The 128,189-nt window shown below is 46.5% G+C and overlaps 4 protein-coding genes and 2 long non-coding RNA genes across 13 annotated transcripts; 4 read left to right on the top strand and 2 right to left on the bottom strand.

Moving 5' to 3' along the window:
* Positions 1–17,336: 17,336 nt before the first annotated feature.
* Positions 17,337–33,784, bottom strand: LOC147342167 (uncharacterized). The gene is made up of 3 exons (XR_015157373.1): positions 33,547–33,784; positions 25,443–25,580; positions 17,337–19,040 (listed from the first exon to the last, which is right to left on the bottom strand). It is a non-coding gene; the product is annotated as an uncharacterized LOC147342167 (long non-coding RNA).
* Positions 33,596–51,274, top strand: MS4A8 (membrane spanning 4-domains A8). Of its 8 annotated transcripts, none has more exons than XM_086383102.1 (8): positions 33,596–33,633; positions 35,220–35,297; positions 35,626–35,830; positions 38,081–38,203; positions 40,891–40,950; positions 42,926–43,063; positions 50,552–50,665; positions 50,843–51,274. In XM_086383102.1, exons 3-8 carry the CDS (start codon positions 35,627–35,629, stop codon positions 50,942–50,944), a joined length of 741 nt encoding a protein of 246 aa, XP_086239228.1. In that variant the 5' UTR covers positions 33,596–33,633; positions 35,220–35,297; position 35,626; the 3' UTR covers positions 50,945–51,274. The 8 variants fall into 8 exon arrangements, with proteins under 8 accessions (XP_086239228.1, XP_086239226.1, XP_086239225.1 ...); XM_086383100.1 differs by having other exon boundaries at positions 35,623–35,830; XM_086383099.1 differs by having other exon boundaries at positions 33,596–33,793.
* Positions 51,275–69,225: 17,951 nt separating this feature from the next.
* MS4A18 (membrane spanning 4-domains A18) lies at positions 69,226–81,486 on the top strand. Its single transcript, XM_086383096.1, has 6 exons — positions 69,226–69,702; positions 72,909–73,022; positions 74,273–74,329; positions 76,042–76,134; positions 78,464–78,577; positions 81,099–81,486. Exons 1-6 carry the CDS (start codon positions 69,235–69,237, stop codon positions 81,264–81,266), a joined length of 1,014 nt encoding a protein of 337 aa, XP_086239222.1. The 5' UTR covers positions 69,226–69,234; the 3' UTR covers positions 81,267–81,486.
* Positions 81,487–83,460: 1,974 nt separating this feature from the next.
* On the bottom strand, positions 83,461–87,231 carry LOC147342164 (uncharacterized). Its single transcript, XR_015157372.1, has 2 exons — positions 87,053–87,231; positions 83,461–83,722 (listed from the first exon to the last, which is right to left on the bottom strand). It is a non-coding gene; the product is annotated as an uncharacterized LOC147342164 (long non-coding RNA).
* A 5,285-nt stretch (positions 87,232–92,516) lies between these two features.
* Positions 92,517–101,557, top strand: MS4A15 (membrane spanning 4-domains A15). The gene is made up of 6 exons (XM_086383095.1): positions 92,517–92,744; positions 95,796–95,918; positions 96,622–96,678; positions 98,900–98,992; positions 99,380–99,493; positions 100,445–101,557. The coding sequence occupies exons 1-6, from the start codon at positions 92,520–92,522 to the stop codon at positions 100,559–100,561; spliced, it is 729 nt and encodes a 242-aa protein (XP_086239221.1). The 5' UTR covers positions 92,517–92,519; the 3' UTR covers positions 100,562–101,557.
* Positions 101,558–114,992: 13,435 nt separating this feature from the next.
* On the top strand, positions 114,993–122,631 carry MS4A10 (membrane spanning 4-domains A10). The gene is made up of 6 exons (XM_086383093.1): positions 114,993–115,598; positions 116,088–116,207; positions 117,471–117,527; positions 119,454–119,582; positions 120,820–120,930; positions 122,097–122,631. Exons 1-6 carry the CDS (start codon positions 115,401–115,403, stop codon positions 122,217–122,219), a joined length of 738 nt encoding a protein of 245 aa, XP_086239219.1. The 5' UTR covers positions 114,993–115,400; the 3' UTR covers positions 122,220–122,631.
* The last annotated feature ends 5,558 nt before the right edge of the window (positions 122,632–128,189 follow it).

The raw sequence follows: 128,189 nt of genomic DNA, 5'->3' as shown, positions 1-128,189 counted from the left end.
TTTAGAATAATCACTTTTAGAGAAAAATAAGTTTCTTAAAATGTTAACAGGCTTCCTGGCCAGAAGATGATGTAAATCACCTAAACTTTGCATATGATAAGTTTGAAAGCCTGGCTTCGATAAGGATCAGGAACTGCTGTCTTTGCATGACTCTACCCCTTCCCCCATTATCCTCTATGCACAACTTAAGGTATAAAACTACTTTGGAAAATAAAGTATGCCCTTTTGTTCACCGGAATTTGGTCTCCCCATGTCGTTCTTTCTTTCACCTTCTAGCTGAACTTTTCCTCTGAGGCAGGGAAGCTCGTCAAGCCTACTAATTTTGCCTGGGCTTCTAAGATCTGACCGGGGAGGCCTTAGTGTCTCCTCTCCTTCGGGAGAACGGGAGGACGCCTGCGGCCTTCGTAGGTGACGTAAATTCCCTGCTTTGGAATTTTATTCAGCCTCTTTTCTTCACTGAATTTCTTCGCTGAGCTATCCTTATTTCACCATTCTTTATATCCTTAATAAACGTTTAATTAAGCAGTTGTTTCCTGATCCTCGCCAACGCCGTCCCCGCTTTGAATTCCCTAGATCAGCTGGGGCTGGTCCCCGGCAAGGTCTAAATGAGCTCATTATAGAAAGTACACGGTCATGTGTAAACATCATCAGTGTAGACAGGACTTGGAGAGGTCTAAATCTACCATGTAGACAGACCTTGGTCAGGTTTAAACTAGCTTAAAGCTGCTCTCCCAGGACGCACAGGTCACACACATGCAGGGTCTCTCATCTTTGGACAGGGAACTCCCCCTCGCGTGGGAACTAGGATGTACATTTCTTGAAGAGTTCACCCTTGGCCCACATCAGGGCAGGGTGAAACTGAAAGAATCTGTGTCTTTGATCATTCCGACAGGCAAAACAAAGTGTTACCAATTGCTTTGGCCACGTGATGGTCAGTGTCTCACTGTATCTCACTGTTCGTTGAACCCAAGGTAGGCAAGGCGCGAGCAGGGAAGCTGCAAGAAAACCTGGGGAGCCGTAGGAACTGCAGCCTCGTTTAATCTCTCCTGACTGGTGCAGGGGCTGGAACAGCAGACTCGCTGTATTCTCTGGTCTGGTGGTGATCCAGCGGACGCAGCCATAACACAGCCGCAAGGGCTCTTCTGGTGGATCTTACTGATGTTTACAGAGCAAAAGTGGTCTCCGGCCAAGCCGGTACCTCGTGAAGCGCATGCGCTGTACTGTAAGTGCGCTCAGCGGATACGTAACCATGTATTTACAAAACATGGGGCCAGAACGAGAGGCTGTGGGGTGATAGAGCCTGACATCGCCATCTTAGCTAATTTGCTTTTTTCCTACCTTCAGGATCCATGGGAGAGGCAGGAATTTTTTATAGTATGCAGCCCAGTGTCGTGTAAAGGCACACAGGGTGTGGCATGATTCCAGCATCCCAGGCTTCCAGCAGGAGGTGACCACTCTGGAAACCTTTTGGAAAAGTATATTCTTTATCAGAATAAAAATGTGTTGTTGAAATTTCAACCATACTAGTTATTATTTGCAATCTAACATATTCTTAAAAGCTTGGCACCCTGATTTTTGCGGTCCCATTAGTTCCTTTGGTTCAGATTTTCTAGGTACAAACCAGCCATCATTTCAAACTAGTTTCTTCTAATTCTGTTATTACCATTGAATGAAAGGTCACACTTGAAAGAAAATAAAAGCAAATTCCTGCAAACAATGAGTGACTCAAAGAGCACACGAGCCACAGGTACTTTTTCTTCTAACAGTTTCATTTCTCCTCAAGAAGAAAACAGAAAAAATTGCCACCCTCCCCCAGATTTTTTGCTTCTTTGATCAAACTGAACTAAATGAAGTTGACACTCATATCAATAGGTAACAGTCTTTGAGGTTTGATATGTCATACCAGGGAAACAGGAAATGGCAACCCACTCCAGTATTCTTGCCTGGAGAATCCCATGGACAGAGGAGCCTGGAGGGCTACAATCCATAGGATTGCAAAGAATCGGACACCATTGAAGCGACTTAGCACCAGGGAAACAGGGCCTGGAGAAAAGGGAATGCTCCTGCACTGCTGGAGGGAAACTACACCCTAAAATTAAGGCTAAAATTCAAATTGGACTTAATTATGACAGTGTGTCGGAGAAGGCAATGGCACCCCACTCCAGTACTCTTGCCTGGAAAATCCCATGGACAAAGGAGCCTGGTAGGCTGCAGTCCATGGGGTCGCTAAGAGTCGGACATGACTGAGTGACTTCACTTTCACTTTTCACTTTCATGCATTGGAGAAGGAAATGGCAACCCACTCCAGTGTTCTTGCCTGGAGAATCCCAGGGATGGGGGAGCCTGGTGGGCTTCCGTCTATGGGGTCGCACAGAGTGGGACACGACTGAAGCGACCTAGCAGCAGCAGCAGCAGCATGACAGTGTGTGGTTACATGGAGTATGAACCAAGGGTCTACATATAGCAGGCAATATGTGAAGGCAAATTTGATATCTCGCATGTGAGAGTAAAGGTTTCTTGTCAGATCTGCAGCCAGTATGCACAGATTCTTTAGAATACTGCATGTATGTTTTAGAATTATAGCTTTGTCTTGATGCATGGCTAGGAGTGGAATTGCTGGATCATATGGTAACTCTATTTTAGTTTTCTGAGGAACCACATGCTGTTCTCTACAGTGTCTTCACCAATTTAAATTCCCACCAACAATGTCCAAAGGTTCCCTTTTCTCCACACCCTCTGAAACACTTGTTACTCGGAGATTTCTTTATGATGGCCATTCTACTGGTGTGAGGTGGTACCTCATTGTAGTTTTGATGTGCATCTCTCAAATAATTAACAATGAGGAGCATTATAGGATGATTCTTTAAATTTCAGATTTGTAAAGTCCGTTAAGTGTAACATGTCAACTTGACAATTTTTTTACAGATAAGGATTTATTAAATATTTGGTTATTTCCTTTCTCTTAGTTAACTATAGGGACATACGTTATCATGTTACTCAAGGTGATGAGCTCCATTATGCATCTTTGAGCAGTTTTAAAGCCATGCATTTCTCCCTTCAAAGGGAAGGCTTGTGCTGGAACCAAGGTCCACCTCCCAGTGAAAGCTGTTCCTTGAGCAAATTGAGTCACTGCCCAGGGGGCACATGGTGAGACCACCATGTCACCTGACACTTCCCACATCTCAGGCCTCGGTTTGACCATTCCATCTGAGGTGGAACAGTTTGCCCTGGTGATACAGCTTGACCTCTTTCTGTATGTCTAGGTCAATTGTTAATAATTTAGGATTAAATTTAGGATTCTATAGGATTACCAGCCCTCTAATAGCAAAATATATGTTTTAAAGTTACACCAGGACATGGGGGTTACACCATGAGCCTAAGGGAGTTTCTACGGATTTTTCTGTTCTGAGATCAAGGCCCCTTCCCCAGTTTTATGACAGCACAATTGCCAGAGACTGGATGAGTTACATCGTTGGCAGGGATTAGGGCAGAATGAAAATGCAGGAATCCTTGTGTAAGAATTACTAAGAATGTGGATGCTGACAGCACAGCCTTAAACCAAGCACGGAGCCCTTGTAAGTGCAGGAGCCCCCGACACTGTGCAGAGTGTGTGTCCATGAAGACAGCCCCCAACAAAGGCTTCTGTTTTCATAGAGCCAATTTTGTGTAGTGGTGTGTTAAATGGATTTATAACTCCAAATATTTGTATCAGGGATATGTGGACACTTTTTTCTATTGAAAACTGGGGCATTTTTAATTGAAGAGTAGTGTTTATATTGTGTTAGTTCCAAGCATATAGCAAAGGGATTCAGTTATATATATATACTATATAATATACATTATATGTATAAGCATATATAATGCAGTATATAAAAACACACCCACATACATTCTTTCAGATTATTAGGTTTCAGTGGTTTTTGTTGTTCAGTCACCCAGTCATGTCTGACTCTTTGTGACCCTATGGACTGCAGCACACCAGGCTTCCCTGTCCCTCACCATCTCCCGAAGTTTGCCCAAGTTCATGTCCCTTGCATTGGTGATGCTATCCAGCCATCTCATGCTCTGATGTCCTCTTCCTTCTGCCCTCAATCTTTCCCAGTGTCAGGGACTTTTCCAGTGAGTCGGCTTTTCTCATCAGATGACCAAAATACTGAAGCTTCAGCTTTAGCATCAGTCCTTCCAGTGAAATTCAGGGTCGCTCTTCCTTAAGATTGATTGATTTGATCTCCTTGCTATCCAAGGGACTTTCAGGAGTCTTCTCCAGCACCATGGTTCAAAGGCATCAATTGTTTGGCATTCTGCCTTCTTTACAGTTCAGCTCTCAAAACCGTATGTGACCACTGGGAAGACCATAGCCTTGACTATACTGACCTTTGGCAGCAGTGCAATGTCTCTGCTTTTCAACACACTGCCTAGGTTTGTCATAGCTTTCCCGCCAAGAAGCAAACACCTTCTGATTTCATGGCTGCAGTCACCATCCACAGTGGTTTTAGATTTTCCCCTTCTATTTGCCATAAGTAATAGAACTGGGTGCCAAGATCTTAGTTTTTTTAATATTTAGATTTAAGCCAGATCTCTCTCTCTCCTCCATCACCCTCATCAAGAGGCTCTTTAGTTCCTCTTTGCTTTCTGCCGTTAGAGTGGTATTATCCACATATCTGAGGTTATTGATGTTTCTCCTGCTATCTTGATCCCAGCTTGTCACTCATCCAGCCCGGCATTTCTCATGGTGTGCTCAGCGTATATAGGTTAAACTAACAGGGTGACAGCGGACAGCCCTGTCGTACTCCTTTCTCAATTTTAAACCAATTAGTTGTTCCATACAGTTCTGTTGCTTCTTGACCCACATACGGGTTTCTCAGGAGACAGGTAAGATGGTCTGGTATTCCCTTCTCTAAGAGTTTTCCAGTTTGTCATGATCCACACAGCCAAAGACTTTGGTGTAGTTGAAGAAACAGATGTAGATGTTTTTCTGGAATTCCCTACCTTTCTCTATGATCCAGTGGATGTTGGCAATTTGGTCTCTGGTTCCTCTTCCTTTTCTAAACCCAGCTTGGACAACTGGAGGTTCTTGATTCACAAAATGCTGAAGGCTAACATGCAATATTTTAAGCGTGACCTTACTAGCATGGGAGATGAGTGCAGTTGTCCAATGGTTAGCGCATGCTTTGGTACTACCCTTCTTGGGAATTGGGATGAAGATTGACCTTTTCCAGTCCTGTGGCTACTGCTGGGTCTTCCAGATTTGCTGACATATTGAGTGCAACACCTTGATGGCATCATCCTTTAGGGTTTGGAATAGTTCTACTGGAATTCCATCACATCCACTAGCTTTATTAACAGCAGTGCTTCCTAAGGCCCACTTGACTTCTCTCTCCAGGATGTCTGGCTTTAGGTGGCTGACCACATCACTGTAGTAATCCAGGTCACTAAGATCTCCTTTGTACAGTTCTTCGTGTATTCTTTCCATCTCTTCTTGATCTCTTCAGTATCTATGTGTCTACCATTTCTGTCCTTTATTGCAACCATCTTTGGGCAAAATGTTCCCTTGATATCTCCAATTTTCCTGAAGAGACCTCTAATCTTTCCCCTTCTGTTATTTTCTTCTAGTTTCATTCACTGTTCATTGAAGAAGGTCTTCTTGTCCCTCCATGCTGTTCTTTGGAAATCTGCGTTTAGTTGGATACACCTCTCCCTTGCTTTTTGCTTCTCTTCTTTCTTCAGCTATTTGTAAGGCCTCCTCAGATAACCACTTTGCCTTCTTGCTTTTCTTTTTCTTTGGGACAGTCTTGTCACTGCTCCTGTACAGTATTACGGACCTCTGACCATAGTTCTTCAGGCACACTGTTTACTAGATCTAATCCCTTGAATCTATTCATCACCTCCCCTGCAAGTTGTACCTGGCTGGCCGAGTGGTTTTCCCCACTTTCTTCAGTTTAAGCCTGAATTTTGCTATGAGAAGCTGAGGATCTGAGCCACAGCTCCAGGTCTTGTTTTTGCTGACTGTGTATAGCTTCTCCATCTTTAGCTACAAAGAATATAATCAATTTCATTTCAGTATTGATCACTTGGTGATGTCCACATGTAAAGTCGTCTCTTGTGTTGTTGAAAAAGTTATTTGCTATGACCAGTGCATTCTCTTGGCAGAATTCAGTTAGCCTTTGCCTTGCTTCATTTTGCTCTCCAAGGCCGAAACTTGCCTGTTACTCCAGGTATCTCTTGACTTCCTACTTTTACATTCCAAACCCCAATGATGACTAAAACATCTGTTTTTTGGTGTTGGTTCTAGGAGGTTTTCTAGGTCTTCATGGAACTGAACAACTTCAGCTTCTTTGGCAGTAGTTGTCGGGGCACAGACTTGGATTACTTTGAATTTGAATGGTTTGCCTTGAAAACAAACCAAGATCATTCTGTCACTTTTGAAGTTGCTCCCAAGTACTGCATTTTGCACTCTTCTGTTGATTATGAGGGCTACTCCATTTCTTCGATGGGATTCTTGCCTGAAGTAGTAGATATAATGGTCATCTGAATTAAATTCACCCATTCCCATACACTTTAGTTCAATGATTCCTAAGATATCAATGTTCATTCTTACCATCTCCTGCTTGACCACGTCCAGTTTACCTTGATTCATGGGTCTAACATTCCAGATTCCTATGCAATACTGTTCTTTGCAGCATCGAATTTTACTTTCATCAACAGACAATCCACAACTGAGTGTCATTTCTGCTTTGGCTGAGCCACTTCATTCTTTCTGGGGCTACTAGTAGTTCTCCTCTGCTCTTCCTCAGTAGCATATTTCAGACCCAGGGGACTCATCTTTCAGTGTCATAGGTTTTTCTCCTCCAGTTCATGAGGTGCTCACAGCACGCATACTGCGGTGGTTTGCCATTCCCTCCTCCAGTGGATCATGTTTTGTCAGATTTCAGATTATTAAGCTAATACAAATACTGAATATAGTTTCCTGTGCTACAGAGTGAAGTGAAGTGTCAGTCACTCAGTCACGTCCAACTCTTTGTGACCCCATGGACTATAGCGTGCCAGGCTCCTCTGTCCACGGGTTTCTCCAGGCAAGAATACTGGAGTGGATTGCCACTCCCTTCTCCAGGAGAACTTCTCAACCCAGGGATTAAAACTGGGTCTCCTGCATTGCAGGCAGATTCTTTACTACTTGAGCCACTAAAGACACAGAAGAATTGCACAAAAAAGGTCTTAATGACCCAGATAACCACGATGGTGTGATCACTCACCTAGAGCCAGACATTCTGGAATCTGAAGTCAAGTGGGCCTTAGGAAGCATCACTATAAACAAAGCTAGTGGAGGTTATGGAATTCCTGCTGAGCTGTTTCAAATCCTAAAAGATGATGCTGTTAAAGTGCTGCACTCAATATGCCAACAAATTTGGATAACTCAGCAGTGGCGACAGGACTGGAAAGGGTCAGTTTTCATTCCAATCCCCAAAAAGGGCAAGGCCAAAGGATGTTCAAACTACTACATAATTGTACTCATTTCACTTGCTAGCAAGGTAATGCTCAAAATCCTTCAAGCTAGGATTCAATAGTATAGCTAGATTTAGAAAAGGCAGAGGAACCAGAAATCAAATTGCCAACATCCACTGGATCATAAAAAAGCAAGAGAATTCCAGAAAAACATCTACTTCTGCTTCATTGATTATGCTAAAGCCTTTGACTGCGTGGATCACAACAAACTGTGGAAAATTCTTCAAGAGATGGGAGTACCAGACCACCTTACCTGCCTCCTTAGAAATCTGTATGCAGGTCAAGAAGCAACAATTAGAACTGGACATGGAACAATAGACTGGTTCCAAATCAGGAAAGGAGTGTGTCAAGGCTGCATTTATCACCCTGCTTATTTAACTTACATGCAGAGTACATCATGTGAAACACTGGGCTGGAGGAAGCACAAGCTGGAATCAAGATTGCTGGGAGAAATATCAACAACCTCAGATACGCAGACACCACCACCCTTATGGCAGAAAGTGAAGAGGAACTAAAAAGCCTCTTGATGAAAGAGGGGAGTGAAAAAGTTGGCCTAAAACTCAACATTCAGAAAGCTAAGATCATGGCATCAGGTCCCATCACTTCATGGCAAATAGATGGGGAAACAGTGGAAACAGGGACAGAGTTTATTTTCTTGGGCTCCAAAATCACCACAGATGGAGATTGCAGCCATGAAATTAAAAGATGCTGCTCCTTGGTAGGAAAGTTATGACCAATCTAGACAGCATATTGAAAAGCAGAGATATTACTTTGCCAAAAAAGGTCCGTCTAGTCAAGACTATGGTTTTTCCAGTAGTCATGTGTGGATGTGAGTTGGACTATAAAGAAAGCTGAGCACCAATGATGCTTTTGAACTGTGGTGTTGGAGAAGACTCTTGAGAGTCCTTTGGACTGCAAGGAGATCTAACCAGTCCATCCTAAAGGAGATCAGTCCTGAATATTCATTGGAAGGATTGATGTTGAAGCTGAAACTCCAATACTTTGGCCACTTGATGCAAAGAACTGACTCATTTGCAAAGATCCTTATGCTGGGAAAGATTGAAGGCAGGAAAAGGGGACAACAGAGGATGAGATGGTTGGATGGCATCACCAACTCAGTGGACATGAGTTTGAGTAAACTCCTGGAGTTAGTGACGGAGAGGGAGGCCAGGCACGCTGCAGTCCTGGGGCTGCAGGACAGGAGGCCAGGACCCCTGCAGTGGGGTCCCAAAGAGTCAGACACATCTGAGTGACTGAACCGACTGAACTGACTTCATCCACATTGTATACACTTTTTACAGATTTACAACAGGTGATTAGACACCAACCAGAGAAGGCAATGGCAACCCACTCCAGTACTCTTGCCTGGAAAAATCCCATGGACGGAGGAGCATGGTAGGCTGCAGTCCATGGGGTCGCAAAGAGTCGGACATGACTGAGCGACTTCACTTTCACTTTTCACTTTCATGCATTGGAGAAGGAAATGGCAACCCACTCCAGTGTTTTTGCCTGGAGAATCCCAGGGAAGGTGGAGCATGGTGGGCTGCTGTATATGGGGTCGTGCAGAGTCGGATATGACTGAAGCGACTTAGCAGCAGCAGCAGACACCAACAGTTTCCATTCTACATTACTCATATTCGGACTCATACTAATTTACCAGGGCTCTTAACAGAAGGAAATGCTCAAGCTGATATCCTTTTATTTCCAGCTTTTACAGTGGCATCAGCCTTTCATAATCTGACATGTTGTAATTCAAAATGTTTAAAAACCAAGTTTCATATCACTTGGACTCAAGCTAAACAGATGGGTGTGGACTTGTCCTACATGCCAGAGGGTTGCGATAACCACGTCTCCAACAGAAGCCTTGGGAGGTAATCCCTGTGGCCTGAAGCCAAATCAGATTTGGCAGATGGATGTAACTCACATTCCATCCTTTGGAAAGCTTTCTTATGTGCATGTCACAGTTGATATTAAGTTTATATGGGCAACTGCTTGCTCTGGAGAATCTACAAAATGTTATTTCACATTTGCATAGCTGCTTTGCTACTATGGGCCTCCCACAGATTATAAAAACAGACAATGGCCTGACTTACACTAGTTCTGCTTTTAGGGATTTTTTTAAAGGCTTGGTCTATAAAGCATCATACAGGAATCCCATATAATCCCCAAGGACAAGCTATTGTAGAACAAGCTAACAAATCTCTTAAAGAGATGTTGCAAAAACAAAAAGGGGGAGATGGAATGTCACTTCCCCCACAGCAAAATTATATAAAGTATTATTTACTTTTAGTTTTTTGCATCCAGATAATGATTTCACTGCGGCAGAACGACATTTTACAAAGGAACAACAGCAACAACAAATTCACCCCAAACCACCTGTTGGTTGGTATGATCCAGTATCATGCTCATGGCATAGGGGGAATCTGATAACCTGGGGAAGGGGTTTCGCCAGGTGATTCAGAAACACCCCTTTGGATTCCCTTGTGCCTTCTAAAACCGTATCATGCGGGTTTTGATATGGTTTTCTAAAACCATATCATCTTCACATGAGACATAGAGCCCCCAGTAATGAGTTTCGAAAGCCTGAGTCTGAAATAGACAAAGATAATGATTCCCATCCCATTGGCGCAACGGAACAAGATCCCCACTTGTGGACAAATTAAAAGGTTAACACAGAAATCAGAGGAGATCTTGGAAAATGAAGGGAAAGCTGTCACTGCTAACAATCTGGCTGTTTCCATGTTTGCTCTTATCACCACTGTAGTGTGTATACCCCTGCTGCTGCTGCTGCTGCCGCCGCTAAGTCGCTTCAGTCGTGTCCGACTCTGTGCGACCCCGTAGACGGCAGCCCACCAGGCCCCGCCGTCCCTGGGATTCTCCAGGCAAGAACACTGGAGTGGGTTGCCATTTCCTCCTCCAATGCATGAAAGTGAAAAGTGAAAGTGAAGTCACTCAGTTGTGTCCGACTCTTAGCGACCCCATGGACTGCAGCCTACCAGGCTCCTTTGTCCATGGGATTTTTCCAGGCAAGAGTACTGGAGTGGGGTGCCATTGCCTTCTCCCGTGTATACCCCTAGAAACAGCTAAATCTAAAAATACTTATTGGGCATGTATACCTAACCCCCCATTACTAAAACCCTTTGACTGGGGGGATTCTATGATCCCTGTTTATGTTAATGATTCTTCCTGGATACCAGGACCTGAAGATACATGCCTTCCTCTTTTTAAATAAGAGGAAGGGACTCCCTTCAATGTTACTTATGGGTATGAATCCTGGCCAACTTGTGTAGGACCAGCTATAGGATGTCTTAAATTATCAATGCAAGCCTGGCTGTCCACTAATCCTTTAAATCATAACTATACTAGAATTCAGCTACATCTTTTCTCTGGTCTGAGTTTTGCTTATAATGACTCAGAACCCAATAATGACACCAAATCAGACAGACCTTTATGTGAGCATCGCAAGCTGTGGACTGAAAAACAAGATCGAATTCAGTGGGATAATTGCAGTGGGACTGAGGGAGTGATTTATTAATAGTTCCTATGCAATTGTATGGGACTGGTCCCCTAAGGGGTATGCAATGTCTAATTGCTCTCATCAAAATCAATCCTCACAAAAGGCTGCGTTGGCGGGTACATAAAGCCTTTAACCACACTAATATTACCACTCATTCAGATCATCCAACTATATGGCATGGTAGTGGCATGTCACCCCCCTTCCCACAATTAGATCAAGGAAGAGGGCAAGGAGGGATTTGGAAATTGGCTTTAAGTCTTAAAAAACTCCAAATTTGGGATAGATATTATTCCGATTAAACCAATTATTCACTGACATTTAATACCAGAACAGACTGGATATTTTATATCCAAGCTTATGTGAGGGATCCTTATGTACTCTTGAAAGGAACAATTTCTATCAAGGAAAGTGTACAAGAACTTTCTTGCCAGGATTGCAAATTATATACCTGCCTAAATTCTTCACTTTATAATTCTAATCACTCATTTGTTATACTTAGAAGGAGATTGGGAATATGGCTTCCAGTAAATCAAACCAGACCTTGGGAAGGCTCCCGTGAAACACATGCTCTTTTAAAGTTTATAAAGAAAGTACTGCAAGGTTTCAAAAGGTTTATTGGACTCCTTATAGCAGCTATTACGGGAATTATTGCTATAGCCATGACCGCAGCAGTAGCTGGAGTGCCACTTCATCAAACTATACAAATGACTACATTTGTACAGCAATGGCACCAAAATTCAAGTTCTGCCTGGGGCAATCAAACCCACATAGACCGAGAAATTAATGAACAATTGGTTGATTTAGAAAATGCAGTTCTCCTACCAGGGGATGAAGTACAAAATTTTAAATTATAAATTCATCTTGTGTGATTGGAATATCTCTTCATCTTGCTTCACACCTCGTAAGTACAATCAAAGTGCATTTACTTGGGATCAATTATCTAAACATTTGAGAAGACACGTTCGTAATAATCTATTCTTAGTTTCCAATTACAGGCTGCTATTTCTAATATGCAGAATGCTCACTTACAACTACTCCCAGAAACTGATTTATTTGAAGAAATTGAGAAAAGCCTACATAAACTTAACCCCATGATGTAGATTAAAACTTTAAGAGGAGGATTGCTTGGTATCATAATATCAGGATGTATATTTTTGACTGTTTTGTGTCTAGTCCTCAGATGCATGAGAGAAACCATCTGAGAATTGATGAAGAAACAAGTTGCTCAGTCAATGTATTTACTCCTGCAAAGACAAAAAGGGGCAGATGTAATGGGAATTCCCAATAATGTACTTTCACAACCTTGAAAAATTCCATGGAAATAGCACCTGTAAAAACAGCATATATTAAGAAACTATGTTAATGATTATCTTTCATGTTTTTCTTATAATAAGAGCCTTGTTACAAAACCCAAGGCCAGACCCAGAAGGGAGTATGACTGGAATCTTGAAAGCATGGACCTTGGAACACTGGGTTTGCGTCAGGCATGAACGCTGCCTACGCACTTGTTCCCGAGACTAGCCCAGAAGGGAATGGACTAGGGTAAAAACAAGGAGATCTGGACTATGTCAGTGTAGTGTCTTGGGAAAGATAAGATCAAAGAAAGTCTTGTAATATGTAATTAGGGATAAAAGCTTGACTCAGAGAGGACTCTGAATCTCAGTCCAAAACAGGCTGCAGTCCCCTGACCCATTACATCAGATTGCGTGTTCTGTCTTCATTCTCATCACTTTCTCCCAGACCATTAGGGCAACAATGGCCCTTAGTTTTCCAAAAGGTCCAGCTCCCAAAGTGTCATGCCAGATACTCTACTAACCACAAAATAAGGGCATCATATAGCTTTATCACAATATGAACCTTATAAAACATTGTAATTACCTCACTGTATCTGTTAATTTCCTATTAATAAAAAATAATAATTTTTATTATATATTTTCTTTTATCTCTATACTCAATTCTCAGTTATTTCCCTTCACAAGGAAGCATCCCCTGCTGTTTAGTATGTATTTCTTTTGTTTGTAAATATTTTTTAAATGCATAGTGTTCTTTTGTGTATATATACGTAAATCATGTAGATGGTATAGTGTGAGTTTGTGCACAAATGTGTACTACTCTCTAAGTTCAGTTCAGTGCAGTTCAGTCGCTCAGTCATGTCTGACTCTTTGCAACCCCATGAACCGCAGCACACCAGGCCTCCCTGTCCATCACAAACTCCTAGAGTCCACCCAAACCCATGTCCACTGAGTCGGTGATGCCATCCTACCATCTCATCCTCTGTCGTCCCCTTCTCCTCTTGCCCTCAATCTTTCCCAGCATCACAGTCTTTTCCAATGAGTCAGTTCTTTGCATCAGATGGCCAAAATATTGGAGTTTCACCTTCAACATTAGTCCTTCCGATGAACACCCAGGACTCATCTCCTTTAGGATGGAATGGTTGGATCTGCTTGCAGCCCAAGGGACTCTCAAGAGTCTTCTCCAACACCACAGTTCAAAAGCATCAATTCTTCGGTGCTCAGCTTTCTTCACAGTCCAACTCTCACATCCATACATGACCACAGGAAAAACCATAGCCTTGACTAGATGGACCTTTGTTGACAAAGTAATATCTCTGCTTTTGAATATACTGTCTAGGTTGATCATAACTTTCCTTCCAAGGAGTACGCATCTTTTAATTTCATGGCTGCAATCACTATCTGGCATGATTTTCAAGCCCAAAAAAATAAAGTCAGCCACTGTTTCCATTGTTTCCCCATCTATTTCCCGTGAAGTGATGGGACCTGATGCCATGATCTTCGTTTTCTGAATGTTGAGCTTTAAGCCAACTTTTTCACTCTCCTCTTTCACTTTCATCAAGAGGCTCTTTAGTTCTTCTTCACTTTCTGCCATAAGGGGGGTGTCATCTGCATATCTGAGGTTATTGATATTTCTCCCGGCAATCTTGATTCCAGCTTGTGTATCTTCCAGCCCAGCGTTTCTCATGATGTACTCTGCATAGAAGTTAAGTAAACAGGGTGACAATATACAGCCTTGACGTACTCCTTTTCCTATTTGGAACCAGTCTGTTGTTCCATGTCCAGTTCTAACTGTTGCTTCCTGACCTGCATATAGGTTTCTCAAGACGCAGGTCAGGTGGTCTGGGACTCCCATCTCTTGACGAATTTTCCACAGTTTACTGTGGTCCACACAGTCAAAGGCTTTGGCATAGTCAATAAAGCAGAAATAGATGTTTTTCTGGAATTCTCTTGCTTTTTTTTATGATCCAGCAGATGTTGGCAATTTGGTCTCTGGTTCCTCTGCCTTTTCTAAAACCAGCTTGAACATCTGGAACTTCATGGTTCATGTATTGCTGAAGCCTGGCTTGGAGAATTTTAAGCATCTCTTTACTAGCGTGTGAGATGAGTGCAATTGTGTGGTAATTTGAGCATTCTTTGGCATTGCTTTTCTTTGGGATTGGAATGAAAACTGACCTTTCCCAGCCCTGTGGCCACTGCTGAGTTTTCCAAATTTGCTGGCATATTGAGTGCAGCACCTTCACAGCATCATCTTTCAGGATTTGAAATAGCTCAACTGGAATTCCATCACCTCCACTGGCTTTGTTCGTAGTGATGCTATCTAAGGCCCACTTGACTTCACATTCCAGGATGTCTGGCTCTAGGTCAGTGATCACAGCATCATGATTATCTGGGTCATGAAGATCTTTTTTGTACAGTTCTTCTGTGTATTCTTGCCACCTCTTCTTAATATCTTCTGCTTCTGTTAGGTCCCTACCATTTCTGTCCTTTATTGAGCCCATCTTTCCATGAAATGTTCCCTTGGTATCTCTCATTTTCTTGAAGAGATCTCTAGTCTTTCCCATTCTATTGTTTTCCTCTATTTCTTTGCATTGATTACTGAGGAAGGCTTTCTTATCTCTCCTTGCTATTCTTTGGAACTCTGCATTCAAATGAGCATATCTTTCCTTTTCTCCTTTGCTTTTCACTTCCCTTCTTTTCACAGCTATTTGTAAGTATTTGTAATGCTCTAAGTTACTCAGCACCATATTTTTAAAATCCATCCATGCTGTATATCTAACCTGTTAACTCTAAATGTTGCATGTGAAAGTGCTAGTCACTCCGTCGTGTCTGACTCTTTTGACCATAATATTTTAATTACTATAGCTTTGTGATATAGTTTGATATCAGGAAGTGTGATGCCTCCAGCTTTGCTCTTCTTGTTTAATATTGTTTTAGCTGTTCAGAGAATTTCATTGTCTCATATAAATTTTAGAAATTTTTTTATTTCTGTGAAAAAATGCCACTGGAATTTTGACAGGAATTGGATTGAATCTATAGATGGCTTTGCACATTATGGAAATTATAACAATATTAGTTCTATTCCATGAACACATGATATCTTTTATTTGTGTCTTCTTCAATTTCTTTCATCACTGTCTTGCAATTTTCAATGTACAAATCTTTCACCTTCTTGGTTAAATTAATTCTTAAGTATTTTTTGATGCTACTTTAAATGGGATGGTTTTCTTTGTTTCATTTTCAGATAGTTTCTGTTAGTATACAGAAACACAGCTGATTTTTATATGTTAATTTTGAATCCTACAACTTTATTGAATTCATTTATCAGTTCAAACAGTTTCTTTAGGGTTTTCTACATATAAGATCACATCACTTACGAACAGAGACTATTTCACTTCTTCCTTTCTATTTGGACATTTTTTTCTTGCCTAATTTCTCTGATTAGAGCTTCTTATATTATGTTAAATAGAATTGACAAGAGAAGGCACCCATATTTTATGCCTCACTTAGCAAAAGTGTCCAACTTTTCACTAATATGAAGTTTACTGTGTATTTGTCATATATAGTCTTTATTACATTGAGATACATTCCTTCCTGGTGGCTCAAATGGTAAAAAATCTGCCTGCAATGCGGGAGAACTGGGTTCAATACCTGGGTTGGGAAGATCCCCTAGAGAAGGAAATGCCAACCCACTCCAGTATTCTTGTCTGGAGAATCCCAGGGACAGAGGAGCCTGATGAGCTACAGTCCATGGGGTCGCAAAGAGTCAGACATGACTGAGCAACTAACAGCTTTAGTTTCATTATCACTAAACAGCCTTGAAGTTTGTCTAATTTATTTTTTTTCCTTCTTCACTTCAGGTGTGTTTTGTCCTTCATTTTATTAATGAGATGTACATGTTATCCTACCCTTGCATCCTAGGGATAAATCCCACTTTATCATGGTGTGTGATTCTTTTAGTGTGCTATTGAATTTTGTTTCCTAATATTTGCTGAAATTTTCTTTCTCGCAGTGTCCTTATCTGGCTCTGGCAACAGAGTGAATACTGGCCTCATAGAATGAATATGGAAGTGTTCTGTCTTCTTAAGTTTTTTTTGAAGAATTGGTATTCTTTAAATGTTTGGTAGAGTCACTAGTATGGCTGTGTGGTCTTGGATGTTTTTTTCTTGTTAGATTTTTGATTTCTTATTCAATATCCTTGCTCATTACTAATCTGTCAAGATTTTCTATTTCTTCATGATTCAGTCTTGGGAGGTTGTATAGTTCTAGGATTTTTAACCATTTCAGAGTACCTGTCTTATTGAGTAGTCTGTATAAATTAATATTTGTACAGAATTTAGAAAAGTACCTAGCAGAGTAAGCAATCAGTAAATTCTAGCTTCCCTTTCTTTTTATATTTCCGAGGCTAACAGCAATTTTAACAGACAGTATTTTTAAACATATTAGGTGGAACTTACCTGGTGGTACACTGGTTTAGACTCTGTGAATCTACTCAGGGGACACAAGACAAGCCCAAACTGGGACTGTATTGTCTTAGAGTTAAATACAATGCACTTCACTTTATTCTGCTTCCCAGTACTGCATTTTTTAAAAATACAGATTGAAGGCTTGTAGCAACCCTGCATAAAGCAAGTCTACTGCTGTCATTTTTTCAATGGTAGTTGCTCACTTCATGCTTCTGTGTCACGTTTTGGTTAATTCTCACACTATTTCAAACTTTTTCATTGTGCTGTATCTACTATAGTGATCAAAATAATCTTTTGATGTTACTATTGCAAAATGATTATGACTTGTTGAAGTCATAGATGATGGTTAGCATTCTTGGCTATAAAGTGCTTTTCCATTTTAACACTTTTATTTTGCCGAGGGAAAATCAGAATGCCGTAGTCTTCCAGCTCTGGTTGACCTATGGCTGTCTGCAAGCAAGGAGCAATGGCTAAGGCAGAGTTGCCAACTGTGTCCCAGAGCTTTAAAGACTTATCCCCCAACACACATACGCACACATGCACATGTGCACACACAGCTTCTCAGCAAAGACTGAAAATTTTATTTTTTGAAAGCAGTTAAGGAAGTGAAGACCAGTGCAACAAAAACAATAATAAATAAGAGTTGAAAAAATACACAGTGAGATAGTATCTCACACCCATTAGAATGGCTAATATATTTTTTAAGCAAAAAATAATTGTTGGTGAGGGTGTGAAAAAATTGAATCCCTTGTATGCTGTTACTGAGGATGTGAAATGGTACAACCTTTATGGAAAACAATACAGTGATTACTCAAAAAATAAAAATAGAATTATCATATGTAATAGCAATTCTACTTCTGGATCAGTTCAGTTCAGTTCAGTGCTCAGTCATGTCTGACTCTTTGTGACCCCATGAATTGCAGCACGCTAGGCCTCCCTGTCCATCACCAACTCCCAGAGTTCACTCAGACTCACGTCCATCCAGTCAGTGATGCCATCCAGCCATCTCATCCTCTGTCATCCCCTTCTCCTCCTGCCCCCAATCCCTCCCAGCATCAGAGTCTTTTCCAATGAGTCAACTCTTCGCATGACGTGGCCAAAGTACTGGAGTTTCAGCTTTAGCATCATTCCTTCCAAAGAAATCCCAGGGCTGATCTCCTTCAGAATGGACTGGTTGGATCTCCTTGCAGGCCAAGGGACTCTCAAGAGTCTTCTCCAACACCACAGTTCAAAAGCATCAATTCTTCGGCGCTCAGCCTTCTTCACAGTCCAACTCTCACATCCATACATGACCACAGGAAAAACCATAGCCTTGACTAGACGAACCTTTGTTGGCAAAGTAATGTCTCTGCTTTTGAATATGCTGTCTAGATTGGTCATAACTTTTCTTCCAAGGAGTAAGCGTCTTTTAATTTCATGGCTGCAGTCACCATCTGCAGTGATTTTGGAGCCCAAAAAAACAAAGTCTGACACTGTTTCCACTGTTTCCCCATCTATTTCCCATGAAGTGATAAGAGATCCTTAGAATAAGCAAAATTATAAGGGAGAAAGTGAAAGGATAGTTGCTAGAGACTGGAGAACAGCCAATGTGACGTTACTGTTTAATGGATTTAGAGTTTCAGTTTTACAAAATGAAAAAAACTATGGAGATATATAGTGGTGATGGTTGTACAATATAATGTACATGTTTAAAACCACTTTTAAAACAATTTACATCAATTTTTAAATTAAGATGTTAAATATTACATATATTTTAGCACAATTTTTTAAATTGAAAAAATCAATCAATATATTAATAGTATACTGCATTAATAGAATAAAAGAAACAATCACTGAAGAGTGATTGAAGGAAATATTAATAGATTGTAATGGCTGATAGTCTTATCTCCTTACCTCTAAATTCTTTCAAAATAAAAATCAATCATTAATCCCTCCAAAAAACTGCATATTAATAAGGCAACCTAAAACTCTGCCTGGATCCAGAAGAATAGATACTTGTGGGATTCCTGGAGGATAATGTGGGCTTCCAGGGTGGCTCAGTGGTAAAGAATCTACCTGCAATGCAGGAGATGCAGGAGATGCAGTTTCGATCACTGGGTTGGGAAGATGTCCTGGAGGAGAGCATGGCAACCCACTTCAGTATTCTTGCTTGGAGAATCCCATGGACAGAGGAGCCTGGCGAGTTACAGTCCATGAGGTCACAAGGAGTCAGACATGACCGAGCACACATGCATGCACAGGATAAGTGTGTAGAGGAGATAACTGGAAAATGAAGGCAGAGAAGCAAATCGAGACCAATTTCTAATACAGATAAACCAGCTTACCAAAGAGTTTGGAATTTAGTCTGTAAGTAACAGCATGCTACTGAAGGGTTTTACACAGCAGTGTTTCTTTATTAAACTTTATGATTATATCATTATTTCCATGACAGTATTTTCTGCAGCAAATTACAGCTCTCCTAATTCAAACTGCTTAATCGATCAGAAAACATGTCTTATAACAGCAAGTTCCCAAGTAAGGGACTTCTGGATCAATTGATTCAACAGCTCAGTGACAAGTATCAGTGATCCAGATTCTTTCTGTCTTCCTCTGGAATCTTAATTCTAAAGTTGTAAGATGCATACTTCCTGGTTCACATCCAGCAGGAGAAAACAGTTTCTCTCTCTCAGAAGCCAAAGGGAAGCCTTTCTTTACCTCACACTGGCCCAGTTGCTTTAGTCCAGCTCCTCTCTGAACTGAATAATAGCAAAGGGGATGGAATTGCCATGATGAATTTAGATAAAGGTGTAGGAGCATGATTTTGAAGAAGTCACTCACCTGAAGAATAGAGATGGAATTGAAGAAGAACAAGCCTAGAGAGAAGGATAATTAGATGATTGCTCCAACAGAGGCCACATTAGAGCCAAATGATGAATTCCTAATTTTGAACTGTAGAGAATTAAAGAGGGTAAACTTGAAAGGTATTTAGGAATTTTATCAATGTTTCATATATTAGTTAGGTTCACACTCAATGTTGCTCAATAGCTAAAATTAGTAATTAGATACAAGAGTAGTAGATTAGTTACATAAACTGCTTATGCTTTATTTCTAATTCCAATGCTCCTCAATAACCATTGAGCTTAGCTTTAAATGCTGATCTGTATTTCACTTGAATATAAAATTGTTCAGAATGTTCATTGTTTTCAGTTTTTTGTGTCTGTGTTAATGTAACAATATTCTACTACAAACTTAAAATGCAAAAACACCAAAGTTTTACTCGGGCGGGAAGCATCAGAATGCCTTCTGCAACTATAGTGACTCCCCCAAATCCTGTAATTTGAGCCAGATAGCTGTCTATTCCAGAAGGACATTTCTCTTTCCGACCCAGAACATGAAGTAGAGGATCCAGAAGAAATCTTGTGACCCACGAGAGTCCAGTTGAAGGTGAAAGCTGTTTTGCAAAGAGTCATAATTTAGTTTGACATGGTTGTTTGTAATCCAATGAAACCACCAGTTTCTGATGGGCCAAAGGTCCGATGTGTCCTTGAACCTGCCCCAGGACAGAGTAGATGCTGTTCTCTTTGTATGGTTTAAACTGGTCCCATAGGTTTACTTGTTTGTTATTGCTATTGTTTTATCTTGTTTTGATTCAGTGGCTAAGGATAAGGCTATTATTGGAGAAGGCAATGGCACCCCACTTCAGTACTCTTGCCTGGAAAATCCCATGGACTGAGGAGCCTGGTAGGCTGCAGTCCATGGGGTCGCAAAGAGTCGGACACGACTGAGCGATTTCCCTTTCACTTTTCACTTTCATGCATTGGAGAAGGAAATGGCAACCCACTCCAGTGTTCTTGCCTAGAGAATCCCAGGGATGGGGGAGCCTGGTGGGCTTCCGTCTATGGGGTCACACAGAGTTGGACACGACTGAAGTGACTTAGCAGTTATAATATAATAATGAGGAATCTGCTATCACTCAACTCACCCAGGTTACACACTGTCTGAATCTTCTGTGTCTTTGTAATTTGCAAAGAACCAGTGTGACTCCAGGCAAGAAAAAATTAATTGTGAATTAGTGAAGAACTCCATATTTTTTTTTTTAAGAAACCTCATGGAAAATGCATTCTAATGAAGTCTTTTCCAGTACTCTTTTTTCCTACCTCTTCAATAAAGGATGCAATTTGATCACAAGTTGACTGTTCCTTTCATAAAAGCCAATCTGAATTGACATGGAAAAATGGAGTCAGTCTGGGGAATATAGGAAAGTAATGTTGAATGCCCACTTTATCTCACATTGGAAGAGATTCGCCTGAGTGAAGGGACTCCATCTGAAAGAAGGAGGCTCTAACTTTGGAAACAGGCAGGATGTCGATGTAGCAATAGCAAGACCCTATGTTTTTATTCCTCACCCATGGTGGCTCAGATGGTAAAGAATCTGCCTGCAATGCAGGAAACGTGGGTTCAGTCTCTGGGTTGGGAAGATCCCCTGGAGAAGGGAATGGCAACCCACTCCAGTCGTCTTTTCTGAAGAAGTTGATGGATAGAGGAGCCTGGCAGTCCATGGCATCACAAAGAGTCGGACATGACTAACTAACACACTTACAGAGCAGAAATATAGTCCCTAGCCCACAGAGCAGATACAAGGATTAATGACAATACATCATCAAAAAAGGATTTACAACAGTGCCTAGTTTATGGTAATCCCTCAGTAAGTTATTATTTTTCATCATTTATTAGTCCTTATTATAGCTGTAGCGTGATGATGTTAAAGGCTATGTGGAGTTCTTCCCATTTTCCAAGAATTGGTGATCAGAGTCCACTTCTGAAAGCAGAAGATATACTCAATATTCTAAGCCCAAAAGATCAATTGAGAAGTTGCTAAGAGGTGTTACTATGGGCTGAATTGCATCTCTGAGAAAAGTGATAAAGAAGAAAGTGAAAAGTGAAAGTGTTGGTCGCTCAATTGTGTCTGGCTCTTTGCGACCCCATGGACTGCAGCCCACCAGGCTCCTCCATCTGTGGGATTCTCCAGGCAAGAATACTAGAGTGAGTAGCCATTCCCTTCTCCAGGGGATCTTCCTGGCCTAGGAATCGAACCCAGGTCTCCTGCATTTCAGGCAGATTCTTTACCATCTGATTCACCAAGGAAGTGAAGTGTGTGTTAGTCACTCAGGTGTGTCCAACTCTCTGTGACCCATGGACTGGGGCTCGCCAGGTTCTTCTGTCCATGATTCTCCAGGCATGAATACTGGAGCAGGTTGCTATTTCCTTCTCCAGGGGATCCACTAGGGAAGCCCCCAGAAAAGCTATGGTAGAGTCCTAATCCCCAGCACCTGATCATGGGACCATATTTGAAAATATGGTCTTTATGGAAGTAATCAAGTTCAAAAGAGGTTATTAGGGTGGGCCTTTTATAAACTATGACTGGTGTCCTTATAAAGAGGGGAAATTTGAACACTGAGATGGACATACACATAGGCAAGTTTATGTGATGACACACAGGCAAGACATCAAATGAAGACAGAGGATTGGAGTGATATATCCATGAGCTATGAAATGGCAATACCAAAGATTTCTGGAAAATCAGCAGGAGTAAGGAAGAGGTAAAGAAGGGTCCTTCTTGAATAGATTTCAGAGGGAGGTGACCTTGATTTGGGACTTCTGACCTTCAGAAGAACAAGACAATAAACTTGTGTTGTTCTAAACCACCCAATTTGCAACACTTTGTTACAGGAGCCTTAGAAAACTAACACAGGTGGGCACCATATAACCTCCCCCCGCCCCCGACCCTGCAAGCTGTCAGATTTATGAAGAGGGGTTTTCCTATTACCTAGCATCACCCAGCAAGAGTGTGGCATTTGAGTGTATCTACTCCTGAGGGTGAGGGAGAGGAGATGCAACAGTCAGGTTTGTGGGTGTCTACAGGATGAACTGCATTCCCCACTGATACAATCTTTGAGACCCAAGTAGGATTTTCTGGACTGCCACAAAACATCTGGAGAGAGAGGCATGACTGTGTGACTGGGGGCTGTGAACCTGGAGTTCAGAATTTGCAAGAGGTAGAAAAGAAGGATCCCACCACTGCCTGCAGGACCCACCCTGGGACACTGGAGAGAGATGAGACAGGAAGCTTCAGGCTTTCTGAGGATTGCAGCATGGAGAGCAATGGATAGCAAAGCCTTCAGCTTAAATGCTGCCAGCTGAGGATCAGTAGGAAGATAAAGCCACCAATGCCTCAATGCCACCAATGCCTAAGAGAACTGCTCAGAATTGAGCATCTCTCTGTTATGGCCAGTAGAAACCTTCTTGTACCCACTGAGATTGAAGATAGAATCTTCAATAGAAAATCTTCATAGAAAATGGACATATCCTGACATGGGGTTATATACTTAGGAAATGATACTCATGGAAAGCAAGCAAGCAAGCAAGTCGCCTGACCATGAAGAGTCATGTTTCAGGCATTCCCTTGGTACCCATACTACAAATAGAGGCCCTGGCACCAACCATCCCACTGAAACCTACATTTGTAACTATCTCATGCAATTATGTAACAGAAGGGATCTAAGACACCTTTAACATAAAATCATCATTAAATTGCAATAAATACGTGAAATACAGGAAGCTCATTTAATTAAAAATGTAGCAAAGGTTATTTTAAAAATAATTCTTATGCAATGCAATCCTTATCAAAATGCCAATGGCATTTTTCACAGAACTGGATCAAATAATTTTAAATTTTGTATGGAAACACCAAAGACCGTGAAAAGTGAAAACAATCGGGAAAGAACAGAGCTGGAGGAATCATGCTCCTTGACTTCAGATTATTTTTACAAAGTTACAGTAATCAAAACAGTATGGTACTGGCACAAAAACAGACACATAGATCAATGGAAGAGGGTAATTCAGAAATCAATCCACCCACTTATGGCCTTTTAATCTACAACAAAGGAGGCAAGAATGAACAATGGAGAAAAGGCAGTCTCTCCAATATGCATATTTTAACATTTTATAGCACATCAATTAAAAAAAAAATCTCTGTTGTGAACATTACACATTGAAGTTATATATTTGGGAGTTTGCTGGGTTTTTTCTATCTTACTCTGATCCTATCCCCATGGGTTCACCATGTAGCTTCTGCCAAGCTGCTTTTATAACCATCCTTCCAACCAATCCTGGATTATCCCATTGCCTTGTAACAATGATAGCACCCAAGATTATGTCGAGATCACCACATGAACATATGTCTTCCTTGGTGGCTCAGTTGGTAAAGAAACCACCTGCAATGCAGGAGACCTGGGTTCAATCCCTGGGTTGGGAAGATCCCCTGGAGAAGGGAATGGCAACCTACTCCAGTATTCTTGCCTGGAAAATTCCACGGATAGAGAAGCCTGGTAGGCTACAGTCCATGGGGTCACAAAGAGTCAGACGCATCTGAGTGACTAATACACAGTGCATACATTCTCCAGGGTATTTTCCAGTTCCCTAACCCATGTCACATCACAGGAAATTAACGCTGTATTTGCCCTGGTTAACTATGAAAATATTCTTCATTTTCTCTATTTCAGCATTTTGTAATTGGCCTTGACATGGTCTGCCTACATTTTAAAGATTAACATTTGATCCTTCTTTTTCCTATCTTAGAGTAATAAATCTGTTCTTTATTACTTACAGTAGTAATTCCTACTCTACCTCTGCTCTTGTTTGCACACGCTTGTATGTATGTGTGTGTGTGTTTCTTGTACAGATGGCTTCCGATTTTCTTATTTCCCTCAAATACAAATTCGTTATTATAAAAAAGTACAGACGTATAATTAATATATTCAGGCCTGAAATTGTACAAAATGAAATAGATATTTTATTATATATATTTTTGCCCTTTATATCACAGTGAAGGTACTATCTATGCTGGGCTGGAAAATAGCAGAACAACCCTTGTTTTGCCACTAAGTAGCTATAGGTGGTGGAGAAGGCAATGGCAACCCACCCCAGTACTCTTGCCTGGAAAATCCCATGGACGGAGGAGCCTGGTGGGCTGCCGTCTATGGGGTGGCACAGCGTCGGACACAGCTGAAGCAACTTAGCAGCAGCAGCTATAGGTGGTAAGCAAGTGTCAATTACTTCCTGTGTAAAGTGAGAGGGCAAGACTGAATAAATTATGTTTTCTCCCAAATATCACTGTTTTATGTACAGTGCTCAATCTCCCATCGCCTTATCTAATTTCATTTTCTAACCAGTATTTTTGATACAGTGTACTGGTACACAGACTTTGAAAGAAGAGTTGTGCATCATACTAGGTATGCAATAATTTCCCCTCCATAGTGTAAACACTGCGTTTCCCAGCTATAATTAAATCATCGCATAAATGTCAAACTATGAAGAAAGCATTAAATATAGACTGAGCTGGTAGAAGCCACAGGAGTATCTGGATTTGCTAGAGACTACCTAACAATTAACACTAGAAGTTTCTTGTACACATATACAAAGAAGGAGTTAATCTCCTGGAATGAAAGCATTCTAAATTAAAACTATCTTTAGGAAGTCACACACAAGAGAAAGTCCATCATTGTGCTCAAGAATATGAAAAACAAAGTGGGCTATAAAACTCAATATTTGAGATTTAATTTCATGTTGTAAAACCACATTCAGTAACAACAACAAAAAAAGAGAGAAATAGTATGCTGCAGTCACCTGTATGTTTTTGCCTTCTTTTATTCACATTTGTATGACTGCTAATTGTTAGCCTGTTGTCAATTACTTGTTTTTGTGGTGCAGCTAGCATAGAATGTGAGGCCATTACACACAATGTTAAATTGTCTCTTTTTCTCCCTAAAAAAAAAAAAAAGAAAAACTGTTATAAGGGGATTATACTTCAATAAACTGAATCCTATTTAAAATTTTATCTCATCTAGTATTTATACATTATCTCATTTTACTATTTCCAAGTATAATATTTTTAAGCTGGTTTTAGAAAAGGCAGAGGAACCAGAGATCAAATTGCCAACATCTGCTGGATCATCGAAAAAGCAAGAGAGTTCCAGAAAAAACATCTGTTTCTGCTTTATTGACTATGCCAAAGCCTTTGACTGTGTGGATCACAATAAACTGTGGAAAATTCTGAAAGAGATGGGAATACCAAACCACCTGACCTGCCTCTTGAGAAACCTATATGCAGGTCAGGAAGCAACAGTTAAGACTGGACATGGGACAACAGACTGGTTCCAAATAGGAAAAGGGGTATGTCAAGGCTGTATATTGTCACCCTGCTTATTTAACTTATATGCAGAGTACATCCAGAGAAGGCAATGGCACCCCACTCCAGTACTCTTGCCTGGAAAATCCCATGGATGGAGGAGCCTGGTAGGCTGTAGTCCATGGGGTTGCTAAGAGTTGGACACGACTGAGTGACTTCACTTTCACTTTTCACTTTCCTGCATTGGAAAAGGAAATGGCAACCCACTCCAGTGTTCTTGCCTGGAGAATCCCAGGGATGGGGGAGCCTGGTGGGCTGCCGTCTATGGGATCGCACAGAGTTGGACACGACTGAAGTGACTTAGCAGCAGCAGCAGCAGAGTACATCATGAGAAACGCTGGGCTGGAAGAAGCACGCGCTGGAATCAAGATTGCCAGGAGAAATATCAATAACCTCAGATATGCAGATGACACCCCCCTTATGGCAGAAAGTAAAGAAGAACTAAAGAGCCTCTTGATGAAAGTGAAAGAGGAGAGTGAAAAAGTTGGCTTAAAGCTCAACATTCAGAAAACTAAGATCATGGCATCAGGTCCCATCACTTCATGGGAAATAGATGGGGAAACAGTGAAAAGTGGCTGACTTTATTTTTTTGGGCTCCAAAATCATGGCAGATGGTGATTGCAGCCATGAAATTAAAAGATGCTTACTCCTTGGAAGGAAAGTTATGACCAACCTAGATAGCATATTCAAAAGCAGAGACATTACTTTGCCAACAAAGGTCAGTCTAGTCAAGGCTATGGTTTTTCCAGTGGTCACGTATGGAGGTGAGAGTTGGACTGTGAAGAAAGCTGAGTGCCGAAGAATTGATGCTTTTGAACTGTGGTGTTGGAGAAGACTCTTGAGAGTCCCTTGGACTGCAAGGAGATCCAACCAGTCCATTCTAAAGGATATCAGTCCTGGGTGTTCTTTGGAAGGAATAATGCTAAAGCTGAAACTCCAGTACTTTGGCCACCTCATGCAAAGAGTTGACTCATTGGAAAAGGCTCTGATGCTGGGAGGGATTGGGGGCAGGAGGAGAAGGGGACGACAGAGGATGAGATGGTTGGATGGCATCACTGACTGGATGGACGTGAGTCTGAGTGAACTCTGGGAGTTGGTGATGGACAGGGAAGCCTGGCGTGCTGCAACTCATGGGGTCACAAAGAGTCGGACACGACTGAGTGACTGAATTGAACTCAACTGAATATTTTTAAACACAGTTTTGTTATTTAGTTTTTTCACTTGAGAAATATTTTTTTCCAAATAGAAAGTCATCATAAAATTCAGTTATATGGCAACTAATTTTTAATATCTAATATATTTATACATTGGGCTTTCCTGGTGGCTCAGAGGTTAAAGCGTCTGCCTTCAATGTGGGAAAACTGGGTTCAATCCCTGAGTTGGGAAGATCCCCTAGAGAAGAAAATGGCAACCCATTCCAGTATTCTTGCCTGGAGAATCCCATGGACGGAGGAGTCCACGGGGTTGCAAAGAGTCGGACATGACTGAGCGACTTCACTCACTCACTTATATTTATACAACTTACAGGATATAATTCATTATTTGGCTTTCTTTGTAAATAGTGACTGTGGAGCCTACATTTTAATTTTACCTAGGCATGGAGAGACTTTTCTTGTATAACTTCTTATTGTTTTTCTTCTTAGGAGCTATTTGTATATAAGGGCTAAATAGTTTCTTGAAACAGATCAAAATAGAACTCTACTGTTTCAAGAGACTTTACAGTCTTTATTCTTTCCTGCCCTCCAAGGACAGACTGTCAATTCAATTTAGAGGAAACCTTTTGAAGGAAATACTTTCCTCTTTATTGTTCAGAAATGTCTTGAACTTGAGGAACTGACACTTTACACAACTGTATTGTTTCAGCATTAGACATTCTTGCATTTATTTGGGGGAAAGGAGAATCTAGGCGTTTAAAGTTGAGAATTCTAGAAATATATAAATTAAACTGATTTACCTCTGTACATTTTGATTTTCCTCAGTGTTTCTTTCTTGCAAAACATGCTGGTCCTACAGGTACAGTGCTTCAAATCAAAAAGACTGACGCCTTGACCGGTATCCTAGCAGGCTCATGGATTCCCCACTCCTAGCTCTTATTCCCCAAGGGCTTTTCCACAACAGGGAAAAAAAAATGTGCTCTAATAATGGAGAAATAATTGTTGAGTGAGTTGGAGGTTATATGCCCTCTTTTTTCCAAAGAGAAAGTAGAAAAAAATATATTCATTAGGTAGAAAAAAAAAATGATAGCTACAGTTGCTCTAAACTTTTCATGAATCAGGCCTTCCCCAGGGGAGGATAGTTGTCATGGCCTTATTGGAACCCCTGTATTAATTTGAATAAGTAGGACTCCAGATTCTTCCTTGAGATGAAAACCAAAGTCATCGGGATCATGTTTGCTTCCATTTGGGGCAGGATCAGGAAGACCAGAGAGAGAGACAAGTCTCCACTTGCCTGTTCAAACTGTTCTAACGGTGGATCCATTTTCTATTCTTAGAACAGCCAGGTAACTGATCAGACTAAGAAGGAATGTTCCAATGGGCCCATTTGAGGGATAGTCAATACAGGGGCTTTTTGCAAAATGTGGGCGGGATGTAGAGAAACCACAAGTGATAGAATAATATCACAAGTTGTTTAAGAACAGAAGCAAATCATAATCTTTCAAGCCTGATGCAGCAAGCAGTGGTTCCTCAGGAGACAGAGCTAAGCAGAGAAGCCACTTCGACCTTTGGTCAAGGAGCCCACCAGCCCTTGAAACATCACAGAGGGGGAAAGTGAGAGAATTAAATAATTTGCCCTTTCTCTCCTGCAATCTCCTAATAGAGTGTCTTGCTATTTGCAACCAGCTGGAGTAGGAGGGGAAGGGTGCCTGTTGAGGAAATTCATGTAAAGATCAGCCCCCAGGGACACAATGGAAAAGTGGGGAGGGGAGATTCAGGAAGCAGGTGCCCTGCTCTGGACCCTGGGAGGCTAGCCCACATGGACTGCAACATCTCATGCCTTGGTTTTATCCTTCGGGTGGTGTTCATTGAATCAAACTGGAAGTCTGGAGAAAACAAGTCCCTTTTTCTGGTCACAGTTTTGACAGTAACTGGGTTCTTCTATGTAAGGCCTCGGTTGTGAGGCATCACACTTCCTCAGCTACAGAGCTGCAACTCTTACTGCTGTGGTTACGTGGTTCCTGCACCTTGCCCCTTAAGGCTTAGGGGAAGTGATAGCTTCCCTCCAATATTGGTTCCCAAATGTGTCAACATCACTTTCCGTTCCCATGACTCTGCTCATATTTCTGTTAACAGTTCTTTATTAATCTTCCTTTAGTTAAACACTTTAAGACTGACTTCTGTTTTCTTCCAGGATCCCGAGTGATACAGTAATGTACAAAAGTTTGCATAAGCCATCAGCAGGCCCAGAATGAGTGGGATCAATGTAGAGACTGCATTTTTGGGGGATACTCAGTTCTCTCTAGGTCACTAAGGAAAGATAACCCATTCGTTACCTTCCCCTAACTAGAGAACAAGAGTAGCAATGAGTTCTCAACTCGCAGAAGTGTTTAGCACGGACAGAGATGCTGAAGATCAAAATATATTTTGAAGTATTTCTGTCTGATCTTTCTCTTGTTCTGTGATTTCATTCTATGTTTTGGTCCTTCTATTCTCTGGCTTCACTTGTACAGGCTCTTGTTTATAATTTCTGAGGTGGCTGTTATTCTCATAGTTTCTTTTTCCCTTCAGCATTCATGAGCTCCAGGGTACAGTTGGTTAGAGTTATTCATGTCTTGGTAATCTCCCAGCTAATTAAGTGCTTTGTTTTGAGATATAATTCACATACCATATAATTGAGCCATTTAAAGTATACAAGGGGCTTCCCTGGTAGCTCAGACAGTTAAAAATCTGCCTGCAATGCAGGAGACCTGGGTTTGATTCCTGGGTTGGGAAGATTCCCTGGAGGAAGGCATGGCAACCCACTCCAGTATTCTTGCCTGGAGAATCCCCACCGACAGAGGTTCCTGGTGGGCTACAATCCATGGGGTCGCAAAAAATCAGACACGATTGGACGACTAAGCACAGCACAGCACAAAGTATACAAGGCATAATAACCTAAACGGGAAAAGAATTAGAAAAAGAATAGATATACGTATATGCGTAACTGAACCACTTTGCTGTATACCTGAAACTAACACACATTGTTAGTCATCTATACTCCAACATATAATTAAAACGTTTTAAACGAAAGAAGTTAAGTGTACAAGGCAATGGCTTTTAGACTGTTCAGAGTTCTGTAGCCTTCACTACTATCTAATTTTAGAATCTTTTTTTTTTACCCCCAAACAATCTTTATACTCATAGCAGTCACCCACTACTGCACCTGCTTTGAGCCATAGAAAACCACTAATCCACTTTCTATCTCTATGGATTCTCCTTTTTTGGATATACCATAGACATGAATCTCAGGATATGTGTGTGTGGCTTCCTTCACTTAGCTTAGTCCATCTGTATTGTAGCAGGTATTAAGTACTTCATTATTTTTTCTTGTTGTAGAGTGATATCCAGGGATGTCTATACCATTTTTGTTTATCCTTTTATCAAATTAAGGACGTTTCAGTGGTTGCCACTTTTTGACTGTTTTTAACATTTCTGTATATGTTTGCATGTGGACTTATAGTTTCATTTCATATACTACTACTACTACTACTACCACTAAGTCACTTCAGTCGTGTCCAACTCTGTGCGACCCTGTAGACGGCAGCCTACCAGGCTCCCCATCCCTGGGATTCTCCAAGCAAGAATACTGGAGTGGGTTGCCATTTCCTTCTCCAATGCATGAAAGTGAAAAGTGAAAGTGAAGTCGCTCAGTCATATCGGACAGTCATGTCCAACTCTGTGCAACCCCATGGACTGTGGCCCACCAGGCTCCTCTGTCCATGGAATTCTCTAGGCAAGAATACTGGAGTGGGTTGCCATGCTCTTCTCCAGGGATCTTCCCGACCCAGGGATTGAACCCACGTCTCTTATATCTCCTGCATTGGCAGGTGGGTTCTTTACTACCTGGGAAAGTACATATATATATATATATATATATAAGTAGAATTGTTGGGTTATATAATACCATATAGTCAACGTTTTGATGACTATAATAAATAATTTGAACAGGTAAAGTAGTCTTTTGTGTAACAAGTAAGAAGTATTAAAAGAGTTACACTAACCAATCTTCCTGAAATGATTTCATAGAGTAATGGTTTATTTTGTGTGGATTTATGTGGTTTTAACTTTTACATCTTATGAGGAAATCTTGTGTAATGACGGGAAATTGTTGAAATTAGTGAGTGTACTTGCCATTTAAACAGGATAAAAAGTTGGTGACACTTCAAATTTTAAAAAAAATGCTTGCTGTTAATATATCATATTTTTTAAAAACAATTTCAAAGAAACAAAACCCAAGAGAAATTCTGCGACTTTGGAAAAACTTCCTCATGACTAGCCAATCATTATGCAATGTACGTCAGAAAGAATGATGTCAAGAAGTTGGCCTCTGTCTTTTTTTACCAGCTTGAATGAGTATTATTCTTCCTCCAGGTGCAGGCTTTGTTTGCACATTGATTCCTTCTGCATGGTTTAGTTGATTGCCTTAGCCTCTATTTTTGTTCTTGTTCAGTCACCGAGTCATGTCCAAGTCTTGCAATCCCATGGACTGTAGCATGCCAGACTTCCCTGTCCTTCACTATCTCCCAGAGTTTGCTCAAATTCATGTCCATTGAGTCAGCGATGCTCTCTAACCATCTCATCCTCTGCATCCCCCTTCTCCTTTTGCCCTCAGTATTTCCCAGCATCAGGGTCTTTTCCAGTGAGTCAGTTCTTCACATCACGTGGTCAAAGTATTGGAGCTTCAGCATCAGTCCTTCTTAGGGGCTTCTCAGGTAGCTTAGCTGGTAAAGAATCTTCCTGCAATGCCAGAGACCTGGGTTTGATCCCTGGGTTGAGAATATCCCCTGGAGGAGGGCATGGCAACCTACTTAAGTATTCTTGCCTGGAATCCCCGTGGAGGAGCCTGGAGGGCTACAGTCCGTGGGGTCACAGAGTTGGACACAACTAAGCAACTAAGCACAGCACAGCACATCAGTCCTCCCAATGAATATTAAGGGTTGATTTCCTTTAGGATTTACTGGTTTGGATCTCCATGTAGTTCAAGGGACTCTCAAGAGTCTTCTCCAGCACCACAATTCAAAAGCACCTATTCTTTGATGCTCGGGCTTTTTTATGGTCCAATTCTCACATCCATAGATGATTACTGGAAAAATCATAACTTTGAATATATAAACCTTGCCATACCCAAAAGATGTCCTACATCTTCTCTCTTCATGCCTTTGCCCCCCTCCGTTCCCTCTGCCTGTGATAATGTTCTTACATTGACCATTTTACCAAATTCTAGCCATCTGATCAGTTTCATCTGTTCACTCAGCAAGCATTTGCTTAGTGCCTATTATGTGTCAGTAGGAATACAAAGGTGAGTGTGTCATGGACTATTCCATCACGATCCTCTACTGGGGTCCAGCCCCGGTAGGACCTAGGGATTCCCTCGGGAGGACGGCTTCGGCGATTAAAAGAATAGATAAAGAGATAAGGAAAGAATTTCGCAGTTAAGAAAATAGAGGAGAGAAAAGAGGCTGATATTCCTTGGTTTACGCAGGATCCAAATCGGAGAATCTGCGTCCTGTAGAAAAATACAAATATACCCTCTCCCACAAGTTAGCAACACATCTGGCTGGGATATGAAATTTATACCTTAAACCAGCTGCATTTTGATGGTGAATTTTGTGAGAATTTTTGGCCTTATCAATCTTTTTATGTAAGTTTAAAGCAATTACTTTAGTCAATGCATCTGCCAAAGCATTTCCTTCATGTAAAGGGCCGGGCAAGCCAGAATGAGCTCTAATATGTCCCACAAAATATTTTTTATCTCTGTGTTTAATCTCTTTTTTGTAAATCAGATAACAAGAAGATAGTAATTTTATTTTCTGGAATATTAGCAGTCTCTATAAGAGGAAACAACCCTACAATATATCAGGAGTCAGTCAAAAGATTGAAGGTGTGGTCTTTTAAATGTTGAAAAGCCTAAATAACTGCTCGTAACCCAGTCCTGACATTTTATTCCTTTGAATTAAAAGATCTTTTAAAGGCCTTGGAGCTGTAATTTCCTGCACCCAAAAGGCTAGAACACTAGATCCAAATGCTCTGTGGCCCCTAGCTTGAGAAGTCAAGGTTTTTTTTTTTTTGTCTGATAATAAGGTAAAAGCAAAAGCTGTGTTACTCTTTGACCTTTATTAATTTGCACAGTTTTTGGTAGGCGGCGAGATCAAAAACTTTAATTTTTCAATATAATCAGAATCTACTACACCAGGCACCACCGAATTTTTTTTTTTTTTTTGAAAAGAAAGCCGGCTACGCCCCAGCACAAATCCTGCAACGCCCTCAGGTAGGGGGCCAGCCACTCCCATTGAAATTGGAGTAACCCGGCACGTCAGGGGTTAATATTGTTGCTAAATCCACTTACCTGTTCCGGTTCCGCTTGATTTTCTCCTAGCCTGGGTGAGACCCCCCCTGAGGGGGTTTTTTCCGAGGAGCAAACTCTGCATCCTGTGTAAGCGTCTGCTTTAAAAGCTCCTTTGTTCAAAAAACTTTTTATCTTCCTCAGGCTTAGACCACGCTTTGAGAGGCTTTGGGGGCAAAGTAGGGGAATTCCTGGGCTCTGGGAGGCGCAAACGGAGGCGGCGGCGATCGCCTTAAATCAGAAAGTGGTGGTAAGTTTTTAAAGATTTGCGCACAGGGGGAGGGGGCTCTCCAGGGCGCCCGGCGGCAGCGTACAGTAAGTCCTCTCCTCTGTCCTCTATTTTTTTCTTCCTTCCTCTCTTTCAATCTTTCTCAAGTTTTCTTTCCCTCACTCTACCTTCTTTCCTTCCTCTTCTCTTTCACTTTCTATCATTTCCTTCTTGTTTCCCTCTTTCATTCTCCCTTCTTCCTTCTTACTGTCTCTCTCTCTCGCTGCCTTTGTCACTTTTCTCTCCCACTTCCTTTCTCGCTACCCTTCTCTTTCTTTCGTTTCTTTCCCTTTACCCTCTTTCTCTTTCCCTAACTTTTCTTCCCTCTTCCCTATCTTTCTCTCTGTATCTCTTTTTCTAACTTCCTTTCTTCCTTTCTCTATCTTGCTGCGTTCCCTGATTTCTTTCTCCTCCGTTCCTCTCTCCTTTTCACTCTTTAGCTCTTTTTCTATCTTTAGATCTTTCTCTATCCTCGGGAGGTAGAGCACAGCCTCCCTTCTTTTTTTTTTTTTTTTTTTGAGACTATTTTTATTTATTTTGTACCCTCTTTAACAGTTTCAAGATTACTTGTATAAAGAGTTGCCGTTCTTTAGTTTCAGTGTTACCCATGTCAGAAAATCTACTATCTTTTCTACTTTTCTCTTCGAAAAGATTTCACTACTTCACACCCTTCTTTACCCTACCTATCTTATAAGGGTCCTGGGCACCCTTGAGTGGGGTCCTAGCTGTCTGAAAACTGCACAATTGGGGCTTACCTTACTGGGAGCCTGGTTCGGGCACCACTTACGGGGTCCAGCCCCGGTAGGACCCAGGGATTCCCTCGGGAGGATGGCGTCCGCGACAGTTTTTGTACACTTTGCCTGTGTAATTCACGTGATGTTCATCATGGATGCACTAATATGCCTGCCCACTCTTGGGTATTTTCTGCTTTTCTGCAGACTCTAATGTAGAGCTTATGACTTAAGTTCATTGCAATTCTTATTTTACAGGCTGTGGCTCACTTTTTCTCATGCAGTTTATTGATTTCAAATTGCACTTTTTGTTTGAAGTATTTCCTGATCTCTTCATATCCAGTGAATCAGTTTCTCCTTCATTCTCCTGCGAGGGTCTCTTGTTTCTCTACTGGATTCTTTACGTTGCTCTGTCTTGTGTTACAGCTGGGATGTGACCACTATACACCCAGCTCCTTCCTGTGTTTCCTAGAGCACCACACACAACTCTTCCTTCTCCAATTAATACTGAATTGCAATTAAGTGGTTCTTTGACCAAATCAGGAAGTAAATATGGGTGTGGAAGCTGAGCTCTGCGTAACTGGTAACCAAGTCTGTATCTGGGAGGAAAGCAAAGTGGACTTTGGATCTTTTTTAAACACATCCCCAAACCCAACCCAGTGTGTTCACTCTCTAAGGAAAAACAAGCCACCTACCGCAAAGAACTGGGAATAGACAGAAGGAAGTGAGAGAGACTTCGCTGCTGGCAGAGCAAAGTGAGTACCCTTGATCTAATAGTTTCTATGGATAACTGAGGGGCAGTGATAAGGTTTGCTGCCAAATGAGATTTGAATGAACCTGGGTGTGGGGTGGAGCATGTGGCAGGGTTTATTGTACCAGCTTTGGGGGGTCTGATCCAAAAAAAGTAGAAAAAGAAAAGAAAATTTTAAACCAGACCAGAATTCACCAGTAACCTCTGTGTGTGTGTGTGTATACTTTTTCAGATTCTTTGTCGTTATAGGTTATTACAAGACATTGAGTACAGTTCCCTGTGCTATACAGTAGGCCCTTGTTATTTATTTTATTGTGCTTGTTTCTCAGCAGCATGAATCCAACAACTTCAGCAGGCCCCATGGCCAACTCTGTGTTTGTGGTGACACCCCCAAATGGGTATACAGTGTTACCTGGGGGCGTGTCTCAGGTGCCCATATATCCAAACCAGTCCCAAGTCCATGTAATTCATGGGAACCCACCATGTGTGAGTCAGCAACCCACCGAGAGAACCCTAAAAGAAGGCAAAGCCTTAGGGGTAAGTGAAACTTCACTCTGCAGGGAGGGGGGTCACATGCCTGAAGCTGGAGGAGGGGGGGAGTTTTGGAAATACAGACACTCCAAATCTAGTAAGTGGGGTTGGAGCCCGGCCTCGCCAAAGTCAGATCTATGAGAAAGCTCAGCTGTGCAGCATCACTAGGGCCTCTGTGCAGGGCCTTGTATTTTTTGACTCAGGCATTTTAAGAAAGAGGAAGAAAAGCAATGGGGAAAAAAGGCAGTAAGTTGACACCTGTGTTGATCCATGTAGTCTCTGGAAGAAAGTGGGTTCAGCAGACCATGAGGTGAAATCTAAAAGAGCTTGAATGGAATATCTGCCCAAGAAGAAAAAAATCACATTAGAGAACTAACAAAATAAGAGATCCCAACAACTTTCCCCCTAAGAGGTTGTCCTAGGTAGTTCAAGGAGAGGCCCATTTCACTGCAGCATCTGGATTCTGATCCAGACTGTCTGGAGCTCAAATCCTAGCCCCACCCCCCTTTCACTGTCCATGGGAATGTCAATAAACACAATCTGTAGGCCAATTTGTATCTGCCACATTTACAAAATACCCAGTCGTTCCATTTCTGAGACTTTGTCCTGCAGCTATACCTGCACATGCAAGAAATGTGTGACAGGTATGAGCTTACCCATGGCAGCACAGCCGGTGATCACAAAAGAATGGAAACAACCAAAATATCCATCAACAAAATCCTGGTTAAAGCCATATATCGTACCTCCAAAGAATGAAATGTAGTGAAGCTTTAAAAAGAACAAGTAAGCTCTTTGGGCAACAATGTGGATATAACCCCAAGATGTGACATTAATGGAAAAAAAAACCAGAGACAGACATTGCATATAATTTGTTATTGTGCAAATTTAAGGAAATAATATATTCATATCTGCTGCCATGTTTGTCATCTGTATACCATTAGTGTGTATAGTAGTTGTGTGAGAACATACCTGCATGAGTTTCCAAGGGCTGCCGTCACAAAGTGCCATAAACTGGGTGGCTTCAAACAACAGGATTTTATTCTCACGGTTCTGGAGGCCAAGCACAATCAAACTGTCCACAGGGCCATGCTTTCTCTGAAGGATAGGTCCTTCAGAGGAGGAGCCACTAGGGAAGGGTCTGTTCCAGGCCTCTCTCCTAGTAATAGTTCCTTGGCTTGTGGCAGCATAACTTCAATCCTGACACCCATGGCGTTTTCTTGTGTTCATGAATGTGTCTCTCCACCTGGCGTTCTCTTCCAAAGGACAGCAGTCAGGGACTTCCCTGGTGGTCCAGTGGTTAGTGCTCAGCACTTCCACTGCAAGGGGTATGGGTTTGATAGCCGAGGAACTAAGATCCTGCGCGTCATGTGGCATGGCCAAAAAATTTTAAAAGGATAGCTGTCATATAAGATTAAGGGTTTCCTAGGTGGCGCCATGGTAAAGAATCTGCCTGCTAATGCAGAAAATGCAGGAGATGCAACTTTGATCCATGGATCAGGAAGATCCCCTGGAGAAGTAAATGTAAACCCATTCCAGTATTCTTGCCTGGAGAAGCCCATGGACAGAGGAGCCTGGCGGGCTACAGGCTACGGGGTCATAAAGAGTCAGACACGACTGAGCACGCACACACATATAGGATTAGGGGTTCAGCCTATTCCAGTACACCTTATATGACCTCGTTTTATCTGCAGTGACAGTATTTCCAAACAAAGCTATAATATGAGGTGCTGGGGATCAGAATGTCAGCACACAAATTTGATGGGGGAGAGGTAGTCACAATTCAATCCATAACAATATCCTAAAGACATAAGTGATGAGCACGAAGATTTATCTACAAAGATGTTCATCACAGTGTTATTTATAATATGAAAAAAATAGAAACAGTCTTACCCGTACAAGCTCTCTGCTCCAGTGACTCCAAGGAACATCCACATGACAGAATCTGGGCAGGCCTTAAAAAAATATAAGTTTGAAGATATTTAATTCTACAGGGACATGTTCATGATGAAATGTTAAATGTATAGAGACATTGTGAATTATCCATGTATATATCTGAAAGGCATAATGGAAGTTTATCCAACAAAATGTAAACCATTGTTTTCTCTGAGTGAGGGGGAATGGTGGGCAGTTTTTATTTCCATTTTATATTTTTCCATATTATGTTTTAGACCAGGGAAACAAAAGATTTATTAAAATAAAAAGGGGGCAGAATCCAGACTCAGAAACAAAGGCTTCCGTTTGTGGCTGTCCTGACAGGCCACCCAGATCCTGATCGGCCTGATTCACCTCGGCCTCGGTTCCGTCATGGGGACTGTCCTCGTGGGGAGCTATACTGCTGTTTCATTCTACGGAGGCTTTCCCTTCTGGGGAGGCATCTGGGTGAGTAATACGAGTCACCTCGCAACCAGGTTCTCAGAAAGTGCCAGCACTCTGGGCCACCTTGTCAAGTTGTGCCCTGCAGGTTCCCAGCCAAAGGGGCAGGCTGGATGGAAACCCAGCTCAGGTCTTGTTCACTAAACGAACTACTTTGCTTGGGCTGCCCTGACGAGTACCACTGACTGGGTGACTTACACAACGGAAATGTGGTATCTCACGGTTCTAGAGGGCAGAGATCTGAGATCAAAGTGCCAGCAGGTTTGGTTTCTGCTGAGGCCTCTCACCTTGGCTAGTAAACAGCTATCTCTTCCCTTGAGTCTTTGCATGGTTGTGTGTGTGTGTGTGTGTGTGTGTGTGTGCATACCCTAATGAAAATGTGTGTGTTTGTGTGCATACCCTAATGAAAATGTGTTGTGTGTGTGTGTGCATACCCTAATGAAAATGTGTGTGTGTGTGTGTGTGTGTGTATACGCTAAGGAAAAGTTGCTGCTACAAGCCGAGCTGTGAACAATGCTGGGATTTTTGGCCTCCGAAGAAGAGGAATTTGATATGGGGTGAGTGACAAGGCTTGATCGCTCAGAGCTTTTTGTGTAATCAAGTTTTATTAAAGTATAAAAGAGATAGAGAAAGCTTCTGACATAGACATCAGAAGGGGACAGAAAGAGTGCCCCCTTGTTAGTTTTTAGCAAGGAATTATATACCTATTAGCAAGCTGCTAATTCGAGAAAGGGAACACCTCAAAACTGAGAGTTGCACCAGGCCCCTCACCCACATGTATGTTGAGATAGCATTGGCACAAGGTGAGTCATCCCCAGCCATGAAACAATTGACATGAATCGTGAAGAAAGGCAGACTTCTAAGCAAATACATAGTTCATTAGCATAGCTTAAGGAAGAGATTTCCATGAGAAAAACACATTGGTTAGCCCAAGGTTTGAGATAAAGTTAAGTTCAGACAGAACCAGATATCACCATGACAACACACGATTAGAAGAGAAAAGAAAAAAACAAGAAAAAAACGTCTGCCACTTGTAATTTTATTTCCTCCTGCTCCTTGGGGACCTCTGGCCTCCCTACCAAGGCCATTAACACTCACTAATCTCCTCGTTTCTTAAGAACATAAGTCATATTGGTTCAGGTCCAAGTCCACCCCTGATGATCCCCTTTAACCTTAGTCAGCTCTTTTTTAAGTCAAATTTTTTGGTTGTTGTTTGGTTGATTTTTCATGTATTTATTTGTTTATTTGGCTGTGCTGCGACTTAGCTGCAGTATGCAGGCTCAGTAGTTGTGTGCATGGGCTTAGTGGCAGATGGGATCTTAGTTCCCTGACCACGTATTGAACCCACATCCTTTGCATTGCAAGGCAGATTCCTAACCACTGGGGACCATGAAAATCCCCCTTAATCATCTATTTAAAGGCCCTGTCTCCAAAGAGAGTCACATTCAGAGGTACTGTAGGTTAGGGCTTCAAAAGATATGTTTTGAGGGGACATAATTCATCCATAACACCAAGGGTTACTAGACAATGCAAGACAGCATTCACCCAGAAAGGCCACTTTCCTAATCCACCCACCCCAGAGGGCAGGGAATATTTTTCTAGTTTATCAACCCAGAGGAGCTACCATTTTCTAATTCCCACAAAAGCACCATGTATAAAAAAATATATTGGGAACAGCCCTCAAGTGTTGTTCAGTGTAGACCCACAGCCTGAACTCCAGGAGAAAAGGATTCCCACACATGCTCAAGGGTCAATAAGCCATTAAAAAAATGGGGACTCAGCTTAGAGTCCACTGAAGGGCTTCTGAGTCCCCATTCTGGTAAAAGACTTGGGGGGTGTTTTCTGTCAAAGTCCATAGCTTTCATCAGATTCTCAGAATGATTTGTGACTCCCTAGAAGGTTATTTTGGAGAAGGAAATGGCAACCCACTCCAGTGTTCTTGCCTGGAGAATCCCAGGGACGGTGGAGCCTGGTGGGCTGCCGTCTTTGGGGTCGCACAGAGTCGGACACAACTAAAGTGACTTAGCAGCAGTAGCAGAAGGTTATTTAACTTATATGCAGAGTATATCAGTTTTGTAGACATGTGATACTTTTCTGAGTCGCTAAAAGGTACTCACCTAGGTGTGCAGACAGGCAAGGACTGAGGTTGGGTTAAAACATCTCAAAGCAGTACAGCTGGTAGCCTTTCCTTCTCCCGATCCCGAGCCCCCATGCCCAAATGAATCCTGAGATATGGGTAGGAAACCAACAAGATATTGCACGTAGAAAGGTAAAAGAAAAGAAATACACAACATTGACTCTGTATAGGATCTACTATGTGCAAGATAGACTAAATGCCAGATGAGGGGCATAAATTTTCTAGTGACAATGATACTTAGGAAGACATGTCCTTTTCCCCCTTTTCAAATGAAGAAATAAATATTTGAGAAATGAGTAACTTACCCAAGATCACATGAGTTTCAAGCCAGAATTTACAACTAATCTGCTGGATCCCACTTCACTGCCCTGTGATGTGGTGCAAAACAGGCACTCATTCATCCATTCGTTCATTCTTTCCCCTCATGTTGAGCTAGGGTCTCAGCAGAGGAACATAGTGTGTATGAGAGAATATGTGTGTAAACAGAATAATGGAAACCTGAAGACAGGGACCCTAACCCCTGACCTCTTTCTAAACCACCTCTCTTCTCTGCCAGTTCATCATTTCAGGATCCCTCTCGGTGTTGGCAGAAAAGCACTCACGATCTTCTTGTCTGGTAAGTCACATCCTGGGACTGACTCTCCCAGCTGGGGACCTATAGGAAAGACACACCAGGGGGAAAAGAAGATTACTCCTTCCCTCATCCACGCACCTACTCATAACCAGACATGGGGCTCTGACACATTGTTGTTCAGTCACTCAGTTGTGTCCAACTCTTTGTGATCCCCATGGACTGCAGCATGCCAGGCTTCCCTATCCTTCACTATCTCCCGGAGTTTGCTCAGACTCATGTCCCTTGAGTTGATGATGCCATCCAACCATCTCATCCTCTCCTGCCCCTTCTCCTCCTGCCCTCAGTCTTTCTCAGCATCAGGGTTGTTTTTTTTCCAATTAGTTGGCTCTTTGGCCAAAGTATTGGAGTTTAAGCTTCAGTATCAGTCCTTCCAATGAATATTCAGAGTTGATTTTCTTTAGGATTGATGAGTTTGATCTCCTTGCAGTCCAAGGGACTCTCAAGAGTCTTCTCCAGCACCACAGTTCAAAAGCATCAATTCTTCTGACACTTGCTCACACATAATCATAGGGCCGCATGAACCTGACCAGAATTCCAAAAAGGAAAATGTCTAGAGGACTTAGGGGAGGGGAGGGCAACACAGCCACATTAGTTAGGGCATCAGAGAGTGGAGAGAAAGAATAGCTTCCCAAGGACGTTCTTACAGGAGGAGGCACAGAGCTCTCAGGAGCTCAGGGCTCCCCCACAGCTGAGCAGCACACAGAGCGGGACCCCGTTTCTTCAGGACAGCCAAGGAGGCTCAGGCACCTGCCTCTCTAAGGAATCCAGCCAAAGGAGCTCTGTAAATCAGCATGGACAAGGCTTCATGGTCCCCTAGCAGTATGCCCAGAAAGTACCCTGGTTCCTCTTAAAAGCAAGTTATCTAGCCTAAGAGGCTTCAAGATAGCCAGGTCCCTATACGAGAGGAAATCTATTTGAAAATCTCCAAAGGAAAGCTCAAAATTTATGGGCATGTCTATTTGCACCTGGGCTTTCCTAAGTGGCTCAACAGTAAAGAATATGCTATCAAAGCAGAAGACATGGGTTTGATTCCTGGGTCAGAAAGATCCCCTGGAGAAGGAAAGGGCAACTCACTCCAGTATTCTTGCCTGGGAATTCCCATGGACAGAGGAGCCTGGGGGACTACAGTCCATGGAGTCACAAAGAGTCAGACATGACTGAAGCGACTAGACAACAACAGCTTTCTGCATGTGGCTCAGAATCATGGGCCACCAGAGCCTGTAACATTCCAAGATACCAGAGATTGATCTTCCTGCCCATCTCCTATGGGACAAAAAGGATGAGTGTTTCCCAAAGATTATTCTTGGGGACACTTGTCCAGTGACATACTCTGTGAAGATGGGTAGGTAAACTTGGAGAGATTTCTATTTATTAGCACCATCTCCCCCTCCCCCCCACCCCCCGCCCCCCGGAAGATCCATAATCCTTGTTAAAGGCTCTTACAGGTCCTGCAGCAAAGACCTGTTTAATTTTGTTTAACTTAACTTTGTTTCAAAGGTAATTTAGCCCCAAAACTTTCTGTTAAAAAAATTAAATAAAAAAACCTTTAAAATATTTATTTACTTTCGGTTTCCCTGGGTCTTTGTTACCTGACAAGGGCTTTTTCCCTAGTTGCAGCGGGAGGGCTTCTCACTGCAGTGGCTTCTCTTGTTGCAGAGCACCGGGCTCTAGGCTCACAGGCTTCAGTAGTGTGGTGCATGGGCTTAGTTGCTTTGCGACATGTGGGATCTTCCCAGACCAGGGATGGAACCCATATTTCTTGCATTGGCAGGTGGATTCTTTTACCACTGAGCCACCAGGGAAAACCCAGCCACACTCCTTTCTGCACAAAACACTGCCTTGTTTGCGGCAGAACTAAGATTCTGGGAAATCCTGTTAGGAAATATTTGTTGAGTCGCTGGTCATCTCAGTTACAGTGGTTTTCCTCTCCCACTCTGACCTTTTGTATCTTTTTCAGCTGAATAGCAGCGTGGGCTTTAACATCGTCAGTGCAATCTTCTCCATGGTTGGAATCACACTCTTCATCGTAGAGTTAATTATCAACAGTACCTACATCTACCCTTTGTATGATCCTCCCTCTCACACCTGGGGCAGGGTGAGTATCCCTCCTGACCATTGCCCCCCCTCGGTTCCACCTTAGTTTGGTTTAGAAATTGTTGGAAAGGGCCTGACATGTATGTTTTTGAAATATGGTTTTCCCAGGATATATGCCTAATAGTGGGATTGCTGGGTCATGTGGTTGTTCTATTTTTAGTTTTTTAAGGACCTTCCATACCTATTTATATTCCTACCAACAGTGCAAAAGGATTCCCTTTTCTCCATACCCTCTCTAGCATTTATTTGTAGATTTTTTGATGATGGTCATTCTGAATGGTGGGAGGGGATACCTGATGGTAGTTTTGATTTGCATTTCTCTAATAATTAATGATGTTGAACATCTTTTCAAGTGCCTCTTGACCATCTGTGAGTCTTCTTTGGAGAAATATCTATTTAGGTCTTCTGCCCATTTTCTGATTGGGTTGTTCATTTTTTTTTCATTAAGCTGCATGAGCTGTTTGTATATTTTTGAGATTAATCCTTTGACCATTACTTCACTTGCAAATATTTTCTCCCATTCTGAAGGTTGTCTTTTTGGCTTATTTACAGTTTCCTTTGCTATGCAAACTTTTTAAGTTTAATTAGGTCCATTTGCTTATTTTTGTTTTTATTTTCATTCCTCTAGGAGGTGGGTCAAAAAAATCTTGCTGTAACTTACATCAAAGAGTGTTTTTCCTATGCTTTCCTCTAAAAGCTTTATAGTGTCCAGCCTTACAGTTAGGCCTTTAATCCATTTTGAGTTGATTTTTGTGTATGGTGTTAGGTAGTGTTCTAATTTCATTCTTTTATATACTGCTATCCGGTTTTCCAAGCACCACTTATTGAAGAGACTTTCTTGTCTCCATTGTATGTTCTTGCTTCTTTTGTAATAGAATAGGTGACCATAGGTATGTAGGTTTATCTCTGGGCTTTCTGTCCTATACCATTGATCTATATTTCTGTTTTTTGTGCCAGTACCATACTGTCTTGATTACTGTAGCTTTGCAGTATAGTCTGAAATCAAGAAGCCTGATTCCTCCAGCTCTGTTTAAAAAGACACATGTATCCCAATGTTCATTGTAGCACTGTTTACAATAGCCAGGACATGAAAACAACCTGTGTCCACTGACAGATGAATGAATAAAGAAGACATGGTGCATTTACACAATAGAATATTACTCAGCCGTGAAAAAGAATGAAATTGAGTCATTTGTAGAGATATGGATGGACCTAGAGTCTGTCTTAAAGAGTAAAGTAAATCAGAAAGAGAAAAATGCATATCATATATTAACACATATATGTGGAGTCTGGAAAAATGGTACATATCAATCTAGTTCCCAGGGCAGGCATACAGAAGCAGATGTAGAGAATGGATGTGTGGGCACTGGGCAGGAAAGGGAGGGTGAAATGAATTAGGAGACCAGTTTGCTATAAATACACTGGACTTCCTGATAGCAATACACTACTGTGTATAAAATAGTTAGCTAGTGGAAACCTGTGGTATAGCAGAGAGCTCAGTTCAGTGCTCTGTGATGAGCTAGATGGGTGAGGTGTCGGGGGAGGGATGCCCAAGAAGGAGGATATGTGTATGTTTACAGCTGATTCACTTTGTTGTACAGCAGAAACTAACAGAGCATTGTAAGGCAATTATATTCCAATAACAAAAAGAAGAAAGGGCCCACCAACCAACCCTGTCCTCCAAGTGTGGTAAGAATTGAAACAGAGTTTAAAGTCTCTGATCATTCTTAGTTTCTACTTTTGTAAAAGAGTGTCTACCATATGACACTGTTAGGAAGTTTTTTAATTTATAATTTCATTTATGTAATTATACATTTAATGCATATGTACCTGCCAACCTGCCTCTACTCACTTTTTTGCCTTCCTCCCCATCACTAGGGACAAGGAGTCAGTAAAGATTTTCTGTAAAGGGTGAGAGAGTAAATATCTAAGTCTTTGCAGGCCATCTGGTCTTTATTGCAACTACTCCACCCTATCTTGTAGTGGGAGCACAGCCATAGAAAATACAGAAACAAATGAGCTTGACTATGTGCTAATAAAACTTTATTGACAAAAATAGGCAACAGGCAGGATGCAACCATAATTTGCCAACCTGTGCTTTACACCAGCGCCATCCAATAGAAATAGGACATGAGCCATGAATATGATTTTGAATTTTCTAGTCATCATCCTAAAAGGGGGGAATAAATGAAATTAATTTTAATAATATGTTTTATTTAATCCAATAGATTCAAATGTCATTTCAACATGTAATTCATGTAAAAAATTGTATTTCATATTTGAGATATGAAGTGTTTGAAATCCACGGTGTATTTTGCACTTGCAGCCTAGCCACATCTCAAGTGTTCAACAGCCACACAGGGCTCATGGCTGCTGGATACAAGAAACCAGCTATAGATGAGTCTCGTGTAAATTCAACCTCTCCATCTGTACAGCAGAGTTCATCTCCTCCCCCTCCTCACGGCCTTTCTTCTATATCAGCCATTCTCCCCTTTGACTGGAGCTTTCCCATCAGCATATGAAGATGCTTTTGTTCCCTCCATTGTAAAAAACCAACCAACCTTCTCTCAGGCCAGATACCACTCTATCTCTCCGGTCCTCTTTGCAGAAAAATCCTAAAAAGATTTGTCTGCCCTCACTGTCTCCAACTCTCTCTCCTCTTACATTTGCTCTTGAGCCGACTCTAATCAGACTTTCTGCTTCACTTCTCCAAAAACTTCCTATGCTCTAAGTCCCCAGTCAGGACTCCTCTGTGATGGATGTCTCACGGTGTCCAGGCTGCACCCTGCAGCTGGTCCTCCTCTACTCTCTCTCCTCCCTCTCCTTTGCTGGTTCTGCTCTTTTTCCCAGTCTCCTAGGCTGTCCTTGGTCCTCTTTTTCCCCCCTGCTTGCACTACCTTGGCAATTTCATCTGATGTTAACCACAAATACCTTCTACAGAGTAAAGAGCACCAACCCAAATCTCTCTCCCATACTCCAGTCTCTTGTGATCAACTGTCCACACAACGTTTTGAAATGAATGTATCCAACTCTCTTCTCCAGATTTTACTTCCCAGACCTTCCCTTGGATTTCCTTATCCCGGTTGATGACAACTGTGTCTTTCCAGTCACTCAGGATAAACCTTGGAGTAATCATTGACCCTCTCTTTCTCTCACGCCTCCCTGCCAGTTCCTTAGGGAATCCTGTTGGCTCTACCTTTAAAATGCATCCAGCATCCAACCATTTTCACCAGTTCCTCCAGTTCCTCTCTGGCCAGAGTCACCATGACCTCTCAGCTTCCTAATGATAACACCTAGGGCTCTTGGCCTTCCCCAATCAATCGAAATTGACTAGAGGTCAGACAAGAAATTCAAGCAAGGCTTTATAGGGGCCCCTGTTGCAGCAGGATGTGAGCGAGGACAAACAACAGGTTCCCCTGCTTGCTGGGAGGGTGGGAGGGTGGGGGGCGGGCAGGGTAAGCTTGTTCCTTGCATGAGGTGAGCGTAGGACTTCCCAAGTGTCTCAGGGGTAAAGAACCCACCTGCCAGTGCAGGAGATATGGGTTCCATCCCTGGTTTGGGAAAATGCCCTGGAGAAGGAAATGCAACCCACTCCATTACTTTTGGCTGGAAAATCTCATGAACAGAGAAGCTTAGTGGGCTACAGTCCATAGGATCGCAAAAGAGTCAGACGTGACTTAGCGACTAAACAACAGGAGTGTGTCCAGGGGTTGGGCCAGAGGGGTGGCTTTGGTGTTTTGCCCACCCCCCAGGTGGTGTTGTGCGCCTTGAGCATGTGCAGTATGCTGCTGTTGCTCCTAACACCCTGGTTTTACTCCAGGCTCTTCAGAAGTGGCAGTTGGGATTTTTGGTTTGTTTGTATCTTTTGTCCATAATTTTGCCCCAACTGAATATGCACACAGTTATTTTTAGTCCCATGTAGTTTCTTTGTCGGAGAAGGCAATGGCAACCCACTCCAGTACTCTTGCCAGGAAAATCCCATGGATGGAGGAGCCTGGTAGGCTGCAGTCCATGGGGTCGCACAGAGTCGGACACGACTGAAGCGACTTAGCAGCAGCAGCAGTTTCTTTGTAGTTTGTTGTTCAGGAAGAGGTGCGTCCAGGTACAAGCATTGCTGCAGAGGGTCCCAGATCTCAGCCTGTTTCACTAACCACTCTCCCTGCTCCTCCCTTGTCTCCTTACAGCTGTAAGGACAGTAACTAGAGTGAGAGTGAGCCTTTCTGAGATGTATACTTCTCTGCTCAAAACCTGCCACTGCTCCCATTTTACTCACACACACCAAAAAAAAGGCCAGTGTCCTTACAGGAGCCTAAAGATGCTGGCCTCTGTGGCCCCTGACCCCACCCTCTGGCTCTCCCCACTTGAACCACACTGACCTCCTTGATGTTTCCGCAAAACACCAGGCATGTTTCCATCTTCAAGCTTGGAGAGTTTCCTCGTCTATTCCCCCAGCCCCCTTGGTCCTTCAGGCTGTTTCTTAGTAACCACCTTCTCAAAGAGACCCACCTGAATGACAGAACGAGCGCACTTAAAAGCATCACCTACACTATCCCAGGATCCTTCTCTCCCACATCCCCAATTTACTTCCCAGTAGCCTTACCATCATCTGACGAATTCTGCAATTTACTTGTCTGTTGTATTTCATGCTTTGGAGAAGGCAATGGCACCCCACTCCAGTACTCTTGCCTGGAAAATCCCATGGACAGAGGAGCCTGGTAGGCTGAAGTCCATGGGGTCACTAAGAGTCGGACATGACTGAGAGACTTCACTTTGACTTTTCACTTTCATGCATTGGAGAAGGAAATGGCAACCCACTCCAGTGTTCTTGCCTGGAGAATCCCAGGGATGGGGTAGCCTGGTGGCCTGCCGTCTATGGGATCGCACAGAGTCGGACACAACTGAAGCGACTTAGCAGCAGTAGCAGCAGCATATTTCACGCTTACTGTCTCCTCCCACTAGAATATAAGCTTCATAAGGGCAGGGACATTTTTCTGTTTCATTCACTGTCCTGTCTCAAATACCCAGGTCCATGTCTGGAACATAATTGACAGTTCATAACCATTTGTCAAATCAAGTAAATGTGCCTGGCCTGGCCTATACTCGGTAAATAGAAACCATTAATTGTTATTTGTTTTGATCAGAAGTCCTTCCCAAGACTTTTGTCTCCAAGATTTGTGAGAAAAGCCTCTCCCCAGAGAACCTATCGACCATGCCCATGTCTTTTATCAAAAGTATCTTGAGTTTCTCCCTTTCTGGAAACACTTTATGGCTCCCAGTTGCTTTAGGATTAAAGTCTAAATTCCTCGGCCAGGTATTTATTGCTGCCCAGAGACCTGGTTCCAGCTCTGTGTGCCCTGCTGCTCACTTCCCTTCCAATCCCTTGCTCCCCCGAACCTCTTGCTCCTCCCCCCCCACCCCCCCAGCCATCACCCTGAGAGGCAGGCACTGAAGAATGCTCGTGTCTTTTCTTCTGGGAAACAGGAGGCGTGGAGTGCTCATTGTAAGAAATGAGGAGGCAGGTGCAGGTTGAAGAGCTGAGGGAGTGGAGATGGGTGGGAGGGGAAGAGGCTCAGGAAAGACTAAACCACGCAGCACTGCCAGTGCCCTGGAGTGGAGGCTGCAGGAACTTCAAGTCAGAAAACTTGGCTTCTGATCTTGGTTCTGCCCATTTCTGATCTCAGAAGGAGAGCTCCTCCCACCCCAGTTGCCCACCCCACCCTCAGACCTCAGGCCTGGCATCTGAACAAGAAGAGCTGGACTTCATCTTTGGAAATGATGACCCAAGGGATGGGGTGCTCCAGGAGCTCGACAAGCATTAATTAATACCCATCAAATGATACATGTCTAAACTCTGTGTGTGTGCTCAGTAGCTCACTCATGTCCGACTCTTTGTGACTCCATGAACTATAGTCCACCAGGCTCCTGTCTCCATGGGATTTCCCAGGCAAGAATACTGGAGTGGGTTGCCATTTCCTTCTCCTGGAGAATCTTCCCGACCCAGGGATGAAACTCATGTCTCTTGCGTGTCCTTCATTGGCAGGCACTGGCAGATTCTTTACCACTAAACCACCACTTGGGAAATCCATCTAAGCTGCTTGAAGGACCCCTTTTCCATGACGGGTTTTCTTTGTAAAAGAATTGTTTTTAAAACAACTTTAGAAAGGACCAGAATCATTTGAAAACACTTCCTTCCTGAAACTCTGTGATTCTTTGACTAAGACCTCATCATCCCACCTTTCCAGTTGCTTGGACCACCCTTTTCTACCCCCACCCTCTCTAACTCTCGTAGGGTGAATTCCATCTCTCGCTCTCCTCAGTACCCTCGAGACACCTTTCCCCCCACTCTTTTATAGCTCTTACTCTGTCTGATGTGGATTGTAATTATCCACATCCGTATCTGTCTCCCTTATTCAACTGTGCCTCTTGGGATGCTTCTCTGAGCCCTTTGTATCAAACAGATGTTTAGTAAATACTTGCTAAATTGAGAGGGAGGCAAAGGAAAGAAGGAAAGACGGGGCCTCTCCAAAAGGGAGAATTCTCTGAGCAGCTGACTCTCACCTGTGTCATTTCAAAATTATAATCAATAACATATATTTGGTATCTACTACCATGTACTGTGCACTTTTACTTTCATATTTAGTATTTCGTGTGATTGGAATCCATATGGCAGTTGGGGCCATTCAGCCCTGTTCTTTGAGATGAAAATAGATTCTACTCAAACTCTCCCCAGGCACAGTGGGAGACCCCATTCTCCTGGGTAATCTTGGAGAATAGCAAGGAGGGGGCTTGGATTTCCCCAGGTCCTTAGGTGAAATCTATTTTTGCTGAACTAGTTCAAATTTGGGGGCCTTTCACTCACTCTTTTTTCCCAAGCCTAAGACAGCCCCAATTACTTGCCTCTACAAAATGGCACTGTCACAGCCAAGAGAATGACCTGAGTAGCTGACTTTCTCTAAAAGTTCAGAGAAATGGTAGAGGTTTACATCAGAACCTAGGAAACTACTGATTCCTGAAGATTAGATATTCCTGTTTTGTGAAGTGTCATCTTTTCATGAGATGCCTTTTTCTGCAGCTGCCACCTTGCCACCACCTTGCTCAGTCCCATCTTTCTCCTCTACCCATGTTGCTTCTCTCTGTGGCTTGTCCATACTCCCAAATTTCTATTCACTTCCTACACAGAACAGTTCCACTGTTTCACTGTCTTAACTCCAGACCATACCCTCAGGTCCCTGACAGCTGAAGCAAGTGTCAAGGGGTTTCCCTAGACAGTGACTATCCTCTCTTTTAGGGCAGCATTGCTAGTAAGTGTTAAGATAAAATTTGTTTCACAGACACACTTGGCCTTCACAAAAACCCAGTGAGGTATTTTCCCCACGAAGCTGAGATGAGGTTAGGGGACTTCATCAAAGCCATAGAGATGGCCACTGCAGAGTCAGAGCTCAGACTCCCAGACATGCACTCAGGTCCTCCTGGTCCATTCTGGTTCCAGGTCCCTGGAATGGCCGTTTCTGGTTTGCTGCTCATCTTCTGCATCCTGGAGGTGTTCATTGCAAGTATATCTGCCCACTTTGGCTGCCAGCTGACCTGCTACCAAACCAACAACGTAAGTCCCAGAGGCTCCTCGGAGGATGGGAAGAGGTCCCAAAGAGGGTGGAGACTAGAAGGTTCATCCTACTCCCCTTCCTGCCCAGGAACAGGAGGGCTCCCTTGGTACCTAAAGGCATGCCCAGTCCTTCTTGCTTCATCACTGGTACACTTTCTGTTTGCCTGTGTTTTCCAGGTGGGCGTGGTCATCCCAAATGTCTATGTGACAAACCCAGCGGTCATCCCAGAACCAGAGAACTCGCCACCAAATTATTCTGATGTCCCGCGTGACAAATAAGCAAACCCAAATGTTCTAGAAGCATTTTTCACTGGAACCCAAAAGAATACCTCCCTTGTTTGGGCTCCTGAAACCAGATTCTTCCTTCCCTGACAATCTAAAGGAAATATCTCTCCAATGGCGTGCATTCCTGGACTTCATTCCATTCAGCCTGGTAGTTGTTCTGTTCTTCTTTCAAAGAGTAGACAGGAATTTAAATGGATTTTAACAAGAAAAGGTCCTCCCTAGGGCATGCATGCATGGGTGCCTTTGTGCCACACCTGTCTAGACAACCCTACCTTCATTCTTTCAATTATTCATTCATTTAATAAAAATGCACTGAGGATTTGATATGTTTAAGGCTCTAGTCACAGCAAAAGGAGGGTGAACACTGGGGAACACAACTGCCCTTGACCTCAAGGAAATTCTGGCCTCAGAAGAGAGGACAATATACAAGCAATTTTCTCTGACCTGGAGAAGAAATGTGGGGATAAGAAGCAAGAGAACAGACAGGGATCTGATTTAGTCTGGCAGTGAATCAAAAAGGAATGTGGAAAGCATTGATTGTAACAACATGTATGAACCTAAAAATGATCTTACTAAGTGAAGAAGTCAGACAGAGAAAGACAAATATATTACTCATATGTGGAATATAATTTTAAAAATTGATACAAATGAATTTATTTCCAAACCAGAAACAGACTTACAGATATCAAAAACAAACTTTTGGTAACCAAAGGAGAAAGGTGGCAGGGAGAGATAAATCAGGAGCTTGGGATGAACATTCACACATTGCTACATATAAATAGATAGATAACCAGCAAGGACCTACTGTATAGCACAGGGAACTCTACTCAGTACTCTCAATAACCTATCTGAGAAAAGAATCTGTAAAAAGAATGAATATGTGTGTATGTATAACTGATTCATTTTGCTGTATACCTGAAACTAACACAACACTGTACATCAACTGTACTCCAAAAATTTTTTTTAATTAAAAATAATAAAAGGAATGAGGAAAGCAGAGAACAAGGCAAGTTGAGGAAGCAAAATTTTTAGTGCAATAAGAAAGCCTACTGTGTGGGGAAGATCTTTGGAAAGAGTGAGTTACCCACTAAACTGATCAATCCCTTTTCTTTGCTGTTATAACTGATGCAATAGAGCTCAATAGTCAACATTGTCTTATGACAGCTTACAAAGTTATGAGGCTAGTACATCTTTATGTATAAAAGGACAGGGACAAATTCCTGTATGAAATGGCTGTACATTCATAACTTCTAGATGCACACATTAATTTAAATACTCTTATCCACAATGGCCACTGGCTTCCAAAAGTTTCCATGCCAATGGGTTAGAACAATTGTTCCTAAAGATCAGGTGTTCTCAAACGTCTCCCTGCTGTCAGGGAGCAGGGGAAGAAGGGGAAATTAAGGACAATTTCAAGGTTTCTGCCTCAAGTAACTGGGTGAACAGCCATTTACTCAGATGGAAAAGGCTAGAGTAATAAAAGGTTTCAGGAGAAAAGCTAAGATTTCAGTAATAGGACACTCAAGAATTTATAGGAACATCGCATTTCAGAAAGTGAAAGTGTTAGTCGCTGAATCATGTCTTGACTCTTTCCGACCCCATAGACTAACCCACCAGGCTCCTCTGTCCATGAAATTCTCCAGGGAAGAATACTGGGGTGGGTAGCCATTCCCTTCTCCCAGGGATCTTCCCAACCCAGCATTTCAGAGGTGGCCCCAAATTTAAAGATAACTTTTATCTGATGCTTGAATATCCCCTATAATTACCCCCATATTTACAGCATCACCCAGGAGCCCGTTAGACATGCAAATTCTTTGGCTCCACCCCAGACTTACTTAGAAATACAGCAATCTGTGTTTTAATAAGCCTGCCAGGCAATTCTGATGCCCACTCAAAATTTGAAAACCTCTTTTCAATAATATCTTCAAATATTCCTTCTAATCTTGAGCACCTTGTATAGTGGTATATATTATGATGGTGTCTCCAAAGGCAGCCAGCACCATCCTTAGACACCTCTTCTGAGAAGCTCTTCTAAAGAGTGAACTATGTCTAAGTGGAAACCCGGATAAAACATTCCCCAAGCTCTCACCTGGGAGACAAAATGATGACCCTTCCCCTTTAGGGCTGAACAATCAGAGACTAAATGAGATTCAGTCCCACCTATCTATTTCCCATCTAAGCTGTTGAAAAGCCCAGGTCCCTTACCTTCCCCTCGATACTTCTGCTCTCTTTCTAGCCAGGCTACACATAAGTACATTTTCACATGTTGTAAAGTTAACTCAGGAAACAGGAGTCATCAGAAAGAGGCTGGACAGATGCAGAGGACAATTAAGGCAGGAACAGCAAGATCAGACTTTGCCCAGGAAAAAGGCCAATAAAACCCTGTAAAGGACTAATCCCTGGGCCAGTCCAATGGCTGCCAGAAGTCATTTTGCCATCAGAGAATACCCCCCAACTTCCACTGTTGAATAGCACCCAGGGATATAGATACTCGCTAATATCCATTGAATGGACTCAATCTTCTGGAAAAAAGAATGTTTATTGAGTCAATATCTACTAAGTTATTCTTCTCAATGCCTTTTCACCTTTATTATTTCATTTCCTAATCAAACGATACAGAGTGGCATTATCTACATTTTAAGAAAAAGAAATATGAAAATCTGGGGCTCAGAAAGTATAATTTGCTCAAGTCTATTGCTCAAAATTCTCTAAGCCAGGCTTCAGCAATACATGAACTGTGAACTTCCAGATGTTCAAGTTGGTTTTAGAAAAGGCAGAGGAACCAGAGATCAAATTGCCAACATCCACTGAATCATAAAAAAAGCAAGAAAGTTCCAGAAAAACATCTATTTTGCTTTATTGACTATGCCAAAGCCTTTGACTGTGTGGATCACAGTAAACTGTGGAAAATTCTGAAAGAGATGGGAATACCAGACCACCTGATCTGCCTCTTGAGAAATCTGTATGCAGGTCAGGAAGCAACAGTTAGAACTGGACATGGAACAACAGACTGGTCCCAAATAGGAAAAGGAGTACGTCAAGGCTGTATATTGTCACCCTGCTTATTTAACTTCTATGCAGAGTACATCATGAGAAACGCTGGGCTGGAAGAAGCACGCGCTGGAATCAAGATTGCCGGGAGAAATATCAATAACCTCAGATATGCAGATGACACCACCCTTATGGCAGAAAGTGAAGAGGAACTAAAAAGCCTCTAGATGAAAGTGAAAGAGGAGAGTGAAAAAGTTGGCTTAAAGCTCAACATTCAGAAAACGAAGATCATGGCATCAGGTCCCATCACTTCATGGGAAATAGATGGGGAAACAGTGGAAACAGAGTCAGACTTTATTTTTGGGGGCTTCAAAATCACTGCAGATGGTGATTGCAGCCATGAAATTGTTATGACCAACCTAGATAGCATATTCAAAAGCAGAGACATTACTTTGCCAACAAAGGTCTGTCTAGTCAAGGCTATGGTTTTCCAGTAGTCATGTATGGAAGTGAGAGTTGAACTGTGAAGAAGGCTGAGCGCCGAAGAAGTGATGCTTTTGAACTGTGGTGTTGGAGAAGACTCTTGAGAGTCCCTTGGACTGCAAGGAGATCCAACCAGTCCATCCTAAAGGCGATCAGTCCTGGATGTTCTTTGGAGGGAATGATGCTAAAGCTGAAACTCCAGTACTTTGGCCACCTCATTCGAAGAGTTGACTCATTGAAAAAGACTGATGCTGGGAGGGATTGGGGGCAGGAGGAGAAGGGGATGACAGAAAATGAGATGACTGGATGGCATCACTGACTCGAAGGACGTGAGTTTGAGTGAACTCCAGGAGTTGATGATGGATGGGGAAGCCTGGCATGCTGAAATTCATGGGGTCGCAAAGAGTCGGACAGGACTGAGCGGCTGAACTCTACTGAACTAAACCAGGAAATAAACCGATTGGTAAACAAATGGCAAGACAATAAAGGGAGTTTCCTCCACCAACCATCAGCCCCACACAAGGAAGGGCAAAATATCAGTAGGGCAGAGAAAGGTGCAGGAAAGCAGAACAGAAATATGCCTATGAGAGTCACTTCCTTCTGCCTCTTTTTTCACCGAATATAAAGAAACTAGTCCTCCTTTCCCTCAGTAATCCCTGCTTCCACCCCACTTCAATCATTCACTGTCAAGGTCACAACTCAACCTTGGCATTTCCATAGCTGCACCTCCTCCATAACCTGGGTTTCCCCAGCTTCCACATATCCTACTTCTCCTCCTAAGTCCTACAGTTCTCAACTCCGACTGGACCTACAACCCATCAATCTCCCATCTCTTCACTGCCCCCCGACTCCCTGCCTCCATGACTCTTACACTCCACGGTAAAATCACCAAATTCACTATCACCAAAATCAGTATCAACTCCCTGGTTCAGCTCTCACCTCAGTGTGCTATCTGACAAAATCTCAACCCTGATTTAACCCAACCAGCTGCTATTTCCTTCCTAAATAGCCATCTAGCAGTTGCGTTTCATTTCACTAATCTATACTGTTTCTCAATTTCTATGTAACTATATCATGTTTTTTCCTTTTTGACCACACAGTCTGGTGTGTGGGATCTTAGTTCCCTGACCAGGGATCAGACCTGTGGCCCCTGCATTGGAAGCATGGAGTCTTAACTACTAGACCACCAGGGAAGTCCCAGCTATGTTTTATCTTTTCCTCTCTCTGCAAACCCACGTACCTCCCTCCCCAATTCTCACCTAAGGAGCTTGCTTCCTGTTTTCTTGAGAAATCAAATGTAGTCAGAAGAGAATTACAAGCTCTGACCAAACACTAGACCTTTCTGTGACCATAGACTGCCTTCTGTCCAGTTACTATAGAGGAAATATCCAGGCTCCTTCTACCTGGCACCTGATTCCACCCCCTCATCTACACTTTCCCATTTCCTGGTTTTTCACAATCTACTGAATTATCCCCAAGAGCACCCAAACATATTATACTTTCTTCCCACTGCAAAATGAAACCCTCTTCTGACCCCAGAACCACCTGGAGATGCTGCCCTATTCCGCTACTCCTCTTTACAGAGATGATCTCCTCAAACTAATTTCTGCTTGTTGTCTCAAATTACTCTCCCATTGCCTTTTTTTTTTTTTTTTTTGCTACCCCTTAAGGCATGCAGGATCTTAGTTCCCTGAACAGGGATCAAACTCATGCCTCTTGCAATGGAAGTACAGTCTTGACCACTGGACCATCAGGGAAGTCCCTCCCATCTATTCTGAATTCGTTGTAATCATATTTTTACACCTATTCACTAGAATCATTCTTATCAAAGTCCCAATGACTCCACATTGCTAAATCTGAAACCAAAAGCTTGGCCTCTGTGCACTGATACCAAATTGAATCTTGGAGACAGAGTTTTGGTTGAAGTAAAAAAGAATAGCTTTATTGCTTTGCCAGGCAAAAGGGGACACAGGGACTCATGTCCCTCAAAAACTATGTGTTCCCACCAGGGAGGTTTTATAGCAATGGTTCAAGGGTGGGGTTGCTGATAAGATTAGGGTGTGTTCAGGGCTTGCACTTCCTTGGTCTCAGGTAATTTCTCAAGTCCTGCTCAGTTTCAATAGCTCCAAAAGTCTTAACACATTCCACCATTAATTTAAAAGTGTAAGTCCAAAGTCTCATCTAAATCAGCCATGGATGAGATTCCAGATGTGAACCTGTGAAATCAACCGTGTTATACGCTTCCAAATTGCAATGGTAGCACTGGCTTAGGATAAGCCTTTAAAATTGTCCTGCCATATTGCACTCAGGGCCTTTGGAGTTGGAGCAGAGTGGGAGGCAGCAGATCTCCAAAATGCCTTCTGGATCATTCTTCCATTCATGTTTTGTCATGGACAACAGATCTTGGCTCTTCTGTTTGGACATCTGACTATTGTCTTGATGAATAGCGCCTAATTTCCATTGAGATTGTCCATCTAAACTAATCTCCTTACAATTGGTTTGGAAATTTCCTCAACCAAACCAAATCTAGTTTCATTGCTTTCAAGTTCTGCCTTCCACAAAACACCAGGTCAGGAACATAATTCAGTCAAGTTCTTTGCCAGCACCTCCAGGATAAGATTAGACTTCTGACAGCGGCATTCAAGGCCCTGATCAAGGGCTTGCTTTTTAAGATGTTCAGTGTCAATCCTCCAGCCTGTCTGGACTCCTGCCTTTGATTTGCCACCTTCAGGCATATATGCACTCGTTCATCAAACACCAAGCCACAGCCTCTTGCAGATAAGAATCAGATCCAACCCCTTAGGGACTCAGAGCCTCATCAGGAAGGGTAGACCTATATAGAGATAACAGTAGCACAGGGATAACTAAGACCAAGGCCACTGCTGCTGCTAAGTCACGTCAGTCATGTCCGACTCTGTGCGACCCCATATATGGAAGCCCACCTGGCTCCTCTGTCCCTGGGATTCTCCAGGCAAAAACACTGGAGTGGGTTGCCATTTCCTTCTCCAATGCATGAAAGTGAAAAGTGAAAGTGAAGTCGCTCAGTCATGTCCGACTCTTAGCGACCCCATGGACTATAGCCTACCAGGCTCCTCCATCCATGGGATTTCCCAGGCAACAGTACTGGAGTGGGTTGCCATGGCCTTCTCTGAAGACCAAGGCCACAGAGAGGTTCAAATAAAATGATGCCATGAAATTATGATGTTATGGGAGTTTGGAACAGAACAGTGTCGAGAAAGCAAACATTTCTTTTTGTTCAGTGACAGCAAATTTTCTTAAGGGGCAACTCAACTATCTTTGGATCTTTAGAGGTATGAGAAGTGAGTCCCTCCTTCCACTCAAGGGCCTGGCCAAGCTGGGGAGGCTGAAAGAGGCTGCCTCATCATGTGGGAAGAATCTATTCTGGGGGCAACACGAAGGGGCCATGAAGCCCAGGAACAGACAGAAAAGAAAAGTGAGAGAAGAAGGGAGGGGGTCCTGGAAATGTGGAGGATGTCCAGGGTGCTAGAGAAAACCTGCTTTGAATTCTCTGTTCTGGGAAAGGGTTAGGGACTAAGATCAGAGACACCTACTACCCAAGGTTAAATTCGTTGCTCTGCTTTGCTGCACTGCCCTTGCTACCAAGCTTTATTCCCTACCCCCAATTTTGGTACATTTCTGCCACGTGGAACTTTTTCCTGTAACTAAAGATTAAAGAAAATCATGGTCCATTTGTTTTCCAAACTGCTTGTAACAAGTATCACAAACTGGGTGGCTTAAACAACAGAAGTGTATCACCTGCAGTTAGGTTAGTTCTTTCTGAGGATGTGATAGATGGCCAGGTCCATGCTTCTTGCCTAGCTTCTGGTGGTTTGCTGGCAATCTATAGGATTCCTGGCTTGTAGATGTATCACCCTAGTCTCTGCTTTCATGTTCCCATCATGTTCTCCCTGTGTGTACATCTGCCTCTGTCCAAATTTGCCCTTTTTATGAGGATACCAGTCCTGCTGGATTAAAGACCATCTCAAAGACCTAATTCTAACTTGATTACTTCTGTAATGAAAGTGAAAGTGAAGTCGCTCAGTTGTGTCTGACTCTTTGCGACCCCATGGACTGCAGCCCACCAAGCTCCTCCATCCATGAGATTTTCCAGGCAAGAATAACTGGAGTGGGTTGCCATTTTCTTCTCCAGGAGATCTTCCCCACCCAGGGATTGAACCCAAGTCTCCCGCATTGTAGACAGACGCTTTACCGTCTGAGCCACCAGGAAAGTCAAAGTGAAAGTGAAAGTCACCAAGTCGTGTCTGACTCTTTGAGACCCCATGGACTATACAGTCCATGGAATTCTTCAGCCAGAATACTGGAGTGGGTAGCCTTTCCCTTCTCCAGGGGATCTTCCCAACCCAGGGATCAAACCCAGGTCTCCCGCATTGCAGGCGGATTCTTTACCAGCTGAGCCACAAGGGAAGCCCATCTGTAATGAACCTGCCTCCAAATAAGGTTGCATTATGAGGTACTGAGCGATTGAACTGACTGGTGAGGTATTGGAGGTTGTTGTCGTTGTTCAGTTGCTAAGTTGTGTCCAACTCTTTGTGGCCCCATGGACTGCAGCATGCGAGGTTCCCTTGTCCTTCACTATCTCCCGGAGTTGGTTCAGTCATGTCCATTGAGTCAATGATGCCATCTAACCATCTCATCTTCTGTCACCCCCTTCTCCTTTTGCCTTCAATCTTTTCCAGCCTCAGGGTCTTTTCCAATGAGTCGGCTCTTTGTGTCAGGTGGCTGACGTATTGGAGCTTCAGTATCAGTGCTTCCAATGAGTATTCAGGATTGATTTCCTTATGGATTGACTGGTTTGATCTTCTTCATGTCCAAGTGACTCTAACATATTTGGGCAGCGGGATGTTGCAGAAAGAGATCTAGTTCAACCTTTAACAAAGAGCTGTGTTTCATGACTGATTTCTTTCAGGTTGGAGAAACAGCTGGAAAAGGGAGGTATGACCTAGATCAGAAATGTATAAAGCATGAAGTTGAGGCAAGAGGTGACTAAGAAAAGCGTACTCCACAACCCAAGTCCTCCAAGTTGTTGGGAGTGAGACCACAATATGTATAATGGGGCTTTAGCTAGCCCATAGTCTTGTAGAATCTGGAATCACAAAACACACCTCAGAGGAAACCTAAGACAGTGGAGCACAGTTTATTACACCAGCGGGTCCAAGGGGAATCAGTTCCCAACAAGGACCCCGGATGATTTTGGAGGACTCGATTTTATACCCTCTGCTACATTACTCGGAGAAGGCAATGGCACCCCACTCTAGTACTCTTGTCTGGAAAATCCCATGAATGGAGGAGCCTGGTGGGCTGCAGTCCATGGGGTTGCTACAAGTTGGACACGACTGAGCAGCTTCACTTTCACTTTTCACTTTCCTGCATTGGAGAAGGAAATGGCAACCCACTCCAGTGTTCTTGCCTGGAGAATCTCAGGGACGGGGGCGCCTGGTGGGCTGCCATCTGTGGGGTCGCACAGAGTTGGACACAACTGAAGCAACTTAGCAGCAGCAGGAGCAGCTACATGACTGGGTACACATTAGTAATCAGTTTTACAACGTACAGGGGTGGAAGAATTAACAATTACAACACACAGGTGCAGGCACTGTTGTTAATCTAACTGAGATAACCTGACTTTTACTTCCACTCTGTGTTTGCCATCTGTTAGGAGGGGGTTTCCTGTTTTTTCTTTAATGATGGTTAACAGGCTTCAGGCCCAGTTCTCATCCTGCCTTAAGATGGCTGACAGTCTTTAAGATGGAATTCCTCTTGCCCTCCTCCCAGCAGCCCCAACGATAGTAACCTAAAGGAAAAGCTGATCCTACAAGGCTGCAATAATCAGAACGCATCCCCAGGCAGTTGACATTTGAGTCTCAAGGAGATTTATTTTCACTGGAAAGTGTAAGGACGTCTTCATGGAAGACAGGTTTCAAGATGTGTCTTGAAGAGTTAGTTTGCTGTTGTTCAGTTGTTCAGTTATGTCTGACTATTTAGGACCCCATGGACTGCAGCATGCCAGGCTTCCCTGTCCTTCACCATCTCCCAGTCCTTCACCATCTCCCATCTCCCATCTTCACCATGTCCATTGATTCGGTGATGCCATCCAACCATCTCATCCTCTCTCGTCCCCTTCTCCTCCTGCCTTCAATCTTTCGTAGCATCAGGGTCTTTTCCAGTGAGTCAGCTCTTCACATCAGGTGGCCTAAGTATTGGAGCTTCAGCATCAGTGTTCCAATGAATCACCAGGGTGGACATTTTAGAGGAGGAAAACAATAATTTTCCTTTTCTACTCTTCTAAATTCTCAGCTGGGGCCCCTGAAACAAAAGACAGATTAACAAGAGAAAAACAGAAGTTTATCACATAAATTGGCTCATCACTTCATGGCAAATAGATGGGGAAACAATGGAAACAGTGGCTGACTTTATTTTTTGGGGCTCCAAAATCACTGCAGATGGTGATTGAAGCCATGAAATTAAAAGATGCTTACTCCTTGGGAGGAAAGTTATGACCAACCTAGACAGCATATTAAAAGGCAGACACATTACTTTGTCAACAAAGGTCCGTCTAGTCAAGGCTATGTTTTTTCCAGTGGTCGTGTATGGATGTGAGAGTTGGACTATAAAGAAAGCTGAGCACCAAAGAATTGGTGCTTCTGAACTGTGGTGTTGGAGAAGACTCTTGAGAGTCCCTTGGACTGCAAGGAGATCCAACCAGTCCATTCTAAAGGAGATCAGTCCTGGATGTTCATTGGAAGGACTGATGTTGAAGCTGAAACTCCAATACTTTGGCCACCACATGCGAAGAGCTGACTCATTGGAAAAGACCCTGATGCTGGGAAAGATTGAGGGCAGGAGAAGAAGAGGACGACAGAGGACTAGATGGTTGGATGGCATCAGCAACTCAATGGGCATGAGTTTGGGTAAACTTCGGGAGTTGGTGATGGACAGGGAGGCCTGGCGTGCTGCAGTTCATGGGGTCACAAAGAGTCAGACACGACTGAGCAACTGAACTGAACTAAACTGTGTACCTAGAAGACATGTAGTGGAAAATGAGTAACACTCAAAGTTAACTCAAAATTCAGGCTTAAATCCCATCTTCTGCTCCAGAGAAAAGAGAGGAAGATGTGAGGAGGCTGATTATGGGAGGTAAACAAGAGGACGCTTAAATGACACAGATTTAAGGTATTCCTTCTCTGCAGGAAAGAGTTTCTTGTGATTTTGTCATCCTTTCCTTCCTGGTACAGTGAGAAAGGCATCCTTACAAATGAAGTCTTCCTTTATAAAGGTATGTTTCTCTTACAAAAAGGTAACTTCTGTTTTCAGAGATTTTCCTATGTCTGCTCTTCCTCAAAGTAATCAGTCCAAAACACAGTTGACCCTTGAACAACATGGGTTTGAACTGCACAGGTACACTTATCTGCTGATCTATTTCATTGCAGTACTGCACAACCCAAGGTTGGTTAAATCCACAGATGTGGAACCTCAGATACAGAGGGTTGACTCTAAATTATACCCAATTTTCAACTATGTGGAGTGTTGGTTCTTCTAGGCCCTGAGTTGTTCAAGGTTCAACCAACTGTAATTATTATTATGCCAAAGAGGCATATTTTGGAGTAGAATTTTCTGCTACAGTGAGTGGGCTGCTCACATCTGGTGGCTAAAGTATTGGAGCTTCAGCTTCAACATCAGTCCTTCCAATGAATGTTCAGGACTGATTTCCTTTAGGATTGACTTGTTTGATCTCCGTAGGATCAAAGGTATATATGTATCAATCCCAGTCTCCCAATTCCTCCCATCCCTCCCCCTTTCCCCTTGGTGTCCATACATTTGTTCTCTACATCTATGTCTCTATTTCTGCTTTGCAAATGAGATCACCTATACCACTTTTCTAGATTTTACATCTATGTGTTAATACCAGATATTTGCTTTACTCTTTCTGATTTACTTCACTCTGTATGACTCTTCACTCTGTGTGGGTTCTCCAGGTCCATCTATGTCTCTACAAATGACTTCATTTCATGCTTTTTTATGGCTGAGTATCCATTGTGTATATGTACTGCATCTTCTTTATCCATTCTTCTGTTGGTGGATGTTTAGGTTGCTTTCCTGGCTAATTATATAGTGCTGCTATGAACACTGGGGTGCATGAATCTTTTTGAATTATGGTTTTCTCTGAGTATATGCCCAGCAGTGGGATTGCTGGGTCACAAGGTAGTTCTGTTTTTAGAACTGCCATGCTCTTTTAAGGAGCCTCCATACTGTTCTTCATAGTGGTTGTATCAATTTGCATTCCCACCAACTGTGCATGAGGGTTTCCTTTTCTCTACACCCACTCCAGCATTTATTGTTTGTAGATTTTTTGATGATGGCCATTATGACCAGTGTGAGGGGGTACCTCACTGTAGTTTTGATTTTCCTGACACCTTTTAACATGCACCTGTGCCTCTGGTTCACACTCTTCTGGAATAGACTGTGCCTTTTGTGCAGCTTTAACCTGACCCTCCTTTCAAAGTCCACTCTTGGTTGGATGTCCTATTCAATGTCCAGCCACTCACAAACCTCCAGAGACCAGCCCAAATCTTTGACATGTCTTCCACCTACTTTATCACTGATGGCCTGGTTCTTTGTTTGTTTCCAGCCATAACTTGTACAGGCACAACTCAGAGATGTTGTGGGTTTAGTTCCGGACCCCTTCCAAAAAGTAAATATCCTACTGAATTTTTTGATTTCCCAGTGCAACTAAAAGTTGTGTTTATGCTGCACCATAGTCTATTAAGTGTGCAATACCATTATGTCTAAAGGAATATACCATAATTTTAAAATAATGCTGCTGAGAAAATAGTGCTACAGACTTACTCAATGCAGGGTTACCACAAACCTTCAATTGATTAAAAAAAAAAAGCAATATCTGGCAATCACAATGAAATGAGGTATGCCTGTACTATGATTATCTGACAATGGTTAGATTCTACCTTGCCAAGTCATTATAAACGTCTAGAAATCTATATACCTCAGCATGTAACATACCATCTGACACACAGAAGACACTCAGTAAATACTTGTTAATTACTTCCTCAATTGCTTATAAACCTATTGGCTTATGAGATCTTAGTGGCCCACTTCTCAAAGGCCCATGGAACCGCATTCCTACCCAATCAAGGCCATAAATATTCTGAAGGTCAAATGAGCTCAACTCAGAAGCCAGAGAATGGATTCATTGTTTGACTCAAAGTGAAATTGCAAACAAGACTTTGGAGCTTCAAAGAGAAACCAAATGTTCTTTTATCAGAAATTTCTAGGCCAGGTTTCAGAGGCCCACAGGATCAGAAGAAGGAGCATTGAAAGGCTCGCCTGGTCGACCAGGTAAGACATCTATGACTTCCTCTCCTTGGGCCTCACAGAAACTGGACCATACTAGGGGAGGCATGGGGCCTAGATGGGCCCTGAGTAGGGTCTCTGGGGAAACGCCATAAGTCAGGGATCTGTATATAATGCATATACCTTTTTATAAAAGCATTTAAGATAAGCCAGCACAGTCCACAGAGACAGAATTTGCAACCACCTAACCTTGCAGATGCAGAGTCTGGCCAGCTAAGGAGGTAAGAAGAAACAGAACAGATTTCAGAGATAGTTCATATCTCTGTGTGAACCCAGATATCTTAAGATAGAAGGTGGGAAACCCCACAGGACATCTCCATTTCTCCCCTGCCTGAGTCCAGCTGTAATTAAAGTGTGATCAGGTATAGGACGGATCTAGAACTGATGGAAAGGCTCCTAGAGAACCCCCTCCTTTGTTCCTGACAGCAGCAGGGACTAAAGGGGTCTCGGGAGAGTCTATCACAGGATCCAGCTGCCTCTGCCAGTCGCCAGGTTTGTAGTTATACTATTTATCACACATGTAAGAAGAAAGTTTGTTCTGAAAAAGGGAGAGAAATATAATCCATTCTCTCATATCATGTAGCAGACTGTAACATTCTGTGTGGTATCCATTATGAAAATTGAAGGCAGACAGACCAGAGTTCAAATCTCAGCTTTGGCATTTCCTAGCTATGTGTTCATGACCTGAGTTACTTAACCTCAGTTACTTTGTCTGCAAAATGCTCACAGCAGTGATATATAGCTAGAGGAATTGCCTGATGCCTACAGGGCTGTGGAGTCTAAACACTGATGCTTGCTGTAGTTGTTATTATAAATCACCCTTACGGGAAACCTGAAGTTCCTCCGAGAAAGCAAGGGGTAAATCAAGGTCAAGGCAGAAGTGGCACATGCTGCATATGTCCATCTCAGTTAACACTGCCAAATATTCTGCCACTCCTATGTCACCTGGCAGAGAGAGCATTCTTTTTGAAAAATTAAAAAAAAAAATAGTGAAAAGAAGATTGCAGTCAGAAAGAATAAATTCAAGTCTCAAATCCATTTATCCACAAGCAAATTATTTCACTTTCAAAGACTCCATCTCCCTGTTTGCAGGGATGCAGGTAGGATCAAGAATAGTGAGAGAAAAAAGAAAAAGAACAAATACTCTTTAAAAGGAAAAAAAAAAAGCGAGGAGACACAGCGAGTAACTGAACTGTCAGTTGACAGACCAGTGAAAGCTGTTGCTCTTATGGGAGAACTGGAGAGACCAGCTAGATTTTTTTAATTAGTTATTATTATTTTTTAATATTAACTTGGCTTATTATCAGACAGCCCACTGTCTTAGCTGCTCGAGGACATATGAGATCTTAGTTCCCCAACCAGGACTCAAACCCTTGTCCTTGCATTGCAAGGTGGATTCTTCACCACTGGACCACCAGGGAAGTCCCTAGATTTTAAAATAAGAAAAATTTGGGGAATTTCTCGGAGTTCTATACAGTTTATATTTTTACCTGTTAGGGTCCAAGAGAAACGAATTAAACCAAGAAGGAGATGTGTAGGACATTTATATACCACCATGGTTCTCAAACTTCACCAGCCTCAGAGTCACCTGGAGAGTAAGTTAAAACAGATGGCTGCAAATGGCACAATTTCATTCTTTTTATGGCTGAGTAATGTTCAATTGTATATATGTACTACATCTGCTTTATCCATTCAGCTGTTGATGGACATTTAGGTTGCTTCCATGTCCTGGCTACTGTAATAAGTGCTGCAATGAATATTGGGGTGTATGTACACCGCAATGTGAATGTACTTAGTGCCACTGAACTGTACAATTAAATATGCTTAAAATGGTTAAAATAGTATGTTTTATATTATGTATCTTTTACCACAATTAAAAAAAAATTTTTTTAACAGGCAGCTGGTCCCCATGCTTGGGGGGTTCTTATTTAGTGAAAGTGAAATTGCTCAGTCGTGTCTGACTCTTTGTGAACCCATGAACTGTAGCCTACCAGGCTCCTCCATCCATGGAATTTTCCAGGCAAGAGTACTGGAGTGGGTTGCCATTTTCTTCTCCAGAGGATCTTCTTGACCCAGGGATCCAACGCGGGTCTCCCAAATTGCAGACAGATGCTTTACCGTCTGAGTCACCAGGGAAGCCCTTCTTATTTAGTAGGTCTAGGCAGAGGACCAGTAGTCATGTATGGATGTGAGAGTTGGACCATAAAGAAAGCTGAGCACCGAAGAACTGATGCTTTTGAACTGTGGTGTTGAAGAAGACTCTCAAGAGTCCCTTGGACTGCAAGACCAAACCAGCCAGTCCTAAAGGAAATCAGTCTTGAATATTCATTGGAAGGACTGATGCTGAAGCTGAAGCTCCAATGCTTTGGCCACCTGATGTGAGGAGCTGACTCACTGGAAAAGACCCTGATGCTGGGAAAGATTGAAGGCAGGAAGAGAAGGGGATGACAGAAAATGAGATGGTTGGATGGCTTCAACAACTCAATGGACATGAGTTTGAGCAGGCTCTGGGAGTTGGTGATGGACAGGGGAGCCTAGCGTGCTGCAGTCCATGGGAGTCACAAAGAGCTGGACCCGACTGAGTGACTGAACTGACTGAACTGAACTGAGGCAGAGGACCGAGAATCTACATTTCTAATAAGTTCCCAAGTGAAACAGTCTCACCTGTCCAGAGACCACACTTTAGATCCATGGCTGTAGGTACCAGAAATGAGTTTGAGATCAATTAAGAAAAATGTTCAAAACAAAGGCCCTTCTCCAAGAATGGTCTCTGGTGGTGGTATGGTGGTTTAAATCACTAAGTCATGTCCGACTCTTACAAGCCCATGAACTATAGCCTGTCAGGCTCCTCTGTCTATGGGATTTTCCAGACAAGAATGGAGTGGGTTGCCATTTCCTCCTCCAGGGGATCTTCCCAACCCAAGAATCAAATCTGAGTCTCCTGCATTGCAGGTGTATTCTTTACTGCTGAACCATCAGGGAAGACTGAGGATGGTGTCTACTCATCAACACACAGATGCTAAGTATGTCCTCTGTGCCAGGCTCTGTGCGGGAAAGTTTCTCACTTAATCCTGACAACACCCTCTGAGAAAGATGTTATTATGATCTACCTGTCAGAGATAAGGAAACTGAAGCCTAAAGAACTCATGCAACTTGATCAAGGTCATGTCACTAGTAAATGAAGAGACTGGGAAAGGACCCAAGGATGTCTGAATTCTTAGCCCTGATGCTGTCTTGCCTTTCTGTTTATTTTTTAGCTTATTAATATTAAATAGTGCCAATTAATTAGCCAGCCAAACCCAGGTTGGTCATTGATAGGTCTGAGTGTTTCTCTCCCTCTGGAAGCAATTAGGATCATGGTGGGCTGGGATGTGATGGAATTCATTTTGTAAGTGCGACTTAGAGGCACTTCCTATTGGGCAGAAAACTCCCTGATAGCAGACTTCTGGAATCTATTGTTTTTGTTCAGTCATGTGTGACTCATTGCAATCCTAGTAGCTAGGCTCCTCTGTCCTCCCCTGTCTCCCAGTTGGCTCAATTTATGCCCATTGAGTCAGTCATGCTATCTGGAATCTAGGAACTGTAGAATTCAGTTTCCTGCCAGCAGGGAGTGTATCCTTTAGGGGGAGAGACAAGATCAGCAGCTGCAGCACTTAACAGTTAATATCAACATTAATGATACAAGGGACCTTTTCTCTCACCTGAATGCGAAACCTTTCCAGCTGTGTCTTCAGAATCTGAAGCTACTTATCTGCTGCCACCCATGGTGTGGTGGCTCTTGCTCATGAGCATAGATAATGAAGAAATTCTCCAAGCCTCTCAGCTTATCGGGGCTTCCCAGGTGGTGCTAGTGGTAAAGAACCTGCCTGCCAATGCAGGAGACATAAGAGACATGGGTTTGATCCTTGGGTCAGGAAGATTCCCTTGGAGGAGAGCATGGCAACCCACTCCAGTATTCTTGCCTAGAGAATCCTATGGACAGAGGAGCCTGACAGGCTACAGTCCATAGAGTTGCAAAGAGTCAGAAATGACTGAAGAGACTCAGCACGCACTCAGCTTATCAGGGGTCAAATCATGATGAGATCCAAGTTTCATTTCAAGCCCTTCCCTTCACAACCGTTGCTAATGCTCAGGACTCAGTTGTACCTACATGCTGTTAAGGGTGTGGCCACTATCATAATACCCAGTACCTTGGCCCATAATGGTTTAAACCCAGATAAATAGAAATAAGCAAAACTCCTACATGGTCCTAACCACAATACCAACTGGGACATGACTCATGAGATGTAAAGGATGACTGTCCATGGTCCGTCCTGGGAAGACAGGTAGCAAGAGATAGTCCAGTTTTCTGCTCTAAAACCAATTAATGTTGAAAAGTGAAGCGAAAGTGTTAGTTGCTCAGTCATATCTGACTCTTTGCAACCCCAAGGACTATAGCCCACCAGGCTCCTCTGTCCATGGAATTTTCCAGATAAGAATACTGGAGTGGGTAAGCCATTCCCTTCCTCAGGGGATCTTCCCAACCCAGGGACTGAACCGGGTCTCCTGCATTGCAGGCAGATTCTTTACTGTCTAAGCCACTAGGGAAAAGTCATACACAAATTAGCTTCATTAGATTAAACCCATAACTAGTTATAAACTAGCTACAGATTTTAAAGGGCTGAGAGTACAGCTGGGGATAATGAGAACCTGGATAAAAAGTAAAAAATCACCAGGATCCAAGGTGTTTCCTTCTCTTTGTCTCTCTATTTCTGTCCCTCTCCCACCACCTGCTTCTTCATCTATTTCTCCCTACCCCTCAGCCCTGCTATAATATCAGCTTCATTCTTTTCATTCTAACTGATTTTCTCTACTACCCTACACATGACACAATTGTGACACTCTCCAGCTCTGCATAACCCCCTCAATCTGAAATGGTTCTTGGGTCCAATTCCACATTCCCAAGATTGGAAAGTTCTAGGCCCAGCTGGGGTCCCTTGTCCACCCCTAGGCTGTCAGCTGTGGCCAGGGCAGGGGAGAGGATGGCGAGGTCACATCCAATCACTCAGATACTTAAGGCAGGCAGATTGAAACATTGACCTCAGCATTGTAAACAAAGCCACTGCCTCAGCTGAAAACAAGAGTCTACAGGGATAAGGGGCCCCAGGTAACCTAGTCTTGCAAATCCAAACCCCCCAAAAAACAAAAAACAAAAACCAACATGTCCCAAAGAACACAGACTACAAGGAAGGGAAGAAGATCATTCTGTATAATATCATGCTAGATGATTTCGATGTTTTTATTTTTGGTGATTTTTATTTTAATGAAGAAGCTAAAGATAAGGATGGGGTCAGATGCAGCACATATTAATTTTCTCAGAGGAGGGAAAATGCACCTTCTTACCTGTTTTGCAGCACTTGAGCATCATGATGGAGCAGGGAGTTGGAGCCAACACTGTGCCTGGTGTTACGGCACCAGGTAATGTGTACATGATCCAAGCCAGGAATCCTGTGGCTCCTGGGAGCAAGGGGCAGCCTGTGGGCATGGCCACTTACTTAACATCCAGAGTGACCGAGAGTGATGCAGGAAGAGCAAACTTACAGACGCCACGCGTGGTGATCCAGAATCCAGCAGAAGTGAACGCCACACAGGGTCCGCCCACTGCGCTTCAGCATCCGACAGCAGTGGCCAGTTTGCAGACCCCACCTGGGGAGATCCAGTACTCACTGGGAACCACAGACCTCCAAACCCAGCCTGGAGGCCCTCAGAATCCCCCCACATGTGCCCCTGGGCCGATGTATACCTCCAACCAGTTCCAATGGAACATGCCATTTGGATCATCTTTTACGTTCGATCCCAAGAAATTCATAAAGGACGAGGTCAGGACACTAGGGGTGAGTGTGGTCTCTCTTTCTCTCCAGTTTGGGTCCCTTCATGAGCCCGGCTGTAGTGAGTGCACTTGGATAAGGAAGGGAATGGATTTAGAGGGCAGAGGACACGAAGGTAGGTGGCAGCTTCTGGAGGTTGGGTCAGGACGACTCCACAGAGGCCAGTCTCTCCCTTATTTTCATCCAGAAACCATCCTTGATGACCTCAGAGGGGCTGTTGTAACTACAGTACCTTCTGGTAATTGCCACAGGACATGCATAAATTGTCCTGGTGCTTGAAGAGTACAAACTGGCCAGCTCTCCTGAGAGGACCCAACCACCTGCTGGGGGCAGAATAGGACAGGCTCACACACACCCCAGCCTACCTCTGTCTGTCGATCCTTCAGGGACAGACAAACCAGTGTACTGTGCCAAGAGCAGGGGATTGTTTGCCTCCAAAACTTATCCAAATCAAATCTTGGATTAACTTCTATAAAACACTGCCAGTAAAAATAAGCAATCTACAATAGGAATAGAAACAGGTTTTATTTGAGCCAAACTGAAGTGTGTAGCCCAGAAGACAGCCTCTCAGATAACTCTGAGAAACTGCTCTGGAGAAGTAGGGTGGTTAGCACAGTTTTATATCTCATTGGATCTAGTGTACAATTCTTTAAGGTTTCAAAAAACAAAAAAACAGATCAACATGTACACAGGGAGTCAGTGTGGCCTTCGCACCTGGGGGTAAGTGTTAGCTTCTCAGTCGTGTCTGACTCTTTACAACCTTATGGACTGTAGCCTGCCAGGCTCCTCTGTCCATGGAATCTCCAGGCAAGAATACTGGCATGGGTTGCCATTCCTTTCTCTAGCAGATCTTCTGGACCCAGGGATCTAACCCACATGTCCTGCATTGGCAGGCAGATTCTTTACCATCTGAGCCAATGCACCTGGGAAGGGAGGCTTATCACTGAAGGAGCCCCAGCGTTGGCATCCCAGGAAGGGAGGCATTTCATCTCTTTGTCTTTTTTTTGGACTGTGCCAGGTCTCAGTTGCAGCTTGTTAGATCTTTTTTTTAGTTGTGGCATGTGGTATCTAGTTCCCTGACAAGGGATCAGATGGCTCCTTGCATTGGGAGCACAGAGTCTTAGCTACTAGACCACCACAGAAGTCCCCAAATTTCCCGGGTGAATTTTTTTAGGGGGATCAAGGTGCATAGCTCTCAGGGTCTTAGTCCTTGACCAGGGATTGAACTCACTCTCATCAAGGAAAGCGTAAAGCCGTAAGCTCTGGACCAGCAGAGAAATTCCTAATATTTATTTAACGTAGACATTCTTTACTTCTGGTCAATATGCCCTTTTCTTTAATAATTAAAGCAAATGTACAGTGGAGGTTTGATAGGCCACAAACAGGCTGTTTTAGTTAGCATAATGTATATAAACCAGAATGACTTCCCCAAACCTCAGTATGGGAAGTTTTCTTTGAACAACAGTATTAGGAATAGAAATACTGGTCACAGGCAGGAAATGAGATTATAAATGTGTGTGGAAAACCTTCAATAGGTGAAGATATTATATGATATTACATAGTAGTTATAAGTTCATGTTATGATTATTTTCCTTATTAATACTGGACAAATGCTTGTTAACTTTGGGTTCCAATTACTTTAAAGTCTTTCAAAAGAATTATTTTAAGTTAGAGCAAATGCCAGGGAACCTGATCAAACATAGAGAAAGGTCAAAAACATGGACTCCCTTTAGTGAACTACAGTTCATTTGGGAGAAGCTATGCCTTTATCTTAAGATAAAGTGGGCACACAGATGAGATCAAGCATGTTATTTGATGAAGCAGTGGACATGAAACCCAGATCTGTACACTAAGCTCTAGACTCATTGAGCATGAGAGCTGACACATCTGTTCAACACTGATCACTTGACTCCTGAGCAACCTGAGGCCTGAAGAAGTCAAATGTCACCTTAAATCTTCAGGTATAGCAAGTGCTGCAGGATCCCCAAACAGGAGGTATTTTGTCCTGAATGTGGGGCTGTCAGTAAAAGGATGTATTTGGTCGTTGAAAGAAAGATGGGATTTCAGTAGGATGAGGGTGAAGCCAATACCTTTCAGACAGAAGTGGAAGAAAAGCAGGTGGGAAGGAGGAACAGCACAGGCTTGCAGGCACTGAGGATCCCACAGCAGGGAATACACAGGGGTGGGGCCTAGGAAAGGTGTGGGTGGAGGGCTTGCAAACACTTCCCAAGTGGCAGGACCTATCTATAAGCTTTATGGGCACTTAAAAAAAAAAAAAGAAAAAAATGTGGCCATGCCTTGTGACACATGGGATCTTAGTTCCCTAACCAGGGATTGAACCCATGCCCCCTGCATTGGAAGGCAGAGTCTTAACCACTGTATTGCCAGGGAAGTCTCCATAGGGCCCTCTTTCTAATCTCTGCAACCAGTGGTTCCTAACCTTTTTTGGCACCAGGGACCGGTTTCCTGAAAGACAGTTTTTCCACAGGCGGGGTAGGGGGAATGTAGAAAGCAATGGCAGCCCACTCCAGTACTCTTGCCTGGAAAATCCCATGGACAGAGGAACCTGGTGGGCTGCCGTCTATGGGGTCCCACAGAGTCAGACACGACTGAAGCGACTTAGCAGCAGCAGCAGCAGCAGCAGCAGCAGGGTGGGGGGAATGGTTTCAGGATGAGCATTATATTTCAAGAGCATTATGTTTATTGTACTCTTGATTTCTGTTATTGTTACATCAGCTCCACCTCAGATCATTAGGCATTAGATTCTGGATGTTGAGGACCCCCGTCTACAGCAACCCCGCAAGCCAGATACGGTCATCCCAGTCTTAGGGAGAGACATAGGGAGGGTGCTTGCCTGAGACCACGCCAGAGCCAGGATTCAAGCCTGTCTGGTATGCTGCCAAAGCCCCCGCCCAGGCATCTTCTCTGCAAGCCTGCAGGTGCAGAGTCGAGAGGGAAAGCCATCCTGATCTGTTCTATCCCCCACCCCTCCATCTTCCGTTTATGTCCATGGCTCTCAATTCTGAGTGTACGTTGGCATCATCTGTGGAGCTTCAAAACAATACCTTGACATGGACTCCACCCCAAGAGATTTATGCCCTAAGAGCAGTCATGCTCAGGGATTCTGGGATACAGTCTGGGCTACCGAGGGAGCTACAGTCCCACAGGCCCCCAGCTCTGCTCTTTCTCACGATGCCTTGTCCTCCCTGCAGGCCATCCAGATTCTCATCGGCCTGACTCACATCTTCACTGCCATCAATCCTTCACTGTATCATCAATATTCTTATCCCGCAATATCAGGGTACCTGGTCTGGGGAGGAATATTCGTGAGTACAAGGCCCTGTGGCTTCCTTCTGGGTTCTGAGTTACCAGACCGGGATGGGGGAGTGAAAGAAGAAAGAGCCTGGAATGCACTCCCAATAATAGGGCTCTGGGAGCCCAGAGTCAGCCACCTAAGACTGTAGGTGCAGGACAGGATTAAGGACCCGGCCCGGACCCCGTGCTCCAGCAACTCGCCCCCTGCCTCTAAGGAACTTTCAGCTATTCACAAGCCAATCACGTGCTTTAATTATTCCACCCTCTCGGGGTTCTCATTTGGTGTAAATGTAAATATGTAAATCATGTATAACCCCACCCTTATTCTCCCATGCCCTGTTGCTGGGAAAGATTGAAGGCAAATGGAGAAGGGGCAGCAGAGGATGAGATGGTTAGACAGCATCATTGACTCAATGGATATGGAACTTGAGCAAACTCCAGGAGAGAGTGAAGGACAGGGGAGCCACGCTGCAGTCTATGAGGTCGCAAAGAATCAGACACTACTTAGCAACCAAACAACTACAGAATCACATGACCCTCTTGTAGATAGAAAGAGCAGGGTTTGTTTGTTCACGTCCATTTGCTAGATGAGAAGACTGGGGCTCAGAGAGATTAGGCAAGGTGACTACAGGCTCACAGCCAGGAAGGGTTGGAAGAAAGTCCTGATCGAGCCCAGGCCCCCTCAATTCAGGGCTCTCATAACTGGACCAAATTCTTCCTGCCTCTGGGTTCACACATCCGTCACCTGCCTCACAGCATCTAGGGCCAGTTAGGACCCCCAGGCTGGAGCAGCAACTTGCCTAGGGTCACAGCAAGGTGAGTTAGGAGCAAGAGTGGAGCAGAAGCCTAGGTCTCCCGTCTCCCAGCCCCAAGGCTCTGCTCACCCTACTACCCTGTCCCTGCTTTTCCAAGATCACAGTCGAGAATAGAGTGGCGGGAGGCCAGATGATCCATGAGTTTGGGCGATGCCTGTGCCCAGGCAGTGGGCCCAATGGGGACCAGGCACAGAAATAAGATGTCTAGTATCCTGAAACAAAATTTAGGCTTTTAGGGGAAAAGATTTTAACCTAGACACAGAGGAGTTCGGGAATTGTGGCATCTAACCACTGGGATGGTGAAAATGTTGAGAGGAGGTAAACAGACATGCCCATCTTAAGAAACAAGGCATGTAGGCCTTGAAGACTCAGAGCTACACCTCTGAATGGACTGTGGTCTTTTCAACACACTGTACAACTGCTCTTACTCCTTTTTGTCTGCGTAGTTTATCATCTCTGGATCGCTCTCAGTGGAGGCTGAAAAGGACCACAGTTCTTGCATGGTGAGTTGTAATTCCATCTTTCATCATCCTTCAATGTTAGAATGTTAGAATGTGACTCTCCAGGGGCCTCCAAGTAGCCTCCCAGAGTGGCCTGGTCCTGGCCCCAGGGTTCAGCGCTCTTACATACCTTACTTCATTCAGTCCCCACATGCCTACAAAGTTCTGTGATCCTCATTCTGTAGAAGAGGAAACCGAGTCACAGAAAGGTCGGGTGACTGGACTTAAGATCACACAGCAGGAATGTGGCCAAGCTGGGGTTTAAACCCAGAGCCCTCTGATCCCACCACTGTGCCTTCACCTATTGCATTTAATTACTCAAACACTTGGCATTTTGGCAAATGGCCAAGTAGTCACAGCACCATGACCTTGGGGTGCTCTGAATTAAACAGAAGGTCAGGTAGAGACCAAGTGGAAATGTGTGCACATTTCAGCCACCTCTGTAAGGCACCTCCTGCCCTCCCCTTTGGCTAGACCTATAAAAATGAGGGGAGTGTGTGCCTTGAACAGTTCAGAGTTCAAACCATAGGACACAGGACCCAGAATTCCCTTGCACCGTCAGAATGTCATCCTTTGTCTCGACAGCCAGAGATACACCTATGAATGTTTTGTTTTTGTTGAGGCCTTTAAGAAGCTTAGGGATAAATGTAGAGCTTCTAAGGGCCCTCCTCTCATCCCTGGCTCCAGGTCCTTCCTGCCCCTCTCCATGTTCTCCAAAGGGCTTCTTGTCTCTTCTGCCTTTTCAATGGGAAAGCCGTGGGTTAGCTAGGGGGCTGGGTTGTCCCGTGGAGGGTTTCCAGTGACCAGTCCTTTCTCTGCAAGGCAAATGTCTGCTGCCCCTCAGTCTGCCTTACTCCATCCCCTTCAACAGGATAAGAGCCCCTTTCCCAGGCCCCCCAACTTCAGCCGAGCTCACAGTGCTCCTTAATCGACGAACAAAAGCGGATCGAACTCTTGTCCTACATCTTCTGGGAAATCCAATGACCTCTCCAAGATGCCTACCAATTCCTGGGGGGCTCCCAGTCCCCCCTGGTTCTGATGATTGACTTCCAGATGAAGTGTCTACTTCCATCTCTACTCTGCTTGCCAGCCTTCCCAGCCTCCGCCCACAGGTGGACACAGTCCTTCCCTCCCCATCTCCATCCCCATGAGCCACCTTCCAGGGGAGGCAGTTGAGCAGGGGACATTGTGAGTGATTGGAGGATTTCAGCATCCCGACACTGGGCAGAAGATCCCTTAAAATGGAGTACTAGACTTTCTGGTTCTGAAAACCCTCCCTAGCCAATCCTGCCAGCCCAGACTCCAGCTCCCTCCAGCAGGACTGAAACGTTCCTCTCCCTTCTCTCAAGGCAATCCTCTAATCCCAATTCATGCCCCCTGCCACCATCACCCCCATCCCTGCTCATTTCTTCCACAGAGCAGCTCCGCATCCTTGCCACCTCTCCTCCCAATCTGGCTTTTGAATCTCATTTCCTGCACTGGCAGCTACTTTTGGAGGTATTTCCCCAAACAAATACAGCTACAGCCCCTGGCCCAGGTGGACTCTGCCTATTGAATAAAGAATAATCTCACCTCAGTGAGTTTAGGATAAGCTGGTTTCTCCACAACCCACCTCTTTCCTGCCCAGGCTCCCCTTTCCTCCTGCTCCCTGAGGAGTCCCCACAAGGCCGGCTTCAGACTCGACTCACCGGTGCCTCTCCCCCTGCCTCTTCCAGGTGCATGGCAGCATCGGCATGAACGTGGTCAGCGCTATCGTTTCCCTGGCTGGGGTCTTGCTTCTTGTTGTGGATCTGATCTTTAACCTGGCGGTGAGGATCCAGGCTACGAGCATCCCAGGCTTCCGAAAGATCGGGGAGGCTTGTTTATGAGGCTGTTCCAAAGCAGGAAGGAATCACAGCCAAATTCCACCCTCGTATGACAGCCCTAGTCCTAAAATGTGTTATTTGTTGTTGTTCAGTCGCTCAGACATGTCCTACTCTTTGCAGCCCCATGGACTGCAGCACGCCAGGCTTTCCCATCCTTCACTATCTCTTGGAGCTTGTTCAAACTCACGTCCATTGAGTTGGTGATGCCATCCAACCAGCTCACCCTCTGTCATCCCCTTCTCCTCCTGCCCTCAATCCTTCGCAGGATCATGGTCTTTTCCAGTGAGTCAGCTCTTTGCATCAGGTGGCTAAAGTATTGGAGCTTCAGCTTCAGCATCAGTCCTTCCAATGAATATTCAGGGTTGACTTCCTTTAGGATTAACGGGTTTGATCTCCTTGCTACCCAAGGGACCCTCAAGAGTCTTCTCCAGCACCACAGTTCGAAAGCATCCTAAAATGCGTAACCCTCACCAAAACCCCTGACTTCTGAGGCAGGTGAGATAGATCCCATTTTATCTGAGATTCAGATAGCTGGAGCCAGGTGGCCCCTCCTTATACCTGTTCTGTTCCTGCTTGGAGGCAGCAAACGCCAAGGCAGGCAGGTGGGGCAGTAGCCACAGTCAGACCTCAAGGCCACCTGCCCCCAGGAAGCTGTTGAGGGAGGGACAGCTGGTGGCAAGAACAGAAGGTGCTGTCCCCAGGTTCTCCTCTTATCTGGGGCCCCCAGAAGCAGATGCTGGATCCGGGATTCAGGAGCAAGTCATTTATTTCAGAAGTTCCCTTAGGAAATACTGGTAGGGGAGAGAATAAGATGAACAAGGAAAGGAAGGCACAGATAAAGGGTGTCACCAAGCAAGTCACTGCCGGAGCTTAATCCTGCTGGGACTCTAGCAGACAGAGAGGACACTGCCTCAGAGTTACATCCTGTCCTGGGTAGGGGCCTGCGGTACTCGCCCACCAATTCCCACCATCACTGATTGAAAACTACTCCTGGGGGCATCAAATGCCACACATGTGCCAGGGTGCTTGTGAAGTGGGTCTCACTTTGGGTTCCTCCCATAGCTGACTTTTTTTTGTGGCTGCACTGGGTCTCATTGCTCTGTGCAGGTTTTCTCTAATTGCAGTCAGCAGGGGCTACTCTCTAGTTGCAGAGCGTGGACTGCTCATCGCAGTGACTTCTCTTGCTGCAGAACACAGGTTCTAGGGCTCAAGGGCTTTGATAGTTGTGGCACGTGGGCTCTAGAGGGCAAGCTCGGTAGTTGTGGCACACGGGCTTAGTTACCCCGAAGCCTGTGGAATCTTCCCAGACCTGGGATCAAACCCATGTCCCCTGCATTGGCAGGCAGATTCTTTACCACTGGACTACCAGGGAAGTCCCAGAACTGACTTTGAGACAAGCAGCTTATTTGGGGGAGGAAGCAAATGCCAGCAGGGTGATGAGAAATGGGGTGGGGAAGAGAAGGGACCAGTAAAGATATAATGTAATCAAGCCACTTACCCTGAGTGTTGGTTCCTAAACCAGTCCCCAACCCTGGAGGGCAGGGGGAGACTGACCAAAGAGGCAGCCATGCCAGACTGGCAGGTGGCACGTCTAATAAGACAAGGAACTGACGTATGAGGCTTGTCTTGGGCCGCTGCAAGATGAGTTGACCTCTGCACTGCCCATCAGAATCCTACAAATGCAATTGCATCCAGTCCAGATGGTGTTAACACCACCTACTCTCAAGGCTGCATCCTCAAAAATGACTCCCACTGCAGAAGTGCATTCCAAGGGGAGGGGTGAAGACCTCTGATTGCCTGGGTCCAGCTGTTAGAGGACTTCCCCCAGGTGACTTCATCCAACACTGAAAACTCACCTGGGAAAGCAGTGCAGACACATGCTTCAGTCACACCCTCCTAGCCCAGGGGTGAGAATCGAGGGTATTTATCCACTAGCCCCTGTCAGTCATTGATAGACTGCTGATCTGAAATCCTCCCGGAATTTTAGACTTGTTGTATGAAAAGCAAAGTGGACCCCAAGGACCAGAGAAAGCCCCAAGGCAAAGAAACGCAGGTGCCAGTAGTTGGAAGTCTGGCTGTCGTGCCCTCAAACGTACCATGGGGGCGTGTGAGAGGGGCACCCATAGCAACTGCTCATGGAGCACGTGCCAGAGGGTCTGGGGCTCTCCAGCTGAGGCATGTGGTGCTTGCCTAAGATGAGCCCTACAGGCATGGATGGTCACAGGACAGTCACCTCTGTGACAAAACCCTTCCCATTCCTCTCTGCCCCTAGACTGACGTGAAGACAATTTCCGGTGGTCTCCTCCCCTTCGTCCTGCTGGAGTTCTGCCTCACTTGTGTGGTCTCGCATTTTGGGTGCCAGGCTACATGTTGGAACCAGTTTGTGGTGAGTGTTGGGCCCTGCTCCAGGAATTAGAGAGTGTTCTGGAGGTAGCAGAGGTGACTGGACATTGGGAGAAGTGGGGCCTGAGAGGACATCTTAGTTGGTTCAGAATGTTATAACAAATATACCACAGGCTGCATGGCTTATAATTATTTCTCACAGTCTAGGAGTCTCAGATCGGGGTGCCTGGATGGTCAGGTTGTGGTGAGAACTCTCTTCCTAGCTTTCGGATGGCTGTCTTCTTATTATAGCTTCCCTATTTTACAGAAAGATAGGGAGAGCTCTCTGGCATCTCTCTCTCTAAGGGCACTAAACCCGTTCATGACCGCTCCCCTCTCATGACCTGCGAGCGTGCTAAGTCGCTTCAGTTGTGTCTGACTCTTTGCAACCCCATGGATAGTAGCTTACCAAGCTCCTCTGTCCATGGGATTCTCCAGGCAAGAAAACTGGAGTGGGTTGCCATGCCCTCCTCCAGGGGATCTTCCAGACCCAGGGATTGAATCCACGTCTCCTGTGTCTCCTGCATTGGCTGGGTGGGTTCTTTACCACCAGTGCCACCTGGGAAGCCCCCTCATGACCTAATTACCTCCCAAAGGCCCCACCTTTGGATACCATCAGATTGAGGGTTAAGATTCCAACGTACAAATAAGTCCATCTCTGCTCCAAGTGTTATCACTTCCTCCAGGAGGTTAGCCTGAGCTTCTTAGGGTAGCTGGATTCCGAGAGCAGTGAGACACAGCCAGCCCCATAGGCACAGACTTTTAAGTCCCTGCCCATATCACATTCTTTAATGTCTCTTTGGCCAAAGTAAGTCACCTGGCCAACCCCAGATTCAGGGATTCAATGTGCCCTCCTGTTTGATAAGAGGAAGACAGGGCAGTCAAGGCTCCATAACAATCCTGACATCCTAGGGCCAGCTGGCTATTAGCCCATCCCAGGGCCGGGGAGTGTGCCTTGATGAGAGGCCAAGGCCAATTCTACTCCCCGGAAGAGTCTGCCCAGATCACGGTTCTCTAGTGCTTCCATCTAGGCTCTCTGCAACCTTGACTCCATCCTCTGAACTCTTGGCTCCACGCTTGAAAACATTTTTTCTTTTCCATAAGAAGTGACCCATTTTCCATATGAAATGGTCCACCTTTTTCATCTTGAGGAAGAAGAATAGCTCTCTCAGATTGCCTCCTGTATGAAGAAAGTAGGACCCAAAGGCCCTTTTGCAGTTTGAGCAGCTCCAAGTTAATCCAAGACGATGGTCTGTTTGCTGACACAGTTTCCTTTAAAACAGTGAGAATGTTTGATCAGATTATGGTTCTTACTGTTTGACAAAAATCACACCTGAGATTATGTTCCAGACATTCCTCTCTCTTTTAGAGTATCTATTTTGGGATTAAGTTTCTGTGGGACCATGCCCTTAAAATTCTTAGAAGCTTCTTTGTCTAGCTGAAAGGGTCTGCTAGTCACTGCCTTAAACCTTTTATAGATCTTAACAAAGAGTTGTATAGAAACATCTTGGTTTGATCTTTGTTCTCAGGCCTACTTTTACTTCAAATGTCATTTATCTGTGAGGAACCTGGAAATAAGAGACAATTTTATTTTCTAATTTTTCAGGTCCCAGGCCCTCTTTTTTTCCCCTCTAAATATTACTTGTGAAATGAATCATTCTTTATATGATCTCTTCCTTATGGTACTTTACCATATGCAGCTAGGAGCAAGCAACTGACATTCCCATATAATGCCTGGTGATCTTCTTTATCAGGGCTTCCCTAGTGGCTCAGATGGTAAAGAATCTGCCTGCAGTGCGGGAAACCCTGGTCTCCGTAGCAAGAGGCAAAAGTTTTTAGGTGCATTTTCTGTCTTCCAAAATGCGACAGTCCTTCACCACTACATACCGTGGGTAATTATACATCTAGCTGTATGCCAGTTTCCTGGCTACTTCTCCAGCCTCACTGGCCATCCAGTCCCAAATCCAAGGCACATGTTAGATTTTGTTATCCTGCTTCTAGCTACCGATTTCTCTGTACATTAGCTTTTGCTACATATCAAACAATCCCCAGACTTAGCCCCTTAAACATAGCTGCTTCTGTAGTTGATGATTCTCTGGGTCTGCTGGGTAGTTCTTCTGGTTTGGGCCAGCTCAGCTGACCTCTGCTGGACTCGCCGTGAGTCTACAGTCGGTTGGTGAGTTGCCTGCTAACTGTATTGTCTCAAATACTCTCAATTGAATGTCTGCCAGTTGACACGCCAACTGGCCTACTTTTCTCTCATCACCCAGTGGGCCAGCCCAGTCTTCTTTACATGGCAGCCTCAGCGTTTAGAAGGGCAGCGAGAGAGCAAGCCTGGATTTGCAAACATTTCTCTCACATTTTCTCTGTTGGTCCATTGACCCAGGGAAGTTCCATGACTAAGACCAGCATCAGTGAGGGGAGGTCTACCCAAGGGCATGGCAACAGGAAGGGGAAGAATTTGTGGCCATTTTTGCAACTGACCACAGGGGAAGTTGATGGCCTCATATCCTTTTGTCTTTCAGAACAGGACAGAGGTTCCAACCGTAGTCATTGCCAACCCAGCCAACACTCCCACCGGCCCCTTCAACGCTACTTACAGTACCACTGGCCATGTCAACGTTATCACCAGCTCTGCCAACCCCACCTCCCCCACCAACGCTGCAGTGATGGTGCCCCCTGTACCCTCCTAGGAAGATGTATCTGATTTTGCCCAGAAACAGACAGTCTGTTTCAATGACGAGGAGGAGCCATTTCAGTTGACGCTTTCCTTCTCCCGGAAACTTACAGAAGCACATGCCCAGCAGTGTTGCTGGTCCAGAATGAACAGTCACCTTCTCCCTTCTTTACCCCTCACTTTCATTTATTGATGTCTTTTTTTTTAATTCATAAATCATTTCCTGGGACACGGCATCCTTTAACCTTGGTGAAGTGCAGGGTGCACTTTTACTGTCGCTCCTGGTGGAGGTGCACTGTTCAGTGTTAGCCACTCAGTCGTGTCCGACTCTGTGACCCCATGGACTGTAGCCCACCAGGCTCCTCTGTCCATGGGATTCTCCAGGCAGGAATATTGCAGTGGGTTGCTATTTCTTCTCCAGGGGATCTTCCCGACCCAGGGATTGATTCCGGGTCTGCTGTTCTAAATTGGTGCCTCAGTCATGGAACTCTTGGAGGTCCAACTTTGGTCCCTTCCCCAAAGCTCTGACTCTGACACAGTTGCCCCAAGGAGCAAGGGGAGCAGTGGAGAGTGTGGACGCTGCAGCTGAAGTGTAGATGCCTCAGCACTCATGGGTGAATGAGTAGAAGAGTGTATGGACCCACGTGCTACTGTCTGGGGCTCTGGAAACGTGACTCACCCGTACCCGAGAAAGAGAGCTAGTCAGGTGGCTCAGTGGTATATACACACTAACTTAAAACACCTTATCTTAATGAAGAGGTACCTTCCCCATTTGCACAAAGTGCCCTATGGACTAGTAGTGTCCTGGCATGTGCTTTCAGCCCATGGAGAGTCAGCTGCTGGGGAGTCCCCTCATCTCACTTCCCCCTCCAGAGTCCTGACTCCAGCCTGACAGCAGACCCCAAAGTGGGACTTCCCTGAGGGTCCAATGGCTAAGACTCTGAGCTCCTGATACACGGGGCCCAGGTTCAACCCTTAGTCAGGATCCCATATGCCGCAGCTAAAAGACCCGGGATGCTGCAATGAAAAGATCCTGCATGCTGTGACAAAGACCCAGCACGGCCATATCAATACATAAAACATTTAATTAGTTAAGCTTTTAAAAATGATGGAAGGTGGCAGTGGCTCCTTACTCCAGAGTTACTTCCAATTGATATGTCAACAAGGGACCAACCAACCTCTATCTTGCTAATGTGACAACTGCTCCTAGCATAACTGCAATAAGTGATTCTGCTCAAGCATCTCTTTTTCTACTAGCAGTAAGGAAGAGGGAGCAAAAAAAAAAGAGTGAAGAGTGGGAAACTCCCATCCCATCATACCTGATGGCCTGAAGTGTCCCAGCCACAAGCCCTGGATGACACATTTGTGTCACTGATCATCAGAAGGCCCTGTGACCACTGTGTAGCCCTTATGGTGTGGTTCCAGAGGTCATTCTAATATGAAAAGTCAAAGGGTGGGAGGGGGAGCTGGGAGGGTAAGGGGCAGGACCATCAGTAACATGTATACAGCAGCTGTATTTCATGAAACACAAATATTTCTTTTTTTTTTTTTCTTCCGCCGCCACTGCCCGAAACACAAATATTTCATCTCCCAACAATAATACAGGTAGATATTTGAAGCCTGTTTTACAGATGAGGAAGCTGAGACTCAGAAACTGTTCCACAAGGGACATCTCAGAAGGACACAAAGCCAGTTTGAAGGGGATCCCACTGCCTTAAAAAGGAACAATTTGAACTTCAAGAATAATAACAATAGCAAAAATAGTAATAACAACAACAATGCCTGTGATGTGTTGGAACATGAACCTTCATAGGGATACAAAAAAATATCTTTTATCACCTGTGGAGGCAGTTAGGGCACTCCCATTGTTCTGAAAATGGTAAATGACAGGAAAGAATCAAGCATTCCCAGAAGGAAAAACAAGGAGTCACTCAGCTAGAGATGGTGGCTGCACGCAGTGCCCAAATAATGAAGGAAAACGGGTCACCAGCTGTAGGAAAGGACTGGGTGAGGCTTAGTGCTGGGCTTAGAGTCTGGATGCTTCCATTCTTCTGGCTGCTCCTGGCTCTTAAAGGGTCAGCACAGCTTCTTTGGTCCCTGGCCTACGGAGTTGCTAATGTGAGAGATGAGGGGGCTGCCACAGGAGAACAGACGTCTTCATTCACCTATCGCCAGAGAAGGACCACAAGACAATCAACTGTGGAACCTCTGTGGCATTCCTCCATAAGCGTTTATTTTTGCTCACCAGTCACTGGGTTGTCTGGGCAGGACTTCTGCTCTGATCTACGCTCACCCATGTGTTTGTGTTCAGCTCAGGGTCAGCTGATGGCCCTGCTGACCTTGGCCGTGCTCTCTCACACTCTGGGGCCTCTGTGGGCACAGCTGGGCTGGCTTGGCTCTGCTCCTGGGCTGGCTTGGCTCTCATCCTCCAGCAGGCTGGCCAGGACATGCTGCGGGGCAGGTGCTGGTTTCCTGAAGAGAACAGAAGCAGGTGGCACCTCCTGAGGCCTCAGGTCAGCGCTGGCACTGGCCACTTACGCTGCACCCAAGGCAGCCTGGATCCAAGGGTTTGGGGAACTAGACTCCTGTTGTAGCTGCAGGAGGTGTGGATACACAGAGGGAAAGAGAACCAGGCCCATTTCTGCAATCAGACTGTCCTATCCCTGGCTAAGCTGAGAGCCGGCCAGGGCCCTGCCCTTCCAGTCCACCCCGACACCATCTCCCTGATTGTGCCCAGAGGTCACAGGGGCTATTTTGATGAGAACTTGAATCTAGAAACTGGTGCACAAATTCTCTGCACCCAAACCACTCGAATACCACTCTGTGGACATGCACACTCACGACCACTCTGTGGACATGCACACTCACGGTCACACATGCTAACACATTCAAACACCCTCACACAAGTTCACACCCCCACATACTCACACACCACAGTCACACCTGCACACATGGTCACATGCTCACAGACACTCACATATACCCACACTCACACACCGGCACTTATGCATGCCTACACATGTTCACATGCATGCACTCATACACACACACGCTTTCACAAGCTCAAGTACACTCACACAAATTCCCTGTGCCCATGCCCTCACACACATGTACTCATACCTGCTCACATTCACTCCTACAATCACACATTCTGTGCTCTGCCATGGGAAAGCGGGGGACCGACTACCTGGCCTCTCTCCGCCAACGTCAGACAAGTTCAGCTGGAAGAAGTCAGGCCGCCTCCTCCAGGTAACTCTCAGTCTTCCCCCATCCTGAGCAGGAAGAGGGTGGAGGCTGATGGGGACCCCTGTGGACTAGGTCCTGGCTCTGACACTCACAGTGGGACCCCAGCAGGCCACTGGCCCCTCCAGGCCTAGTCTCCCCTCTGAACATTGAGGCAAGGAGCCGATGCCCGTAGGGGCCCTGCTCCCAGGAGCCCATGCTCCCAGCAGCAGCTTCCTGGGGCCCTGGGTGGTCAGGCTGGATGGGTGAGGCTGCAGAGCCGGGAGGGACTTGAGAACTTCCCAGAGGCGGCAGCTCACAGCAGAAGATTTCCAAGCCCCACACGAATAGCAAGGCTTTCACACAAACATGTGTGAACTCAGGAGGGGCAGCCGGAGAGCAGAGGCAGCGGGGAGCAGGCAGCAGTGGGCAAGGCGGCGGTGACGGCCGGGTGAGTACTCCTGCCCTTCTAGGAGCAAGGCCCAGGCCAGTCCCTGGGGCAAGACAGGGGACATGGGGTGTGACAGGGGACCTGGGGCGAATTGGGGACTTGGGGCGAGACAGGGACCTGGGGCGAGACGGGGATCTGGGGCGAGACACGGGAGGTGTGAGACAGGGGAGGTGGGGTGAGACAGGGGACCTGGGACGAGACAGGGACCTGGGACGAGACAGGGGACCTGAGGCAAGACAGGGGAGGTGGGGTGTGACAGGGGACCTGGGACGAGACAGGGACCTGGGGCGAGTCGGGGGACCTGAGGTGTGACAGGGGAGGTGGGGTGTGACAGGGGACCTGGGATGAGACAGGGACCTGGGGCAAGATAGGGGACCTGGGACGAGACAGGGGACCTGGGGCGAGACAGGGGACCTGGGGTGTGACAGGGGACCTGGGGCGAGACAGGGGACCTGGGGTGTGACAGGGGACCTGGGGCGAGACAGGGGACCTGGGGCGAGACAGGGGACCTGGGGTGTGACAGGGGACCTGGGACGAGACAGGGACCTGGGACGAGACAGGGGACCTGAGGCAAGACAGGGGAGGTGGGGTGTGACAGGGGACCTGGGACGAGACAGGGACCTGGGGCGAGTCGGGGGACCTGAGGTGTGACAGGGGAGGTGGGGTGTGACAGGGGACCTGGGATGAGACAGGGACCTGGGGCAAGATAGGGGACCTGGGACGAGACAGGGGACCTGGGGCGAGACAGGGGACCTGGGGTGTGACAGGGGACCTGGGGCGAGACAGGGGACCTGGGGTGTGACAGGGGACCTGGGATGAGACAGGGACCTGGGGCAAGATAGGGGACCTGGGACGAGACCGGGAACCTGGGGTGAGACAAGGGACTTGGGACGAGACAGGGAACCTGGGACGAGACAGGAGACATGAGGTGTGACGGAGGACCCGGGGCAGTGGCATGCCAAACGCCAGGCAAGTAGAGAGAAGGAGACCACTGAGCAGAGACGGTGGTGACCCTGGTCTTTCCCCACCCGGCACTAAGTGGGCAGGACAGCTCCCAGGCCTCTGAATTCCTGGCCTCCCTTTGATGGGGACCCTCAGCTCAGGACCACGGCCAGGTGTTGGGCTAAAGAAAGGGCATGGGTCTTCTCTCCTCAAAGCCAGTCACTGAGAAGACTCGGGTATCGCGAGACCTTGGGCCCCCAACAGTCATCTCAGGGAACCGGAATCCTCCTCTCAGCTTTCACCACTCTCCCCCACCCTCCCCTTCCTTTCCCCACCCTCTCCCTCCTTACCCCAACCCCCACTCCTCCCCTCAGGCAGGCTGAAAGGTGATTCCAACCCTGTCCCTCCCTTCTCCAAGGAAAGAGAAGGACCTGGCAGATCCTGAGCTGGCAAGGGGCTTAGGGGCAAATATTATCTCGCCTCTCTTTTACAGATGAGGAAACAGAGGCCCAGCAAGGGGAAGGGGCTGTCCTCCAGGCTCTTGATGCAGAGCGGGCAGCAGAGCATAGTGGAAACCTTCAGAGGGGCCAGGCAGTAGGGGTGGGGGGAGGCCTGCCCTCCTCCAACACGTGTGTGCATCTGACAGCATCATCTCTGGGACAGCAGAGCAGGCCTGACCCGTCCTGAATGGGCTGGGATTGGAGAAGCCCAGTAGCTTCCTGCCAGCCTGACACCACAGGCTCAGAGTTAGAGAGAAGGGACCAATTTATACCCGTTCAACACAGAGGTGGGGCCAGGAGGCCGCACGGTGTGGGGTGGGGTGGGAGTAGATGGGGCATCCTTGGAAGACTCGAGCACCTCCCACCAACATCACAGTCACCCACTTGACAGATGGGGAAACTGAGACCCAAAGAGGTTAGGTAACTTGCCCCAGGGCCTGCAGCTGATAGAGCAGGCAGAAGGGTAGACTGGATTCTTCCCCCTGGGGCCTGAGATCTCAGCCACTCGGCAAATCTACCCCCTCCCAGATGTGCAGCGCCCCCCCTTCCAGATGTGCTCTTTGCCTTTCATCACGAGCCTCTCTCCTCCAGCTGGTTAACACCTCCCCTTCCCAGCTGCTGTCACTGTGAATGAACAAAACTGCTTCTGGCGCCTCGTGAGTAAAGTCGATGCTCAGAGACACTCACAAGTCCAGGCAGCTGAGAGGTGGAGTTGGCCCAGTCAGAGGTGGTGGGTCCATGAATCAGCGTAGGACCAGGGCACCTTGGCTCTGGGGACGGAAGCCAGTGGAGTCAGTGTCCTCGGGCTCTCTGTGCAGCTCTGTGTCCCAACAGTGTGGCCCCCACATCGGAGGGGCCTCAGGGAACTGGGAAAGAGCAGGAGGTAGAGTGAGAAGACCTAGGTTTACATTCCAGCTCCATCCCTTATCTTGACCATGTGACCCTGGGCAGGTCACCTTGCTTATGTTTAAAACAACAGGTAATAAGCCCTCTCTCCGGAGTTATTTGTGTCTTTGCCTGCCCATGAAGGTCCTGGAGAGAAGCCCGCAGGGAGAGGACAGTTCACCTCACCCCAGGTTCCACAGGAACAGGGCTTGAGCACCAAAAGGGATTTTTAGGGACCCATTTTACAGATGGAGAAACTGAGGCTCACAAAGAATAATTCACTGGACGGTGATTATTATCACTTAACATCTCTGAGCTCAATTTCTTCATTGGCAAAATGGTAATAGTACCTACTTCATACGGATGTTACCAGCAACAGACACTAGAAGCACTGGTTGCCCCCTACATGCCAGGCACTGTGCTGGGTGCGAGGCAGGCACTGTTTCTTTTAAAACTCACAGCAACTATGTGAGATCGAAACTGGGATGGTCACTGTGCTCTTCTAGCTGCTCTCACATGAGGCAAACAGCCCCGATTTGGTCACTGGAGGGTCTGATCTGTTAGGTCACAAGGAGGTTTAGCGCACCAGGATTCTCAGCCCAGCACACGGCAGGTGAGAAGAGGACCTGGAGGACCCCCCCACTCGCTTTCCCACCAGCTTCCCCTCCCCCCAGCTAGTTGACTGCAGTTTCTCCAGGGCCAGATGACAGAGGGAGGATTTGAAGGGACAGGGGAACTAGCTGCTGCTCTTGCAAGCACCCACCGCCCTCCTTTGAGGCTGGCAGTGTTTGAGCTGGTTTCTCTGCAGAGGTGTTTTACCAGGTCTCTGGATGTGCCCCCTCATCACTGGGGGGGGGGGCGTGGTTCTCTCTCCTGTGTATCTCTCCCCAAAACCTCTCCCTCAACTCAGAATCACAGGAGGTCCAAAATGCAGGACTGCATATCAATTTCTCCAAGTGTCCATAAAGCCAGCCCCTTCCTTTTGTCTCAAGGTGAACAGAAAAACTTCCCTTCCCCTGTATTTAGACTCAGATCACTCTAAATAATCTCTCCAAAATCCACTCTCAGTCTCCATTCCCAGCCATATAGGCAAAGGTGGCAAAGTCACCCAGGAGGTTCACGACCACCTGCTTTTTGACAAGTTCTACCGGGTCATCTGTGGCACAGCTCACTCCAGTATCTGAACTCAGCTGAAACTTTTGTTTTAACATCTCTGACCATTATGTCCAATTTCAAGGCCCATGGCCTGGGCCATTTGACTGCACAATTTCTGACCCTCAGTTTGGGAAAACTGATGGCTTAGTCACTAAGTTGTGTCTGACTCTTGCGACACCATGGACTGTAGCTCGCCAGGCTCCTCTGTCCATGGGATTATCCAGGCAAGAATACTGAAGTGGGTTGCCATGCCCTCCTCCAGGGGATCTTCCGGACAAAGGGATTGAACCTGGGTCTCCTGCATTGCAGGTGGATTCTTACTGACTGAGCCACCAGGGAAGCCCTGGCCCTCAGTTTACTGGCCTGCAAAATGGGCTGATTAACACTGACCTCAGGGGCTGTTATAAGGGTCCTTGGTTCCCATACACATGAGGACTCCATAAACTGCAGAAGGCTGTGCTACTGCTGCTGCTGCTACTAAGTCACTTCCGTCGTGTCCAACTCTGTGCGACTCCATAGACGGCAGCCCACCAGGCTCCGCCATCCCTGGGATTCTCCAGGCAAGAATACTGGAGTGGGTTGCCATTTCCTTCTCCAATGCATGAAAATGAAAAGTGAAAGTGAAGTCGCTCAGTCGTGTTCAACTTTTAGCGATCCCATGGACTGAAGCCTACCAGGCTCCTCTACCCATGGGATTTTCCAGGCAAGAGTACTGGAGTGGGGTGCCATTGCCTTCTCTGAGAAGGCTGTGCAGCCCCTCATATTATGCCTTGTTGATGTTTGGGTATTTCCTGTGTCCCAGGCGGCCATTCCCCTGGTGGGTATCTGGTAAGCTCCTGGATACAGGGGATCATGTCTTTGAATCTTTTCCACCTGCCTGACCCTGACACACGTGCATCAGGGTTTACAGCAAGGTGACTGATTCATTCACATTCATTCACAAGGAAAATAGAGTCTCTTTTTGGGTGGCACATACTTACGGGCATGGGCCAGGTGGCCCCTGGAACCCAACAGAACGGTGGTCCCTGGCCTGATGTGCTGATGGCAGCTTCAGAGGGGTGAGTAGAGAGAGATTTCAAGTCTCAGGAGCTCTGTGACACTTTCATTGCCTCTTAACCCGCGACATCAGCTGAGAGCCTATTTTTGTAGGTGTTTTCTTTTCATCTAACGGGGAGTGAGGTCTCAGTTTAAGCAGGTTTCTCACCACCCACCTTGGGAGAGATGTCGTTAATTACACTTGTGCTCCCTTCTGAGGCCACTCTGGCCCCCCTCGGAGAGCCCAGGAAGGGTGTAGGTCATGGTGCTGTTTCTTGGGACCCCAGAGAGTGTTCAGATACGCTCCAAATTGCCATGGGTCTCAGGCACGGTTTTCACCTACGTTGAAAGTGTTAGTCACTCGGTTGTGTCCGACTGTTTGCGACCCCATGGAATGTAGCCCGCCAGGCTCCTCTGTCCATGGAATTCTCCAGGCGAAAATACTGGAGTGGGTTGCCATTCCCTTCTCCAGGGGATCTTGCTGAGTCAGGGGTCAAACCCGGGTCTCCCGTGTTGCAGGAGGGTTCTTTACCATCTGAGCCACCAGTGAGCCTTGTCCCTGATGAAATGACGACTCTACAGGCAAAGCAGCACTGAGTTAAATGTGTTCCACCTAAAGGTTTTGTCCTTTTATTCTAAAATTATGCCCTTCCTCCCTCTCTGGTGCTAAATATCCTTTCCAGGTGATGGTGAGAACATGAGTGATTTCTTTAAATGAACTTGCATGAGGAAGTAGAAAGTTGGCAAACTCAGGCCCCATTGATTGGTAATTCACTCCTCTGTGGACTCCAAGTATTTTATTTATTTTTTATTAATTTATATTGGAGTATAGTTGTATATTTTAAATTAACTTTTATTCCAAGCATTTTAGAACTAGTATTCCAAAGAGTGGAGTACAGGATTGATCCCCCACTCTGACAAAGGCAGGACTTGAACGCAGGAGTGAATGCCTCCCATCAATACAACAGTCCTTCTACCAGGAGACCAGAGTCCAGACCTACCCCAGTTCTTCAATACTGAGGTGCTCTGTGACCATGGGAGACACAGTCACCCTCTCTGAACCTCTAGTTCCTCATCTCTGTGCTGTGCTTCGTCACTGTCATGTCCAACTCTTTGAGACCCATTGGACTGAAGCCCACCAGGATCCCCTGGCCATGGGGTTTTTCAGGCAAGAATACTGGAGTAGTTGCTATTTCCTTCTCCAGGGGATCTTCCCCACACAGGATTGAACCCGTGTCCCCTGTGTCTCCTGTATTGCAGGAAGATTCTTTAACTGCTAAACCATCAGGGAAGCATCTCTAAGCAGAGCTAACCATCCATGCTTTCTCTTCCTTAGAATGAGATGAGGACTTAAACGTTCATTATTCACACCTCAAGAAGCAAAGACTCCTGGGGCAGGAGGGGTTTTCTTCAGCCCAGATCCTCCATCTCCCAGCATCTCACTCTGGTCCCATGTGCTTGGACTGCCAGACCAGGGACTCTTTCACATCCTCAGCAGTCGCCTACTCTTCTCGAATACGTCTGGTGAAGAGGGAAAAGGCCAGTAGGCAGGGAAAGAAAAAGATGGAAGATGAGAGAAAGAGAAAAGGGAAGGAACATTGGTGGGGAGGTGAGAGCAGAAGAATAGCCGCCTCTGAGGACCCGAGTTTCAGGTCTGTGTCCTCCCTGAAGACACGAATGAGCTCACAACCAATGAGGTGGAATCAGTTCCCACCTCCACCAGCACCCTGTCCTAGCAGAGCCCTGCTCTACATTGCCAGAGTCTGAAGACAGGACGTTCTTTTTTTTTAAACTTTTTATTCTGTATTGGGGTATAGCTGATTAATTAACAGTATTGTGATAGTTTCAGGTACTCAGCAAAGGGACTCAGCCATACATATGCAAGTATCCCTCCTCCCCAAACTCTCCTCCCTTCCGGGTTGCCACACAATGCTGAGCAGAGTTCTCTGTGCTATATAGTAGGTCCTTATTGGTTATCCATTTTAAATATAGCAGTGTGCACCTGTCCTTCCCAAGGGACATGCCTTATTAATTCTTCTTCCTACTCCCAGCCCTGAGCTTGGTGCTCAGTCAATGCTGTCATCATCTGTTGGGCTGAATTACAAGCTTCTCTTGCTCCTCCCACCAGACACAAGGCTCCTTGAGGGCATGGACCCTGTGCCTGACCCCTAGTCACGGTTAGACTCTGAAGGATGGCTTTTCTCAAGGTTGTGTGTTATTTTAGTTCACACCAAACCCTATGAGATTATCTCTCAGTGTTATTATCCCCACTTTACAGATAAGGAAACTGAGGCTGGGGCAGGTGGCCATCTTGCCTCCAGGTTTCCCGATACCCAGAGGGGCCAGGATTCAAGTCCCAGCTTCTATCTGCAAAGTCATGTGCTGAACCAATTAATGCCAATGAGAAGGACGCCTGTTCTTCATTTTATTGTATAATCTTGTAGGTTCATCCTTCTGCTGGTCCATCTCCTGACAGTTGGGTGGTTTTCCCCAAAGCATTTGCTCAGGCCAGCTATGCATAAAGTTTCCATAATCCATGCGTGGCTTGTCTAGGATAATGGTGATTGCTTAGGTGGCCAAGAGGAAGGCTCCCACAGCAGGAAATCACCCAAGGGGATTATTTACACAAGCTCATTAGCCCTGGGCTAAGGGACAGGAAGTGGTGGGTGAGCTCCAGTCCCCTGTACAGAGATGCTCAGCTCTGGCTTGCACTAGCTGTGTGTCCTTGAGTAAGTCACTTGCCCTCTCTGGGCAAAGGAGGCAATTTAAATGCATGTTCCTCCTAAAGGTCCTTTCCATGTAATAATAGCAGAGATGGAGAATGTGGTTTCTAGGGTCAAAAAGACTGGGTCAAACCTTGGCCTTGCTTCACCTTGACCTCTGACATCCCTTTACTTCCCTGAGGGAAGCTTCCCTTCTTCACTGAGCAGAGATTTTGGTGCCAGCCTCTGGGGACTGCAGTGAACAGGGGTAGAAAGGCAGGTTGTTGATAAACTGATAATCTCTTATGCAAATATGTAACCATCATCACTATCATTATTATTTCTGGAGCCTCTGTCTCCCAGGCTCTCTGAGCACGATGTCCACGGCTCCCTCCAGCAATGGGGTGTTTGTCGTCATCCCACCCAGCAACGCCAGCGGCCTCCGCTCGCCCCCAGCCATCCTGCCCACCTCCCTGTGCCAGCCTCCAGGGATCATGCAGTACGAGGAGCCGCCGCTGGGGGCGCAGACACCACGCGTCACCCAGCCACCAGACCTGTGGCCCGGGGAGACATTCCTGACCGGAGAGCCCAAGGCCTTGGGGGTAAGAACAACCTCTCCGACCACCTGGGGCATAGGTGCTGGGCAAGGACGGAGCACTCATGCACCTTGCAAATACTGTGCTACACTTAGTCGCTCAGTCGTGTCTGACTCTTTGCGACCCTATGGACTGCAGCTTGCCAGGCTCCTCTGTCCATGGGGATTCTCCAGTCAAGAATACTGGAGTGGGTTGCCATGCCCTCTTCCAGGGGATCTTCCCAATCTAGGGATCAAACCCAGGTCTCCTGCATTGCAGGTGGATTCTTTACTGTCTCAGCCACCAGGGCAGCAATTGGTAGATGCTTAGTGAGGACTTCAGGATGCAGCCATGCATCAGGCAGACAAGGACCATTCTGCAGAGCTGACAGAGAGTAAACCAGTGAACAAATGACTAAGATAACTCCAAATAAGGCAGTGAGGTTAAAAAATGACCATGGGGGAGGGGCAACACTAGCAAAGATGGACAGAGAGTTCTGTCTGGGGAGATGACATTGTAGCTAATAATCTAGATGCTGGGCTGAAGCCAGCCAAGTGAGGGGACAGAGACTGGCTCATCAGGTAGAGGAAACAGCAAGTGCAGAGGCCCTGAGGTGGCTTGTTCAAAGACAAAATAGAAGGTGGGCATGGCTGGAAGGTAATAAGCAGAGGAAGGAGGGAGATGAGATGAAGCTGAAGTGGTAGCCAGGGCTAGCTCTTGGCTCCTGCAGAGCTGACAGTCCAACCTCAGATGGCCTTGAGATATTGATCTCTTGGAGGGACAGTAAATAGACAGATAGATAGATACACATATTTATCTATATATTACATGCGGAGTGTCTTCAGCCTGTCCCTTGGCCTCAGTTTGTCCTAGTGGAAGATGAAAACATAGTTTAATTGATGATGGTGGTGATGACCACAATGATGACAACTCTCATTTACTGAGTGCCCCCGAGAGTTGTGCACACTGGGCCAAGGAATTTGCACTCATTGTCTCCTTAGGGTCTTATCACCACTTGTGAGACAGGGATCATAGTTCCCAATGGACAGATTAGAGAGCTTAGGCTCATCAACGCTAAGTTGCTGGCCCAAGGCTCGGGCTTGAATATGCTGGAACTTAGGAGCCTAAAGGCTACACCAGCTCCACTGGGGCAGGAATGGACTAGAAGCAGTGGACAAAGATGGTGGATCCATTGCTGGAGACTGGAAATCTCAGACCAGACTCTGAGAAACAATGACCCCCAAAGGGCTTTGCTGAGACAAATGCAAATTGCTGAAAAATATAAAAAGGAGAAGCTACATATAGGTTCTAGGGAGTGTCAGCCAGGGAGAATACTGGCTTTGGAGTTAGTTGGTTTTCCACTTCCTAGCTGGGAGACCTCACACAAATTACTGAATATCTCTGAACCTCATTTTCCTCAACTTCCTCCTTTCTGAAATCAGGATAATAATTTTAGGATACCTACCTCATCACATTAGGGTTAAAAGAGATAATGTCTGTAAAATACCCAGCACATCACTTAGTGCAGACCAGCATTTGGTAAGTGGCAGCCGGTGTCTTACGAGGAGTAACTGGAGTAGCAGTGTTGATCCAGTAGCAGGGGAAGGACCGGAGGAGGAGAGCAGCCTTGGCAGCTGGGACGTGATGCCCCATAAAGGGCACAAAGAAGATGGAAGACATGTGACTGAAGAGAGAAGGAAAGAGAGGATTCCAGGGGTCACGCCTTTAAATGTACAAATGCTTGGCTCTTGTGTTAGGAAGACATACATATATATAGCACATGATCCTAAGATAGATTCTACAGCCTGAACTGCCCATATATGGACCACAGTGAGCACCTCATCACTAAGGGAGTCCATTTAGAAGTCAGGAGATGGATAGGGTTCCTGGATTAGGATCTTCCCTTGTAGCTCCGTCGGTGAAGAATATGCCTGTAATGCAGGAGACCCAGGTTTGATTCCTGGGTTGGGAAGATCCCCTGGAGAAGGAAATGGCAACCCACTCCAGTATTCTTGCCTGGAGAATTCCATGGACAGAGGAGCCTGGCGGGCTATAGTACATGGGGTCACAAGAGTTGGATACGACTTAGTGACTGAACCACCACCACCACCTGGATTAGACAGAGGCTGAGTTCAGCAGCCGTCAATGTCCCTTTCCACTCAGATTCAGTTGTTACCAGAACCATTCGGAAAACAGGGACTTCCCTGGTGGTCCAGTGGTTAAGAATCTGCCTTGTAAGGCAAGTGGACAAGGGATCAATTCCTGGTGGGGGAAGTAAGATCCCACAGCCTGCCTGCCACAATGACTGAGGCTTGTGCGCTTTGCAGTCTGCATGCTCCAACTACAGAATCCATGCTGCGTGATGAAGGATCCTGCATGCCTCAACCAAGACTCAAAGCAGCCAAATAAATAAATACTTTAAAACAAACAAAAAAACAGGAAAAAAAAAACAAACAACCCACTTAGAAAGAAACGTGGCAGCATGAACCAGAAGCCCACATTGCTCTCATCCTTGGGAAAACCATCCCGCTTCTGAGAATGAATCAGTGGGGTGCTGGGAAACCACTCCTTTAATTAATTGATTAATCAATATAAAACCTAAGTCCTGAGTCCAGCTGGTAGGCAGCAGCTCCTGCACGTGACTGGGATGCACCAATGACACTCCAATGAGAAAAACACCCAAGGAGATATTTGGGCAGGCTGCAGGGGCACAAGGAAGGAAGCGGTGAGGCAGTCAGCGCAGGGAATGATGAGCCATTGACACGAGGGCTAAGAAACCAAGTAGCAACACAGTATGCTTGAGACCTGGTCAGAACAAAAGGCAAACCCGTGGAGACATGGAAACAGAAGGGTGGGTCCTGAAAGCTGTGGGGAACTGGCTTTCCATCTTAAAATACCGTGTCTTTCACAGTTGTTATAATGATGTCTCCTTAAAAGAAGGGAATCTGAGTTGATTTCCGAGTTGCTGAAGGTTCAAAGCGGGACTGCAGGGCCCTGCACGCTCTCCTCTGCGGCCGGCAGGGGGCGGTGTGGAGCCCGCCGCGCCCGCCTGGCTGAGCCGCCGTCCGCTCCCCGCAGACCGTCCAGATTCTCATCGGCCTTATCCACCTGGGCTTTGGCGGCGTGCTGCTCATGGTCCGCCGCGGCCATGTGGGGATGCTCTTCATCGAAGGCGGCGTCCCCTTCTGGGGAGGAGCCTGCGTGAGTGCCTGGGCCATCTGGGCGGGGGGCTGTGCCCAGGCTCACCCTCCACCACATTCTCCTGGGCACAGCTGCTCCTGGGTGGGGGCCTGAGCCTAAATCTAACTCTCAACCACAAATCCTAATCATGACCTGACTGAGACCCCACTCCCGTGTGTGAAAAGCTCCCAGAATAGAGCTTAGCCTGCTCCCCCCAAAAGAGGATGGAATGAAGGAGATGAAGGCAGGGGCTAAGGACACTAAACACCTGTAGTTACCCGGCTTCCTTCCTTCAAACTTCAAAGTGTTTTGATTGTTTATTTGCTAAGTGTCCATCTTCCCAAATTAGAATAGAAGCCTCATGAGGGCAGAGATCTTGTCTGTCTTATTCAACTCTGCTAGGATCTTGCCACATGCCTGCTGCTCAGGAAATGTCTGATGAGTGAATGTCTAAAGGAGCAATGCCTTCCCTATCGATGACACAATGTCAATGAAAACATTCATCTTGCAAGCCATGGCCCTAGTTCCCTGGACAGGGGCCCCTAGTAACCATGGGACACCCTCACAGAGCGATCCCAAGTGCCTGGCCAGGAGGCCAAGAAGGTGGCATCCAGGAGGCTGCTGGCCTCTCCCTGATACCCATGGCCTTGACAGTGCCAGGCATGGTGTGCCCTGCCCAGTGTCCTGGCTGAAGCCTCACTAGGATACCCACTTCCCCACACAGTTCATCATCTCGGGGTCCCTCTCAGTGGCAGCCGAGAAGAACCACACCAGTTGCCTGGTAAGTCTGAATGGGAGACCGGGAGTGAGGGTGGGGCCACAGTCAAGCTCCACTCTGCTCTGCCTCCAAAGATGCTCCTTCAGCAAGCACTCCATAGGGGGCTGCTGGAGGCCAGGCATGGGACAACACCCAGACAGCCAGACACAGTCCCTGCCCTACCTACAGAAGAGACGAAACCAAGACGCACTTTCAGAATACCCTAAGAGGCAGAAAGTGAGGGTCCACAGATGAAGTGCTCATGGCCCAGAGAAAGGGATGAGGCAAAAAGCCCTCCTGAACAGGAGATGGCTGAGCTGGGCCTTGGTGGGCATGTAGGATTGAGAAATCCTGAAGGAAGAGCATGAGGATGCAAGGAGGGACTGTGGGCAGGGTCACCGTGGAAACTATGTGTGACTCCACTTGACCAGGGCAAAAGTCTTGGAAGGGAAGTGCAGAGAAGTTAGAGATGCACTGGGTCGACATCTCAGACAGCTCCATGCCTTCTGCGGGTGATTGCGGGGGCGGGGGGGTGGGGCGGGCAGGGGGCTATGGAGGCTTTGGATAGGAGAGTGTTGAGCATCGCACCAGAGTCAAGTCCCTGCCCTCATGGAGCTTATATTCTAATGTCTGGTAAGACACCCCCCACCCCCACCTAAAACAAAACAAAAAACACAGATAAGGTCTTTACAGAGTGAAAAGTGCTGAACAAAGCCCAGGGATAATATGAGGGATTCTGCTCAGCTGGGAGAGTCTGCAGACCCTGAGCAGGTGTCGCTGAGCCATTGTTCAGAGGGCAGCAGCCACACAGGAGCCTGGAGACCAGTATCCCAGACTAGAGGATGAGAAGGGGCCAGGACTTCAGATTACAGCAAACCAGGGGCTGAATGGGAGGAACTAAGCCGAGAGGGAAAGGTGGGGAGACACTTGTGGTTGGGTCAAGTTTAAGGGCAGTGGGAGGGCACTGAGGTTGGAGCCCAGGGTTTGGGCAGAAGTGAAAATGTTTGTTGCTCAGTTGTGCCCTACTCTTTGTAACCTCATGGACTGTAGCCCACAAGGCTCCTCCGTTCATTGAATTCTCCAGGCAAGAATACTGGAGTGGGTTGCCATTCTCTTCTCCAGGGGATCTACCTCACCTAGGAATTAAAGCTGGGTCTCCTGCATTACAGGCAGATCTTTTACTGTCTGAGCCACCAGGGAGCAGGAGAATCAGTGCTCTGTTTACACTCCTGAGAGCTGCTGGGTGGAGAATGGATTGTAATAGGACAGGACTGGACACAGGGAACCCTAAGATCAAACCTATACCCCGCCGCCCCCAGGCTGTAAAGTCTGGACGAGGGCGGGGAGAGAGGGCTGATTTACTCTGCCCCGTGTTCACAGCACCTTGGACAGTGTCTGGCAGGCACCAGAAGTTTGCAGGATTATCATCAGTTAATTGATTATGTGTAAGGCTGCTCTGACCTCAACGACCTCCTCCCTGTCATCCAAAAAGAGAGGAGTTGGGGTCTTTGAACCTGAGCAAATCCTGCAGTCCCCAGCCCACCCATGAGTGGTCCCCACTTTAAGGCTAGGGCTGTTTAACCAGAAGGCTTCAGCTAGTGGGTCAAAAGAGCATCAGATTCCAGCAGCATGGGGAGGGTGACCCCTGAGCCATCGCTTGGACCACCCAGGGGTCCACTTGTCCCAAGTCCAGAGCCTCCGGATGAGGACGAGGCCTGGACCTTCGCTCCCCAGACCTCAGGCTCACAGCCCCTGCGTCTCCCCTAACTGGTGCCCCGCAGGCGTCTGCAGTGCTTGCTCTGCCAGCCCCTGCCTGGGCCCACGTGGAACTGACCCCAACACCTCTCCCAACCTCAGTGTCCATAGCAGAGGGCCTCCCCCGATCCCTGCCCGTTGGGTAGCTGCACCTTCAGGATGCTCGGCCTGAGGGGTGGAGCATAGTAATGGGTGGGCAAGGAGCCTCTGCAGGCCCCACTTAGGGAGGCCAGGAAGGAGGTCGAGCCCCTTTTCCAGCAGCTTCCAAGAAGAGGATGCAAGGTAAGGGGGGGTGGGGTGGTCAACAGGGCCATTCGCCTGAGGTCCCCGGGGAAGGACAGGAGGAAAGGAGGTCAAGGAGGATGCAGGTATGGGCATGGGTGTGAGGACCTGCTGTGGGAGGCTCCGGGGGCAGAGCTGTGGCCTCCTGTCCCTCCTCCTCCTCCCGCCTCCCCTCTCCCCTCCTTCCCCTCCATCTCTTCCCCTGCAGGTGAGGAGCAGTCTGGGGACCAACATTCTCAGCGCCATGGCGGCCTTTGCAGGGACGGCCATTCTGCTCATGGATTTTGGTGTCACTAACTGGGTGTGTTGTCCGACGTCCCCAGGAGTGGGAAAACTTGAAGAAGAGCAACAGCCACATCCAGGAGGAGGCACGGGTGGGGGGAAGGGATGTTGTAGGGCCCTGGGCATCAGCAGAGCCTGCCAATCCCAAGAGACCCCCAGGTGTATATGGACCCCAGGACCCTACGTCAAGGGTGGGCGTAGTTGGGGGGAGGGGGCGGGTCGCGGAGAAGCAATCTTGAGTTCAAGGGAGAGTACCTGTGTTCAAGGGAGAGTACGTGTCACGCAGCAGGGGGACCCGCTCCAGCTCTGTATGATCTGGGGCACGTTATACTCGCTGCTCTGGGCCCCCTTTCCTCCTCTGTTCTAGAATTCTCGGCTGGCCTTGACTGTGGGTTTTGGTCCCCAGGATGTGGGCAGGGGCTATTTGGCCGTGCTTACCATCTTCACCATACTGGAGTTCTTCATTGCAGTCATTGCCACCCACTTTGGGTGCCAAGCCACTCGCGCCCAAGCTCACGCGGTGAGTGCCTCACACCGCGCCCCGCCCCCCGCCCCAGCCCTGCAAAGAACGCCCCACTCATACATCCGGGAACTCAGAGGCGTTTCCGCGGGAAGGTTTTCCTCGTGGGTGGCCACGGGGGCGCGCCAGCATCAAGGGACCTGCTGCTCTTTGCGCCGGGACGCGGAGCCCTGGAAGGCGGGCTCTGGGGATGAGGGAGATCGCTGTCGGGGATGATTGGGACCCTCCAGAAGTTCACGGGTCAAGAGAAGTGGGCATCAGGAAGGGCAGCACGACTCGGGTGGGCATGGACCGCCGTCTTCCCCAAACTGGAGGACAGTGTAGACAGAGAGGGGATGGAGGAAGGGCCTCCGTGACAAGGGAACCAGTTGGATGTCAGCCTCCGCGGAAACAAACATGCAGGCCATAGTACGGGCGGGGGCGGGGTGGGGGTCCCCCTTGGGAGGTGGGTTTGTGCAAAACGAGGTGTGGAGCTGTTGAAAGTCTGAGCAGAGGCCTGTACGCTCAGAGAGGAGGGTGAGTAGAGTGGGGCTCAGGGAAATCAATCTAGAGGGTTTGCCCACTGTGGGGGCAGGGTGCGGGGCGGAGAGGTAGGGGTTGGAGGTAGGGAAGCCGTCGCAAAGAGGCTGCAGGGATGTCGGCGCTGTGGTATCCAAGCCTTGAACCAGTGTAGGGCTGTCCAGAGACAAAGAAATCCAGAACCTTAGTTCCTAGAGAAATGAGACTCCTGTCGGTTTCGCTGCTGTACCTCCAATGCCCAGATGATAGTTGACCTCAGCAAATACTTTTTGGAAATTTAGTTGAACTGATGAGTGGGGCCAGTTCATCCTTGGAGCGTTCACTACTAGGGCGCTGTTCTCACAATACCCACAAGAGGGCACTATTGCAACAGCTCCCTGAAGGCGCCGGAGCCACCAGGATTGCCGGTGTTTGTTCTCTTTTGCTTTGCAGCCTGTGATTTTCCTGCCGAATGCCTTCAGCACAGACTTCAACATCCCCAGTCCCGCAGCCTCTCCTCCCCCCGCCTACGATAATGTGGCATATATACCCAAGGAATCTTCAGAGTAGACGGTCGCTCCGGGGGTTGGAGCCCAGCCTCCCTCACTTTCCCCTGTCCCGCTTCCCCTCTCCCCACATTCCTCCACCCGCCCCACCCCACCATCCCGGGCGAGCCTCTCCCCACCCTCGCCTTGTTTATCTGGTGGCAGCCCGCCGCCCCAGTCCTCTCATGGTGTGGTACCGAGTGGAGTCCCTGGGGATGTCTGTCCCACACATTTCCCTCAGTGGTTTATTTCCTAAAAAAGCTAGTTGATGTCAAGGGTATGTGTCCCTCTGCTCCCTGGGCCCCGCCCTTCATCAGAAAATGCCTCCTGATACCGCCCTGGATTTCTCTCTACGCATTCTGGAAACCCTGGCTTCGCTGGGACACGGGTTCAAGGGCCACCCTGGCCCTCAGGCCTTGGGACAGTCATTAAGCTCAGAGAGCCCAGAATCCTCCAGAAGGAAGAACTGAGTCCAGCTGCAGAGGTCACAGAGCCAAACGGCGGTGGCTTGGCCTCTGGTCACCAGGCCCCAGGACCAGCTCTATAATCTGCTGCCATGTCTTCAGGCCTCAGTTTTCCCGCCCGGAAAAGAAAGTGTTGAACCAGATGACATTTAAGACACTTACAGCTCCCCATGGGCTCCCAGAAGTCTAAAGTCTAAGTCAGGCATGTCCTCTGACCCCAACTGCCTGCAGAACTGTTTGGAGGCCCTATTGCCTCAGCCCTGCACACCCTCCAGGGCTGGAGAGGTTGCAAGGGAGGCCTGAGACCAGCCCATGGCACCCTGGTCAGCGTCCGCAGGCGGCAGCTGTGGGGGCCCCCTCCCCTGGGAGGCTCAGGACCTCCCCTGGCCTCTCAGTGCTCCCTCTCTCACCCCCCGCCCGCAGCCTGAGGAGAAAGCCACCTCTGAAGGTATGTTGAGTTGGGCTGGGTCTCCAGGCCAAGGGGACAGTTCCACCTGGTATTTAGAGGCCCTGGCAGGTGGCTTGTCTCTCATACCACAGAGGGAAATAAACTGTGCTTACAACTTGATCTGGTCTCATAGCAATGACTGTTTTGTTTTGTTTTTAACTTTGGGGGCTTTAAAGGGTTGTCCCATATTGATCAGGAGACCTGGGGAATTGTCTTACCGTCATAGCAAAAGGGCATCTCTGGATGCTGGGCTCTGTGTGGTGTGATCCTTACCCTTGTTCTGTCCCCACCTGAGCCTAACTAAGCAGGCATTCATGTCCCCACTCTACCACTGAAGACAGGGAAACTGAAGAGGTTAAATCATGTGCACGGGGCCACCAAGCTAGTAAAAGTCAGTGCCAGAATCTGAACCCCGCTTCATCTGACCTCAGGGTCTGTGCTCTTACCATACGGCTCCCCAGAGTCCAAACCCAAGTGCATTCCACAAACTCCTTCCCCTCCCTCCTCCTGTTTCTTCATCCCAGAGACTGGGGCAGGACTGCATTTCTCAGCACCCTGCTTCTTCATTTAACAAACTTCTGCTCCGTCTTCAAAACCCTATTTTAATGTTTCTTCTTCCATGAGGTCTTCCCAGAGGAAGTAGTCAGCTAGGTGGCTAAGTGATAATGAGTCACAGAGTGGAGATGACAGTGGGGTAAGAAGGGCCCCCTTTTAAGGAGTCCCTCCATCCTGGGGTCATGCATGTGCAGAGTTGGGTGGGGATCACAACAGAATTTGGCTTCAAAATCAAGAGCAGAACTTGAGGACATAGAGCTGAGAGTTGAAGACCCCACACTATAAAGTTGGGAGAAATGTGTTGGTATATTTAAGAATGGTTTTCCTGCCACACATAGAGGAGATTAGAGACTTTTCTGAATTGAGGGGAGATGTTTGGAGAGAGGAGCGAGAAAGAGGAGGAAGAGAAGGCTTAGCCCCAGGCTGGGATTTTACCATCTCTGTGCCCTGTTAACTAAATTCCACAGAGACAGCCAAAACCCACAGATCAATTAGGAGGAATCAAAGAACTGATGCTTCTTCACATCCCAGGCCATAACATGAGGAGACGGCAAGGCCCCTAGAGATGCCCCATGTCCAGACAGCATGGAGCCAGAATGTGGAGTTGAGATGGCCAAGGGTGTGCCTGGTGACATGACATGGAGCCCTACACTCCCATGTGGGTATGAATAAAAGCATCAAAAAGCTTCCCGTGTCCCCCAGGGGAAAACACAAAAGGCTAAGAGGGCTGACGTGCAATGTGGGTTGTATGAGACTGAAGCATAACAGTAAATAAGAGTGGAGACAGTGGCCACCATGCAAAACCAGCAAGGAAGATCATGCTTCTGGACTGGAAGTCAGGGGAAGTGACTGAGTTACCTTAACTGGCAATATTAAGTTCTGCCACTGAGAGGAAATGGGAGCTGGAGACATAATTACCAACGAAGCAGAAGAATTCTGAAAACTACTAAAGAGACATTAATGATGATCTAAATAAATGAAGAGCCATACTATGTTCACAGATTGGAAAGCTCAAAATTTTGTTAAAATGACATTTATCTCCAAATTTTCCTGTAGACCTCATACATTCCCATTCAAAATTCCAATAGATTTATTTGGGGAGAAATTGACAAGCTAATTCTAAAGTTCATAAGGAAAGTCTAAAATATTCATAAGGATCTAAAATATTCAAGAAAACCATAAAGAAAAACAAAGTTGGAGGACTTAAATTATTAGATTTCAAAACTTACTATAATGCAATAATAACCAAGACAGCATAGTTTTTAGTGACTAGACAATTAGATCAATGGAGTTCAGAAACAGACCCTCACCTATATAGTTCACTTGATTTATGACAAAGTCTCCACTGCAACTCAGTGGACAAATATATTCTTTTCAATAAATTATGCTGAAGCAATTGGATTTGGTTATAGGGAAAAAATGAAACACAATTCCTACATCACATACCATACATAAAAATTAAGTCAAGATGGGTCATAGACCTAAATTTTACAACATAAAAGGAGTTTCTTTAAAAAAAAAAAAAAAGAAGAAACTATCTTCAGTACTTTGGGATAAGCAAGGATTTTTCAAATTGGACACACACACACACACACAAAACTAATCATAAAAGAAAAGATTTTGAAATTAGTGTTTAATAAAATTAAGAACTTCTATTTATTAAAAAATAAGTATGAAAGTGCTCTACAGCATGAAAAGAGATTTTAAAACACATAATATCTGACAGAGGACTTGAATACAAAATATGTAAATAGCTCCTAAAATTAAATAAGAAAAAAGGAGGCAACTTAATTTAAAATGGACAAGGAACCTGCACAGGCACTCTGCAGAAAAAGATCTCAGAATGACCAATAAGTGTGTTCAACATCTTTAGCCACTGGAAAAATACAAAGCAAAAACCACAAAGAGCTAGCCCAACTTGCCAAAATGGCTGAAATTTTAAAAGACTGACTACTCAGATGTTGATGAATTTGGGGAGCTCATCTTATAGATTGCTGGTGGGAGTATGTTTTGATGCCGCCACTTTGGGGGAAAAAAATGTTTCACAGGATCTGTTAAAGCATACAGTATAACCTAACAGTTCTGTTGTCAGATGTACACCCAACAGAAGTGAGTGAATATATCTATCAAACCAGACATATACACGAGTTTGTTATGACAGCTCTACTCATAAAAGGCAAAAACTTGAAACATCTCAAATGTTCATCCACAATAGAATAGGTAAGCAAATCGTGATATGTTCATTAAAAATCTTTCCGGATCAAGAAGATCCCCTGGAGAAGGGAACAGCTATCCACTCCAGTATTCTTGCCGGGAGAATTCCATGGATAGAGGGCCCTGGCTGGCTGTAGTCCATGGGGTACTATGGACTCCTCTATGCACATGTTCTCCTCTATGCACTGGACTCACCTCTATGAACTCTACACATCCCCTGGGTGATCTTATCCACTGCTCTCACTTCATTTCATGGTTTATTCAGTAGGTGCTTATTGGCTGTGTATCCAGGCTCTGAGGATGACAGACATCAGCAAAATCCCTGATCTCATCTATCCCCATCCTGACCATTCCCAAATCCCTGTCTTCTACCCAGAGCTCTTCTCTGAGAGCTTCAGCATCTATTTTCACTTTCCACTGCAGTGAAACTCACATCATTTATCAATCAATGTTGCTACAGACTTGGCGGCTTCCCAAGACAAAATGTGAGAATCATTCTTAGTTTCTGCTCTGCCTCAGCCCCAAGTGTAACCGTGTCCCACTGATTCTCATTGTTCTAGCTTTCTCAACTCAGTCCCCATCCATCTTCCTTCCCAGTACCTGTGAACCACCATTATCTTTCACCTGCATCGTGGCATCAGAACCCTAACTTCTGTCCTCAGACCCAAGCTAGGTCAGCCCATATCTGAACTAGATACAGCCCGAGAGATTTTAAATACAAAAGCGTTATTGCTTTGCCTAAAACTCCAGTACTTTGGCCACGTCATGCGAAGAGTTGACTCATTGGAAAAGACTCTGATGCTGGGAGGGATTGGGGGCAGAAGGAGAAGGGGACGACAGAAGATGAGATGGCTGGATGGCATCACTGACTCGATGGACGTGAGTCTGGGTGAACTCTGGGAGTTGGTGATGGACAGGGAGGCCTGGTGTGCTGCGATTCATGGGGTCGCAAAGAGTCGGACATGACTGAGCGACTGAGCTGAACTGAACTGAAAGTCAGTAGGAGCTCTCCTCACCCTCAGGCTAAAGTCTAAGATGCTCTTGGAAGGTTTATAGAACCAGCTCACTCACTTCTGCAGCCTTGACTCTGCCTGCCTCTTACACTTCACCCAGCAGCCATACTGAACTTCTGTGACACCCCTCTGTTCCCTGCCTGCCCCCCACTCTCCTATTTGTCCCACTTAGCTTCACCCCTCCTTAAGACCTCAGTGTAGACACCACTTCCTCCAGGAAGCCTTACTGGCTCATCCTGGGCTCTCAGCACACCTGCATATCTAGGGTCCCATCCCCACCCTCCAGACTATCACCTGTCTCCCTGGTCATCATCACCACTGCATCCCATCAGGTTCCTATCACTGCTGGGACCAATTACTATAGTGGACAGGAAACTGATAGAATGCAATGGTGAAGACGATCAGGGAGACAGATGATAGTCCGGAGGGGCAAGGACAGGACCCGAGATATGCAGGTGTGCTGAGAGCCCAGCACAGGGCCTGTAATGCAGGAGACTCGGGTTCAAATCCTGGGTCCGGAAGATCCTCTAGAGAAGGGAATGGCAACCCACACCAGTATTCTTGCCTGGAGAATCCCATGGACAGAGAAGCCTGATGGGCTACAGTCCATGAGGTCACAAAGAGTCGGACACAACTGAGCAACTAATACTTTCCCACTTCCTGGAGGTCAGGAAGTCTGCAAGTCTACTGGTAGGGCTGAATTTCTTGGGGAGACTCTGGAGAGGAATTCATTTTCTCTCATTTTCTAGCCTTGAGGGGCTGACACATTCCTTGGCTTCTGACCCCCTCCTCCATCTTTAAAGCCAGCAGCATAGCCCTGCCAATCTTTCTCACTGACCCTGATTCTCTTGTATCCCTCTTATAAGGACCCTTGGGATACAAGGGCTTCCCAGATAGTGTTATTGGTAAAGAACCTGCCTCCAGGGCAGGAGACATAAGAGATGCAGGTTCGATCCCTGGGTTGGGGAAGATCCCCTGGAGGAGGAAATGGCAACCTACTCCAGTATTCTTGCCTGGATAATCCCCAAGGACAGAGGAGCGTGCTGGGCTACAGTCCAAAGGATTGCAAGGACTGACAATCAGACACCACTGAAGCGACTTAGCACACACACCTGTGATTACATGGGACCCACCAGACAAGCCAGGATAACCACCCCTTCTCAAGGCCCTTAACTTAATCCCTCTGCAAATCCCTTTTACTGTGGTAGGTGACATATTCACAGGTTCCAGCGATCGAGGCGTGGACATCTTCGGGGCCATTATTCTATGGACCACAACCTCCCAGCTCCTCAAAGACGGCAGTGTCTTGTTCAGCCCTGGCCCCCTAGCACATGGCACAGTGCCTGGCCGGTGGCAAGTGCTTGTTAAAGGTTTTATAAATGAGTGGATCAGTTAATAAATAAGGGTGTGAGGTTTTTGTGTGTGTGTGTGTGTTATATGTTGTACGTAAGTAAAAGTGGTGAAGCAGAAGCCTCTAGCCCAGTGAAAAGCCACAGGTTCTGGAAAAACTTCATCCCATGAACTAAAGTTGTGCGTGTTGAGTGGGCGCATCTGATCTATAAAAGAACCTGGCATCCAGACCCCAATTAGATGGTTATTTTGAGTCTACCTACTATCTAGCTAGGTGAGTTAGCCTACCATCTTCTCAGACTGTTGGCTTTCTGAGTAAAGTTTCTTCCTTGCCTCAACCCCTCATTTCTCAGATTCATTGGCCTGTCACAGTGAGCAGAGAGATATTGGACTCGGTAACAGAAGAGAGATTTGAACTCAGGCAGTCTGGGGCCCAGAGTCAGCTCTGAAGTCAGCAAGTGTAGTGTAGGTGACTATCCAGGGTGCCACTTGGCTCTGCATCACTTCTCTGCCCCCACCCCCACTCCCACCTGGCATTAACAGCACAGAGAGAGAAGCCAGAGGGAAAAAGAGGAGCCTAGGGTGGGAGGTGAGAGTGGTCAACTAAGGCTTCCCTGGTGGTTCAGACGGTAAAGAATCTGCTGCAATACAGGAGACCCAGGTTCTATCCCTGGGTTGGGAAGATCGCCTGGAGAAGGAAGTGGCAACCCACTCCAGTATCAGTATTCTTGCCTGGGAAATCCCACGGACAGAGAAGCCCAGAGGGCTACAGTCCATGGGGTCACAAAGAGTCAGACGTGACTGAAGCAACTGACACTAAAAGAAGGGAGCTGAGGACGGTCAAAGCCCGCCCGTACCTCCTTCACCACAACCACCTGGTCAAGAGTCTGCTCACCTCCCAGAATGCGGCCACCAAGCTGGGGCAGCATGCGGACGGGGTGCCAGGCAGAGTGAGACAGCTCCACCCTCCAGCCTAATGCAACTTATGTGTCTGGATCCTGAGTCAAGCAAATCAAAGGTCACAAGATGTTGATGAGACAGTCAGAGAACTTTGAACACTGAGTAGATATTCAATATGCAGTAAGTAGCAAGAACTGGGAGAAAAAGAGGTTTTCCTGCCTTCCGGTGTTGAACTTTTCCTCCAAGAGGGCTGCCATCTAACCTAGCACAGAGCTCTGCACGGCTGCAGGGCAAGCGCATCGCCCAGAAACAGGCCCCTTGCAGCAGCAGGTCTTCACCGGTTTTAACTTTTCAGTTGTGACATGTGGTCATACTTATTTTTAGAGTACTTATCTTTTAAATGGGCTTCCCCAGTGGCTCAGCTGGTAAAGAATCCGCCTGTAATGTGGGAGACCTGGATTCGATCCCTGGATTGGGAAGATCCCCTGGAGAAGGTAACAGGTACCCGCTCCAGTATTCTGGCCTGGAGAATTGCATGGACTATACAGTCCATGGGATCGCAAAGAGTTGGACACAACTGAGTGACTTTCACTATATTTTAAATACTAAAATGTTTGAGGCTTCCCAGTGGCTCAGTGGTAAAGAATCTGCCTGCAATGCAAGAGATGGAGATTCAGTCCCTGGGTCAGGGAGAGCCCCTGGTGGAGGAAATGGCAACCCATTCCAGTATTCTTCCCTGGAGAATTCTCATGGACAGAGAAGCCTAAAGGGCAACTGTCCTTGGGGTCACAAAGAGTCAGACATGACTGAAGTGACTCAATGATCCAGGGTGGCCACTTGGCTCTGCATCACTTCTCTGTGTGATTTAGCACGCACACATGCCAAAAATATTTCCAAATAAAACGGAAGGATATCTGAGCTTTGTTTACCACTGGGAAGGAGTGGGAATAGAGAAAGAAGATTCAGAGAGCTGACAATTGTCATGGGAATTGACAGGGCCATTCTCTCTACTTTGTGAATTATTGAAATTTTCCAGAATTAAAAAGTCTTTTAGGGATGTCTCTGGTTGTCCAGTGACTAAGACTCCACACTCCCAATGCAGGGTCCCTGGGTTCCATCCCTGGTCAGAGAACTAGATCCCACATGCTGCAACTAGATTCCCCATATTGCAACTAAGACCCAGGGCAGCCAAATTAATTAATAAATACTTTTTAAAAAGACTTTTAAAAAAGTCTTCTGACCTGCACAATTGTCAACATTTTACTTTCCAAAGGAAATTTGCAACTATAAGGAAAGACATGTGGAAGTTGCTAAGAGCTTCACTTGCGTGGGTCTGGGGGATGGGAAGGACTTGACAGCTCATCTGGGCCATGAAGCAGGAGGTGGGGCCAGGACAGAAAATATCCAAAGTCTAACGTTGTAAAGATGTTCCGATCTTCTGGCGCTGTCTCCGTGGGACTGAGGCAGATCCAGAGGGCACAACCTGGCTGGAGCTCAGAGCAGAGGTCCCGGGCCAGGTAAGTGGACCCCACAGTGTAAACAAGGAAAGAGGGTCTCCCATCAGGTTATCTACAAGTGGAGCCTGAGACGAGGATTTGGCATAACTGGCTTATGAGGGAGTAGTCTCAGGAGTTCAAGAAAACTCCAGGGGTTGGTGATGGACAGGGAGGCCTGGCGTGCTGCAGTCCATGGGGTCGCAAAGAGTTGGACATGACTAAGCGACTGAACTGAACTGAAATGAATCTCAGGAGAAGAGCAGGGGGAGAAGGACAGGGCAGGGGAAATAAGCCAAGGACAGAGGTGGTTTCAGCGGATCCCGCTGGTGTCGATTCAGAAGCACAGACTGGGTCTCACCATCAGGCCAGGGGGTAGGCCTTTTCTACCCCATGCCAGCCAGTCTGGCTGCAGGGCTGGGGGAGGGAATGTCTTTGTGTGTGTGATTAAGAATATTTTATATATATATATAAAGATTATATATAAAAGATTCTTAATATTATATACATATATAATTGTTGTTGTTGTCTACTGGCTCAGTTGTGTCTGACTGTTTGCGGCCCCATGTACTAAAGCTCTGTCCATGGGATTCTCCAGGCAAGAACACTGGAGAGGAGGTTGCCATTTCTTCCTCCAGGGGATCTTCCTGACCCAGGAATCAAACCCGAGTCTCTTGTGTCTCCTGCATTGGCAGGCAGGTTCTTTACTACTGAACCACTTGGGAAGCCCCTATACATGTGTGTGTGTGTGTGTGTGTGTGTATGCATATGTATATCTGTATTTACTTTTTTGACTGTGTTGGGTGTTCGTCATGTCATACGGGATTGTTCACTGTGGTGCGTGGACTTTATAGTTGTGGTAGATGAGCTCAGTAGTTAGGGCACATGGACTCCAGACATGCAGCCTTAGTTGCTCCAAAATATGTAGGAACCTAGTTCCCCAACCAAGGACCGAACCTGCATCCCCTGCATTACAAGGTGGATTCTAAACCGCTGGACCACCAGTGGTTTTTAGAAGTGGTTTTAGAAGTCCCTGGAGTGTCACTTAACCTTAAAATTTAAAGGGGGCAGCTGTGAGCCCTTCAGTTCAGTTCAGTCACTCAGTCTTGTCCGACTCTTTGCGACCCCATGAATCACAGCACGCCAGGCCTCCCTGTCTATCACCAACTCCCGGAGTTCACTCAGACTCACGTCCATCGAGTTGGTGATGCCATCCAGCCATCTCATCCTCTGTCGTCCCCTTCTTCTCCTGCCCCCAATCCCTCCCAGCATCAGGGTCTTTTCCAATGAGTCAACTCTTTGCATGAGGTGCCCAAAATATTGGAGTTTCAGCTTCAGCATCAGTCCTTCCAATGAACACCCAGGACTGATCTCCTTTAGGATGGACTGGTTGGATCTCCTTGCAGTCCAAGGGACTCTCAAGAGTCTTATCCAACACCACAGTTCAAAAGCATCAATTCTTCGGCACTCAGCTTTCTTCACAGTCCAACTCTCACATCCATACATGACCACTGGAAAAACCATAGCCTTGACTAGACAGACCTTTGTTGGCAAAGTAATATCTCTGCTTTTCAATATGCTATTAGCAATCAACAATTATGGCAGCTGGAAATGGGCATCCCCATCCCAGTAAAGAGCATCTGGGAAGGAGGGAGAACCAACAGGATCTCTCCCCGGGGAGGAATTTACCACCCGAAGCTGCATCCTGCTGCCAGTCACAGACCACAGGAACTGGGAGGAGACTTGGTCGTTTCCATTCCAATCCCAGAAACTCACACACAGAGACAATGCTGAGGACACAGAGCCCCAGAGAGGGAAGGGAGGTGCCCAGGACCCCTCAGGGCCAGAGCTGGAATCCAGGTGTGACTCCATCTCAGAGTAGAGGCTTCTGTCTCCTGCAGGGATCCTGACTCCTGACAGTGAACCCCTTTGCACCAGCACCTTGTTCTGATGCCCTGGAGGGAGGCTGGCTTTGGTGAATTTGTGGCCAATTTCTAACTGGCATTCACTGAACCCTAATCCTCTGTAAGTGTCCCTGGCCCTCTCATCATCCCCTCGGTCACATGGTGTGTCTCTGCTGTGTCTCTCAACCCTGCTTGTCTCTGCTTAGCATGCATGCAAACACACACACACACACACACACACACCCTAAGAAGCTTGCCTTGTTGCCTAGGCCTCCACAGTATAGGTTTTCACTGCCTGCTTGATCACAGGCTCCCATGGCCAGATCTTACTCACTGCTGCCTGGGTCCCTGTGTTGTTGAGCTGGAGATAAATCTCCGAGCACTAGCTCTATATCCGTGGTGCTCTCCTGCCCTCCCCATATCCTACTCCCCAACCCGCAGAGCCCAGAGCTCTCATGCTGTCTCCCGCCACGATCACCCCTCCTGATGATGAGACCAGGGTGTCTCAGATCTTAACAGAGAACCAGTCAGGACAAAGTGGAGCCCGATGGCAGTATTCTAGGCACACAGTAGGCAGAGGTGATGCTGGCCAGCGTCAGGCCCTTCAAGTTACACATGTTACCCTGCTTAGCCCTCACAGCCCCACCCCACCCCCACCCCCAGGTTAGGCACCAGCTCTCCTTACATTACAGGTGAGGAACCTAAGATGTTGAAATGTTATCATCTCATTTGACCTGCCCAAGGTCAAAGTTCATGGGAACAGAGCCAGGATCCGGCCCAGGTTTGTCTAGCGCTCATGATCTGGACCTGGAGAAGGCAATGGCAACCCACTCCAGTACTCTTGCCTGGAAAATCCCATGGACGGAGAAACCTGGTAGGCTGCAGTCCATGGGGTCGCTAAGAGTTGGACACGACTGAGCGACTTCACTTTCACTTTTCACTTTCATGCATTGGAGAAGGAAATGGCAACTCACTCCAGTATTCTTGCCTGGAGAATCCCAGGGACAGGGGAGCCTGGTGGGCTCCTGTCTTTGGGGTTGCACACAGTTGGACATGACTGAAGCGACTTAGCAGCAGCAGCAGCATGATCTGGACCATTCTTCGGGAAGACGGTGGTGCTGGAGGGTCCTGCCTCCCACTGTCCTTGCCTGCCCTGCCCCTGGGAGCTGAAGGTACAAAGGAGATACATTTGGGCCCTGGTTGGTTCCCTGGGGTGTCAGGCTGGCTGGACCTGGGAGTCCTAAGCCGGCTGAGGGGACTGGAGAGGGGCCAAGGCTAAATATGTCCCTCCCACTTCCCACGACAGTCTCCAGCCATCTCCCCTCCCAGCCACCTCCACCCCAGAGCAGCCTATGCCAGGTTCTGGCAGTGCAGTGGACAGGACAACAGGGCACCTCTCTCCTGAGGACCCAGAGTCCACATCCTTCTTAGAGAGCAGGATCTCAGCTTCACAGACAAGAGACTTTGGTTATCTACACCTGCCCTTTGCACCTCTCTCCCCTCCTGCTGTTTAAAGTTCCTTCGGCCTCATGAAAAAATTACTGAGTTGGAAGTGACCCTAGAGACCACAGTCCAATCCCTGCCTCCACCATGATATGCACATGAGAAAATCAAAAAGAGGGCAAGTGTAAGTGTTAGTCACTCAGTCACGTCCAACTCTTTGCAACCCTGTGGACTATAACCTACCAGGCTCCTCTGTCCATGGAATTCTCCAGACAAAAATAGTGGATTGGGTGGCCATTTCCTTCTCCAGGGATCGAACCTGGTTCTCCCACATTGCATGTAGATTCTTTACCATCTGAGCCACAAAGAAGACCAGAATTTAAAGTTTATAAGTTTAGGGCCACTTGCCCATAAATATTCCCCACAGAGTACCAAGTGTGTAAAATCATTGGACTGTGAGAAAAAAAATTCATTTATCATGGCCTTTTAAGTTTGGGAAATGCCCTAAATATTACAGTAAAGTTATTCCATTGCAGGAATTCTCAGAGCCTTTAACATGCTAAAGAGGAGAATGAAGATAGATATCCAGGATTTCCCAAACTTATTTCATCATGGAACCCTTTTGCTACTGATCCATTAGGACCAGTGTTCCATGGAACATACTTTGAGAAAGGTTACTCTGGATTCCCAAAAAATGAAAGCCAAGTAGAAGCACCCTTCCAGTGATGGGACACTCACTATTTCCCTGGACAACCTGTCTCATCCAAGATGCCTCCACCAAGAAGTCTTCCTTCTCTTGTGCTTCCCAGTGGTGCCGAGGCTCAGGTCTAGGTTCTGTGTGTCCAGGTCCAGGGGAGAAATCTGGTTACAGTCAGTGGATGATGATACTGGCCTCTGCCACCAACCACACCCCTGGGTCCAGCTCACTGTGCCAGAGGGGCTCTGGGGACTTATCTAGGGGTGGATTCCCTTGCAGAGCTGGCCCAGGTCCCAGAACAGAGTCATGCCACCACATGTCTCTGGGCTCTGCTTCTGGAGCCCAGCCAGGAGTGGGGCTCAGCCTCCTCAACCATCCCCACTAAACCAGGGGTTGTCACCACAGGCCGGTGGAGATACTGCTCACACATCCCAGCAGCCTGGGCACAGAGTGCTGGAGTCGGACCAATACACACAGTCCTAATCCCAGGCACTTCCTTGCTTGTGTGACTTTGGCCAAAGCACTTGACCTCTCTAAACCTCCTTCCTTTTCTATGGAATAGAGTTAATCAGCTTCCTGAGAATCGAGGGAGGTCAGCATGCAAAAATGCCTTCCCGCATGGTGCCTACATGGAGCCGGTGCTCACCAACCCTGGGGCCCCATCCGGCCCTTTGGCTCTGAAGGACTTGAAGTCCAGGATCTAGTCACCTGGGCTACTTGAGCCTCCCAGCTTCTTTCCCTCTTCCTGCATCCCTACCTCCTTGATACGAAAACAGCAAAATGTGGATGCCCAAGCAGGATCTCCTGAATTCACACAGAATTAATAACAAGAGGAATGTGACCTCCCCCCCTTATTTTTTAACTAGAAAGAATGGGAACAACCCAAACCCAGCTCCCCCCACCAACTCGTTTCTCACTGAGTCACGAGGAAGCCCCCAGGCCCTCTATTGCCCCACAGTAGAGTCATCCAGCCCCTCAGCAAGTGGCACTTTCAGCCTCCTGCAAAGTTTTCCCCTAACCCCTTTCTCATGCCTGTTAAAACATCCAGAGCGTCCATTTTTATTCATTAAGACAACTGTGCGTAAAAGATGGAGGCCCCCAAGCTCTGGAGCCAGTCTGCCGAGCTCTGAGTCCAGTCATTCACTGGCTGTGTGACCTTCGTCAGGCAACTTAACCTCTCTGAGCCCTATCTGCAAAATGGAAGGAGGAACAACCCATAGGGTTGAGATGAGGATACAATCAGGTAATGTATATAAAATGCTCATCCTGGTGCTTGCAACAGAAAAAACTCTAGTAAATGTTGATTTATTGTCATTGCTAAATGGCTTCCTGGCTCCCTGCTGGCTCCTTGTAAGCCCTCAGCAGAAATTTCCTTCCCTTCCATTCCCTAATGCCCCACACGCAAGAGCCACCACCATCACCTCAGGTGGTAGGACAATTATTTGGTTCCCATCTGCCTTGTTTTGGCTCATCCTAATCCAATGGAAATTAAAAGACGCTTGCTCCTTGGAAGAAAAGTTATGACCAATCTAGATAGCATATTAAAAAGCAGAGGCATTACTTTGCTAACAAAGGTCCATCTAGTCAAAGCTATGGTTTTTCCAGTAGTCATGTATGGATGTGAGAGTTGGACTATAAAGAAAGCTGAGCACCGAAGAACTTATGCTTAAGATTCTTGAGAGTCCCATGGACTGCAAGGAGATCAAAACAGTCTATCCTAAAGGAAATCAGTCCTGAATATTCATTGGAAGGACTGATGCTGAAGCTGAAACTCCAATACTCTGACCACCTGATGCAAAGAGCCAACTCATTGGGAAAGACCCAGATGCTGGGAAAGATTGAAGGCAGGAGGAAAAGGGGACGACAGAAGATGAGATGGTTGGATGGCATCACCAACTAGATGGTCATGAGTTTGAGTAAGCTCCAGGAGTTGGTGAAGGACAGGGAAGCCTGGCGTGCTGCAGTCCATGGGGTCACAAAGAGTTGGACATGACTGAGCAACTGAACTGAACTGAACTGAAGCCAATGGATGGGGGGGTCTGGTTACAAAGATATCCCCACTTGCCCAAGCCTCCTGCACCCTGGGCTCTTGGCCAAACTGCAGTAATCCAGTTTGGGTGGGGGTCAATCTGTCTTGCAATGATGGGGAAGTGTGTCTGGTCCTCGTCTTTCTGCCCTAGAAGGGGCAGAGGCTGTGAGTCAGCTTCTCCCCATTCCTGGACCCAGTGGATTCCAGGTCAAAGCAAGTTCAGGCCAGCTGCTGTTCTGGAAAGTCCTGATCCAGAGGGCAGACGGGACAGGCACCCAGGCACAAGCCCAAGAAATTAGACAGTTTTGACCTAGCCTTTCTCCTTGGCCAGCAGCCAGGTCCTCGGCTGGAGTCATGGCAGCAGCAGCCAATGGAGCATCCACAGTTACTGCCAGGTCGGAAGCTGAAGGACACCCATCAGAGAAGGCCCTCAGCCCTACCCCGCCTGGCCTGACAGATCTACCTCAGAAGGTGACCCAGCCTGACCTCCCACCTCCAAACTGGCACCAGGAGAAGCCCAGGAAGAGTAGCCGCGTTCTCAAGGAGCTGGGCGTGAGTGTCCATTTCCTGCAATGCAGTGCTGGGGTGGGGGGAGGGAATGGAGTAGAGGGGGCACATGGTGCTGGGGTGGGGGTGGTAATGCAAGGAGACCTGAGGATGGAGGGGGATTGAGACAGTGCTTAACCTTCATTCTAAGATTTAAAATTCCACGGAGGGATGGGAGAGGCAGTCTACATCCACACGACACTGGCTCAGTGTGGCTCATAGAAGCCTCAGTAGAAGAAACTTCTTCTCCTTCCCCTCTCTTTCCCATCCCCCACACCTTAGCCCCCAGAGACACTGCCATGGCCACAGGTGGTAGGACAGGTACGTGACTCCCACCTGCCTTCCCGAGAAGCGGTCCTTCCTTGCAGGCCCACCAGGATCCTTAGAAGGCAGGAAGTGAGCTCTGTGCAGCTCGCTGGTCCAGGAGCTCAACGACCTCCACTGGGGCCAGTTCCCTGACAGCGGCTCTCTGTCCCCTGCCCCTGTCTCGCCCAGGCCGTCCATGTGGTCATCGCTCTGGTGTACTTGTTCATTGGAGGTTACCTGGTGGCTGCTGTCCAGAACCTTCACCTGGTGGTCCAGAAGTGTTGGTATCCATTCTGGGGGGCTGCCTCTGTGAGTAGATGTCAAAATATGGGCCGGCTTTGGGGATGCACAGGCAGGCCCAGAGGACCTGGCTTTTGGGAGGGGGTGCAGGGTTGGGGGCAGTGAATGAATAGCAGCGAGGCCGCCTCGGACCCTGCACAGCCTCCACGCTCCACGTCCACTCTCTCAGTCACACTGGAAGCAGCTTCTTCCCAGGGGCTCCTGCGGGCCTGCAGCCCAAGAGAGCAGCCCCCAGGCTCTCAGTGTGCATGCTTGCTGAGTTGCTTCAGTCATGTCTGACTCTTTGCTATCCCGTGGACTGTAGTCTGCCAGGCTCCTCTGTCCATGGGATTCTCCAGGCAAGAATACTGGAGTGGGTTGCCATTTCCTCCTCCAAGGGGTCTTCGTGACCCAGGGATTGAACCCAGGTCTCCTGCATTGCAGGTGGATGCTTTAATGCTGAGTCACCAGGGAAGATCTTGGCACCCTCCTCTAATTACCAAGTTTATCCAGCACATAGGAGGGTGAATGTGAGCTGGGGCAGCTGCACCTTCCCCAGGCTTCCTCGGAGGCCGTTGGATCTGGCCACACATCCCTGGTGCCCAGAGTCTCTGTCAGGGCCAGTCTGCAGGGCACAAGGCTGTTGGCCAGGGTGGGAGGAGAGAGGAAACCACTGCCCACAGCTTCCCTGGAGAATCCCCAGGCATCCTCTTCCATCCCGGGTCCAGTGGAGTCCTGCTTCCACACCTAGTACCAGCTCCCAGACACCCTCCTAGACACGTGTCCTGGCCCCTCGCCTGCTGCCACTTCAGTCCTCTGACCCCACAGCTCCCACCTGAGCTTTCTGTGCACAGCAGAGAAACTACTGTCCCTACATGAGTGTCTACCCATCCCTGTGCTCCCAGTGATGGGTGCATAGTAGGCACTCAGCACACATATGAAAGAATAATCTCAGAAAAATACCAGAGACCCTGGAACCAAGAGCTAATATCCTCCAAACTGTAGGATCCAGGAAGGGAGCGAGGCTTGGAGTGGAAGCCATAGTTCAGTTGCTTGCAGAGGGGTGGTCTGGGCTGCTACACTAGGAAAGCAGGAGAGAAGAGTAGCCTGGCTGGAGTGGGCCTGGGATGGACCATGTGGGGGCAGGTGAGCTCCCCTTGTTGGAGGAATGATGTTCCCTATCCCACCAGCCCCTACAGGTTGTCTTTTTTTAAGATCATAGTGGGAAGGGAATTTGTGGGTTTCAAGGAACCCCAGCCTCTCCCTTAAGACTGTTTCAAATCTGTTCCACAGTTCCTCATTTCCGGGATCTTGGCAATAACAATGGAGTCGTTTCAGAAAAATTATCTGGTAAGTTGGAGGGTTAAGACTATTCTCTCCCATTCCAAGGCTGGGCTAATGTCACAAAGGGCATCGTGTGTAGTAGGGATTCCAGAGGCAGTTCGCCAGGATTTGCCAGAAGTGGGTACAGAGGGTCCAAGCAGAAAAGCCCCTGTCGCGGAGGTCTGTCTCTCACCCCGACTCCCTGCCGTTTTCTCCACCTGCTGCCCTTCCTCCACCCCAGCTCTGGCCACCGTCCCATCAGGCCAGGCCTGGAGGTGTCAGCCAGCCTGTTCACCCAGCAGCCTGGGTGACTATTCTGGCAATCACCCCTTGGCTCCCCTGTGCCCTCAGCTTACCTCCCATGTCAGCAAGTCTGTGAGTCCCGAAGGCCAGGTCACAGCTGGGAGTCCACCAACCTCTCACCTCTAAGGCCCAGCCAGACACAACTGTTTCTTGCCTGCTCTGCGCTATTTTCTGCCAGAGTGCCTTACCCTCTCCCCACTGGGCATTCTCTCCTGGCTTTGACTTTCCTTCTGATCATTCTTCAAGGGTCAGCTTACATGTCTCCTCTTCCAGGTAGTCTTCCCTGATCTGCCATGGCTGGCTTCTGTGTCCCCACAGCTCCTTAGACCTCCTGTCTCCCTCTCCGATGCACTAAGCTTGGGCAGCAGGTGTCTGAGCATCTTTCTAGCCTGGGGTGGCTGAGGGAAGCAGAGTGGGCACCCTCATAAGCCTGGGTGGATGGAGGTTGATAGGGGATGGAAGGACCATCCCACCAATCCTGTGTCATGGCCTCAGCCCACCCTCTACCCTCAAGCCCTGGCTGGGTCCACACTCATGGCCCCCCAGCCTGGGCTGGGCGGTGGCTGCCCTCTGCCCTCTCAGGGATCACATCAGAAGGGTATAGTGCCATTTACCTAGAGCAGAGGCAGGAGATGCTTGGCAAAGCCCTGGCTCTTCCTCCTGGGCTGGGCCCCTTGCAGAACCAAAAGCATCCCCACTTCCTACACCTGAGCCTAGGGAAATACCTACTGCAGAGAAGTCCATTCTAGCACAAGGGCTTGGAGGAGCCTTATGTTCATACTCTTTCCCTGTTACAGGAGTTTGCACTTGGCAAGAGGCTCATGGAATAATGCACAATTAACCCAAGATAAGGATGAACAGAGGCATTTCAGGGGCCATGGTGGGTGGGGGAGGAGGCAGACCTAGATGACAGAGGATAGGGGACCTTTGGGACTCGTCCTGTCCTTTCCTGTGGAGGAGGGGGGCATTTGGATGCCTGAGAAAGTGAAAGTGAAAGTCGATCATTGGACATGTCATGTCCAATTCTTGGTGACCCCGTGGACTATACAGTCCAAGGAATTCTCCGGGCCAGAATACTGGAGAAGGTAGCTGTTCCCTTTTCTAGGGGATCTTCCCAACCCAGGGATAGAACCCAGGTCTCCGGCATTGCAAGCATCATCAGTTGGCATATCTGATGCCAAGATGACTGGAGACAGCTTTGAGAGGGAGATGGTGGTGGGAACACCCTTCTTTGTTACAAAACCTAGGGACCCAGCGGCAGTCCTTTGCCTCTCGTGATCCCATCCAATAGAACAGTGGTCCCCAATCCTTTTTTCCACAGACTGGGGGCGGGGCGGGGAGGTTTTGCAATGATTCAGAAACATTACATTTATCGCACACTTTATTGCTATGACTATGTCAGCTCTACCTCAGATCATCAGGCATTAGAACCCAGAGCTTGGGGACACCACCATAGAAGATGAGGGCTGGTAGGGGCCTCCTTGGTGGTCGGCTGGCTCAGAAAGCCATGGTGGTGTGAGGAGCCTCGGGCCCAGAGATGGGCAGCGTTTTCCTGAGATCCCAGGGTGAGCTACTGACTGGCCAGGGAAGAGGACTTATATCCCGTCTGTAGCCTTTGGACAATGATTGTTATTTCTTCTTTGCTTATAGAAGATGTGCCTGGTAGCAAACTCCATCAGCTTCCTCTGTGTGCTGGCTGGCCTCTTTGTCATTGCCAAGGACCTCTTTCTGGAGACTCCGTTTGAGTTCCCCATCTGGAAACCGTACCCCAATGATACTGTGAGTGCCCGGCCCCCAAGGGTCCTCTGACTTGGGCTTGGCTCAGAGGAAGTTTCTAGCTCTCAGAAAACCTCATCTGGAGCCCAGCATGGGTGGCCAGCCCATCCCCTCACCCCAAGGTACAGAGATGATATTGGCCTTCTTGCTGGTCGGCATCAAGGAGCTGGACAGGGCCTGGACTCATGGCTCCCATTTTAATCACTGAGGAAACTGAAGCCCAGAGAGGAAGAGGGGCCTGCCTGAGGTCAAGTAGCAAGTTGGCAGCAAAGTCAGGACCATAATCTAGGACTGCTGATTCCTTGTTCAAGGCTCTATAAATAGCGTAGCCCCAGTGACCCCAATAACTGTGAACCTCACAGCAGCCTTGCAGAGCTGGCCGAGTTCACTTTGTTACCCCCATTTTGTGGAAGTGAACACTGAGGTCCAGAGAAGCTAAACTAGTGGATCAAGATCACACAGCAAGGCAGGGGGGCAGTGAGGACTCAGCGGGGTCTAGACTTCAAGCTCAGTGCTCTTTTAGCCACAGCCTCCCCTGAACCAGGAGGAGGGCATGATGACCCATCGCAGTATTCTTGCCTGGAGAATCCCATGGACAGAGGAGCCTGGTGGGCTACAGTCCACGGGGTTGCAAAGAGTCAGACACGATTGAAGCAACTTAGCACGCACGCACGCACTCCTGAAGCAGAAGGTGGGCCAGCTGTTCCATGTGGGTGGCTGCTGTCCTCAAGGTCAGTTTCCAAGTGTTCTGACCATGGTGGTTCACTATTCCTTATCGCCCTCCACCATGCTCACACAGGTTAAGCACACACGTGGACACGTGTGCACAGACACACACACGCACACATTCCCTACCAGATGCTCATGGCCCCAAGAGATATCCCAGCTGTATGGTGATCCTCAATCCAGTTCTTCCCCTCCCCTGCTGTAAGTGATGCTGCTTCTCCCTGAGCTTAGATATCCCCATCTAAGTGGGATTGGATGAGACGATGCTGAAGACCACCTGCCATTCTACCAGGGGCCCATGAGAAAACCCCAGTCCTCAAACACTATGCACCAAGGATCCATGGGTGCCTGGTACTGGGCATAGAGCAGAGCCACACCCTGCCTACTGGGCACACCTGGGAGCTGAAATCCCACTGTCCTTGCTGGCAGGTCTGACCGCTGCCCGTGCCCAGATGATGGGTGCCGACACCCAGCGGAGGCTCACCTGCCTCTCCCTCCCCTCTTTCCCTCACAGGTCCACATCCAGAGGCTAGTGCTGGCTCTGCTCTGTGTCACCTGTGTGGAGGTCTTCCTGCCAGGGCTCATGGCTTTCGTGGCATACAGGGATGCCCGCCTGTCTGCAGAGGTGAGGGCCTCCAGGAGATGGGGAACGAGGCTACAGAGGGCAAAGAGAGGGGAGCATCAGGCAGAGGGGTGTTGCCCAGTAAGCTGGGCCACACACAGAGGCAGCCCACAGTCTAGTAGGGTAGACAAGGCACGGAACGGGGGAGGGCACCAATTCAAGGTGAAAAATGGGGGCCACCGGGGAGGAAAGGCCACGGATGCTCAGACCAGCAGGCCACAGTGCTCCCAGCTCTCAAGCCCTTGGAGAGCTTATGAGGGAGATCCGTGGAGACGGGCGGGATCTGGACCTGCAGGTGGGATGGGAGAGGGACCCGTAGTAGACAGAACAGCAGGGGCAATGGCTCAGAGACCTGCCAGGGAAGGCTAGTGGAGCCATAGTATGTTGTGGGGTGTGGCTGTGGTGGGAGCCAGCAAAGGGGGGATCACAGGGACTGAGCACTTCGGGGATACCAAGTGCCCTCTCTGTTAAGCATGTGAGAGAAACACGACTTGTTTAACATAATCTTGTCAACTGCCCTTTGAAGTGGGCACTGACCTTCCTCGCATTCTACAGATAAATAAACCAAAACTTAGAAAGGCCACGTCACTTTCCAAGGTCAAACACCTGTAAGGAAATCCAGGACTCAGTCTGAGGCATGTTTCACCCAGATCCAAGCCCTCGAGTACTTGTGAAGCTGGCAGAACGGCAGGCTGAGACCAAAAAGATCTAGAAATAAAAGACTAGTCTCTCCCCACCCCAGAAGTGATATCCTAGACTCATTTCTTTGAAGGGAAAAAAAAGTTCACACTATAATCTTAACTGTAGAACACTGTAAAAAAAAAAAAAAGGAAATATATGGTCTAAATTCCCTGAAATTCTGCAAGGTTAACACTTCAATTGTTTTCATGTTAGGGTCATGATGTTCTGAGTTTTTACATAGCACTGACATGACTTTACATTTGAGTTTTACTCACACCAAGTAAATTGTCTCAGTCACCGCCTGGCTGTCTGGCAGGAAGTCTTCTTGTTAAGGCATCAGAGAGCTAGAAGGGGCCTTGTTTGCGTCAGTTTCCCCACCTTCATGGGAACTTGAGGCTCCAACAAATGAGCCATCGGGAAGGGCTTTGTTGATCACCACATGCTCCTCATATTGGAGCATCAGGGACAGCAGCTTCTCTCTTTGGCAGGAGGATGACCTGCCTCTTGTCCCCGACTCACCATTGGAGCTCAAGGAACAGTCGATGATGCCTCCACCATCCTACGAGGACGTCACTCAAGGTGACCAGCAGGACGAGCAGGAGAGGAGGTGAAGAGGCTCTGGGATCCCCACACTGTCCAAATTCACCCCATCTCCCTGACTAATATGAACTGGTTCCAAGGGGCAGTTACCAGGAAGGGGCAAACACTCTCATTGCTAGAAATGTCTGCCCCATGCTGGTAGCCAAGTCAAGGACCCAGTCCAGCCCCTCAGCCCAGAAGGAATCTCCAGGCCCTCACCTGCTGTAACATTTCTGCTGGACCAGAGCACAGCCACGAACTGCCCACCCACCTGGTAAACCCCAAGAGTGGACTTCTGGGCCAGCAGCCCCCGGCACACTCTTCATCAGTCTGTTTCCTCCAGTCAGTGATGGGTGCACCAGGAGCCTGTCCACATGGGGCTGAGGGTGGAGCCAGAGAAGGTCCCTGAGAACCCAGGGAGGCACCGTCTTCCCTCAACTCATCCTACCGAGAGGTCTCTGCAAGAACTTGGGCATCTGAATCCCTGGATTCCGGGGGGTGGGAGTGGGGGGTGGGGGAGGGGTGGGCGGCAGCAGAGGCATTGAGTCAGACAGAAACTGACCAGCTCTTCCCACCAAACAGTCAATGTGTCTCCCTGCCCCTCCCTCTCCCCACCCCAGCTTCAGTGTCTCCATCTGTACCGTAAGGTGGCGGGCGGGTGAGATGATCAGCTGGAAAGCCCTGAGATCAGAGACAAGTTCAGAATCCCAGCTGTGACATCTGAGGTTGTCGTGAAGTTTCAGCCTCAAAATTCTGCACCTACTTGGGCTGAGTGAATGAGGTAGGGGGTAGGAAGAGACCAACCTTTCTCATTTCCCAAATTTCAGTCATCCAGGAACAGTCTTCATGAATTTGCTTTATTGTACTGTATTCTGTTTCTTTAAATTGCCCTTTTTCTCACATACAATAAAGTTGGCCAGGTAATTTGTATCTGCAACAAACAGGAAGTCAGTATCTTTCCATAAAAAGAAGCCAACCACAAAAATCACATAAACAGGGTGAAAAAAAAAAAAAAAACACAACAGCAACTTGCTGCCCCACCTCTATGACCTCACCTGCTTCCCTCTGCCTCTTGCCCACTCCGTACCGCCACCTGGCTTCCTGGTGGTCTCACACACATCCCTGGCACACCCCTGCCTCTGAGCCATCCCCTTGCTCTTCCACCACCTGGACACTCTCCACATGGATTTGCAGAGCTCACTCTTTGAATCCTTACTGGACTATGACTCTGGGCCATTGATGATGTCATCTAATCCTCCCATCAATCTACGATGTAGGTTCTGTTGCCATCCCCATTTCATGCAGGATCGGAGAAGTTAAGCAGGTTGTCCAAAGGCAACCAGCTATACATTTGCAGCAACACGGATGGACCTAGAGATTATCCTATTAAGTGAAGTAAGTCAAAAAGAGAAAGATGAAAACCATATGCTATCACTTATATGTGAAATCTAAAATACTACACAAGTGAACCTATCTACAAACCAGAAACAGACTCAAAGACATAGAGCCTGTGGTTGGACTGTGGTTTCTAAGGGAGAGGTGAGTGGGGGAAGGATGGAGTGAGAGTTTGGGATTAGAGACGTAAACTATTACATAGAGGATGGATAAACACAATACTCTATAGCATAGGGACTGTATTCAATATCCTGTGAAAAACCACAATGGAAAAGCATATCAGTTCAGTTCAATCCGACTCTTTGTGACCCCATGAATCACAGCACGCCAGGCCTCCCTGTCCACCACAAACTTCCGGAGTTCAATCAGACTCACATCCATCGAGTCAGTGATGCCATCCAGCCATCTCATCCTCTGTCGTCCCCTTCTCCTCCTGCCCTCAATCCCTCCCAGCATCAGAGTCTTTTCCAGTGAGTCAGTTCTTTGCATGAGGTGGCCAAAGTACTGGAGTTTCAGCTTCAGCATAATTCCCTCCAAAGAAATCCCAGAGCTGATCTCCTTCAGAATGGACTGGTTGGATCTCCTTGCAGTCCAAGGGACTCTCAAGAGTCTTCTCCAACACCACAGTTCAAAGGCATCAATTCTTCGGCACTCAGCCTTCTTCACAGTCCAACTCTCACATCCATACATGACCACAGGAAAAACCATAGCCTTGACTAGACGAATCTTTGTTGGCAAAGTAATGTCTCTGCTTTTGAATATGCTATCTAGGTTGGTCATAACTTTCCTTCCAAGAAGTAAGCGTCTTTTAATTTTATGGCTGCAGTCACCATTTGCAGTGATTTGGGAGCCCCCAAAAATAAAGTCTGACACTGTTGCCAATGTTTCCCCATCTATATCCCATGAAGTGATGGGACCTGATGCCATGATCTTCATTTTCTGAATGTTGAGCTTTAAGCCAACTTTTTCACTCTCCACTTTCACTTTCATCAAGAGGCTTTCTTCACTTTCTGCCATAAGGGTGGTGTCATCTGCATATCTGAGGTTATTGATATTTCTCCCAGCAATCTTGATTCCAGCTTGTGTTTCTTCCAGTCCAGCGTTTCTCATGATGTACTCTGCATATAAGTTAAATAAGCAGGGTGACAATATACAGCCTTGGCGTACTCCTTTTCTTATTTGGAACCAGTCTGTTGTTCCATGTCCAGTTCTAACTGTTGCTTCCTGAACTGCATACAGATTTCTCAAGAGGCAGATCAGGTGGTCTGGTATTCCCATGTCTTTCAGAATTTTCCACAGTTGATAGAATATATATGTGTATAACTGAGTCACTTTGCCATACAGCAGAAATTAGCACTGCATTGTAAATCATCTATACTTCAATTAAATGTTTAAAAAATAAACCAAGTGGCAGAGATGGGATATGGACACAGACAATCTGGCTCCAGACTGAAGGGCTGCCTCCTGACATTGCCCTAACACAGCTCTAGCACGGCCCCTGCTCCCGGGGACCTGCACTTTCACTGGTCAGATAAGACCTGCAGGTGTGGGCAGCTACAATTCCTGGCTACATAGCAAAGTCAGCCTTCGCAGCTCATGGGAGCCCTGTCCTCCCACACAGACCATTTCCCAAGTGGTTGTAGCCCAGGTTTTCGGTTGCCTGGAATAGGATCCTCTGTGCAGTCTTATCGGAGAAGGCAATGGCACCCCACTCCAGTATTCTTGCCTGAAAAATCCCTTGGATGGAGGAGCCTGGTAGGCTGCAGCAGTCTTATAAAACTCCTAAGTACATGGATGCCCTCAAGAATACTTGCCCTTCCACCAAATATTCCCAGGGTTTGAAGTTCGTCAAATTCTCTCATCTGCTTTGTCACCTCCCCTGTTGCTGCTTCTGGTTGTCACCTCTGGTTTCAGTCACCGACTTACCTTTTTTCTCCTCTTCTGACCTGCAGTTTCTGCAGGTTGCAGTTCACTTTAGGACAGAAAGTGAAGCATTGATAAAAGTCACTGGACTCCATGGAAGCACCACAGACAGCCAAGAGCCATGCAAATATTTGAGGCAAATGTAGTCTTTGAGAAGCCAAAAAGGCCCTGGTGGCTCAGACAGTAAAGAATCTTTCTACAATGAGGGAGACTTGGGGTTTGATCCCTGCATCAGGAAGATCCCCTGGAGAAAAGAATGGCTGGCTACCCACTGCAGTGTTCTTGCCTGAAGAATTCCATGGATAGAGGAACCTGGCAGGCTATAGTCCACAGGGTTGCAAAGAGTTGGACATGACTGAGCAACTAACAATGAAAAGATGAAAGAAAAGGTGTGACAGGCAGCGTGGCTGTCGAGATGTGGGAGCAAATTCCAGCCCTGCTCACCACGTGGTGCTCCACAGCCTTGTTCATCCTCTTTCCTGGGAGCCTAAGAGCAGGAACAAGGCCGATCACTAACTGCAGACACCCCACCCTAATCTTTCCCCAAATCTATGGTCTCCTGTCTATAGGGTAATTGCAAACGCTAACCCCAACCCTACTGGAGAACTGGAGAAACCACAAAGTCATGCCCCTCCTCCTTCCCCACACTCCCACTTTGCACCCCTGTCCTCAAGGCAGGTGATGGAGGCAGGGCAGACTCACATTCATTCATTCCCTCTTTCCACAGGTAAAGACTACACTTCACCTGCTCCACCTCTAGAGAGGGGAGAGGACCACCCCCAGCAAACCTTTACACAGTCCTCAAGCTCTTTGAGATTAGATTCTGGTGGGGGAGACAGGCAGTAATCAAACAATCACACCAATAGACACCTAACTGCTGGAAGGGAAACCAAGAGGGGTTATGAAGAATTTAACGGGGACCTGATGTGAAACACGCGGTGGGCAGAGACAGGGACGGGGTGCGGCTCAGCCTTTTCTCTGGAGGTTGTGTTAATGGAGGACTGAAGACTGCCCAGCGCTGAACAGAGGAAGGGCATTCCCGGGCATAGCGTTTGTGCTGCCTCAGCCTTCATCCCTCGCCTTCGCCTCCCTACCACCTCCAGAGGGCTGCCATCGCTCCCTTCCTAGCATCCTGCTGCCCTGAATTCATCCAGTAGCAAACTGCCTGCTCAGTGCCAGGCCCCTGCCAGGAGAAACAGAGCCGGTGGGAGATACAAATTGAGATTTGTTGCAGAGAATTGGATCCTGGGATTGTGGGGCTGGGCGGACAGTCAGGAAGGACATGCTGGATCTTCCAGGCTTGGATCTGCCATGCATGGGGGAGTTTCTTCTTCACCAGGGAATCCTTTCAACTGATTGGATCAGATCCCACCCAGGTTATCCAGGAAAATCTCCCTCACCTAACAGTCAACTGACTGTGGATCCAATCACAGCCACACAATACCTTCACAGCCACACGCAGATTAGTGTTTGATTGAATAACCGGCAATAGTAGCCTCACCAAACTGACACCTTCTAAGGCTATCCCAGACACACAGACACAAAGAAGTTGCAGAGAGGGGTAGATGTAGAATTATCTTTGGCTGGTGCGAAGAGGGATCACCTGCAAACAACCACACATTAAGGAATTTTATTCTGCTCCAGCAACTAACCTTGATTGAGTGTTTTCACTGCACCAGCCACCATCCTAGTTCTTTTATAAGAAATCCTCACAAAAGTGAGTTTACGGTTGAGGAAACTCAAACACAGAGAGGTTACCTAATTTACTGAAGTCACACAGCAAGGGGGTGGCAGAACCAGAAATTATCCTCAGTCAGATGCCAGACCCTGAACTGATGACCACTCTGCAGTGCTCCCTCTGTCAGTTTATTTATGTCAGAGGTGACTGACCAATTTGTTAGCACCATCCCTTAGTCCTCCAGGATCTCATAAGGAAAGGTCTGGGGTTGCCCCAATTTTACAGATCACTGCAGCCTCAAGAGGTTGTGTAATGCAACTCCTAGGTGGCAGAAGTGGGACTCAAGCCTTTGTTTGATTGGCTGCCAAGTCCAGCCCCTTCACCTCCTTGAAACAGAGATAGAAAAGCCCTTCTTGAATGGCTGTGGGGAGTGAGAAATAAACACGGGACAACATATGAAATTAGGACACACAGGGCAGGGTGTGGTGGAAACACAGAGGGGACAGGGCAGTCAGGGCCATGCTGCAGGAGGACAAGAGAGCTGAGCCTCACACGGGGGAATTGTGTCCTGACAGAGGGAAATGGTGTGGGCAAAGACACTGGAGGGAGGGGAGAGGGAATTACGGCCACCACATGTAGGAAGTCCCCTTTACAAAGAGGTTAATGCCCAAAGTCAGTGAGGGTCAGATAAAATCTTCCTGGGTAGTTCAAATGGTAAAGAATATGCCTGCAATGCGGGAGACCTGGGTTCGATCCCTGGGTCAGGAAGATCCCCTGGAGAAGGGCATGGCAACCCACTCCAGTATTCTTGCCTGAAGAATTCCATGGACAAAGGAAGCCTGGTGGGCTACAGTGCATGGGGTCAAAAAGAGTCAGACATGATTGAGCAACTGACACGCACAGGGACTGAATGTTTGTGTCCCCACCCAAATTCACATTTGAGACTCTAATCCCCCATGTGATGGTGTTGGAGATGGGGTTTCTGGCGGGTCCTTAGGTCATGACG

This window comes from Bos grunniens, chromosome 29 (assembly GCF_055505025.1).
Source record: "Bos grunniens cultivar Pamir isolate PY7600 chromosome 29, Bosgru_T2T1.0, whole genome shotgun sequence".
NCBI lineage: Eukaryota > Metazoa > Chordata > Mammalia > Artiodactyla > Bovidae > Bos > Bos grunniens.
Note: the sequence above shows the minus strand (reverse complement) of the source record. Positions and strands in the feature narration are given on the sequence as shown.

What these genes read in the sequence shown, in the direction of transcription:
- MS4A10 (XM_086383093.1), top strand. Translation starts at nt 115,401, where the DNA reads ATGGCAGCAGCAGCCAATGGAGCATCCACAGTTACTGCCAGGTCGGAA. An exon ending in GCGTTCTCAAGGAGCTGGGC is followed by an intron (nt 115,599 to 116,087) that starts GTGAGTGTCCAT and finishes TGTCTCGCCCAG; the next exon opens with GCCGTCCATGTGGTCATCGC. An exon ending in ATGCCCGCCTGTCTGCAGAG is followed by an intron (nt 120,931 to 122,096) that starts GTGAGGGCCTCC and finishes TCTCTTTGGCAG; the next exon opens with GAGGATGACCTGCCTCTTGT.
- MS4A18 (XM_086383096.1), top strand. Translation starts at nt 69,235, where the DNA reads ATGATGGAGCAGGGAGTTGGAGCCAACACTGTGCCTGGTGTTACGGCA. An exon ending in ACGAGGTCAGGACACTAGGG is followed by an intron (nt 69,703 to 72,908) that starts GTGAGTGTGGTC and finishes TCCTCCCTGCAG; the next exon opens with GCCATCCAGATTCTCATCGG. An exon ending in CATGTTGGAACCAGTTTGTG is followed by an intron (nt 78,578 to 81,098) that starts GTGAGTGTTGGG and finishes TTTGTCTTTCAG; the next exon opens with AACAGGACAGAGGTTCCAAC.
- MS4A8 (XM_086383102.1), top strand. Translation starts at nt 35,627, where the DNA reads ATGAATCCAACAACTTCAGCAGGCCCCATGGCCAACTCTGTGTTTGTG. An exon ending in AAGAAGGCAAAGCCTTAGGG is followed by an intron (nt 35,831 to 38,080) that starts GTAAGTGAAACT and finishes CTGTCCTGACAG; the next exon opens with GCCACCCAGATCCTGATCGG. An exon ending in CCTCTCACACCTGGGGCAGG is followed by an intron (nt 43,064 to 50,551) that starts GTGAGTATCCCT and finishes TTCTGGTTCCAG; the next exon opens with GTCCCTGGAATGGCCGTTTC.
- MS4A15 (XM_086383095.1), top strand. Translation starts at nt 92,520, where the DNA reads ATGTCCACGGCTCCCTCCAGCAATGGGGTGTTTGTCGTCATCCCACCC. An exon ending in GAGAGCCCAAGGCCTTGGGG is followed by an intron (nt 92,745 to 95,795) that starts GTAAGAACAACC and finishes CGCTCCCCGCAG; the next exon opens with ACCGTCCAGATTCTCATCGG. An exon ending in AGAACCACACCAGTTGCCTG is followed by an intron (nt 96,679 to 98,899) that starts GTAAGTCTGAAT and finishes CTTCCCCTGCAG; the next exon opens with GTGAGGAGCAGTCTGGGGAC.